General features: G+C 37.5%; 1 protein-coding gene across 3 annotated transcripts; it reads right to left on the bottom strand.

The window, feature by feature from the left end:
• Positions 1-31,704: 31,704 nt before the first annotated feature.
• Positions 31,705-139,704, bottom strand: CRPPA (CDP-L-ribitol pyrophosphorylase A). Of its 3 annotated transcripts, XR_007904302.1 has the most exons (11): positions 139,288-139,586; positions 132,763-133,042; positions 115,692-115,841; positions 99,498-99,602; positions 92,920-92,965; positions 84,226-84,323; positions 81,089-81,178; positions 80,228-80,320; positions 75,714-75,842; positions 71,507-71,615; positions 32,165-32,266 (listed from the first exon to the last, which is right to left on the bottom strand). XR_007904302.1 is itself a non-coding variant. In XM_051785993.1 (10 exons), exons 2-10 carry the CDS (start codon positions 132,985-132,987, stop codon positions 32,162-32,164), a joined length of 1,041 nt encoding a protein of 346 aa, XP_051641953.1. In that variant the 5' UTR covers positions 132,988-133,042; positions 139,596-139,704; the 3' UTR covers positions 31,705-32,161. The 3 variants fall into 3 exon arrangements, 2 of the variants coding, with proteins under 2 accessions (XP_051641953.1, XP_051641952.1); XM_051785993.1 differs by lacking the exons at positions 71,507-71,615; positions 139,288-139,586 and adding an exon at positions 139,596-139,704 and having other exon boundaries at positions 31,705-32,266; XM_051785992.1 differs by lacking the exon at positions 71,507-71,615 and having other exon boundaries at positions 31,705-32,266.
• Between the last annotated feature and the right edge of the window lie 4,475 nt (positions 139,705-144,179).

Raw genomic sequence — 144,179 nt, 5'->3', positions numbered from 1 at the left:
ATTTCTGTATTATTTGCATTGCACATGCCCTCAAAATAAGAATGTGTTAGTTACTGAGTTAATTTAAATTTAAGTCATATATTTGCATATAAATACTCAAAAGTATTTTTTTACTTACTCTTAAATGTTGAGAGTCTGTAGGCAGGGAGCAGAGAGGGATAGGAAGAAGGAAGGAGAACACATAGAACTTTTTATATGAAGTATTTGCAGTTGCTTTATATTGAAAACTCAATTATATTCTTCTTGGTCCACAGCCATAATCTGTGACCCCTTAGCAGCACAGTCCTACTCCTCCATGGTTCTATTGAACTTACTTAATTATTCAGTCCCTCAAAGTCCCGTGGTGCCTAAAGCAGGAGGGACACTGAAACATGTATCTTGAAGACCTGGCTCACTTCTCTGTAGTGGATTACATAACTATCATTTATATTATTATAATAATATTATTATAATATTATTTCATTATTATGTGTTGAAGTGAGAAACAAGTGGGACCCACAGATTATATACATATTAATACAACCTTTTTTCTTGCTGGTATTTTAGAGAGATAGCCAGATATGGGCATATACAGCAGTGTCCTCAGTCTCTTTGTACCTCATGAGCGTCATTCTATTTTAGTACAGCCTGGGATATCTGCATGTTGGATGTTTGTAAAACACTGAAAATGAATGTGCAGTAAGCGAGAGTTCTGGCCTCAGATTTCTCCCTTGAAAAACTAAATTGTTCTTTCTGGATGATGCTGATAAGCCTTGAGACAAAAATTAGAGGAACTTTGTATCTTTGCCCTAGTTGAAGAAAATAGTAACAAGACAACCTGAACCAAACATGGACATAAGCAGCCTCAGCCCCCAGTGGAGATTCACATCAGGGTCATCTGTCAAATAAGCAACAGTGAAGTACGTGTGCAGACTGTTTCTTGTGACATATGCCCTTTTCTGGCACTGAAAGTAAGTAGTCTTCATCAGACTGTGGGACAATTTGTTTTATTGCAGCTAAAATAGATACATTGACTTTAAAGTGATAGGTCAAAAACAGAAAGAAAAGGTCTTACAAACATGATTTGTAGGTTTAGTCCAGCAAAAGGCTAATATAAAGAGTCTTTCTCAACCAGCATGTGGAATCACTTACTTAAAATTCAGTCGTTTGCCTGAAATGGTGAAGACTATCCCTCAGTTTTCTGAATTATATTCAAGTAGTGAAATAGAGAGAACAATGGACAACAAATTTATAAAACCTACACCTCTTCTTTCATCAGCTTTTAGATGCACACTCCAGTGCAACTAAAGGATTGCACCATTACACATCTAAACCAGCGATAGAGCAAACCAGAGATAAACCAAAGATAACAAGCACAGTGTCAAGAAGCAAAGAGTTTTGCACAAAAGAACGGACCCATCTCACATATGAGAAGGGTAGACCAGTAACTTAGGGGTCATTTGCTTTTATATGACAATCTCAAGATTCTTCTATTGTGATTATACACTTCTGTTTCACACTGCTATCAGGCACATAACTTTCTCAGTCATGTAGGAGACACTGAGAAAAAAAATTCACGTTTTGAGATTTTTTTTTTCTTTTTGTCTGTAAAATTAGAATGATACAAGCATTAATAATGACATTTCGTAGCTACTCCTAAATCTACTAAATATATTATGAGAAACAGATCTTCAGGACTCTAACCAAAAACGACTGAGGGAATTTTTACTTCTCCTAGGAAAGGGTTTGACTAAGGAAATATTTTTTTATGTATATAGAGACATTCTTTTTTACTCTCTCTTAAGAATCTTCCTCACAAAGAATTCAGAATTTCAGATTATTAAACACCAGTAATCCTTGAATTTGTATCTCATTGGATTCAGACTGAACTGTATAAAATTTTTAGTAGCTCACCAAAACAACTACCATCTGTCAGTGAGAGCTATTCAATATAGAGGGGAAAAGTCTGATTACTAAAAATAGGTGACTACTATCAGCTTAACCATAAGATATCAAAGATGTCCACACTGCAACAACCTAGAAAGTTGAAATGGCAATAAGTATTTATAGGTATATATTAGATATAACTTTGTTTAGGTACCTGAATTGCTCACTATATAACAAAGATCTCATCCTTACTGAAGATCCACAAAGGAGATGATTATTCACAATCTATCTATAACTGATTATGTGTAGGAGACTGGGGACAGATGCCTTTCTGTGGAGGATTTGATCTGCCAAGCAAAGACACTCCCAGAATGCTTGAGGTTCGCCAGCGTGAAGCCACTACTTTGCTACAGCCACTACAGTGACGACACCGCAGGAGTAATAGTTCATGGCACCTCTCGACAGCAATGGCTACTGCAGATGGTTTGAACTAGCCCAAATGACCTTGCCCTAGCTAGCCTCAGAAACATAAGTAAAGCCATGCAGAGCTATATGGACAGGGGCCTTCAGTAATATGCTGGCTGCAAACAGCTGGGGATAGTAACATCTTAAACTAACACAGCTGTCTGCAAATTGAACATCTGTCCACAGGCTAAGTATTCAGCTGTATAATAAACGAAACAAACTAGATACACTTTGGACGACTTAAAAATGTGATTCCTACTAGTGGATAGCATCTTAAGTCTTACAAATCCCTAAGTATTTCTTGCATTACACGTATGACAATCCTCATTTCTCTACTTTGTGTCACTATTCTCTTGAATAGTGAACCTGAAGAGAAACAAAGGAGTTGCAGAAGTTATACAAAGGCACTTGTACAGGATGTTACTTGATAGGGATTAACACCACTTACTTTCAGAATGATAGTGGTAATGACACATATATATGAATATATATATATATATATCTTCAAATAAGTGCCCTTAAAACTGAACAGCCTGTGTTGGGTTAAAAATATGCAATAAAAAGAAAGTAAATTAAATGGAATGCTTGCTTCCTAAGACATATTACTGAGGCTGTCCTAAAGCCTATGGCAACCTTAAATCGTGCCAAGTGTTTGTAACATTACAGTAGTGGAACAATTCTCAAATTGTCATATGCCAAGAAAAATTATCTATATAATATTATCTATAAAAATTCATCTTTTGATGAATTCCTCTATGCATGACTGTATTTTTGATACATAAATATTCTGCTCCTACCACACTGTGTGACCCTACTGCTGTGTGACCTGTGCTTGAGATTAATACTAGGAATAGGAAATAGGTTGATTCCATGACACAGACCCCGAATAGTATTTACAAAGAAAGCATTTTGGCAGTTGTTCAGTGGAACTGGTGATGAAGAGACAAAATGGTTGAATATCCAAATATCAATCCCTAAATCAGCAAGTATTCTTATTCATTGCTACACATGCAAATTCCAGTGAAGTATGAAAATTGTGTAACAACAAATTTTCTACATACAATAAGCACATAGAAATGCAATAATATTTACATCTGTATAATAGTTATTGAGTCAAATAAAAGCAATAACATTCTTTGTGAATATTTTAAGGATGTGTTTGATCTGGCATATATATGCATGTATATATATATATACATACTCATATATATCTACTCAAGTTAAATTCCTCTTTGTGCTGCTTAATTGAAAGACATATTTGTGCCTTTGACCCATTCTGATTACTTATGAAATATTCTTAAGAAAGATTTTGTAATAAATAATGTGTAGTTTTTAAGCTATTACTCATTAGTAATAGCAGCAGTTGTCAATAACATTTCTGTCTTCATAGCAATCTGTGCACATCAGCCCTCACAACATCATTGTGAAATGGCTGTTTACAGCAGACTTGGGCAAAACTCCCTCCTTGAAGACAAAGATGCATGGGTTTGTGCTGCTGTGCAGAAACAATCACTTCTCACAATGAAGGTGTGTCCTTCTCTCACCACCATGACAACTCCTAAAATGAACCTCTTCATTTGTCTCCTGTGATGGCAACAGGACCACAGCTAGAGAGCTTCTCACCTCAGACACCAAACAGAGGGTGGCCAAAATATCCTCAGGCTTCCTCATGAAATTATGCCTCTACTAGAAGACTGTAAAAGGCATCAGACATGCTCACTTCAATAATATAATCTATTATCAATGTATTATAACACTTAAATCTTCCTGACACTTTGGTGAGATATGGAAAAGCTAAGTTTATATTAAAGCTTAAGAACTGAAGATCAAGACAGGCAGTGACCCAATTTCCAATCATTGAGAAAAACAGTGCTGAAGACATTCTGGTGATTACATCAGAATGTCCTTTGTGCTAATTCATTTTCATACGCATCAAGTTATCCCAGACCAGAAGTCAAAAGGGAGTTTAAGAAGCCCAAAAGTCCCAATTCACAGGACTGGCTGGTGTTCCTTGGAAGAAATGCATTGGTTGCATGGTTCAGACTCTGTTATTTTTCCTTTCCTAATGTGTACAAGGAGCACTTTTTTTACACATTTTTCACACAGGATAGTACAACAGTGAGCGCACTACACAACAGCAGTGAACAGACAGCCATTTTTTTGATGGTGACCTGTGAAGGGCGATGTGTTTGTCAACTGCAAAGCAGACTTTCTTAGGAGCCTCTGTCAAGCTCTGATGCAGAGCAAGTTCCATGCATTTGGTCAGGATGTCCCAGTTTTATGCCCCTCACTGTCTCTGTCCCACTGCCTTGAGCCAACAGCAGAACTTTCTGTTGTCTCATCTTCTACCACCAACCTGGCAGGGGTTTGTGCTCCTCTGGAAAAGACTGCCCTTCAGGATCTGTGGAAAATTAACTCTACTCAGTCAGAGAAAGTTGCTGTCAGGACTCTGCTGTCATCTTCTCCTTTCAATACTGCCCTTCAGAATAGAGCAGGGTGCTTTGGGGGCTTCGCTTGCTACAATTTGCTTCCAGAAATATTCCGTTTTCTCAAACAATATTCAGTCATACCCTTCAGCATTACAGCTGTTTGGTTTTGATTCAGATTACCCACTGAGTATGCAGAAGGCTGAAACCACCACACACTACGACAAGTTTGCTTGTGCAGTTCTGGGAGGAAACGCTTGTAGTGTGTAGTTTCTCTAGTTTGAGTTCCTGTCAACCTTGACAGGCAGGTCTGGGAATAGGCCTGAAATCTGAGACCTCTGGGGGAATTCTCCTTCCTAACACTCTGAAGCATTCGTCCGAGGTTCAGGCAGCTATTCCATACAAGTTTTGTTAAATCATGCAGCAGGTGTCTCCTGCAATAAAATTTTAAGCTTAGCAGTTGGAACCTGCCTCCTTAGCTGATCTTCAAGGTCAGCCTTGCAAGATGGTCAGAATTAGCCTGCACAGTAGACCACAATGGGCAGAGAAAGAGCTTGCACAGGACACTAAAACAGGACTAGGAGATCTATGTTTGCTAAAACAGTGTTTTGGGACCTTACTTTGTTCCTTGTTGTTGCATATCGCCATATGAAAAGTAAAAAGAATAACTGCTTTCTCCACAGAATCCTGTGAGGTGGAGAACAAAGTCCATTATATAATGTATGAGTTAATGGATTGACCCTGGCTGGATGCCAGGTGCCCACCAAAACTGCTCACCCTCCTCACCTGAGAGAAAATTAGCAAAAGGCTCATGGGTAGAGATAAGGACAGGGAGAGATCATTAACCAATTACTGTCACAGGCAAAACAGGCTCAACTCAGGAAAATTAGATTTAATTTATTACCAATCAATTCAGAGTAGGATAATGAGAAATAAAGCCAGATCTTAAAACGCCCTACCCCATCCCTCCTTTCTTCCCAGGCTTTAATTCTCTGCCAATTTCCTCTACCTTCTCCCTGCCAGCAGCACAGGAGGACAGGGAATGGGGGCTGTTATCAGTTCATCACACGTTGCCTCTGCCACTTCTTCCTCCTCAGGGGAAAAACTTGTCACACTCTTCCCCTGCTCCAGCATGGGGCCCCTCCCATGGGAGGCAGTCCTCCATGAACTTCTCCAACATGACTCCTTCCCACGGGCTGCATTCCTTCAGGAACAGAGCGCTCCAGCGTGGATCCCCCGTGGGGTCACAAGTCCTGCCAGCAGAGCTGCTCTGGTATGGGATCCTCTCCCCATGAATCCACAGGTCCTGTGAGGACTCTGCTGCAGCTTGGGCTTCCTATGGGATCACAACCTCATTTGGTCATCTACCTGCTCCAGTGTGGGGCTGCAGGTGGATATCTCCTCCGCCATGGACCCCCAAAGGCTGCAGAGAAACAGCCTGCCTCACCACAGACTTCAGGGAAATGTCTGCTCTGGCACCTGCAGCATCTCCTCCCCCTCCTTCTTCACTGACCTTGGGGTCTACAGAGTTGTTTCTCTCACGTGTTCTCACTCCTCTCTCTGGCTGCTGTTATCTAGATTTATTTTCCCTTTCTTAAATATTTAGGGGACTGGAACATCTCTCTTATGAAGAAAGGCTGAGGTAGCTTGATCTGTTTAGCCTGGAGAAGAATGAGAGGGGATCTCGTCAGTGTCTGTAAGCATCTGAAGGGAGGGTGTGATGATGCTGGAGCTAGGCTCTTCTAGGATGCTGGAGCTAGGCTCTTCTTGGTGGTGCTGAGTGATTGGACAACATGCAATGGGCAGAAACTGATGCACAGGAAGTTCCACCTGAACGTGAGGAAGAACTTCTTTACTGTGTGGGTGACTGAGCACTGGAACAGGTTGTCACAAGAGCTTGTGGGGTCTCCTTTCCTGGAGATATTCAAAAGCTGTCTGGACACAAACCTGAGTTACATGCTCTAGGGGATCCTGCTTGATCAGGGAGGCTGGACTAGATAACCTCCAGTGGTTTTTTCCAGCCTTACCATTTTGTGATTCTGTGAAATCTATTGTCCCAGAGATCCTGACACTGTCACTGACTGGCTCAGCCTTGGCCACTGGTGGATCCATTTCAGAGCCAGTTGGCATTGGCTCTATTGGACAGACAGGAAGCTTCTATCAGCTTCTCACATAAACCACTCCTGTAGCCTCCCTGCCTCCACTACCAAAACCATGCCATGCAAACCCAAACCAATGAGACACAGACCAATAGGCTTAAGCATAGGTGCATTTGATAATGGTCCTCATCTTGAAAAAGTCCTATGGGGTGGTCAGGGAGATCAATTCCTGGTAGGATCAAAGTGGGACCTTTTTCCAAAGAATCTCTACTTTCTCTAACGAGAGGCAGGAGCTACTGCTAGTTCTCCTGTCAATAAACATCTGCTACACACTTCCTACACCTTGAGGAGCCCCTTCAAGGAACTGCCCCAGAAAAGTTGAGAGTTAGAAATACAGAAAATGAGTTCTTATAATTAATCTCAGAAATGTTATCTCATCAGTGTTAGTCTTTTTGTTTGAACTCTGCAGTGCTAGTTTCTTACTTGTACCCATCATAGGAATACATCATCAAGAGCTAATCTTCTGAGGCACACCAGGGTAACAATTCACAACTTCCTATGGTAAACATCACATGATTTATTTTTATTAGCAATGGCATGAGTGTCTATTAAAAGGGTATGTATAAAAATGTATGCAAGGGCTATGGCTCTTGTATCATAAAATATATGCTTCCAGTCATGTTACAGAGAAATGATTAAACAGCTGTATCATTTTCCTTCCCATCCCATCCCTACCTTATTCATACAGCATAACTCTCTCCAATCCTGAGCATTCCTACTGCTCATTTTCCCCCCATTTTAAAAACAGAACAGATCATCTCTTTTAGCTTGTAAGCAGATACCAAACAAAAAAGAAAGGAGGGGCGAACCACAGACAAACACAAGAAAACCCCACAAGTCTTTCTGTAAATGTAGAGGAGAGCATAAAGAGGAAGATAGAAGTTAGCTGAGTCCAGAATTGAGTTACATGGTTGTCCAGAGCTTTAGAAATTGAGCTTGTAATACAATAGACTGGCTAGCTGGAATGTTTCTAGATAGAGATCAAAAAGTTCAGTAAATGAAGCCAAATGGTAATAGACACCCTTCAAATTTCTTTTAAGAAACACACAAATATGGTGGCTCAACATATCACATTTTTCCGTATTTTGAATTTAGCTATTGAGGAAAACAAGCAAGTTAGGCATTTTTACCATCAGAAAACAGCATTAGTTCCATGACAAATGTTAACCACTGCTTAAATTTGTTTTCTTTTTCTGCACTTGAATATTATTGATTAACCACAGGAACAGAAGAATCTTTGAGTACCAGCCCAAAACGTCTGAAAGCCTATCTTGGTTTCCCAAACATGAATTCCACAGTACTAAGTATAAAGAAAAATATTTACAAGCTGGGTGGTAGGAGACACCTGGGGAGGGTGAAATCGATAGTGGGAATAGAAGTCTGACTCAACTGTAGTTAGAGTGAAAAGTTTACCCAGAAAACACAAATGATAAGCCATCAATAGAAACTGTGCTCTTGAGATTCATTCCACAAACATGACAGTACAGCACGGAAATAGCATCAGCAATGCCAACTGGCAGCATAACAGAAAAGTAAAAATCAGTGAGGTATTAGAAACTGACCTGGGAGAAAAAAAATGTCATTTACAGGTAAGATGTATTAGGTGAGATTTGTCCTGTGACTGCAGCTCTTTTATGCAAGAAAAAGGTTCATGTAGTGAAAAGAGCCTCTGAAAATTCCAGATGAAATTGAAGGAGGATTTCCTTTGGCAACCATGAGGGAGGCTTTTGGCTGTCCCTCTAAAAGTCACTGGCGACCCCAGGCATCAAATAGGCCCCCACTGGAGATGGGGCTGCAGAGCCAAACCACATGCCTTTCAGGATTGTTGAGCAACACTGTCACCAGCAGAGCACACAAGGCCTCTGGGCTATGTAAACTCTACAAAAATCTGAAGACTGCCTCTGTGCTTGCAGCAGCCTGGGGTAGAGAGGGAACAGAAGTGGGGTAAAACTGTCTTTACTTCTCCCTCACATGGGGGTAGGAGTCCTGTGCTCTTTGGCAGACCCAGGCTGTCATCCCTCACTGACGCAGAGATCCACGTAGAGTTGCCTTTACATTTAAAAGACAGGTATATCTTGAGAAAAGGAGTGAAAATAATAAAGCCAGAAGTTGCACCAGGAGAAATACAAGTGGGTACATGCTCTGGTATCCCATGAGAATATCATAGCACCCACCATGCATATCCTTGCATGCCCATAAGAGCCAAGCCATAAGAAACTGCTCCTGTTGGGCCAGGCCTCAGCACACAGCTTCTTCCATGTGCAGGGTGCTTCCACCATCACTGGGATAGCATAGTCTCATGGGCTTCAGAAAGAAAATGAACAATTTATCCACTACCTTAAAATCTCTGTTTTAAGACTTAGGTCGTGTCAAGTCACTTCCCACGACCATAAAACAAAGCCTAAATGGAGCAAGGAGAAGAACTAGAGGGATGTTCTTATTCTAATAAAAAAATTAGTAGGCACATAAGCCTAAAGGGGCACAAGGGAAGATATCATAAGCATTTCTTTGCTCTGACAAACTGCTTCAGCAGTGAGAGCATCAGAGAAAAGGCTGTCAGTGGAAAAAAATCCCCAAAGTGGTCACATTCAAGGAAGTGTTCAGGCCTGAGTCAGCTGTTAATTAGGTAGCTTCAAATGGGAGAAACCATTTGTAGGAAGCCCTGATTCTGAAAAAAATTCCCCTGTACTCCATCCAGCATTACGACAGGTCAGTGAATGTCAGATAGAAAAGAGAGAAAGAAATGAGGCAAAAGCTTTAATGGTGGCCAGGAAAAGTCTTTAACTCCTTATAACCATCTCGTTGACATCTGTCCTCTCCACGGATTTGCAGCTCATCTAGATACGTTGGATTGGCTGGTGGGATGATTCAGTCACTGAGGTGAATAAACTCTTTCCACCAAAAAAGCAGAAAGTGACAAAATGTTTGCCGTAGTGACCTTAATAATCACTCCCCCAGGGTTCCAGGGACAGGGCAGAGACTAGATGCCATGATGCACAGTTTTGTGGTGTTAATATAATTTGAAAGTAAGTAGGGAAAAAAATTCTACAGCTCTCTGATTTCAAACTTAATGCTAGTGGTGCGATCTCGTCATTCCAAATTACTGGGTAAGGTAAATAAACTCCCCTAAAATACAACTGCTTTGGTGGGTTTTTGCATTCTGTTAGCTTGTATCTAATTTATTTTATTCCTATTAAATTTGTAGAACAGACTCTTTTAAGACTTCCCCAATAACTTTTAAATTTCTACAATTGCTGAGATAGTGTCTCAGACAAAGACCTATAGGGCTGAAATAAAAATAGTGAAGATGACATCATGTTTTATGAACACAAGACGTGACCACAAATAACCTACAATAACCTTTAAAATTAGTTTTTTCCTGACTTCATAAAACAATATTTTATTTGGCAGGCCCTTATTGGCAAGCACTTTGAACAGTTCTATTTGTTTTCTGTAACCAGGAAGACACAACCAGTGTTTTCACATAGGTTTCCTCAGTACTGTGGTTTTGCCATTTTCTGCCTCTTTATTACTGCCTGCTGCTGTTGAATATTTTTCTTTGGGATGTTTATTAAGAACAAGGATATGAATTAAAAAAAACCCCCAAACTTTCCTTATAACAGCACTGGTGAGTTTCTCCCACTGTAATATAACTGTATCAAAAACACAGAAATAGATCATGGTATCTAGAATGATCTGGTTGCTTTAAGTCTAAAGTTATGTAATATCATGCAGCTGGCTACACGAATATTATGAAAAACTGAAGGAAATCATCCCATATGTCCTTTGATGCACTAACCAAGACCAAGATTTAGAAATCCACCATAGTTTGTAACACCATATGAAATGGAGGAAGGGGCTTAGCCAGGGACAGAACTAAATAAAAAAAAAAAATCTAAACATTCCAGTTAATGTAAGTTAGAAATGAACAGCATAGAGTGAAAGAAATACTTCTGGTTTCTTGTGGGATTTTACCTGGGGTTGGTTGCAATTTCATTCCACTATTGCCAATTGTTCTGCTTATAAGAGTCACAGCTTGAGAGGTGTGTTTTCATAGTGCCATCTGTAACTGAATGGGATTGCTCTCTGTATTCAACGCTGCTGTTTTGGGTTGTGCAGTCATGGAAAAATGGACCATTTTCCCACCACATCTGTAGGAGTAGTTCTACTGCTTCCAATGTCTTAAATATGTTAATTTAGGCGTTTGTGCTTTTTTGTTGGCTTTTATTTTATATATTCATATATACATTATATAAATACATCTATATACATATATATAGATGTATGTATATTCTTAAATAAAAGTCTCTATAGGGTTTTTATTCAGTATATTTTGAACTAAGAAAGAAATTTAGCCTGCAGTCCAAATGGCCCTATTCAGCAAATCCCATTTCCCCTGCTCCCTCCATCTCAAAAAAAAAAAATGTTTTATATATTTGAGCAACAGCCATGCAATTAAGATGAGCTTTTCAGCTTCTGTATGCAGTTTGGAGTTCCCAGTAATTTGTCTTTCTTCTGTACAGTGTGAAGTTGAGTGAGTAAGGTAGGTTCCAATAATTAAACTTGCTCTGTTGACCTAACCAAAATTAACTGGCTATGCAACAATGTAGCTGTCCATGTAAAAACAGGAAGTCAGATTTCCCCAAGTAACCCTTATTCACCATGAGAAAAACAGCTGGTGCTCTCCCTTTACATGCAAGTGTGTGGGGCATGGATAAAAGATGTATACTTCTGATATCCTCCCTTTTAAAAGGGTGTGTTTTTTTTTCCAGTGGAAACTTTCCAGCACTCAGTTCCTGAGAGGTAGGGCCCCAAGATAGTCTGGTCAAAATAGTTAGAATCATATCTTTGTAAAAGAAGTCTGTGAAATCGAACAAAGAAGCCACATTTGTATAACATGAATAATCCTCCCTGACCTCCAAAGAGAAAAATAATAAAGGATTTATTACGCTTTTTTTTCCTCCCTAAGAAAGAGTAATAAGAAAAATCCTCCTTAAAACAACAATAACCACTGTTTCAGAATCAGAGCCTTTGTGTCACTGTTTTTCAGTAGTTACGCTACATTTCTCCCAGTACACTGCTGGGATTTTTTATTTTTTATTTTGCTGTGCACACTCACACATCTGCTCCACATGTGTGATCAGCAACTGGATTTTCTGAGCTGAACGTCCTCCTAAATGGACAGAGTGGGCAGATCATTCCTTAGAGAGCAGAGAATCTGCCTCTGGTGGATTGCCGCCAAATGCAATGGTGTAATAAAGAAAAGAAAGCTGCTCATTCGGATTGCTCTGAAATGAACTGTGTCCTCTCCTAAAATTCCATCTGGTTAGGATCCCTAGAGGCGCAGTTCAACATACCTAGGTCTGGCAGTCTGTATGCCTGATGGCTGTAAACGTTTCTGCATAGGTCGACTGGGGAAGGCAGGATCATTAAGAATTAGAAGAGGTGAAACAATTGTACTCTCATTCCCTTTCACCCACCCAGACAAAATTACAGACGAGGGTTGTGGAGGTGAATGTACTTCATGTTGCTGACACTGACAAATAATCTTTAAAATAGGTGTCATAGGCTTTGACTATGACACCTAAATGTATTTTCTGAAAGCCTTGTTTTCAGCTGGTGTAATCCAGCAGTAGTCTGGATTGATTGTCACTCTTCAGATTTGGCTCTTAGTGCATTAATCGAGGGCTTTATAGCAAACTGTATATAGGACATGGAAGTGAACCTTATGGTATGTGGAAAGGAAATCTAGCTTCCAAAAATCAAATCACACCAGGGACTGATAACAGATGTACAAAGTAAGAGAAGAAATTAACAGATGCTTCCCAGTTTGGGCCATTATCACCAATGAAACCCAACTCATATGGCCCATAGGTCACATTTAAAAGTCTGCTGCAGATTAATTTGGTTCTTTGCTGATGCTGGCAAAATTAAGATTGTAACTGCACAGTGCTGGAGTTGTCCTGAATACAAGTTGATTTTCTGAAGTGACATCAGTACTGCTAAAAGGATTCCTCTGTGACTTTAGTAGTTAGTTCTGCACCAGACAAACAAATAATACCACACTGGTTTAATCCATCTCTGTAATGGATGTCCTGTAGAGTAGAAAACGTGACAGTTCTATTCTCGACAAACCAAATACTTCATTTTAATTTTCTTCTCAGCCTACATCTATCCTGGTGAAATAAACAGGGCCTGGGAACAGTTCTGGGCACTGGGTTATGATCATTTATGGTGTAAAAGGCAAGTCCCTAGCATCCTCCAGACTGCGGCCAACTACCCTTCAAACCACTCCCAGGCACAAAGAAGCAGGGGATTTCCAGCACCATTCCCAACAGACAATTTGCAAGCAGCCACACGGACTTGAAGGATAAGAGTGTTTACTAGAGCAGAGCTGGCTGCTCTGTACTCATTGGCCTTGGCTCCTGGTAATGCTCTGGGAATGTTTGAGCTGCTCGTCCATAAGCTCGAACAACTCTCACCGGTGAGATGTTATTTTAAGCAGACATAGAGTCTATCACTTTTTGAGGCAGGGTTGTGGGGGGTTTTTGTGTCAGAGACAATTTTCTTTGTAAAACAACACAAATTATAAAACTCTGGATTTATTTTCAGGGCTTCCCTCTGCAGCTACCACTTGACAGGGTTTTGTTTTTGTGATTGCCCTGGAAGCTGTTGGGTAAGCAACCTCTTGCAGTAGTGTCACTGATGGGGTGGATCTCACAGCCTCTAGCTAATGCAATCATACTGCCCCATCAAAAACACCCTAAAGATGCTTGGGTTTGTTTTTCCTTTACCAGAGGTGTTTTAAAACAGCTGCTGGTTATATTGTGAGTTCCTATTGTTCTTGTTTATCCATCTGCTTGTAATTATGCTGGATTTGGGTCAGGATGATTTTTAATTAATTTGAAATCATTAATTTGATTATTGCTTACCACCCATCAAAGAAAAGGCCAAAACCCAGCACTCTACCTTTGCAAGACTTTTCAAGAACTTGGAGTCATCTCAAATACAAATGAATTATATTATTATTTTTCAGATTTATTTTGAGTCAGACATTATAAAAAAATTGCATTAGAAACAATGATAGAGGGTAAACCTTGAAGAAATTTCTCCTTTGGCTCAAGCTGTTATTTTAACAAATATAAAGCTGAGAAAAACTTCACTTTGACTAACAGCTGTGCTGGCTTATCAGGTCTCAGACCACATATTCCAGGGAAAGGCTTTTGTTTAACTGGTACTTTCTGGGCTTACTTGCAAGAAGCTGCAACCTGACAGGAATTCCTGAACCAACCACCTTCCAGTTCAATGGAGGGCTTTGTCTGAGCCCAACACTTCCAAGTTCTTTGCCCTCAGGCACCAAGATCAAAGAACACAACTAAGGGCCAGGACTCAAGGGACTTCCAGCCAGCTGGGAGTAAGCCCTGATGCACAAACCTGTGAAGCCAGTGGCTTTGCACCCTGGTTTTCTGCTGCTTGGGGTTTGAGAAATGCAAGGTCTTTGGCGTTCAGTGTTCTAGAGTCAATGAATCAGCTTTCTTCAATTAGCAGTTTCTGATAGACCATCCCACTAGATAATTTCTGATAAAAATTAGTGGAATAGACATAGGGTAGAAAGGAAAGCAGTGAAGGTAGCTGTTTATTAACTAATCACTATGATTAATTAGTGGTGTATAAAAAAGCTGAACTTCTAAACCCAGGTGAAGGTTGTTCAGTTTGGCAATTGGAGATGGCTGGGGATGAGATTAAATTTTTTCAGCCAGACCTCAGATTAGATTTAGAGTAAGGCAGGATGCATTTAAGGAAATTATACTTGCAAAATAACACTGTGTAAGTAATATAAAGAGCTTTCCCATTGTTTTGAGTGCAGATCCTATTTTGACCAATTATTATGTACAAAAAGATGATTTAGTAAATAGCTAGTTGAAACGGGACAAAAGCATTAAGACAAATGCTGCAAAATTTATTCATTCATTATCTAAATCATGGTGACAGTGTAATAACTACCAAGGAGGGGAAGTCATTTAGGTGATGAGCTAGATTACAGAGCCCACCATTCTAATGAACCATTCTGAAGTTGGTATAAGTTCATTTAGGGATTTTCAGTATTTTCTGGTTTTCTTCCTGCCTTTCTGTGTCCCCACTGATACTCAGCCTTCTCTGTTCCCCAAAAGCTGAAATCTCCCAGGAGTGCATTTTCCTTGCTAGTGACCATGGCATCATGTGGCAGCGATGTGGCTCCTGCTATGGGCAGGCTGGGCAGATCTGCTCACACCACCTGTGCAAGCAGGGTCTGCAGTACCTCCTGCAAACCAAAGTTGGCGGGGAGGACTGGGGCAAAGAATCATTTGGAAATGTCCACGAGAAATATAGAGTTGGTTTAAACAGAAAGGATTCCTTCTTTGAAACTTTCCTTATCAGCTGAGCAAGACATTTTGTCCTATGTGACTTTTTCTCATTTTAAGACAGTAGAACTGAAAAACAATGTTTGCCTGCACAAAAACATTGAATTTGAGACTAATCATCTCACCCACCTTGAGAACTGCTCTGCTGTCCTTTAAAGACCTGGAAAGTCTTCCCACTGGCTCAGGAGAGTTTTTTGATTGCGTCCCTCCATATAGGTACAGTAGAAAGCCCCTAACCAAGTAAATAAAGCTTCATGAAATCAGACTATTCTATATTTTGCAGTTCTACAATAATGTGTTTAATAATAATTGAAATCTTCACCATTTTACAGGGTTATACAAACAAATGGAAAGGAATATAGAGGAAGACATAGTGTCATATAGGATAAATAGGCAATTTTATCATACACGGTGGTACAGAGGCAGAGCTCCTCAGAGCCATGCAATAGGCCATGGCAGCTGTCTTCTATTGGAGCTGGCATATGGCTTTCTAGATCTCATAATGCTTAAAAAAATGACTGTAATACAGTACTGTGCCTTGCCACACCACACCGCACCACACTCTATGACAGCTTTAGCGACTGGAGAGAGAAAAGAAAAACTACTACTGGGGAAAAATGTTTGCCGACTTTGTCTGTTCAGTGTTGTCAGTACTGTTTTTAAATGCCTCAGCAAGCTGTTCTTAGGTGAAAGATAAGAGCCTGCCAAGTCTAGAGAGTAAACATTTTGTGTTAGTCCACCCACAAAGCATAAAATAAGAAACTAGAGCTTATTCAGTGCAACTCAGGTTTAACCATCTCATGTCAACATAGTTCACTCTTCATGGCCTTCCAGATCCTGGTCTCTTCATGTTTGTTCTCAGCCTCCTGAACCTTCCTGCCTGCTCTTTCATGTTTGACATCTGGCTTAATCAGACTTAGGTTATCATTATATTTGTGAACATGTCTGATGAAGGTGCCTCTTTTATTACTCACCGGCAGTCTGGTTTTAAACATTAACATCTTAAATGTTGACAGGTTCTATTTTCATTCCCCAAACTGCATATTGTTTACATGTGTTTCTCCTAGGCTTATAGGCATTAAAATGCAAACAAATATATATAAGCATATAATTGATTCTATACGCTTTTTATATATAGATTATAGATTGTAGATTTTATAAGTAGATAGATATAAGTGCATACTATATATATAATATATGCAGTCTTTGTGTATATATTTTTACTAGGATTTAGCTCTAAAATTGAGTATTTTTTAATTTCTGAGTACCTATTGATCTCTCTGTAAGCTTATTTAACATTCAGAATGGACTTGACAATAAAGCAACCCAGAAGCTCATAGCACCATGTACTTGAGGGACCTTTCCACATGCAGCTGTACCAGGTGGAAGAGAATTATATAAAAAAACAAGAAGAAAAGCCTTGTCTCTGATATTAAAGAGCAGGAGAGGGAAAAAAATCAAAGGTGTGGGAAGTATTGTTCTAGGAAATAGAAGAGAGAGTTTCCAGATAAGGTTTCTGGTCTCCTGTAGAAATGGGTCATTTCAAAGACCAGAAAATGGTAACAGGAAGAGGCTTTCAACTGGAAAAGCACACCTGAAGCTCATGAAAGTATGGGGCTGGAGATGATGGATTTGAGGCTTACAGCTCATATCTGCCCATAAGTATCTGCCCATAAAGGGAAGAGGAGCTTTGCAGGTGCCATAGCAAAAGGGCATTTGGCCAGCAGGAGATGTAGCTGAGGCTGATACAGCCTGGAAAGGAGAACAGCTGACCAGGAGCTGCCAGAAGGCCTTGACCTGGCAAGTACTGACAGCGGGCTCCCAGATCTCTCACTCCCTGAAGCTACTGTAAGCTTCTACACCTGAACTGCGCACAGATCTCTAAAGGATAGAAATCTCTACAGTGGGACATGTCAACCAAAGCAACTCATAAGACTTTATCTTAAGAATTTTGCTGTTCTTATAGTAATAGTAACTTGTTTGGAGATTACCATAGGTCATACACATGACTTCAATCCTGTTCCACTTCAGAAGGTAAGAGTATGGTGTTTTTACTGGTCACTACTGAGCTATATAATTTCTTGGTCTCTGTTCCTCAGGAGAAATCTGATAAAGTACCTTGAACAATCTGTCAAAACTTCTGCTCTTGTTATCTTTTTGGACCTGAGAAAATGGCCAACATTCAGGGATTTTGGACTCTTCCAAAGGAGAGAAACTGTTGCAGAAATCAATACTTCTTTCAAACAATGTTGTATGGACCCTCTTTTCCTGAGGAGAAAACCCATAGCTATTCACCACACCAATGTCCTTCTAAGTTATGTCCCCATGAGAGCTCTCCCCAGGCTTTTCAGGGTTGTGCAACAAGCTGTTTGTTGGTTTCTGCTCCTTTTCCTTCAATACCATGCAAAGGAATATATTGCTGAGGGATCACAAGTAACAGAAGCTAGGTTAATAGAAGAATCAAATTAACAGAATCATTTCAGACCTCTTTTGCATATCAGCTGTTAAGATTTGCAGAAGGTAGTGCTTTTTAGTGCAAGCCCAATACAATATGCAGGAAGCTGATTTGTTTCATGGTTATTGTTTACAATCTCCACAAGCAACACCTTGTATGGCATGGCTGGACTACTGGGTTACTGTGGGGGATATCTGGGCATATTTTCTTTCTGCTTCCATTTATTTCTCTCATTTATGCAACCATTACTTTAAATTATACCCTTTTCAGTCCTTCACTCAGGCAGCTGAGATTCCTCAGTTGCTTTCAATATGTCCTTTTATTAGTGTGGAGAACAGTGGCATTCTGTGAACAATTTATTTACTTGATTCCAGGTGGTCAAAACTGCCCACTTCAGGGGAGCTTCACTGGACAGTCAGTGACTGAAAGTACGAGGAAGAGTTTCAATTTCAGCAGCTGTTTTCTCTTTCTATTAACAGCATATACAAAGAGATAGGTATACCATATGCTGTTTTACCAGTTCTATCTGGAGTAAGCTTCTGATCTTTAATGTGGACACTATGGGTTTTAGTTGGAGTACCTGGGATCCAAGCATAGTCATGTTTGTTTTTAATGCAACACCTAGCTAAATCCTTTAAACAGCTGGATTGTCACAGTCTTCTGTAGAAATAGCCAATGAGCTATTATGCAGAGGGAGTCACAGGAACAAACTATTTTAAGGAAAGGTGAGGGCAGAGGTAGCAGCAATTCTTGAGCGTGTACTTCAGTCAAGCAGTGCAATTGCATTATCTCACTGTCAAGGCTGTGGGTATATCAAGACCAAGAAATTATGTCTCAGCAAAATGGGAACAGCTCTCCCTTGCTATTACACATTACTTGCTGTCACTTTTAATGAATGTTTATAAAGTACTTGGGGATCTTCCCAAGCAAAGTGTTACATATGAGCCACTGATAATTAACTTTTATTAGGTACTCGTTTAAGCTAATATTAACAGTAACTACTGGAAAACTTCAACCTCTGTGTCAAATAGGTCAAAAAAATTGAAAAGAGATGATTGGGTAAAATGTGTGAAATCTCAAAAAGGCCTGTCTGAAGAATGTGGTATATTCTCACAAATAAATGGAGAAAGGGAGTCTGTCATTTATCAGCACTTGTATTTAATCTAATAAGATCAAGAACACAGCAATCTGTATTCAGCCAGAATATTGCCATACATTTTATATGTAAGTAGTCATTAGACGACTTTAACGTTAAGCAAAGGAGTCCAATCAGCTTGGAGCTATGAATCTTCTCTGAAATGTGGTGAGGCACTTGTTACCTACACCTCTAGCACTACTGCTTAAAATAAGTGGATGCAACCAACAGTGCAAAAGAATGAAGAGATTGGTGACAACTGAGAATAACACTGACTAGCCCTGGCTTAAACACAGGACCTATAAATTAACATGTGTGCAGGTGCAATTCTGAACGTGCCTTTGTGCATGTGCGTGTACTTTCAGCGTCTGCCAGACACATCACAGGGAGCTATTGCAGCTCCCTCAGTCCCTGCTTGGCCCTGGCAACAGTTGAGGAGCTGGTAATTGTTTCCCTAAACTACACACCAGGTGCAGCTCTCTTGGCTGTAGATTGTCATTGGTAATACGGCACTGCACCCACTTGGGAAGAGCCCACTCCTGCATACACCATCCTAAAGAAAGAGGACAAGTGAGAACCAAAAAACAAGTACTTTGCTGTTGAACACACATACAGCTTCAGCCTTTGCTGGTTCTATCCCTAGCCATTAACATGTGATTGTATGACATTATTTTTAAGATAATAAATTATCACAGATGTAATTTTAAAAAATGTCTGTGTAGGATTGGCTGAACAATAGAGTCACTTGTTTTAAGTTTTAAGCTCAAATACGCTTTTTAAATAGCTTTAATACGATTTAAGCTTCATGGAGCTACCCATGAGCCCGGGACTGACTACATCAGCGAGCAGAGATTTTAGGCTGCCGTTCCTCAGCTGCAAGTTCACAACCTGAACCTTGGTACGTGCCAGGAGGCCGCCCTTTCCCCCGCACACGCACATCCACCTCATAATATCATGGACCACTTTACATTAGCTAAACCCATCAACTAACCTTTATCACATACAGCATATAAATCACAGCTAATAGGGCTAAGCTGCTAAAGAGTTCAATAGGTGAGGAGGTGTGCGTTACAAACGGCAGCGCGGGCTGGGAGCGCCCCGGGAGCCGCCGGGAGCCACCGCCGCTCCCGCACTCTCCCCATTCCTGGTGTTCGACTCCCCCTGCAGGGCGAGCCCGCCCGCCCGGCCCGGCCACTCCGCTCCCCGCCCTCTCCCGGGCGTGTTTGCTCCCTGTGCCCTGCATTTACCCGCTATTTACCGCCGCGTTGATCAGGAGTATCCTGCTGACAAGGCTTTTAAGGAGTAACACCGTCCGCTTATCGCAGGAACAACCTTAATCCCGTCATTACTTACTTTCTCTCCTTTTACTCAGTATGTTAGAGTTTCAGTCCCTTTCTTTGTGACTCTCAAGTACTTCCAGAGATCCTGTTTTCTCCTTCCCTCCCTTTCTGTGTGCCTTGGGGCACAGCCCCCTTCTCCCCCATCACTGTCCCCATCATCCCTCTCACCACCGCTCTGCAGCAGGAGCTGAGGGGCACAGATGATTTTTTTTTGTCCCTCCATGAAGTCTGACACTTGAATATCTTCAATCTAAATCAAAGCCAGAAAGCAGCACTTGCATTTTCTCTTGATATGAATAATGAGAGAAAAGGGAAACGTTGAAACATCTGAGTATTTTCAATCAAAGTAAAACATAGTTTAGCATCCAAATACAGCATCCAAATACAGCTTGTTTCAAATGCTTTGTCTTAAACTAGTATTAAACTGCATTCCCCTATAACAGCATATTGCCCTATGGGAGGAATATTAAGTTTAATGTTTAATGCCACATCTTGCCCACAGAGTAGTCTGCCCAGCCAAATATCTTTCACAAAGGCTCAAGAGTTGTCCAATCTCCCCCCCCACACCCGCAGCTTGCTTAGAGGAAGGTCTGTGCTGCACTGTGGAAGATGGTGTCCTTTGGGCACCCGGCAGAGGACAGCAGCAGGGATGGGGATGATGGCCTGAGCTGCTCTCCTGCAATGTCAGCACAGTGACACAGAAATGCAAGGCTGTGGCTTTGGTGAATTGATTGAAGCCCATGTGTTTTAAGCCATCTAAGAACCCTGAATTATTCTGATTTGGTTCTATAGATCATTTCAACTTTGTAAAGACTGTGTTTTCTTCCAAAAAATTCATTCAAGTGGAAGATTCCCAAGGGTTTTCTCCTCCTCATCCTACCAAATATCAGCCTTACCCCTGGGCAGAGAACAGGCAGCGGTGAAGAGAGATGCAGGGACTGTTCCCTGCTGAGGGTCCCTCAGGAGAGCATGATCCTGAGCTCAGCCACCATCCCAGTCAGGTCTGCTAGGATGGGGGTGAGCTGAGCAGGGATCTGGGTTGGGCTTTGGGTACAAGGTACCTGTAGCAAAGCCTGTGCAGGGATCAAGAAGGAGGCTCTGCCTGGAAATGGATGCCAGGCAAAGAGCAGGGGGAGCCTGTCCTCCAGCCCTCTCCTCAGGTGGGGGGCAAGCTGGCCCCCAGCCAGCCCCAGCCTCCATTTGTGGGGGGCACAGCCCAGGCCTGGCAGGGTTACACACACCCTGATCAGCCCTGCTCCCCTTGCACTGCTCACACAAGTTGGAAGCCCAGTTTCCTCCATTAAATGTTTTCAAAAAAACCACAGTTCAGTGTGAGGTGACAATCCCAGGTCTGTCTAAGAGGGATTTCAGCTCAATTCATGTTGCTGATGCATCTCATAAACAGAGATGAGCATTCATAAATCTACTGCACAACATTGAATGAGTCAAATGAGGAACACGGCTGGGTAATTTTAATACACTGATAAATGCTGTGGTCCAAGCTCCTTGCATATATTTCAGGTACATGAGTAATACCACCTAGAGCCACCAAAAATGAATGCAGGTAAAGTGATATTTCCATGGTTGAACTGGATAATCAAGGGTTCCCTGATACACAGAGTTGTTTTTGGCACTCAAGTATCATCTCAGCAGTAATAAATTTTACAAGACAGCAGTTTTAAGCTTTTATGATTTTCAGTTTACAAAAGACTTCATAAATATGAATATATTCACTGTAGCAAATGCTGCTGTGAAGTAGCTATTATTCATGTTGCACAGAGGGAGAGGCTGAAGCATATTGATGTTTACCAGCCTGCCAATGCTCATCTTTCCCTGAGTGGGGCTAGTGCCCAGCAAACCAGACTCTCTGGTCTGTACTTGAAACATGGGACCACGTGCAATACACACACTTTGCTCTTTTATGGGGAGAGAAGAGGTCAGTGAGATACAGTGGGGGCCTGAGGGGTCTCTGTGATCTGGCATTGGCCTCACCATCCTGGGACTTTGTGTTCCCTCAAGCAGTCACTGGGTTCTTGGCCTTCCCCAGTCTCCTCACAGCACCTGTGTCCAGCCTCACTCCCTGTTGGGTGGTTTATTTAGGCTATGAAGTTCCTTGAAGAAGAGTCACTGTTTTAAAAGTCTCAATCAAGATGAGAAACCCAAAGTAATGCATTCAATTTATAGCAATATATTAGTTTCTTCAGAAATACTTTCATTAGACCAGTGTCTGAGTCCAAGTGTTGTTTCTACTAGTGATCATGGCAATGATAGTGAGAGCCACAGCCCAGAGCCATATACATATACATATATATATATATACACACACACAGAGAACCTGAAGGCACAAGCAAGAAATTACCTGTTCTAGTCCATGGTGGAAGTCTATACCAGAGTCAGTAACCAGCAGTCACTCTTGAAAAATGTCATAAGTATGACAATACATCTTTGATGTTTTAAACAGCAGATCATCTCATCAGCACTGCTGATTTTTGCTTCAATTCTTTTTCTCATGATAATTATTATTACTGCTGCTGTTGTTAATTCTTTCACTTAATTATATCACACTTGTTCTTTCCTCCCCAAGAGTCCTTTTCTTGGTACTTCAGGAATGATCTTTTTCTTCAGTACCTCAGGACTGACCTTTGGCACTGTAGAAATAGGGAACATATTCCTCAGACTATCTTCTGATAAAACTTTTATTTTCATATACATGAGGCATTTCCATAGATAATGAGCATGGCATGCTTTTATACATATATGCTAAAATGCTTTGCCAGAGTAGGACCTACAAAAGCTATTTACAGTCCTTATTTTCATCAGAGTGACTATTTCTTCTTTCATCCAAGAGAATTACATTTCTCTTCAAATTTAAAGAGTATGTTTCACTATATTACAATTTTATATATCCAAAAGTTAGATATCTCTTTGAAATTAGTTGAGTGTAATTGAGGTACAATCAATTGAAATCAGACACTTTTCCTCACCTGTTTTTATAACTGTTTTGAGTAGGATGAATTACTTCGGATGATTCTATACATAAATATGATCAGCACTCTCAGAAAGTGATGCTAAAAAGTTACATGTAACGATGAGACTCACTGTTGCTTTAAAGCAGTTTATATGGTCATCTGTACATAACTTCTACCTGATAGCAAACATGCATGAAAATCAGTTTAGTCAGTTTAATCAGTTTAATCTCAGTGGAGATGGATGCATGCATGTAGTGCAACCTAGCGTGCACCAGCAAAGACCTCATACAGGAGGGCACCTCTGTTTACTTCTGTGCTCTCAGCTCTTGCTATATAAGAGGTACTGCTGTGAAAGTACAGGATCATCTGCCTTAGCCCAATGCTAAGGCCTAATGTGAGTGTATAATAAAAGTCACGACCTACCCTACAGGGAGCCCCCAAAAATTTCCATAGTATTTACTGTTCTACAGTTTTCAATAACCCTACATTCCGTGACCAGGAAAAACACACTTTGACTGCACAGACACAAAACAGAGTTTTAACTGCAGAGGGCATGAAAGAGCTACTGAAGGGCACAGTGTTTTACTTACAAGGCAATATTGCCTGCAGCATAATTTTCTACAACTTCGATTTCTTCCACACTGAATGTTTACAGTATCACATTTTAGTCATGAAATATCCTCTGAGGACCATCTGATTGCTTTTTTGGGGAAAAATACAAGCCTAATAAAGAACATAAATTATCAGATTCATTCTAAAGGATATGATAATCATGGATTGGAAATCATTCTCTTATCTTTGCTAAATCTAATGGATGTCACTTTTTACTGAGATTTTCTTTCCCACTTCACACTTAAAAACATTGGTTTTGTTTTTTTTAGTTTGCATACAAGATTGTTAATGTAGGATGAGCTGACATTTTATGTGTTTCCTACTTAATGCCACTTTTGAAAACCCCCAGACATTCATTAATGCTCTCTCAAGTCACTGACCACATCCTTCACAGTGCAGTGCAGTTATTTTCTAAATTTTTTCTGATGCTTCTAAGACTTTAATCAAATTTGGCTTAAAACTCAAAAAAAAAAAGTGCAGAGATTTTCACTAAAGTACAAAACAGCATTCAAAAAAGCACTTGAAGATTCATAATTTGAACACAGAATTGTCCAGAACTTGCCCATTTCATCTGTAATTTAGGGTTTCCAGAAATCTGAAACAAATCTCAGTCAAGTGCGTGTTTTGAGAGCAATGAAAAAGGTCTGAAAAAACCACTACCAAGAATCCAGCCTGAGGCAGGCACATGTTGGCAGGAGCTGTCCCAGACGATAACAAATGTTTTTCCGTCTTCCACCCACACAACCTGATAGCATGAATCCCCATTTTTCCATTAACTCACAAGTTAAGGGTGTTTTTCAGCCTCCTGTTGAAGGTAGTTGCATCTTTGTTATTCACATTGTAGACCTTGGGGCTTATGGGGGCCAATGGCTGCAGAACCCACACCATGCTGAGTGTTTTTTCAGCCCATCTCAACACCTCACATTATCACTGCTGGGAATCAGCAAAGATGGAAAGGAAAATATTGGCCCTTCCTCTGCCATCAGCAGGGTTTGTCGATAGTTAACTTGGGGAAGATTTTGGATAAAATAGTGATGAACACCAGCAGAGGGTGCATTGCTGCCACTGTAATGCCCGTCCTTACACTGTAAGTAACCATAACTAACCATGCTGTGGTGCAGCAAAGCTTTGGACAAATCCTGCACATTCCACAGCTCTGTGGAGCTGCCTACACAAGGGTGCACAATCAAAAGCAGGATTAAAGACCAAAGTCGGTGAAGCCAGTTGCTTTAAAAGAAGCAGCAGAAAAAAAACCCAACAAAACAACTAAGGAGATGTAATGTGCCTTTTGTGCTGTGCACTCAAGGCATTTTGCAGCTTTTCTTGAAATATCCATCATAAAAGTACTTCTTTGATCTGCTGTAAGCAGCCACTCCCAGAAGGAGCGAGAGACACCTCGTTTCCTTCCTTCCTTTTCTTATCCTGACCTACCAGTCTGGAATGCAGTTCACCTCTGAGCATTTTCAGATGTATCATTTTCGGAGAGGTTTGCATGTCACAACACACAACCAGGGCTTACTTCACTGCTCACAAAGTCTGTACGTGACAGCCAAAGAGAGGAGCCACGTACAGTGTCTGGCCATCCTGCGCTTCACCTACCTATGCACCCTTGTCCGCAGAAGGGGAATAACAGAGTTAGAATAACAAATATTCATCTTGCCCTCAACATATGCAGGACCTGAGACTGCAAATTTACAAAACTAGTGCCCTATGGTACAACTGAGTGTCAGTTTACGCTAATCTATGATTCTGTTGCTGCAGCCCTACATGCCTCCAGCACATCCCTTTGCAGCAGGAATCACGAAGTACCTCCTCCCCCAAAGACATCCCACCTGGTGCCTGGTGAAAGCTAATCACTTTTTGTAGGGTTAGTTTCCAGCCAGATAACAGGTTTTCAGCTTCCTCAACTGAATTGCTACACAGCAGCACAGCCCTCAATGTACAAGAGAGAGGGACAAAACACAGTGTCATGAGATCAAGGCTTCTTCTAATGGTGCACAAAATCATCCTTTTAGGCTTACTGTGCTGTCACTGGATTCACAGTGAGTATTGAAAGGATTTGAAATTCCAAACTGCCCTTCAGAAGTGCCCCTATAACCCCAAGTACCATAGGCCTGTGGGTGCTTAAGCTGGAGTCACAACTAAATTCCAAGACGTAGTTGGTATTAATCAAGACCATAACGTTGCCCCACCAAATGGCAAGGGAGTTGAGCACAGCATAAATACACACTTAAAACTGCAGCACAATAAAAATAATGATGATAATAATAATAATAAAACCCCAGCATAACCAGTATGGTTATGTGTGGGTTAGCTGAAGATGGCCAGAGGGAGGAGATGCCATGCATTCCTGAATGCACTGCAAGGAACTTTCAGTCCCACTGACTTTAGTAGGGCTTCAATGAGGCTGTGTCTCTGCTGTGGAAAGGAACTGCTTAACACAGCATCGTGGGGTTCCTTGTTTTTTGTCTCTGAGCAACTCCTGGCAAAGCCACTGGTTAGTAATTGAAAACATACTTTTCCCACTTGCCAGGACTACAAGCCGTACCTGGATTGGCTTCTCTTCTTTCACTTTTTGTTGTTGCTGCCACTGATAGATTTGCAAATCTGGCTCCTTGACTAGGTGCTGACTTTACAAACCCAAGTTTGGCTACTGAAGTGGGGGAAGGGGGAGCCTGACCTTGGAGCAGATTATTTCCCCTTCAGTGGGATGGCTCTGCCTGCAGCTTGACGCCAGATAATAAGTGGCATTCAGTGTCAGCCCAGCAGCTGCCATGCAGGAGGTCTGTCCCTTCAGGCAGCTGCTGCTCATCTCCCGGCAGCTGGCAGCGGAAGTGACATCTGTTTTTGGTCCCAGCTGTGAGCAGCGCGGAGGTGCCAGAGCCCAAACGCCTCAGTTCTCGATCCAGGAGCGAGGAAGGGTTTCTGATGCCAGACCACGGCCTGGCTTGTGGACTGAAGGGAGCGGAGAATCGTCTCCTTCAACGATGGTGGGCTGGGAGGAATGGAAAAAGAGTGACAAATACAGAGAGAAAGAATAAGCAACAGAAGGGGGGGAAAGGATGAGAGAAGGGCGCAGGAGAAGACAGGAATGGCTGAAATGAAAAGAAAATGTGAAATCTGAAGTGTGTAGTCTGAGGACCAGAAACAAAAGGAAGGAGGCAGAGTAATGCAAAAGAAGGAGATGAAGAAGTAGCAACAAACAACTAACCAAGGGATATGATCATCAAAAATGGCTGCTGAACAGGAAAATGCCTTATTGAGCTGACACCTCAAGTGCTACTGAATCTGGAAGGCATTCCTGCCCGCAGCCCTTAGCCTATTGTGCCATTCAAGGGGTCCCCTCTGCAAGTTTTGCCATCTGGAGGAGCTCTGGTATATTCTCTCTTGACTCCTTGCTTCTCCATGTTATTTAAATTCATATCACTTTTTCCTTGTCCAAGTCCATTACTCATTTATCTTTGTAACTGTGTTATAATACAGTGTTGTGGCATTTTAACTGAATTATAATTTTAGTTTCTGAGACAGGAATAGGTGCAGGAGGAAGGACAAGATCCATTTCAATCTAAAGACTGAAAAGTATACTTAAATTAACCTTGGAATAAATAAAATAAGAAATGTCACTTTGCTCCCCAGGTTTGTGTATGCAAGGCAAAGAACTATATTCTGTCATAAATGTATTTTCACAGTTGGGCCTGTTTCCTCAGCACAGGTGCTGCAATTGTTTTTTTTAGATCTCACAACTAATTGAGTATTCCTGTAAGAAATAATGAAGGAAAATGTATATTTAAAAGGAGCTTTACAGCCCTGTCAATCAAAATCAACTTACACTGGGAAAAAATGCAGTGTCAGTGACCGCTTCTTTCCCTTGCTGCTTGCCAGAAGCACAAGACAAACTGAATTGTGGTAAACAACCAGGCTGGGGAATGGGCCGAGGGAGATGGATGTCATAAAAAATTACCAGTCTGAAGTTGAAAGTGCAGGCATTTGGGCCACAAAGATTTGAACCCATTTTCATACTTTACCTTGATATCTCATTGTAGGCACCCAGAGCAGGGCATCAGTCACGGAACTGGGTGCCATTACAAATTATTCAAAATCAGGTGCGGTGCTAAAGACTGGATTGATTGAGTTGGGCAGGAATAATGAAAGCAGTTTTTTAAGTCTCTTGGAATTCAGCTCTTCAAGACTGGCCTTAAATATAACTGTAGTTATAGCTGAACTTCTTTTCATGTTATAATTACATATTTCTAGAACATAAAAATAATATATATATTTATACCTTAAAATTTCATAAGAGATTTTACCAATGCGAGCCCTTGAATATATTGTTCTTTTTAGAAGTCTCAGCAGCTCTCCCTGTTTCAGTGAGAATTAGTTGGGATTTTAATAAGTGATTTTTAAAACAAACAGGAGGAAAGTCCTCTGAATACCATTCTATCATTACCTATACAAGGAGAAGAATTGACCATCTACTAAACTATGCATCTGAATTAATCAATCTAAATACTGGATTTTTTCCAGTCAGATAGGAATAAGATTAGTGCGTCTGGCATCTAGACCAGAGAGAATAATCAGCAATCTTAAAAACCATGAGGTTGAGGCAGTATTAATACTCTGAAGGGCTCAATTTGTCCCATAACACACAGTTGTTACAATTACCAGTCATCAGAGCAGTCACACTGATCCAGGACAAAGGTAACTCTGGCCCCAGCCTCTGGCACCTAAAGGAACACTGTTAATATGAGCCTATTCCTGAGCCCCAAAACCTTCCTCAACAGGAATGAAGGGAAGAATCCATTGTCTGCACATCTTGGTGGACGCTTTATAACATGAACCAGAATTTTTCACATCAAAGTTATGGACAAAGAGAAAGGAGATAGAAAATAAAAAGCTTTTGCATGTCTGAAGTGAATGTGCTCTTCTTCATACATAAAACCCAAGCAAAAAGCAGTGAGCAGAGGCAAGTGTCCTAGACATGGAGAATAGAGCAAAGTATGTCTCTTCTCTGGTGGAGTGACCTACAGACAGGAAAACTTGCTGTATCTTCAGAAAGTCCCAAGTAGTAATTGGAAACCTTACATGTCTTTGGAAACTTCTCTTTGGGTGACATCTACAACAGCACTGTGGCAATGATGAGACTTTGATGTCACATAGAAATACAAATTTGAATGCACCAAAAGCTTCACGGCATCCAGAAACACTTTTTGTTCTGCAGCCTACATTAATTATCAAGATGAGCTAAAAGCTTCATTGTGGTATTTTAAAGTCAACTAAAGTTGACTCTACTATGCCACTGATTGCAATAGGGTAACATTTCACTTTGTTTCTCTTTGCTTTTTGGTTTGGTTTTGGGGTGTTGGGTGTTTTTTGTTTTTAATTTCACCATGTTCTATCCTTTTCATTCTTTCAGCCATTTTTAGAGGACCATCAAACCATTTTTTTTTCAAGCTAGGCCGCCTGAAAAGCTAAAGAAAGAAAGACTGTAAGTAGGAATTCTTCTGCTTGACTTCTAAGACAAAAAAAAGTAATTTACATTTCAGATTTTCCATGAAGTAGGTTAGTTTCAGTATACAAATCTAATTTACTCGACTTGGCAGTTACAAAAAGCATTTCTAGGGCCATATTCTGCATTCTCTTTTCTAATGAACACTACCCAAGGAATACTAATTAGAGTGCTTAAGGAGTAAGGTAAGCAAGGCTGGCAGAGTCTGAGCTTTTATTTATACTCTGTTATCTCTGTCCAAATGTTCAAAGCAATATGGGTGGTGACTGATTCACTAGTTAAATTCAAAACAGCATGTTTGTACAAAAGGCTGCCAAGTTTCTCATGTATACTGCTATTTGTGAGAAGCTATGCACAGACAAAAAACAATCAAACAGTTTCTTAATTTCATTTTATATTTTTATTCCCATTGTAAGTACTAACAATCACCCAAAAGACCATTTCAATTTGGTTTGGATACACAATAGCATTAATCACAGTCCAGTTTCTCTTTGTTTTTGTTTTTTTTACTGCAGTTCTAGTATTTCATGATCTGTTTTAGTAGTTCTGTTGTTGGTGTATTTGCTTCCAGCAAAATAGATTTTTCAGTGGTTGTAGATTATTTGAAAAGATTGTTAAAGATTAAAAAATCCATAATGCAATGATTAACAGTACATTAGCAATTAATCTTATCTTCCTTTTAAGATTAGTACTAAGTATATTTGATGACCCAACATTTACTTTTTGTTGTGCGTTGCCTGTTTTCTTTTCAAAATAAGTCCATAAACAACTATATTTTTTCATTACAGCAATTCATTGCAGTATCATTTTTAATTGGATGGAAATCCTTTTAGGAGAATGTAAGTAAAACCACCTTAAAAAATAAAAGGTTCTGTTTAAGCAAATGATGTTACACACAAACCAGCATTAAGGCAATATCATGATGTAAATTAGAGTGGCTAGAAAACATTATGGATGTTCTAAATTCACTTGCTTATTAATTGGGGAAAACACATCACATTGTATTTTAGTCTTCAAGAAAAAAAGAATCACAAAATACGCTCAAAGAGACATCTTTCATCATGTCTTTTAAAAGCCTGTGAAACAAATTCTTTCATCAAATTTATTAATATAAAAGCAAATTCAGAAAACTTATTTGTGAAAGCTGTCCTGTTAAATTATGGATACCAGTAATAAATTCTTTAGTTCTTCATTTATTTGCATACTCTGCATATGAACAGACATGAATGAACAAAATATGCCTATTGTATAGCCATACAAAAAGCTAATATGAATGTTTATGCTATACAATGACAGAAAGGACAAATTATTAATCAAAGTAGAGAGGAGAAAGAAGCAAAGAAAAAAGCAGATGATGTACAAGAACTTTGTTAGTTGTCTTTGCATGACTTCTGTGTGGAAGAAAATGTCTGCTTTGGATACAGAATCCTCAGCTAAAAACTCTTTATTTTATTATGCAGTGAAGGAAGTTTTGGGATCAAGATCAGCTTCTAAAAGGGATTTAAACTAGCATTATAGATAGTCGTGTCAAGGGAAAGAGGAAGGGAACCAAGTGCAGAGCATGAGAGGGTGTGGAACACGGTGGGAGTAAGGGGAGGAATGCTGTTTTTAGAGGGAAACTTGCTGAACTGACAGTGCTCTCACTCAGGACAGATTGAATCAGGGACTCACTGAACACTTCTTGTGGGAATACTGCTCCAAGACTGTATTCTAGTCACAGCAGGTACGCAAGACACTAACCTAGCCCCTTCACAAATTGCAAGAGAGATGGAATTTCTGAGTCTGCTGCATAGGGAGGGACAGATGTTTTCAGGGACTCTTCTTGTATTGCTCTTAATGGTTGTGGCACTTGGAAATACTCCACATAATAATCATTCACCATTTCATCTTCCTGTCCCACTTGTGACTATCCATGGAGCAGATATTTGAATTCATAAGGCCTAGTCTCTTGACTACTATTTAATACAAACATATGTTAATCAGCAAGAGACAAAAATCGTACTTTCACAGCTGAGCTAACAGAATCTTCTTATTTCTCCATGACCTATAGATTGGGTAGTGAAACATTTTTTTTGGTCCTAACCCTTTTCTCACCCTTTAAGCATTCATACACACATACATGCCTATACATACACAGATGTGCAAAAACAGAGTATTTGCACTACAGTAACTCAGTGGTGCTACAGGAACTGGTTCCGAATGATGGCACGTGGGCACTGGAAGAAGTGTAGCACCAAAAGGCTACAGCCAGAGCATACTGCATATGGAAAACTGGGGTTTAGCACCTTGTTGTCCCCATGCATGTCTTTTCTTTGATTTGAGGTTACCTTCATTTCACAGAGGATGGGGACCTGACCCTTCCCACACTCTATAATGAACTCTGCATTCACTGATAGGTATTAAAGCAACAATTTTTAAATAATTTCATATAAAGTAGATAAGCTGTGCTTTAGGATTAATTTATCTTAAATAAAATTTAAGTCATGCAGTCCTAGAATACAGCCACACACATGTTTAAAGACAATTCTGCATGAATGCTTTGGTGTCCTGCATGCACCTTTTTAAATGATCAGTACCTTAAAAAACATTTCAGTATCATTCCTCACAGTATGTACTCAGTGTATCTCAGAATTATTTTTATTTCCTATTACACTTTATACATAATATCAGACTTGCATTTTAAGTATCAAAAATATGCTGTTAAAGGACCTTAATAGTAAATGGCATAAATCCATAGTTTTAATCAAAGAGTAAAATGACTTAAGACCTTTGGTGAATAGATGATGAAAAACAAAGGTTTCCAAAAGCTACACATGATTTATGGTCTTATGCTACCAACAGCTGGCCAATCAGCTCCGGGTTTCTGTCCTTTATTAATGCCATGATAAGAGCAGCAGCAGAATTTACTGTCTCCTGAAGAAGTGAAGGGTCCTGGAAAAAAAAAGGGGGAGAGCAGGGAAAACAATATGTTTACAAAAGCAGGAAAAATAAATATTTAAAATCAATTTTTACATATGTCAAATTACCATATGATTGTTGAAACAAATAAAACCATTTATTTGTACTTATTAGAAGAACTTCTAAAACTTGTATTTTAAGGAAGCACAATTTCATAGTAATAACAATTTTCTCCAATCTCCATGATGCAAAACTACTAGAATTAATGCCATCTATCCAGAGACCACTTGCTTCCTAACTGATTTTTAAAATCTAAATGGCAGTAAAAATGTTGGGTTTGAAAACATGGAAAAAACCCGGCAGATTTAATTGAGTATCTTAGTTAAAGACCTGCAACTGTAAGCACTTACTGAATCCCATCTGTAATCTACAAACTTATTAACGCAAAGGCAATTAAGCACTGGGACTTCACTGGTTTAAGCTGATCTCTGTATGAGGTAACTTCAAAAAGTAGTCTGGTTTTGATAGGCAAGTATAGAAACCAATACAGGAAACAGTAATAAACTGAGACATTGATTCTGTGCTTCTAACTGAACACTCCAGCTCACATTTGAAAGAGTCTTTTGTCTAATCACCAAGTAGTTTCAGTTGTATTGGATATAAAAGGTCGGCCTCTTCCTACCACTAACATTTCCATTTGCCCACTGGGAAAACAGCAATAGGTGTAGCCAGGCACAGGGACATCCCTGGAGAGAGAAATAGGAGGGAACAATTTCTGTGAAGCAACAGAGAAAAAGAAAGGTCTATAAAACTCTAGGGTAGGGAGAAGCTAGAATTTATAAATACAGAAGGGGAGCTACAAAGAGAAATCAAGAGCAGTGCTCCATAGCCATGATGGAGAAAACTGGATGCAATAGGCTTTGCCAGTAAGGACTGGTATACAGTGGAACAGACAGATCAAGGAAACTCATCATTAGGGTCCTGAGTATGAGAATGTAAAATGGGGTGCAGATACAGCTTCCTGTCCATGGTAGAAGGATGGGGCAGTTTGAATCTGTATCTTTTCCCCTCTTTTTTTATTCAGACACTGCATGAAGGAAGAATTTTCCAGAGAACATTTAAGAAACTCAGATTAATGGAGAAAGAAGAAACTGTTTCCACAATTTGTACAGAAACATAACATCCAAACCTGCTTTTTAAGGAATAGGAAAACTGCTGAAGGGACCTACCTATTCAGCTAGCAGAGGGGAGCTGGAGATTAAGAAATTGAAGTGGAAGGAAAAACCAAAAGGGGAAGGATGTCCCTGGAACACTCTCTATGTGGAAGCAGGTCCAAAGAAGGGCCACAAAAATCATAAGAGGGCTGGAGCACCTCTTCTATGAAGACAGGCTGAGAGAGTTGAGGTTGTTGCAGCTGGAGAAGAGAAGGCTCTGGAGGTGACCTCATTGCAGCTTTTCATTACTTAAAGGGGACCTATGAGAAAGATGGAATCAGATCTTTTAGTAGAGCCTGTAGCAACAGGACAAGGGGTAACGGTTTTAAATAAAAGAGGGTCAATTGAGACTAGATATAGAGAAGAAAGTTTTTATGATGGGGTGGTGAAACACTGGAGCAGGTTTCCCAGAGAGGTGGTGGATGCCTTGAACATTCAAGGTTGGGTTGGACTGGGCTCTGAGCAATCTGATCTAGTTGAAGATGTCCTTGCTCACTGCAGCAGGACTGGAGTAGATAACTAACCTTTAAAGGACACTTCCAAACCAAACTATGATTCTATGTTAATACTTGTATTAACTTTGTGATTTATGTAAATTATAGGAAACATGCCAGAGAGGTAACCTGATAGAATCAAAAATAGCTAGTTTTTAACTGATTCTTTTACAATTCCTGAAAAAAATTATGTTTGTATTCAACTAGCATTTTGTCCTAAAAATCATCAAATAAGTAAGCTGTTACAATTTGTAACTCTGCAAAAGATTACTCTCCACAAACTCATGTTATATATTCTAATAGGAGGTAAAATTATTTATTAGAGTTCTAAAAAATTGTGGTAGGATAAAAGTGTTCACCACATCTATATATTGCAGTTCACTGAGTAGCACCTCCAATCAGTCAAGCAAGGAATGCAGAATTGTACTTAGGTCCTGCTCCTTCAGGATCTTTTGTCATGGGCCGAGGATTCGGTAGGACTTTTATTCCCTCATTTCCCATGGGTATAAACTGCTGTATAATGCACGAGGAGAGTGGAAGTCATGTGTTCGCACCCACTCAGACAGCAAACGCTGCAGTCACTTTCAAGATCGAACAACACATTTCTTGCTATTCAGCAATGCCAAATCTCTGTGTGCCCCTCATGATATTTTGCTCAGTTTGTCTTGAGAAGCACTTCACAATTACAGACACTGTTTTCCAAATGGGCTTCCAGCCATATCTGAAGTTGGCTGGAGGTCTATATTTTTTTTTCCATTTCACAAGAAAGAAATAAAATACACCTGGCCAGGAATGTTCTTAATGTTTCTCCCAATAAATCTTTCCACATCCTCTGTTGGTTACTGGATTCAGTACACATTCCATTGTAGCAATAAATTATTTAAGTTTTTGAACATAAAAGGAAGGAAGAGAAAGAAATTTAACTTTCACAGGAGAGATTGAATGTGACACCGTAAGATTCCTTTAGACTGAAAAAAGCCTTTTCTAAAGCCAAACCTAAGGCCTTAGTGCTAATTTTCATGTTCAGAAGGAAAGACGTGCAAAAAATTATGAGTAATATTTGTAACACAGGCAATGTGGCAGAGTAATGCATACAGAAACCTGCATGCAGAAGAGGTCTACAAAGCACCCTGAAATTGACTGCTGAATTGAAATTAGTTCAAAAACAGAAACACAAAAAGTAAGTAGCACAACTTAAAACTTTAAATTTTACAGTTACTTCACTTCCAATAATCTGATTATTAATGCTCATATTATAACTCCTCAGGAAACCTACCGGCCCCTGTACAGGATCGACCCCGTTAAGTGTGAGTTTTGGAAATAACCAGAAGCATTTTTCTTTAGGGGAATATACATTCTCATATTTAAGATAACAAATGTAATGGAAAATATATTCTTAGTTCTTAGTATAGTTACAGTTGATGGTTTAATGACCTTGTGAAGCATGTACTGAGAATTTCAATGGGGAGATCCTTTAAAGTATTTAGCATAGGGGTTACTAATCTTAGATTTATGCTGTTGCTCCTTCCTGGTAACCCATTCTGATCTCAGGGTCACCCATTCATTGAAAAGTATCCAGCACTCAGGCCTACGAGCCAGCCTCTGAGTGTAGGAGAAATCAGTCCCACAGAGGTCAAGTACGTGCTTACTCTAACTTGCTTTACTCTCACAGCCACAGTTTTACTGGAAAGAGGTAGTAAATAACACAAGGCACTGGACTCCTCCAGGAATTTCAAAATCATGGTATATCCTGTACCTTTCTGAGAATAAAAACTCGCTTTCATGCTATGAATCATTATTGTAGTATCCAACAGTCATTGCCTGGGCATCATTTAAAACTTTTGTTGATCATTTCTAGTCATTACCACCTGTTAGGACTTTATTTAATTTTAGGCCATTACTGTGCCCATAAGTGGATATTTTCAATGTGCTGCCATGATACTTAGCTTTTTCTTAAGTACTTATATGTAATTTGGACACCAGCAGACTTTATAAAGAACATTGAAAAGAATTAAAATTACAAAATTCAACAATAACCTAGGAAAGGAAAAGAATCTTGTGGGTCTTTATTAATTTAAACAAACAAGCGAACACTTCAAATCCCCCAGCTACACCCTTAAAACACCCACGTTTTTGATACTGCCATGTTATTTCTGGCAACAGTGCCAATTACAGCTGATAATACCTACAGAGAGGCTTCTATACAGATGCCAGGACAAAGTTAATCTACCACACCTAACTCCATTGCACAGGCCACCGATCTTTTATACTCAATAGCATAGCACTAAATCTTTCAAAAATCTCATTATTAGTTGCAGGAAGTCAAATAATGAAGCAGAACCAGGTCTTCACATGTCTAATTGCCTGACGTGTTTGCATATATTGTAAGCACAGTAAAAACCAGGATGTCAGAACAGGACAATCAATGCAAAGTCCATGAGAGCTTTCGCACGTCACTGCCCACCCACTGCTCAGCGCCGCAAACCCTCGCAAAGAAGGTCCCTCAGCCAGTCCATGAGTGCACATCCATGCATACACTGGATGGATCAAACACAAATAGTTCTCTTCCTCATTAATGAAATCCTTAAAAAAGACCCTGACTTTTAAATAAAACTCGGAGGCAGTAATGACTTTAATGGATTAATAACTGAAGTTCCACATGATCCCCCCAAACCATTGTGATATTCATTGCCTATTCATTTCATCCAGTTGATTTAAATGATCCTCCTGTAAGAAGAAAAACCAAGCCCCCCTAACATTTCTTGGCCATTAATAACTAGAATTTTTTATTGTTTGAACAGATTATTAACTACATTTATAAGCTAAACCCAAAATTTTTACCACTTTATATTTATGTACTTTGGAAAAGAAAGTACTCAGAAACACCGCCAACCTTATAAACCATAAATCCACATAACAGCACTTTGATTCCAAAATAAAATATCCACTTTGTCTATTATTAAACAGTAAAAATATTCCAACTTAACCATATTGTGTGATGGCTGTACCTCAGAATTTATTTGATGTAGCGTTCTGTCTGTAGGGGTTCTCTGGTCTGCAGACTAAGACTGGGAATGGATGCAGGGACAGAGTTAAAGCTGTCTTTGGAATATGCAATCTGATATTTTACAAATGTGCATTTATTTAAGAAACTGTGAGGATATCTGAATATTTACTGACATTCCCCTAACTATTCATTTTCTCTCTGCAATCTGTTTAGGATTTATTTTTTTTTCCCAGCTGGAACTTCACATACATGCATTTCAATTTACATATGTACTAGTTCAGTTTAAGAAGAGCTTGAAAAACACACCTACCCTTTTTAGGTCAAAAAAAAAAAAAAAAGAAAGCCTCTGCAGCTATTACCTCTGTCTTGTCCTGCATCCTGCCAAAGGAATAAAACTGCTATGTTCCATCATTTGCGCTCTGTTTTGCTGCAATATTATTTGACTTTCCATTTAATATTGTTTTTAAAAATTAATAGAATTGTAATGCTAGTCCTGATTAAATGGCTGACAGAAAACCCGAAAACAGAATTTAAAGATGCTGCTAAACTTAGGGAATATCAATATGAGTATGGTTACATTTGTACCAGGAATGGAAAGACGGCCAGGGCATGCCCCAGCATGCCAGCATGCTCCTGCCCTTGCTGTTCCATTGTAAGCTTGCTCCTTGGCACAGTTTTGGCTCCTGACAGCTAACATGTTTCCAGACAATGGCTGGGCATGGTTCAGGGGACAGCACAGGCCAGGGATTGCTCCCAAGGAACAGGCTGAATGAGGCCACCCTCTTTTGGGAAATGAGAACTTCGCCGTATGGAGACAAGGCATGCTGTGCCTTTTAGCCCCAGGACAAGAGAACCATCCCTGGCCTGTTTTACTTACCAGTATGGATGTAGCCTAAGTATCACTGGGAAATGACAGCTGAGCCATTCACTCCCAACCCAAATGCATCAAGAATACATAGAACAACAATCAAATAGTGCCCCCCAGAATGAGGCACAAATCCCATGTAGCTAACACATAAGCACAGTCATTAAAAAAAAAAATTAACTACTCTGTGGAGACCTTTCCCACCAAAGCAGAGGAGAGAGAGATGAATCATACTGGAAGACAGCACTTGTGCTGTACTGCACATTCCTGCCACTTTATGGAAAAAGGCTGGAGCCAGCAGAAGGAACTCATGCCCACTGCTCCTTTTCACAGTGTGGGCATGGGTGTAACACCAGGTACACCATCAGGGCATGATGAGTAGAAGAAAAAAGTGCTGAAATAGTCTTTGTTCTGGCAAGCATTTTGCAAAAGGCTATGTTGGCAGTACCAGAGGAGCTGCTGTTAATTTAAAACTCCACCGAATGCTGCAGTTTATACTAAGGTTATACCAGGTCCCTCAAAAAGTTGCCTGATGTCACATACTGAGTGTTTTATTTGCACTTAAGAGAATCTGAGTAGATAATCTAGCCTCAGAAACTTCAATACTTGAAATTTTCTTCTTCAATTAATACTTTTCAATCAAACAGTTGATCTGAAGAGAGTCTGAGGTTCTTCCACCACCAGCAATCAGTTATCTAACATGGACTGTTGCTTAATCTCACCATGAGTAATTCACTGGTAGATTCATGAAGAAGCATTTTTTCCCACTCAAGATAAGTAGTGGCATGCATCTACATATTAAAGCAACCTCCATTTCTGTAATAGTACAAATTAATCTGAAGTCTCCTTTCTTCTTAAAATGCTTCCACATCACATTTTTTAATCCATGTGCCAAACCATCTATTGATAAGTGACATCTCATACATAATATCAATGCAGCAATTTATCTCAATAAGAAAATAGCTATGCAGATCATTCTAAAAGATAAGAAAACTATTTCTCTGAATATTTTTAGGTTTCCTTTCAAGTAATAGATAAGTAATTAAGGTAGCATTTGAGTTCAGATAGGTAGCTGGGTTCAAAATTACTTGAGCAGGTTCATAAGTGAACCTCTGTACGCACAGCCATGCTTCCTTGCTGAACTAAGAAAATGCAATTCTTTATTAGAAAATAGAAATAATTTTGAAATCTAGATACTGAGGATGCAACAAGGACTGAGAAAGATGAGTGGCACAAGAACCAACCTGTCACTGTGCTAATGTAGCCTAGCAGACCTCTTAATTAATGAACTCTGATAGATCTAATTCCCTGCAGTTAAACAGTCATACGTCCATGCTAATCAACCCAAACCTGGATAAACTGTGCCTAAAATCATGATACTGTAGTGTCTCTCTCTCTCCTATACTATTGATTGACCATACGTATAGTTTCTCCTAAGAATGGAGAGCCATCAACATTTAAAATGACTGTGTGGATACACTGAGATCAGACAAATATTTCAAATCTTCTCGAGTCTGTGAGGATTCTGTCTCTAGTGCTTTTGCTTTTATCTTTTCACCTATGATTCACAGATTTAAAACTGAAGGTAAACATTGCTCTTTTGTTAAAAAAACTCCAACAAAACAGCATGAACTAGCATACAAAAACTCAAATTTAAGATTTTTTTCCCTAGTATGAATAGAATAGACAGATTTACACTCAATCACCAGGTTTAAAACAGCTCCATTATCTACATGTTCTGCAGCATGTAGGTGACCAGGGTTCAGTTCCCTTCTCAGTATGAGGGGTTTAATCCATCCCCAGCTCATACTGTTTCTGGCCTGGGGTTAAAAAGCCTGTGGAAGAGTACTTATTCTACACACATTGCACTAAAACAGAAGGATGACGAGACTCCAGTCTAGATACTAGTGCAGACACCTCGCAGACATGAGCTTGGGGCCAATGTCTGCATCTTCTGCAGACCTAGACTTTATCTTTCCTTGGTTTTGTCTTCTCCAAGTATTTTCTTTTTTTTTTTTTTTATCTTATAACAAACACTGTTAGCATGATCACACTGAAGGATCAATAAAAATTCCTGGACCAAAACATTTCCCTGAAGAGTTTGTTATAAAGGACACTTTCAGCACATTCAATCATTGCAGCTTAAGCAAGAGTTTTCATTCAGCACCTACCACTATCTGATGGAAGCTCTTGGCAAGAGTGAGTGTGCCAGCAGTGATAGCACAATGGCTGTCAACCATCTTTCTAAGTTGCTCAAAAAGCTACCTAATGCTTGAGCTAGCAGCAAGTTCTGCCACCTGTATGGGTCTGATACAAAAATCCTGGCAGAAATCAGCCATTTAACAGATGTGCAAAAGTATATTATGAGGTTTCTTAGAAGTGGTCTCTTAGTACAGTATATTACCAAATAAGTCTATAATATGAAGTGTACCCATGTTAATATATGTTAGTGTGTTACCTACAGGCTCTATCAGGTATCACTCTGCTAACCTTGTAAAAAAGCACCAAAAGGGTTTTTAGGGATAAGGAAAAAATGTTTCTTACTATCAATATAGGAAAACTCAAACGCTGCTGAGGCACAGGAGGCTTGCTTTCTCCTCTGATAACTTGCATTACGTGTTGAAAATCTGAGATTAGTCTGTAGTTGGCACTAATAAATTGAAGTGGGAGTGGGATTTAAGCCTTCCATGCAGCAGCAGCATATAGAATCATGCAATTATAGAATAGCCTGAGTGGAAGGGACCCACTAGGATCATCAAAGTCCAACTCCTGGCCCTGTACAGAACAGCCCTAAGAATCACACCCTCTGCTTGAGAGCATTGTCCAAACACTTCTTGAACTCTGTCAGGCTTGGTGCTGTGACCACTTCCCTGGGGAGCCTGTTCCAATGCTCAACCACCCTCTGGGTGAAGAGCCTTTTCCTAATATCCAACCTAAACCTCCCCTGACACAGCTTCATACCATTCCCTTGGGTCCTGTCATTGGTCATCAGAGAGAAGAGATCAGTGCCTGCCCCACCACTTCCCTTCACGAGGAAGATGTAATAGCATTTCCCTCAGTGTGTATGTGTGGTGGATTCTCTGCTGCCTGTTCCACTGTGAGAGTCTATACTTTGATGGGCTGCAGCGTTAAGTTTTGCAGCTGGTCAGGAATACACAGCAGGCCTACCATACACACACATGCATAAAAAATGGGTTAAGCTGTGCTGGCCTCCCAAAAAACATTAACACCCCAATCATGCAAATCATTTACAGACTGTTGCAGTACACCAGGCACCGAGCAAAGATGGAGCAGCTACGGATCTGTATGAATGCGTTTGACACATGGGGCTAGCAGCAGAACAAAAGCAGTTCAGCACAGTTCACCTGGTTTTCTCCTATCACAAACTGAGAAATGGAGCACTTTCAAGCTCCGTTTCAATCCATGACTGGTGTTTTAGTCCTAGTTGGCAGTAAAGTAAGGAACGTAAAAATCCTTATGAAGGGAAGACAGAGAGAAATGATGGGGGAGCAAATTACAAGAAACCACAGAGTTAAAAGTTTAAGTACGTAACTATCTCAATCCTCAAAATACAAAAAGATATGCCATTGCTAAAGATCATGTGAGATTATATAAATGTGCTGTCTGATAAGCAAACTGTGTCATATGCTGCAGGTAAAATAAATAATTTAAAATATCTTCAAAGAACCATGTAAGACATTTCTACCCACTGAGATCTGAGGTCATCACTGTAATCACAAAATTATTTTAAAAAATTATAAAAAAATTACAAAACCTACCTAATGGGCACAGAGAAAATAATATAGCACTTCTTCATATAAATTTCTAGCATGAGCACAAAGGTACGTATTTTATGGTACATTTAATACAGTATATTTTGATAATAGAGGTTTTTCCTTTTCATATCATATTATATTGACAACAAAGGTTGGTTGTGGCACTTTTCAAGAAAAAAATGAACACAGCACTTCTCAAACATCTAAGCTGCTAACACGCAGTACAAGACATGAAATGCTTTAGCTATCACAAGTTACAGAACTTTGCATACAAATGTGCTGCACATGTTTCATATAGCTTGTGACAGTTTGTGACTGTGACTATCAGTGTTATATAGAAAGACTGGGCAACTTTTAATTAGTGACTAACAAAATGGTAAGGTCTTTGGAAAGAATGAGTGATGCATTTGAATCTCCTGGGGAATGCTAAAAACCAGTGTAGAGGAAATGTGAGCATTTTTTCCTTTCTTCCAGTCTGAAACACAGTTTTCTTCCCTCCTATATGTGCTAACATCTTATGGAATATTATGCATAAGGTATCCAGTTCTCCAAAATAAGAAGAGGCATGTGTCCATTTTAATGACACTGTTCAGTGTCATTGTTTTAATGACAATGTTCAGTCATAAAAATCTGCATTATACAACTCCTACAGATATGAATAATCTGAAATACAAGCACACGGCTGCTGTAACTAATTGATTGGAAAGATTCCTCTTTATTACAAATAATTGAATTGAGATGGTTCAGAGGAAAAACTGTATAGCCTACTAAAAAACAAAATTAAAACTTCTCCTTTGGGGAAAGAAGTAAAAAAAATCCAAGAGATTCTGAGGGACAGAGTCTGCGTACACATGTGCTAGTCTATTGTTCACATCCAGCCTTGTGGCTTCCAAACTTTTAAGATGATAATATCAGTTCACTGGGGTAAAGGCCACATTCCAATCTTGGTTACAGAAATACAAACCGAAGTAATGACAGTATTATAAGCCTGGTTATTTTGCAGTTGCAAAGACTGAGTTTCAGTTTTAAACTCTGTATTTTGATACAGAAGATCTAATATGTAACTGGTTTTATACTGCTCTCAAAATTTCAAAAGCAGCTTTAAAGTAACTCAAATGTGTTTCAGGCAGTGAGACACAGTGAGAGGAGTGGCTGTCCAGAAGCTCATTGTTAGGCATTTGATATCACAGACTTCCATACTCCTAATTGAATCTAGATAGGTGCATGCAAAGTGGACTCAAGTTGTATCATCTCATCATTCTGTGAGGAGGTACTGATTGCAGAATAAAACAAAAACTTAAACATGATGTTACACACTGAAACATGAAAACATCCTTGAAGTACACCCTAAAATTTAAAATTGAATGTCCATCCTACAGTTTTCATCTCATTACTCAAATTCTACTTCTTTGACTGCATGCATCTGTGTGATGTTTAGGCATAGTTTATGTCCCGTCTCTGACTTCTTTTCCTGTGTACAGCTGAGGGTCTACAGCCTACTGGAAGGTAAAAAATATAAATTCCTTAAAATTCAAGACTTTTCTGTAAAGCCAAGACAGTCTATTTCAACAAAAAAATAAAAAAGCTCCAGACTGATGAAGAAGTGTCCAGAAAAAAGTTGCAATTACATGAGGTGACATCTCTCCTTGGAGAGTAAGAGAAGAGTCAGGAGGGGTAAAACAAGTTACAACAGAAGTTACTAATAAGGTTCATTCCCTTTGTCTCTCACACCAATATAACATTTTAATACATTAATTTTGCAGTAATTCAGATTGATCTTAACTTTCTTTTTCACAAATCATGGACTTTTTCCCTGCTCCAAAGCAGTCTTCACACAGTTAATGTAATAAGCAGGAAAGGAACTAAGCACAGGTACACTCAAATATACTCAAATACATTCAAAACTGCTGGGAATGGAGGACCTGCATTTGTCTCCCTCTATTGTTTTCTTTCAGGCATGTTGCCTACACAGTGTTTACCTACTCACTTAAGAGCTGACAGTGTATCTTAGCAACACTCTAGGACATGAAATGAATGCCTATCCAGCATGCAGGAGGAAATAATAATAATTTCTAAAAATCTTGATCCAAACTCTCAATTTCTCTATTCTTTATTTCTTTGTCCTCCTTCATCCATAGCCTAAAGCCAGCGCAAACAGAGCATCTATCCTTGTTAAAGTTTTCAGCTAAGCAATGGTGGGAGCATACGAATTTTGAAAAATTAATCCTAGAGGAAAGATGAGTCTTAAAATCTAGTGTGAGCAGAGGCAGTGGGTTCAGAAAGCAGCCCCAGACAGTCTGCATCTAATCCAACAGATGGGTCAGAGAATTATCACAAAAACACACTAGGAAACCACTGTGGCAAAGAGCTCATTTTTCACTGAGTGGCCAAGAGGAATGGCAGGCACCAGACACACCATACTTTCCCATGGAAGTGTGGATTCAGCCTCTCTGGAAGCGTTCAAAAACTGAGTAGACGTGTCGCTTTGTGACATGGTTTAGTGGGCATGGTGGTATTCTCTCAAAGGTTGGACTTAATGACCTTGAAAATCTTTTCCAACCTTCATGCTCATGCTGTGATGGCTGTTCTGAGTCTGACCCCCCACCTGATCATCCCTACACTGTTAAATCCAATGGAGGAATCTCTCCCTCCACTAACTACTGATCAAACCGTGGCATAGCTGGAGGGCAAATAGCCAGTTTCAAAAGAATCCTTTGAGTATAAGCCCAGTGATAGGAAGGCAGAAGAGAGAATGTAACTTGCCTTGTAGCAAAATGAGAGTAAACAGATAAAGCAGTTAGTACCATTCCTCAGGGTTCACCAATAAATCCTTATCCTTAAACTCAAAACGTATAATCTTTATAATTGTAAGGGGACAGATGTGCTTGCTTTTAGAATATAGTTTTCTCTTAGGCTATGAGGGTCCAGCTAAACCACAAAGATAGAGTTCACAGATGTTCTCTTAAATAAAATTAGGGTTTGCCAAGACAGGCTTCTCTTTCTTTCTGCCAACAAGTATTAGACCAAATCACATAACACAATAGCCTGTCTATATACAAACAAAGGCACTCAAAATAAAAATATATCCAAGTGATAAAGCTCTCGTAAAATAACATAAAAAGTGTTCTTAGAAGAAAGGCTATTTTAAAGCTTTAAAGAAATAGAAAGAGATAGAATAAAAAAAAATAAAGGAATGAGTCTTGCATTAGCAGATGGATTAATTGTACTCTATAATTAAGACATTTTATTAAAAATAAAGCAGGTGAAAGATTTTTTAACTATGAACACACCTATTTTTATGAGATTAGCATTCAGTGTTAAGCCTTTTCTTCAGGTATGTTGTATCTGGAGTTGCATAACAGAAGAGTCTATGTTTTACAGCCTTTAACACTTTCAATTAAGTTGTTACCAAAGTTTCCTTTCAAAACATCCTAAAACCATCTTGTGCATACTTGCAACTTTAAATATGTCTATAGCTGGTTGCAAAGATAAGTTTGATTCTCCCTAGTACCTTCTTGTAATAGGCATTTGATTAAGAAACAACTTATGGCAGTTTCCAAGGGCATGACTAAACATGATGCATAAGAGTTTAACACATCACTCACTCCTCAGTTTTAAATTTGGGTCATCCAAAGCTAATTGAAATCCGTGGGCTGAGAACAAGTGACCAGTGCTATTTCCATGGTCAAGGATGGCACTAGTACTTTTCATAAGAAAGGGGACAGCCAGTCTTCCAAAACAGTAAGGTAAGGAGGTGATATTAGTGTCTTATAGACTGTCTGCATATGAAATTGTTTTGGTTTTCAGCTTTCCCTATAAAAGCTGAATATTCATCTAAATTGCTGATGAAAATATTTATGTGATACAAGAACCATGATATTGGATATTAATACTTGTATAATTCACTTGCAGAATCTCTAAAGTATTTTAAAATATGCTAATTGTGAACTATATTTAAAACAAACTCAAGAATAATTTAGACAGTTTAACAAAAATGTTGACATCTTCTGAATACAACAGTCAAAAATGAAAGCAAACAGAACACTAAACCTTCAATCTTATACCAAAAATTTGACAGCAGCTAACCATTAGAGATCCTGGACATAAGACTGGAGAAGAATTTTAAATTGGTTTTAAAAAGTCAATATTTTTTTTCTAGAAACTGTATTATAATAAGAACATTTATGTTTAAAGGAAATGAACTAGCTTAATTTTGTGGGGTTCAGGTCTTGAGATTCAGAGCTACCAAGGAAATAACTCCCATGAAATGGTCAGTTACTCCAGTGAGAACACTGGATGGCACAGATATGAATACCAGCACCCACCATGTGAGCCCAGCTATCAGAGCCTGCAGAGTTGTTAAGTCATTGATTTGCTTGGCTAAAAAGAAAAGGAAGTTAGCTCTGTTTAAGATTTATCCACAATTAAAAATTAGTTCAGCTGCTCAAATAAGTTAGGTGTTAGTTAAGAACTCATCTGGTGCTTCAACTAGAAAGCACAACTTTTGCTCTTTCTCTGACTTTGACTCACTTTTTTTTTCCTTCCAGCTTCAGTATTTGCTTCCAAGTTCACAGCTGCATTTAGAACTGCATGTATCTTTTTACATGGGCCCTGATTTCACATTGTTCATCTCCTCAGCCTGTATTGATTAGATGAATATGTGGTTTGGCTTTTCATGGGCATGTTTTAAAAGTTTCCTCTGGACAAAAGAAGTAATCTCAAACTCCATTTCCACTAATTCCTCTCTTGACTCAATATCGCTTTTGTCTTCAACAAACTGTATTCCCTTGTGCCTGCTCTTGGCCTCAGCTTTTACCCTGCATGCTCAAATTCCATAAATCTGCTGCTATTCAGTCAGCAGAACTATGTCTGCAGCAGTACAGACGTGCCACAGCCTCGTCTCTTGACACTCCCAGTTGTCCTCAGTCACAATGTCCCCTTCACAATAACTACTGAGATTAACTTTCCATTATTTACTTGAACCTTACCTATTAAGAACTTTTGCATTAACTTTTACTGCTTAATACCCTTTTATATGCTCAAAGTGAGATTCCATTCTCCCAGTCAAACAAATCCAAAAGCTACATGTTCCCTTCAAGGTCCATTAACAAAACACAGGCTTTCTTGTGCTGAGACTGTCTGTGGACTTGGTCCAGTCCAAAGATGGGACTTAAAAATCCTTTCACAGTTACTGCTTTTTGATTATTTCCCACTGGTTTCTACATATCCTTTTGTTTAACCAGATCAGACACTAGCAGAAAGGATTTCCTGAATTGTTTAGCCTAACCTTCATCTGAAAAAATATTCTTGTATTCATGCCTCAGTGAACTTACACTTCTTATAACATTGATGATGCAGCACATATTTTCATACTGTATATAAACTAGACAGTGTTATAAAAACATATGGTAGGAAAAATCTTCCTGTCTTCCACTCCCTTGAAATTTTTGAGATTTTTTTCAAATCTTTGCTCTCTTTACCAATATCCTGGACAATACAAGCAAAGAGTTTCAAAATATACACTTTCAAGACACAGATCTTGCTCTTATATAGAGAGTCATTAGGTCCAAACTCACTACTGAAATCTTTCATAGTGGTAATGCATATATATGCCAAGTGTATTATTCCAACTGATAGTAAATTACGTGACTTATTTTTCCTTTTATTTTTTTTTCAAACAATTCCAATACATTTTATAGGGTTCTAAAAGTAGGATGGAAATTTGAAGTGTCAATTAGAATTTTTGTGTATTTCTTTATGACAAATCTCAAAGTCTTATGAATATACACTAGAATTAATTTGTTCAAACAAACTCAAAAATAAAAATGCCATTGTATAAGATAGTAACAAATATCAGTTTGGGGAATTATAATTTTGCAATGACATTTACAATTATTAACTAGGAAATTTTTTTCTCTCTAAACATCAACCTAAATATCAGAAATAATATATTTTAAAATTCAGAGCTATTTATAAAATAAATTATAATTATGCCAAAAATCGTATTTCCCAAAACATTTCTAGATTCACTCCACATCACTGAGATGCATTTAGGGAAGTAATGGATTTAAAGAGCATTGCATACAAATCCTTGGTTCTGCAACTATCATCATGTTGAGTAAATAAATCACAGAATCATCAAGGTTGGAAGAGACCTTCAAGACCATCAAGTTCAACTGTCAACCGAGCACCACCATAACCATCCCTAAACCAGATTCCCAAGGGTCACATCCACACACATCTTGAACACTTCCAGAGACAGTGACTCCAGCACCTCCCTGGGCAACTTATCCCAATGCCAAACCATTCACTATGTGAAACTTTTTTTTCCCTAATATATAAATATCTGGCAACCAGATTCATATTCTGCTGTCAGTAAATAGCAGGAGCTGTAAAGCCAAATCAGTTAATAGAAGAAATCCCTTAATGTGCTTAACTGATAACGTTCTGAGAAAGCTGCCAAGGACACTACAATTCTGTACTGTTGGCCACTGTGATGTTACTTTCTGCTTCAACGTTAGTATGTGTTTAAGGGGACCAATACTTTATTTACACAATAGATAATACATAAACTGTAATAAGTTATGACAAGCATTGTATTTCAAGACAATTATAATTTGCCTCTAGTAGCTTTATAAGCCATGAGACTAAATACCTATTGAGTTTTACCACCCAAGAAGTACTGTTTTGGAGTAAAATGCCTGGGTTATATTACTGATATAAAATGGAAAATAAACTTCAAAATACGAAAAACAGGTAATATACTGATTTGTGAATGATCTCATTGCACACCAGCTCCAGAACGTTAATTTTATCAAGAAGCCTGAAGCTATTTATAATTGCTATCAGTTCATTTTCAATTTCTTAACTTCTTAGGCAAAGAAAAATACAGTTCAGATGAAAAGAACTAGAAAAGAGCCTCATAAAAAGCATTACAAAGAAAAAGTATTGCACAATTATGAGATTCTGCCAGCGCCCACTGTTAACAGTTCATGCACTAACAGGATCTGATTTGATAACTTAGAATCTGAAAATAACATTCTAAAATGTTCAGATTTACAGAATAGTGCTCATTTATGACCAAAGAGTCAAAATTCAAGAAGCTTAATATCATGCATTCATTAAAAAAACAGTCTATGAATTCTTGTATCTAAGTAAGGTAACACAAACTGCTATGTAATTTGCAATTGCAGTTAAGGTTTGCTACTTGTGAAATCTTGTAAAGTTTATTTTGGAATCAGTTCCTTGTCTTGCAAGAACTGCAAAAACATAAAAAGCATCACAAACCACCAGAACAGATTCTTTAACTACTGCCCAAATTGCCAGTCCCACCCTATGTAGAAACACGCATCCAAGATTCAACATGAGACTTGGTTTCATTCATTTTATTGGATGAAACCAAGTACCAACAGAGGCTGTTGGCAGTAACAAACTCAGCCTAACAGTAGGTAGACATGTACTTTCTAACATCACACAGAATGAAGGCTGCAGTCATGGATTCTAGCAAGTGCATTGCAAGGTTCTGGTGGCATCTCAGGAACATCAGCTTTCTTGGAAAGGTATAAATATCTCTGATATGAATTGCTCATTTGTCACAAACATGTCCACAGTGTACTTAAGCTAGGATTCTAAACCTCTTATTTAAGACAAAGCATTATTGATAAGTACCTATATCTCAAAAATATTTGAAATTAGTATTGATAAAATATGTAAAATGCATACCTTTGTTTGTACTATAAAAAATTTCAACTGTGTCTTCAAATGCCAGCCATCATAAGCAGAAATCAGCATGAACAATGTGTTCATCCAAAGTACATTTTGTTCACCCCTTCTGCTAGCTGTCTACTGTCCTCTTTGGCAAATTTTGCTTTGCAACTGTGGCTTTAGACATCACACGAAAAGTAAAGAATGAAAAACAGAAGGTAGAACACTACCGTGCCACTTAAATGTGCAAACTATATAATCCTGCTACGTAAATAAAAGTAGGAATGAGATTCCAAAGGCCAAAATAAAAAAGTGAGAAATCTGGCTTGTATATCAGTCAGAAGTTTACTCTTTCATACTTTATATAATGTGAAAGAAGTTGAAAGTAATGGTGAACTACAGCCTCCTGGGATACATGTATTAACAGCAATTGAATGACAGCAGAATTTACCAGTAAGAATATATCATGTGTATGTGCTTATTCATAAAACAAGTTAATAGATGAATTAATTTATAGTAAGACTAAAGTCAGTTTTGTAATACAAGACCACTATTATTTCATAAGGATTCTTCTGTTAATTTTTTTTCCAGGTCCAAGATTAGAATAGTTTGTGATAATATTACAGAGAGAAGGAAAACAACTGGACAGCTAAAGACAGCTAAAGGATTAGAACTGAGTTGATACAACCCACAGATAATCCCTAACAAACCCTATGTAATAATTTGATATAACACATATGGAAAAATATTTTAAAATACATGTTTTTAAAATATCCTTTTTTATAATATAAGAAGCTCTCAGTGGCTATAGGGATGAAAGACAGATGTAGCTACAAAAGCGTTCTTTAAAATCAGACAACCAGATTGACACAATCCACACGAAAGTCAGAATTACAAAACCAGGCAAGGGGAGAACAGCTCTTAACAATTATCGAAATCCACTCCCACATCAGATGACAGGATCCAAAAATATATCAGATTTAGACATAGATTCACAGAAAAGCTTTATGACTCTCAATAGATATTAGATAGAAAATGGATGCTTAACTTTCAAAATCCAAGGACACCTGCAAGTCAATTAGTTCACATGTGTCTAACACAAAAGTCCTGATACACTCTGCATTTAGAAGAAACAAACTGCTATAAACCAGAATCTTAAACCTAAAATCTGCTAAAACTCTCTATACTTTCTATAAGTTGTCTGACTTACTCTACTCCAACATTACCTGAAAAAAAGTGGATAACTAAATCACGAAGCTTGTTTCCCCTAGATCCCCTTTGAAGATATAAATTACCCTCTCCTTCCCTATAAAGTGATTCAGATCAGGAGCCTAACACCTACAACTTGTTCAGATATAGTAGCTGGATGTACTAATCAAGTTATTGTGACATGAAAAGGAATGATTTTCTTTTTTTCAGATTCCAGAGAGAACTTTGCAATTGTTGCAAAATCTCATTTAGCAGAGAAAAATTCTTGTGTTGGAGAGGGGCATCTAAAAAAGAAATCTACTCTAAAAGAAAACATAATCTGAGATAGATAGATAGATAGATAGATTAGATAGACAGGTGCAGCAAAACACTAAATCGAGTCCCACAGATTCTTATTTTTCACAAACACCATAAACACTGCACTTAATCTGTCTGTTGTAATAAAACATAACTTATGAAATTATTATTTGAATAGTCACTGAAAATAAAAGCTATATATATGCAATTCTGTGCCTGCATTAGTTGTCACTCATGCACAGAAAATTACAATACAACTTGATAGATTTAAATTGCTATAAATTATACCCAAAGAGAGGTCAGGGTTTTTAAAATTGTACTTCTGTGAGCAGCTGCAATAGCTCCTCACTAAAACAGGTTTGTAGTTTCTGCCTGCCTTTCTCTTGCAGGTTTATTTTCAATTTCCCATTTACTGAGCATCTGAGTAAAAGTGCTACAGGTTAAGTAAGAGATATTTTCTTAAAAGCCTGTTATTATGTATTTGTCTTCAATTTTATTTATTTGTTTGGAAACCTTGTATATTATGCAAACATAAGGAAATTCAAATGCCAGGCTACTTGGTTCCAAAGATAGTTTAGTGTAGCAAAGGAAGTTCTGCAATACAATGCATTAAATTCTAATATACAGTGGTTTGGTTTATAAAAAATGAGAATTTTTAGAGGAAATGTTATATTTTTTAGTTATATTCTGTTGTGTTATTTTTACAACTTCCATAGACTATTTTGTAACTGAAAAGAACTAAGTATTTACATCTAGTGAAAATTCAGCAGAATTTCAAATAGCCCAATAATAGGATGGAGATAAAACAAATTAAGAATCTTGAAACTGGAAAAAGTTTCCTTTCCACCCTTCCTTGTGGTCAGTAACAGAGGTGGCTCTGCACATTAGAAGTCTCCATTTGCAGTATTTACTACACCAATCCCCCAACATAAAGTAAACCAATTAAACATGAACATTAGGAGTCCTAACAACTAATTGAGGACAATAGAGATGAGAAGTTCTATAATTTTCAGCAATAGTCAACATAGTATTAACCTCATTTGCATTTGTTAAATGCCTGGATTAAATGCATGGAAGACAGAACATATCAGAAAAAGGAAATGTGCCTGTCAGATACTGTTGCTTAATTCATTGGAAGGTATACAGCGAAGCAACAGATGAATGACACATATTGTATGTAGTTCACAGATACTGCCAGTTCACTTAAAAGTTCATCTTAACAAATGAACAAAAGAGCTCCAAAAATGTCAACTACATTATGTTTAACTGCATGAGTTTACTTAGTCTATTCCCAAGCCATACCTATCAGGCCCACTGACTTAGGCAAAGACAATTGGTAATGAAGAAATATTTTCTAGTTTAATCTACTCAACCCCTGCTATCAACCTGTATTCAATAGAGCACTTCCAAGTTGCCTGAAGTCAAATTTCAAATTGCAGGCATACACGCTGGAGGAAGGAAAGTCCACCCTTCCTGTTACATTCCTTAGTTCAAAGTTTGAATCATTTCTCAGTGAAGTATTTTTCACATCCCTTGTCAAGTCCATATCAAACATAGTCCTGCTTTTTTAAGTTGGAGTGTGTGTGTTCCAAAAACATAGTATTTGCTGTGCAAATAAGAGCATGGGTGGAGATACTGTATGTTGCTGAGCAGTCTTCAGTAATTTCATTCTGTATTACCACAAAAAGATGTTAAAGTTCTAGCTTTCCTGAAAGAGTGAGATAGTGGGCTTATCCAGGGCAAAGTAATATTTTGTAAAGTATATGTGCATGGCAGCAGTAAGTTAACATTCCAAAAATAAATCTCGGTGTGGCTAGCTGTAAAATCAGTATTACATCACTGTAACACAGCTTTCAATTCATCATATACTGCTGCAAGAATGGAATCAAATCCAAAGCCTCAAGTTTAGTGCCACAACTTGATGTCTTAAAATTCTGAGCAGTGCTTTCAAAATCACAGCATACATGTGTTCAGGTTTGATGGTAAAGTTAATGTAGATAGAGACACACTTCTGCTACAGCCTCACTCATGAAGTCCAGTCCCCACCATCATGAGGTTTCAGCAAAACTTTAACAGAAACAAAGTTTAAACAACATTTATGTAGAAGTTGTTTAACGTGATAGAACACATCTGATTGATAGTGGCTTATTATTGATACTGGCTGGTGAAGGGTCTGGAGTACATGTCCTGTGAGGAGTGGCTGAGGGAGCTGGGCTTGTTCAGCCTGGAGAAAAGGACGTTCAGGGGAGACCTCATCACTCTCTACAACCACCTGAAAGGAGGATGTACCGAGGTGGGGGTCAGTCTCTTCTCCCAGGCAACAAGTGATAGGACAAGAGGACATATTCTCAAGTTACACCAGGGGAGGTTCAGGTTGGACATCATGAAGAATTTCTTCACAGTAAGGGTTGTCAGGCATTGGAACAGGCTGCCCAGGGAAGTGGTGGAGTCACCATCCCTGGAGATCTTCAAGCAATGACTGGACATGGCACTTAGTGCCATGGTCTAGTTGACAAGGTGGTGTTTGGTCAAAGGTTGGATTTGATGATCTTGAAGGTCTTTCCCAACCTGAATTATTCTGTGATTATTAACAGACAAGCCTTAAAACTGTTCATCAAATCAGCAAGTCACCAAGCATTTGTCTTGTATGCGTTGTGAGATTGGTGTTTAAATCTAAAAGAAAAGCACATTCTGAAGCCTGATCATTAAAATCAGCAGATTGTGCAAAGCTGTACAAAATTGCTATGTTAATACTAACTAGCTTGAAATGTCCCTGCACATTGTGATAAAATGCTTTTTTAGAAACTGCATTCCCATCACTTCCAGTTTTAAAACATTCTCTAGTTAATGACCAAAATACTACTTAGCAATAACAATGCTTATTGTTTTCACATTCTTTTCATCTGCAGTCTATCAAAATAAATTGCCATGGAAAAAAAACAGATGATGAAGTCTGTTCCTACCAAGAGAAGATCCTTATCTATGTAATTTTTTTTTTTTAAATTATGAATTGAATTTCATGAAGCATTTCCCATCACAGTTTGCTTTTTAAGCAATTTTAGCACACAGTCCCTTCACTGCCTGCATGTTGTCTTCCTTACAACTACACTAGCAAGCACCATCCTGGATATCTGTAGGTAACTCGCGTCTATGTAGGCTGCTTGTCTCACTTTAAAAGCATTTGAACAGCATTGAAATGGAGCCACCAACTCCCCTTAGGACCACATGGCTCTTGAGTATGCTGCAGAATGATTCAGATTACCACACATTCCCACTGGAGAGGGCTTACTGAACTTTAGGATATGTCAGAAGGAATTTCTAATTGTCGATATTTGAGCAATACTACCTGTTTGGGCCAGCCCGCTCAGGATATTTACTTTTAATGAGGGACATGAACAAAATAACATCTGGAGGTCTTTTACAGCCCAACCTCCTGTTAAAAAAAAATTAAAAGAAACGATTGTCTGACTTGATTGTTGTAATTTTTCTAGTAACTGTCAACCTTCTGTTGCCAATTATTTAAATATCAAAATAATATATTCGCCTGAGGCAATAAAAAGCAATAAAAATAAGAGCTGGCAGTTATTACTTCCATTATAAAAATCTTGATCCCAAGAGTTCATCCAATTAGCAAAAGAATAAATTGCATAGTGTACCTTTTAGCTAAAGTGTATAATGCTGTTTTCATTTAGATTGCATTTAAGTCCAATGACAGTGAGCGAGAGTGACAAGGATCTATTTTGTGGGTCCTGCCATCTGGCACAGGATCCCTTGGAAGAGTCAGAGAACAACTGTTTAAACACCAGATGCTGTCAAGGGAGACAGTACTTGTGTGAGAGGCAAGAGGGTAAAGATCAGACAGATGGGAGTCTTACTGGGCTAGAAGATATCTTCTCCAAAGCAAAGCCTCTAGACTAGCAGCATCCAGGCTTTTTAGGTTTGACTTGACCAAAGCACCCATTCCAGACCACCTCTGCTCCATACCAGTAGCCAGAGGCATAGGACATGAGTGGAAACTTCTAGGCAGGGGTGAGAAAGTAAGTAAAACAAAGATAATTTTGAGTAAATAATAAAGGTCACAGGTAATTCCAGTGCTGAAAGGAGTAAGGAAAAGGGACTATTTGACTATAAAAAGGATGCTACTGCTGAAGGTGAAAGTAAGGAAAAGAGAATTTCTTGTTAAGAAAAGATGAAAAGAGAGGGGAGATTGTCTGGCAAGGAAGAAATGTGAGCAGCTGTTGCAGGAAGAGAAGAGAATTGCCTGTTGCTTTCCAGTGCAGAAGGAACAGGCAGGTGAAGTCCAGGCATAGGATGGCTTGGATTAATATTTTAACCCAAGGAACTCAGGAAAAGAGTAGTTCCCGGGGTTTGCTAAATTCAGACTTCTTCACCAAGTTGGGCAGCACAGTAAGAGCAGATCAATAAAAAGTTGCAGTTGCTGCTGAGCACCTTGCAATTACATAATACACATTTTGGGGATTTTACTTCAGACTAGTTCAAATCTAATGCTTAGATCAAGTGTTCTCATCTCAGCAATTCCAAGGATAGCTATATCCCATGAATCTTTGGTTTACAAGAAGCAGATATATGAACTAGATACTCTGGGAAGCACTTCATCATCCTTTTGTCTGTAACACATGATAATGCCAGGTGGCAGAAGCAGTGACAAGCAGCTCCCTTATAAGCCCCATATGGAGTCAACTCTTATTTCTGTTTCTGCTTGTTTCTACTTTCTTACTGTCTTTGCTTACACAGCAGTGCCTCCATAAAGCCATCACAAATTTCCTGTCCATCCTGATCCTCCCTTCTCCTACTTCTCCATCCATGGAACTCACTCCATGAGAATACCCCAGATGAACTGACTTCTGACTTCTTTCAACGGTGTATACATAACTCTATACAGATAATATCTTTTTCTTACAGGAAGCAATCTGATATGATCAAGTCTTGAAATTAAGAGATGTTTGCATTATTCATGAAAACTCCAGTGGAATCAGTCCTGGAGGGACAGTGACCACTGGCATTGAGGTCAATGGCAAAGACTACGAGGTCTTATTAGTCTGTGAGGGTATGAGCAGAACACTTTGGTAGTATATTCCATATGCAGCAATACAATATAGTATGATTCCACAGAGGTTCCCTTTCTCATACTAGAGTTAAAAATTGACCAAAAAAAAAAAGGCAACATACTGTTAATATACTTAACACTTGTCAACTATGCTAATGTACTACAAAACTAATAGCAGTGGATTATTTTGGAAAGACTCACCTAGGGTTCTACTTTCTATTTTGCTCAAGTATTAGTGGCCTGAAAACATTCCTATTTTGATAGCCTAAAGCAGCAATAAATAACTAAAAATCTTCTCCAAACCTTGTTCTGGTGTATCACAGTATAAAACTAAAATTTTGCAGCTAAAATGTCCACAAAATATAATTTACAACTCTTATGGGAAAAGCCTGTTATTCTTGCAAGTTTTAGCAAATCTGCATATTTATTTTGATAGACTTGGGTTTTAAATTTTACTTTGCAATTTCAAAGCAATAAATAGCCCTGCCATTGCTTTCTGTCACCTTTATAATCTTGCTTTAAAATGTTACCATCATAAATAAATTTCCATTGTCTTCCAAATTAAAAATTTTACTTTCCTAATCCCGTTTTTTACAGTATTATCAAGCAGTCAGCAAGCACAGCAAGATTTTCTTTCAATAGGATATACCAGCATCACTGCAGAATTCATTAAATTGAGACACCAAAATTCTTTTTCCCTCAATATCTGAGATAATAATTGGGTCTCCACTGAACATCTTTAAAACATCTTTTTCAATCACTGAAAAAAGCTTTATAACATGCATATGCAGTGAAATATGAGTAGTCTGGCACAATCATTTTCATAACTAAGTAGCTGTTACAAATTCCATTTTCTTAAACAGGAGCATAAAACTGGAGAAAATCTCCACAGTTCTCCTGTTCAAACTTTTGCTCCTGAGCTATCCACAAACAAGACTGCTGAAAAATTGAAATACCATTACTATGCCAACACGGGCATTGTGACACTAACTAAACTGTGCTTCTCACAACCAGACATACAGACAAACCTTTCATTCTCCTAGGACTCTGAGGTTCCAGCCTTCTACCCAACCTACTTTAAATTCATCTTTCTTGAATATAATTAATCAAACCCCACATTGCTTATATACATATATATAATCTAGAATGAGGTACCAAAATAAGTTCTGAAATACTACATAATTAATTTGCATGCCACAAAGAGAATATTTTCTTAAAATAACAGTGTTTTCCTTAAACACTATGATTGTGGAATATCAATAGGAGGGAATAAATTTAAAAAAATACAGGGAGAGGGAAGCAAAAGAGGACAAAAAAAGAAACCAAACCCCCACTATTTAGCCTAAAAGCTCAGAGTGAGGTAGAACCTTTCCTCTGTTCCAAGCTTATGGTGAAGAATTCCTCACCACTTTTTTTTTCTTTCAAATCTGATCCTGTGTGTTCATTCCTCCCAGATCTTGTTACAAAAGATGACAGAGAGACTAAGATCTGTATCGTCAGATCTGGCCAGACACAGCATTCCCCAGAATGTGTTCCCCCACACAGAGCATAGCATCAATGGTCCTATCATCAATCACAGATGCTGAGAAATGAATATAAATATGCTTATTTCTAAACCTGATAGCTTGTTGATACTTGAAAAGAAATAAATCACTCTACAAGTATCTCATAAATAATGTTCACTCACAATGAAAGCATTAATAATTCCAATAGTATATATAAAGATCTATGCAGAATGCTATTCACCTATCACAGGGTGTGGAAAGGAAAAACTAATAGCATGAACAGTTCAAAAACTCTGAGACACAATAGACTTAAAAGATATAAAATGCTGTTGGAGAAAAATGAGGAATCACTAAGATCTTGTGAACTAAAGCTGTGAATCCATACGCATTCCACTCCTCCGCAGATACCTGCCCAGGGCTACTATATGTCTAAAAGAGGGTGTCTATGTAGAGATTTATGAATTAACTGCACTTGATTTTCCAAAACTGCTATTCATCATTGCATCGTGTTTTCAACAAGGGCAGTCAAGCTAAAATGTTTCAGCTAAAGCCGCTAAGTATTTGCTAACTTGATATTGATGTCAATTCCAGGGTGGAGAAAAGCACAGAAATTAAGGATTGTGGTAGGCCAATTTCACAAGAATTTTGCAGAGAACACTATTTTCTGACTTTTACAGCTCCTTTCTGCTACTTAAATTTTTATTAGACCTCTCTCCTCCTCTTTGCTTATACTGAAACTCATGTATCCTAGTTTAATCTCTACTGAAAGACGCTGATGATCTCTAGTGAGTGGGAAAGACGGAATAACAAGAACATCGCTGGTACTTTTATTTATATTTGACAGATTGAGCAAAAAAGAACAGTTTCGTAGTTGCTCCCACTTTACCCTTGATGCCTTGATCCCTTCATCATCCTTCATGCCATGATGAACAGATACTGTTATCAATAACAAAATAACAACCGTGTTTCTTCAATATAGCGTGCACCGGTAATACCTGGTAGGCCCGAGTGTTCCTGCACGGATGAGTATGGGTAGGAATGTCTCATTTCAAAATAAACATTAGAAACTTGGGTAATAAATATATAATTATCATCTGGATAAAGTCAGATGCCTAAAATCTGATTGCCTCTGAGTATAATTACAGTAATAAAAGTATTGCTGACTGATGAAGAAATGTACTATGTGTGCAGCAGAGACTGCAAATCAACACTTTTTTTTTTACTCAGCCAGTTAAAAATCCAGTCTGCATTATAAAATTCATTGGTATATAAAATAATTATTCATTGGTATATAAAACAATTTACCTCTAGACTGTAGTAATTAATCCTTCTGACTTTCTCCTCCTGTATTATCTTTTTACTCTGATGTATATTATTGTCATAATAAACTCATCAATTCAAGACAATACTTGGTCTTTACTGGATAAAACATATTTATGTAAAATGCGTGCTCATTGTCCTAAATCAGATCTTCAAGATATCTTTCATATATAGTAAAACATTGTCTCAGTGGATTAGTGCAAATATTTCCAAACATGCCTACAAAGCACAACCCTCAGAAACCTCCTATCTTATTTTAAAATCATATCTTTAATCTTATTTTGCTCTCTATATCCCTGGAGTGAATATTAAAAAGAAGGCCTATTTTACAGTTGCCAAGTGGGGATACATCATCTGAACTGCAAATTTAAATTTAAATGCTTTAGATCTTTTAGAAAGATTAAAAATGTGAGTAGTGTTGTCATCTATATTTATGAAGTACTTATTGATAGAGTTTCCAAATTCTGTAAGTAGGGGTAGAAGAGCCTTCTCTCATTCAGAGATTAAGTGGTTATTACAATGTCTTTCCTGTTCTCAGTGGAAGAGCTGTGGGCAGTGGTCTAGATTCAATTAAGCCATAATTGAGCCAAATTAAGCCAAATATCATTTTACATTATATCCATTTTTGAGAAATGGGAAATATACTGTTCACTGTATCAATTTTCAATTTTAAAATACAAAGATTCACTCGAATGTCACAACTCCAGTAATTAAGGCGTTTCTGTGCAGATTATTTCAGGATATTTTTACATAAAGCATTTTAATATCATGTGATTTCACCCCACAAGACCCATTGAGAACAGCACTGACAAGTGGGGCAGACTACTAGAACTGGTAAAATGACAGACTCTCTTATATACTCCACCTATGCCATTAAATGGAAAGTTCATTGCTGCTGCCCTGCTCCCAGCCTTTTTTCTTTCTCTCTCTCCTGCAATTTTCACTCCTATCTTGCCTTTTTTCTCTCCCTCCCTCTTTTTACCCCTTATCCTCTCTTCTTGCTACCAGGTGCCCGAGTTGAGATGGATTGTGAGCACATGAAAATCATTCTACCCCAACTCAACCAAAACACATTGTACAACGGTACCAAGTGGGCACAATGCGCTGCAGTGTGTTCCCTGGGGAAAAAATGGGGGTGAGTGGTGGAAAACAAAGTGTGTGTGGGGTTTATTCAAAGGCCTTGCAGAAGGGACAGCCACAGAGAAAGATGAAACCCGGGAAGAATAATTCATAATGAGTACAGAGGAATGCCTACAAATTTCAGGGTTGTAGCTTTCACTACCATCAACTATAGAGTGCATCACTTGGTTAAATATGGATTTATCATCAAATCAATATAATATCCTGAGATGGAAGGGACCACAAGGATCATCAAGTCCAACTCCTTGTCCTGCATAGGAAACCCCCCAAAATTATGTCATGTGCCTGAAAGCACTGTCTTATAGGAAAAAAGGAAAATATATTCTTCATACTGTGTTGACTGTCCCTACCAGCATGTAGTTTATCTTCCTCATAAAGAAAAGTGGAAAGAAGAATTTAAAGTTTTTAAGTCATTTACTGTAGCTTTAATCCCAGCTTAGCTCCTTGCTCAGACTGGAAGGAGTCTCCATCAGCACCATCTCTGTCAGGGATCCCTATGAATGGACAGAAGCTAGGACACTCTATAGTGACTGCATAGAAGGAGGTGATAATCTCGTAAATAAGAAAGCATGCCTAAAGCACATAAAACTAGGATTTTGCCCACTTTTTGCAAAACACAATATTAGGACAGTCTACAAGTATTTGGTAAGCAAACAAAACACAGAGTTAAAACCACACTGCATAGAGTAAATCTGCTTTCATCTTCTATACAATTAAGAACATTCCTTTCTTACATGGAGAACCATCTCTATGGATAGTCAAGAGGTTTTTTCCTAATCTTACCCATAGAAGCATCTTATGTTTAAGTGGAAAGCTTTTGGTCAGTTTTACATTCATCTTGTATTCACCTTTGTTACAAAATAAAGTCAAATCCTAGAGATAACATAAATTAAGATCAAACAAAATATGTAAGGATATCAACAGGCTTACAGTGTTCACTAAAGCTTGCAGAAATAATAATCATGCTGCTACCAACAATAAAATCATAGGAACAAAAAGAGCCCACTGGACCACTACCATAGGAGTGTACTAGCCTAACACCAAAGTACTGAGTCATAGAAACATAGCACAGTTTGGGTTGGAAGGGGACTTTAAAGCTCAGCTAGTCCAAACCCCTGCAAAGAGTCAGAACATCTTCAACTAGACCAGGTTTCTCAGAGCCCCATCCAACCTGAACATGAATGTTTCCAGGGAAAGGACATCCACCACCTCTCTGGGCAACCTGTGCCAGTGTTTCACCACCCTCAGTGTAATAAACTTCTTTATCTAATCTAAATCAACTCTCCTTCAGTTAAAAACCATTAAAGTTTCTAGTGCTTCTCTGCAATAACATAACTTTTGTTTGCACACTCAAATGCTTGTGTTCTTTGGCTGACGAACAGTAGCAAGAAGGAGACATGGTTGCTACATTATGAGGATACAGAGGGTTTTTTCTGTCAAACTCTTGCCCTAGGATTTAAATGAAATTTGTTGCTGTACTTCAGTATGGAAACAACGTCAGGAGCCATGTGCAACTATCCCATTTCATATTAAAGTGATGCTGTCTCAAATGATTTAGTGATGTTTTAGGGTGGACACCGACTATGAGTCCCATTTTGGCATAATTTAGTGTAATATGCTATAAATTAGCACTCTGAGCTACTCTGCCCAATGTTCCCATCCCAAGTGAATCTGATCTTTCACATCCTTAACTATCCTGACAAGTACCCTCTTAAATACAGTTGTAGTGCTGTAGAATATTGATACCGAATCACCGAGGGAAAAAAAAAACCCTTGATGGTTTCACCAGTGCTACTACATTTTTAGGAAAAGCTCTTACTTTAAAATAAATTTCCTGTTATTTTTTTTTCTGTGAAGAAAAAGCTACCCGCCCTGTTGTAGCACTTTAGTCCGTGATGGCCTTTGATTTGAGGCAAGAGTGAACATCATTTTCAAAAGGCAACATGAAGAAAGATCTTGGCTTACAAAAAAAGATGTATGTTACTGTGATTTGGGCAGTTGACTTTCAACAATAACCCTGAACACTTCTGTATGTCTGTGCGTTTGAAAAGATGTTGCTCATGTCCCACTTAACCATGAACATGTAGGTGGTAATCAGGCACAGAGCCGGTAAGTCTCCATGCAGTTTCTCATAATGCTGTAATATCAATTAGTACAAAATATGTCCCTGACAAATAGAAGGGGAGAACAGCCTAATTCATACCACAAAGAATTAGGAGAGGAAAAATATCAAGAGTCAATTACATAACACCTTTTGCCAAGTAGTGAAAAGCTGAAATGGATGGGTATACAAAACAAATATGTTTTAGATGAGCTTTATCAAGTCACATAGGCAAGATGGATAAAGGTCCTAAAACCATACAGAAGGAAGGCAAAGAAAACAATGTTCACTTAAAGGAATAATCTTGCGAGTAGAGGATCTGGATGATTATTTTTTTCTGTCTCTTAATTTCTTTTTTTCTATGTATGAAGAAGAAGAAACAATATTAGCCACCGGTTTTGTTCAGCACTGAACATTCAAATCCATCTCTTAGAAACAGGTCAGTTTCAAACTCTTACAGACAGGGCTACAAGGAGCTGCTGGCACATGAAATCATGCCTGCTCTTCCACTAGACATGCAAACCCTGAAACAACAAAAGCAGCACTACAGATGACACGACTAGCAACTTACCAATGCTATTGCTCTGTCTGACACACAACCTGTCTATGAAAAACCTTCAGCAGCTATTTTCTTATACCACTGAATTTTATCCCCACTCTCCTTCTTGGGATGAACTACTTCAGCAGAGAGATTATATTGTTTAGGAAAATTAATTCATCTAAGTGATAGAAAGACAGGTTTTTCCAATTCATGCCTGAAAAAGCAGGATGGTAAGGTATCTTGTAGCAAAACTTTGATCAGTCAGAGACAGAATTAAGGAAAATGAGGAAATCATCTGAATTCACTAGGCCAATTGTTCAGTAAGTGCTAGAAAGAACATAAATAACATTTGTTGGATGATTCTAGGCAGTAAAACTGTAAAACACTTCTCTCAATCATCAGGAGAAACAAACTGCAAACAAATAGATATAAGCTTTCAGTAGAATGTTAAAAAGCTAAAAAGCTGCATCTACAGATAACTATAATTGTTATCTTTTCCAAATTTTCAATCTATTGCAAAGTTTATGCAAAATTTTAAAAAGTACTGTGCACTTGCCTTCTCTTCCTGTGACACACTAATAAGAGTTATTAATAAGTTCATCAACAAAATCTTACATCAACTGGATGTAATAAATGCATGGCTAGCTGTTATTTGATCAGAGCAATGGAGCACCTCTCCTATGAGGAAAGGATGAGAGACCTGGTACTGAAGCCAGAAAAACAGAGGGCTTCAGGGTGACCTAGCAGCCTTCCAGTATCTGAAGGGACTTACTGGAAAGATGGAGCAAGACTATTTACAAGAGCATGTAGTGACAGGACAAGGGGGAATGGTGTCAGAGTATGTTTAGATTAGATATTCAGAAGAAATTCTTTACTGTGAGGGTGGTGAGGCACTGGAATAGGTTGCCCAGGCAAGTTGTGGATGTCCCATGCTTGGCAGCATTCAAGGACAGGCTGGATGGGGCTTTGAGCAATCTGGTCTGGTTGAAAGTGTCCCTGCCCATGGCAGGGAGGTTGGAATTAGATGGTCTTCAAGGTTTCCTCCAATCCAAGACATTCTATGATTGTATGATATTTAGTAACACAGCGAACTACCTAAAATTAGTTTTGGAGTAAACTTCAGTAAATGGAATTTTGACATACAAACAAACATGCTTAATGGAATTTTACGAGCTCCCAAAAAGTGCAATAAATCACCCAAAACATTTTGAAGCTTTATAAACAAAGCATACTGATCTCCTCTCCAAAAGATTTAGAAACAGGAAATGCAGAAAACATATTACGCCATAAAAAAATTAATTCTCCAAGCTATTTCTTCTAGAGAAATTCTAGTTAAAAGTATTTTCATAGAAACAGTGTACAGTACATAGAAGCAATACTGCCACTTTCAATATAACTTTTAAACAAGGATTTGGTATGGTTTTATGAGAATGGGTTGAAATATACTCTTGAGCCACATTGTATTGCAAGACATATCAGGGCAAACTACCTTTAAAACACCTGAGTGAGATATCTAAGGCATTGACAAAATTCCCCTTTAAATCTGGCACATCACTAGTGCCTAGTAGAGGTTGCTGTTCAAAAGAAGGTTTTTCATCACTAAACTTTTAGTAGCAATTTAGCAGTTAAAATTTGTTGCAGAAATGTCAGTTTTAAAGCTGTTGAAGGTCTATTAAAAAAACTAAGTACAAAACTAAGCAGGTATCTTACAGAGTGGAACTCTTGTAGCATATCCTTCAGTTAAAGCATGATTACTCTGACTGAAACTTCAACTTTGCTCACTAAAAGTAAGAACTCCTGTACACCTGTCACAGTATCAGAGTAATTATAACTGATCATCTACTCATGCACACAGAGGACACCATGGTTTCTATCAGACCAAACCTGCCCTGCCAGAGATGGAGGATGAAGTCTGAGAAGTGACCCACAGCCTTATGTGGGTCTCCCATGCTGACTGACCTAAAACCATATTCTGTTTAGAAATTCATTTACCTCACCCTCTCCTGTGGGATCAAACACCCATTTACAAATTTACCAGATCATATATCTAGCATTTATAATCTGCCTTACCTCCCTTTGTGTTCCTGAAAATGTGCTTATGATAAAGTATTGGTTGGAACAATATGCTTCTCCTGAAGATGCGTTTGCAGTACAGCATAACAAAATGGACAAGCAGTTTGAGAGAAAATGTCAGAAAATCCTTTCCTATCCTAAAATATCTCCCCTCTTAGACTTTATTCCCTAATGGGATTCTAATAATATTATCTTTTTCTTTTTCCTTCTTGGTGGATAACATAATGCTTAAAGAATGTTTTCAAGATAAAACATTTTATCTATAACAAACACAGCATACTCTGCTCCCATAATTTGAAGATACTCTCAATACAAACTTTCTGCTGGAAACCTTTTCCGTACAAATTTTCAGGTAACTAGACCTTTCATACCAACCACTGTTGAACAGGTTCTGAAAAATTGAAATCAGTAAGGTTAAAGTGTAGAACCTAAATATTTCAGTCTCTTTGCAGAAATGTAATTATTTTTAGGACATAATCATTTCAGTGTGTTAATTATTCATCAGGATGCAAAATAAAAGTTATATTGCTGACTAATACAAGCATCTGTACCATTTTATGGATGGTTTTAAAAATTCAAGAAATAAACACAAATTCTAAAACATTAATACCTTTGCCTCAGTTTTTCTTTTGCCCAAACACAAAGTGCCAAGCGCAGACTCCTCCTCAGGCACTGCCACTAACTGTTAAGAAACAGAATTCAAAATGTTTTATCCCTACTCTAGGTGACTGCATCATGTTTTGCCCATTCATCCCATACTTTACATAACAAGGACTTAAACCTCCAAAAGTTATGTAACATACACATCTAGTAGAGAAAGAGGGAAAATGTTTTAATAAAAATTTCTTATCTACAGAATGAGGAAAAGTTGCACATGACCAGGGGTCAGCACAAGAAATGGAGCTTCACTGTGACCCAGAGAGGGTGGTCATTGAAAGAAGAAATTTAACTTTTACAGAAGTAACTAACACCCCCTCTGCCTTCAAAGACAGAATCAAAAGAGAAAGTTTACTCTCTGCTTCAGAGGCAAAGGCACATGCTGTCCCTCTCGACAACACCAAGTATTTTTGGTTCATGAACTCTGTGAGCACATAATGATAGTTATGCCATAATTCCATGGAGAAATCTTTGTGCCTTGAACATTGCAAGCATAGAGCACACTTTGAGGACAAAAATGAAAAGCTGAAGTGTGGAACTGGTATCTGATCTAGTTGAAGGAAAGCTCTGAAGTCATTTTACCTCATTTTGATTAATGAAAGATCTCAAAGGACAGGGAGAAGCATCTAAAATTGCACAGCTCAGGGAGCAAGTCTATGTGTAGTCAGTCTTACAAAGTAGACTTCATTTTATTGCCATTGTTTAAGTAGAAATCACACATTATCTCTGTCTCAGATCTTTTGCTAAAATTTTGCCTACAAAATTCAACACCTGGTCTGCTAAATTTAAGCACAGAACACCAGAATTAAATACATGAGTTAGAGACACTTGAGCATGTAGCTGCATAAGAATGGAAAGACTGAGTCAGGGAAAAAGTTGAAGGCACAGGCTCTGCCAAAAGTGCACACTTGTGCTGTTGCCAGTACCACACAGGTTGAATAAAACTCAAATGTAAACAATCCCATTTTTTTAAAGATTCAGCTTGGTGGAAACTTCAGAGATCAAATGAAACAGATTTATTTAAGTACATTGTAAAGTAATGGGACACGACACTCAGCAGAAAGTAAGAATTTTGAGCTGGTGAGAAAGTACACTGTAAGGTTTGGAAAACAGTTAAAATACTATTTAGGAAGATGAATAAAATTTCCCTTAGGAAAGCAAGTGCTCAAAGAATGTTCTAAAATCAAATATAATGAGTTCAGACTGAAAGTGCTAGAAAATCTATAATGGTGCAATTTTCCACTTTTATTCAATCAAAGAATCTGATAGGAAAATAACTTCCAGAAAATACTTCACAACAAAATCCAGACTAAAATCACTATCCAATGGAGGTTTCCTATGATCTGACCTCTCTTAATCCTAAACCCATGCATTTCCATATCTTAAGAGAACAGTTTAATCTAACTTTAAGTTCTCTACATCTCACAATCTTAAGATATGAACCTATTTTCATATTCAATGTTCCAAAATATTTTTAGATGAAAGTCAGCAGAAATGTTTAGAAACTTAACATCAGTGAGGCAAAGCTGCCACAAGACTTGCTCCTGTTATCCTTAAAGGCTAAAAAATAAATAGCCCTCAGCAACCATAAGCAAGCAGTAGAATGCACTCAGAGATTGTTCTGGCTTTATGATTGGTGAAGAGAAACAACAAGTATTTATTGGCTGTAAGTGAATTTGCTTCTCTCTCTGCTTGGACTAGATACTGCTTTCAGCAAGCTCTGTGAGCTGTTTGGTGTGAATATGGGTAAGCAATGCTGAAGGAGAAAGGGTGTGTTCACACTCTGAATGCAGACACTGACCAGATAACAATGAGAGACCATGGCTGACAAGGGCACAAACATGTGTTCATAGATGTCAGGCCCCTTGCATGAGAATGTTCTCTCACCATTTCTCCATAAATACAGAGATATACAGAACATGACTGGAGAGACAGAGCATCTCTCCTATGACTATAGTCTAAGAGAGCTGAGGTTGTTCCACCTGGAGAAGAGAAGGCTTCAGGGAGACCTTATAGCAGCCTTCCAGTACCTAAAGGGGACTTATAACAAAGATAGTAAGGCCTGTAGCAATAGGACAAGGGTTTTACACTAAACTAAAACTAAACTAAAACAATGATTTTAAACTAAAAAGTGGTAAGTTTAGATTAGATATAAGGAAGAAGTTTTTTACAATGAGGGTGGTGATACACTGGAGCAGGTTGCCCAGAGAGGGGGTAACATTCAAGGTCAGGCTAGACAAGGCTCTGAACAATCTGATCTATTGGAAGAGGTCCAGGCTCATTGCAGAGGGGGTAAACTAGATCATCTTTACAGGTCCCTTCCAACACAAAAGATTATCATTCTATGATATAGGAGAGGAAAACTCTTCTCATACAGCACAAAACCCCACACACTGGAGCTGAAAGATAGTATGCATCAAACATGTTGTGCTAGAAATCTCAGCAGGGAAAATACAGCTATGACATGTGGTTGTAGCTGAAAAAAAAGAGAAAAATGTCTGTCCAGATATGACAAAATTTGCAAACATCTGCTGAATAACAAATCCATGGAGATGGGCCACAACAGGATCAGGAAGATCCTCAAAGCATAGAACAATAATAACAAAGTAAGAAAAGAAAAATGGTTAGAAGAGAAATGGAACTGAAGGATTTGTTTCCTGTTACAGTAAACAGAAAAGAAACAGGTCAAATGATAAGAAGTCTTGCAAAAAGAATCAGGTAGTACAGCAAGACCTACAAGAAGAGTCAAGATTCTAGGTTCTGAAAGAGCCAGAATCAAAAGGCAAGAAAGAGGAGGGCAACATTGCAGACTGAGGGAAAAAGACAGAACAAACTGCAGGTGAGTGGCTGGGGAAGAGAGAGTTAAGAAATCAAACCAATATAAGAAGAAACAATGTTTTGTATTATATTTTGCATTAAGGATACAGATGTGTCACAGAATGGAACAAAGCTAAGGAAAAGAGCCTGGATTACGTACGTTGAATATAAAACGACAAAGGGATAGAAATGAAATAATGAAAAATTAAGGAAACTTGTTAAAAAGAAGGTAAATGAGTAGTTAAGAGTATTAAATCCTCACAGGAAATATGGAACACAAGGTAACCATACTGAAAGCACAAAGTCAAAGGATGCTGCCTCGCAGGACTGGGGGGAATGGCTCAAGAAAGGGCAGAAGGAGGGCAGTATGGGAGGTTATAAGAGCAAGAAGGTATCCTTCAAAAATATGTAGACATGCCCAGATAGAAAAAATAGAGAGAATAATATGTTTTGGCATAGTAAATATAAAAAAACCAGTACAGCAAACAAAAAAGCCCCAACCAACCAAAAAAAGATTTTGAGGAACAACTAGCAAAAACCAATAATTAATCCTTCCTCATACACAGCAGAAGCAGGAAGTCTGCCAGAGAGTCTGTAGGGCCAACTGATGATCAACAGGTACAGCAGGCACACAGGAAAGACACAGTGATTGCAGGGAAACTACATTAATTCTTTGAATTGGTGTGGGGAAATTCATATGCCGGATCCCCTCTTTGTTAATGGCCAACCAACCTGTAAAACTGCAGTTACTGTAGAAGAGGTATGGAAGAAATTAAAGAGAGGAATGTGACAAATCCTCAGGACTATGGGGTATTCACCCAACAGCTCAGTTCCTAGTGGTGTGCATCATCTCTAGTTTAAAAATTGCCTTAGTAGGCACAACTGTGTGGGAATACTTTCAAACTTAAAACAAGAATAGAAAGCCATACATCTGTACCAGACAATTTAACAAAAATGTTAAGTACTCGACAGTAACAGCAGAGGGCAAGTTAAAGATGATGATAAAGTCAACATCTCTTTCTTTTAAGGTTTGACTTTGCAATCTTACTCCATTTCTTCAAAGGACAGTTGATTGAATTTACTGGGGTTTCCAAGACTCTCAACAAATTTCCTTGCCAAAGGTTTTTAAGAAAATTAAGGTGCTAGAAGATAAGACAGAAGTCCTCACAGGGATAAGTCCTTGCTCCAGAGTATAGAGGGTAGGAGTAAATGGTCAGTCCTCAGAACAGAACCCACGTAGTTCAGGTGGGATTTGTTATAGGATCTATGTTGTTCAACACATTCATAAATGAACTGAAAAAATGAGTAAACAATAACATGAATTTACTTATGATACAAAGTTCATTAGGGTAGGGGCTGACTAAAATGAAATGCAGAAAGATCGTTATGAACTGAGTAAATAGGCAATAAAATGATAAATGAAACTGAATGTAAGTGAATGTAAAACAACACCTGTAGATTTCACATTTTAAATGATGGGATCTAAGCAGAACAGAAGAAAGAACTTGTGTTTAGGACACTATTTTGTGAAGAAACATCTCCCTTTCTTTGTTTTCCAGTCTATCTAGTTGTTCATTAGGGGACACACTGGAGGCTAAAAGTTTACATGGACCTCAGGGGACACGACAAGAGCATGAAACAGAAATCCTTCAGGACTAGTTATCTGCTAAATCACATCTCTGGGGGACAGCATGGAAGCCAGGTGAGAAGACTAATTTTTAATGCCCAGCTTAGCATTGCTTTAAGTTGAGAATTGCAGCACTAACAACTCAAAAGTGGAACTGTCCCTAAACAGATACAATGAATTTCAGAGGTTTCTGTTAGGCAAGCTAGCAATGGAAAAGTTTTGTGTCAAAATCCTTTCATCTTAAATGTTTATATATTTCCACTAAGAGATAGCAGGTCAACATCAAAGCTTTCATAAGGCAAAAAAAATATAAATATCAGAATCATTCGTACTAAGAGATTTGAAGATGAAACTCTGATTTGATGCTCATGGTATTTTGTTTTGCAAATGGTTCCAATTCAATGTTTATTTCCTATTACATTAAAGTATCTAGAATAATGAATAACTACATACTTTTCTAAGTTGCTATATTGTATATTTCATATTTTCTTTTCCTCTAGAGAGCTCAGCATTTCAGCTTTAATCCACTTGTTCCCCAAATTCCAGTCCATACTATGAAGCTACTTTAGAGTAATATATTTTATACAACTAAAATATTCACAAAAGAAACAACTGGCAACCTTTATTGCCTGACGTTGCCAGAATGGCTGAACTGGAGTGTAAGAGCAAGGATGCTTAAAGACTGTTTTATGAAGACAGGACTTTAAGATAAGTCTACATGCCTTAATCATTTTGGCTGACAAGGTGACAGAAGAACTCTGATTTCTCCAATTATAAGTTCAATAGCTGAAACAAGACTAAAAAGGTCATGTGTAAAAGGCATAAAACATTAACCTCATCATTTAACAACCTCAGCTTGTTAAACTGCTAGAAGTTGTAATAGCAGAGACAAATTGAGCAACTTTCTGACCTTTCTCTGATAAAAACCTATACAGTTACTTAATGAAAACCCAAAGGTTACCAATTATTTTTCTTAAAAGCCCATCATCCTCAGACTGGGAATTTGGTACTGCATTGCAAAGTTAGTTTGTGGAAATGCTTCATTTGATTGCCCTTAGTAGAGCTGCACGGGTATAATAAGTCTACTAATTTATTACCTGTTTTGGCTAGAAGAGCATGAAGACTTCAGGGGAAAAAAGGAAAGGCAAGAGAGAGAACAACAGAGAAAGATTTACTGATGAATGAACGGCTAGGACTTTGTATTAATAAGCTTACAGATGTTGATTTTTATTAGGTTACTCACACAGAAAGTTTCAAAGTGATTTGGTTTCCCTCTCTGTCCCAAACTCTGTGGAATCAAGATCACTCAGGCTCATCACACATTTACACAATTTTCCTTGATGAAAGGATGAATAGGCCATAGGATCCCAATACTTCAAAGCTCAATTTCTGACTCTTGAAAATACTAAACAGTAATTAACAGCCTTAAGGACTTCTATGAATAAATGTAGGTTTCCAGATTGATTACAATCTATTATGTCATTGCACATGAAAGAAAAAAATGGCATTTTGAAAAACAACAAAAAAAAGAGGTCCTCAAGCAGCATTCCAATCATTTTAATCAGATTGCAACCATTTGACCAATTCAGTTATAATTCTTAAATGAATTAAGAAGCATGCAGGGGTCATGTAGGGCAGGACTCATTTGTTTTCAATGAGTTTTCAAAGCTTTAGTTTGTGATCTTACTTCATTTGCCCTTCAATCTCATAATCTCACTACTAGTTGCCAAACCACCTTCTGCTTTGTGGATTATTCCATCTGGGGTTGTGTTCCCTGTTTTGAGAACTACTGCCTTAATGTTTGCACATAATACTATATCAAGGGATCTTTGATGAAAAAGAAAGCATAAATGTTTACCTTTGGGGTTTACCAAGTCAGACAGAAAACACTTTTAGCACTCTTAAGTATTTCTTGAGCCATGAAGCACACTGTAGATGATCCTCTTGTCTTCAGAAAGTCTTTAAGGCTACAATAAGTGTCCAGTATGTTTGCATAAGAAATCACCCACAGTTCAGTTTTCTTTTAGTTTCAACAACTTCATAACAATTATTCTATTGTGCCATTTGTCTCTTTTTAGAGTATGGACTGTGATTTTCCTGGCTGTCAGGGAATAGTTTCTTTATCTTAATCAAACAGAAGTTTCAGAGGCAAAAGTATTTGGAGTCCCCTTACCACAGGCAAGCCTTAGCACATATTTGCTGTTCTGACCCTACATTTTGTCATTTACCTCTCTGAAATAGGATTATTTTAAATTAATACAGTTCTATAACCAAGATATATTAGTTATTAGTATTGCTTTCATATTTTAAAGCTTTCTGTGGCTTCCTATGTCCATCCAAACATGCTTTATTTTGGATGATCACTGTTCCTTTTTATTCTTTGTGAAAAGTAATAAAGTTATTACTGAAACCTACAGACCAAGATTTTATTACTGTAACCTTTATAAGCTACTGAATTTGAACTCCTATGACAGGAAATGCTGCTTATATTTTCTGTGTGCTGACTAATTTTTGTAATTCAGTCATAAGAAAATTATTATTTCGAAAGGAAGAAGAGCAGTAAACAAATAGCACATTTTAAAAACACTACTATCATATTTAAGCATAAACCCATTAGCTACCTAGGATATGTTTAAAGATAATTATCCACATGTGTGAGATCAAGGCCCAAGTTCATTAATACTCCATTGCTCAGAGCATGGAAAACAAATTACTACCAAATGCAGCTGAGGTTTCCTCCCAAATCTTGTAGTTTGAATGATATAAACCAATGCTTTTAAGATTAATATATTTCCAGCCTGGCATGGATGCAATGATTTGATATTACCTTTGATATTCTTTGGTTTCTTAGCAGTTCTTAAGACTACTTTTATGTAAAATTTTGTTTATTTAAGAATAACTTGGCTTCTTTTTATAGGCTTTCCTCCTAATATTCAGAATTTGCTATTCTGCATTACACCCTACTAGACTATCATTAATACAAAGATTCTTATTCTAATACAGAATAATTCCATACCAGTTATTGCTATTTTCAAGGTGAACTACTCAATAAATCAAAGCAGTTGGAATTTTACTAACATTTTCATCAACATATGCTGGTAACATCTTCCATGAAAAATGGATTTTTCTCCCTTTTTTAAATTCACCTTGTTTGTCAGCTATTTCCTTCAACTCATCTGAAAAATATTCAAAAACTAACTCTATAAGTTCAGACTCTGGAATTTACTGATTTTTTTTTTTTTTTTTTACTCTTTTCCCCTTTGCATTTTGAATGAGTAAACTATTTCTAATATTCTGGAACTGTTTTAGAAAAGAAAAAAATTAAAATTATTTTCACAACTGAACTTTAAATTAACAGCGTTTTCAGGATGCAAAGTAGAGCTGTTATGAAGAGGATCCAATCTTAGTATCAATATCAGTTGATGTTCCATGCATGATGTTTACAAGAGAAATAACTATTTGTGTACCAGCTTATGCATTCAATTTTGAGCAAATGGAAGGTACAAAGTAGTTTATTTATAAGGCACATTAAAGCCTTTTCCTTTAATTCTCCTGATTATCTTCTTGGTGTATCAAATATTCACAAAAATACCTGATATTTCTTTCTGAATACCAAATAAACATGGCATTTAAGAAGTGAAAATAAAGACTCATAATTTTTCTTAGGGCTTCTCCAGCTCTTTTAATGCCACCAAAAACATACTCCTCTGTTCCAAAAGCATTTCATTTCCTGTTCCAAAAGATTAAAAGATTTATAATTTTTTTTACATTTTTTACATCATATAAAATATTTATTTCAAAATATTTGCTTTGCTAATGTAGAATCTGAAAGACTGCCCTCATATTCTTTTAGACCTAGATATCATCACACCCACCTAATCATATAACCCACCTCAGTATTACCATGGTCATGTGTCTCAATAAACTTCTCATCCCTTACATTTTATCCCTGTTTTAGAATTAGTAAATCTGTATCTATTAACTGTGTATGTCTGGTAGTGAGGATATAAAACTGTCAGCTAGAGGTAAGCGCTATGAAGTAATTATCTGCCATCACTCTTTTCCTGAAATAAACTATAGCTTTCCAGGACTTCTGGAAAGCAGACAGTGACAGAAGATATTGCAAAAATAGGCTGAGTATCCTGCATTACAGCATCAGGTGTTTTTTGTGTTTCCACTTCTTCTGGACTGCCCATCATGCCTGAATGAAATTTACCTTTCCATTCTCGAGCATGGAATTCACCTATTAACGAGTTGTACTAAAAGTAAAATACCTTGGTGACTCTCAAATCATGCTCTGGACTTCAGAAAAAAAACCCCAAAACCTGTTTTAAAGATATTTTTTCATGTAACAAACTGCTTTTGTTTACAGTCTCTCTCAGTCTCACCCAAACCAGTAATAAAGTCTGGGTTATGTCATTTCTAGATTCGTTATGTCAAATCTTTCCATAGGTCTTCACTAGAAACAAATATGTTCTTTGTAGATCTGTAGCCAAAAGAAAACTTGATACATATATCACACATATACATATATAATTTCAAAACACTTACAAGCAGGAACTCAAGACTATATCCCTGTATAGGGGATGGGTATTAAAGCCATTTTAAAATAAGATAGATAACTAGAAGTAGTTTACTTACTTTGCAAAGTGTTTTACTCTATTTAATATTTTTTCCATGCTAATAAATGATGGCTCTGCCTGCAGTGATCTTAGATAAAGATTCTAGCATTTTATTTTTAAAAAAATGGAGGCACTAGTCTGCTGCAATTCTCTTACCACCAAGGATCAGGAACTTCCATTCAGATCTCTTACTGCTCTTATACATGCTAGTTAATGTAAAATGTTTTGGTGCCATGGTCATAAAAATCCACCAAAGATTATAAAAGTTTTCCTTTTTCCCAGCTTTACTTTTCAGCTTTACTAACCAGTGCTATCCACATATGTCTATTTGATCCACTTGAATACTCAACGAATTTTAAAAGGAAAAAAATATAGTTACACTAAAGCAATATTTGCAACGTTACTTTTTACCATGCTAAGGTGCCTCAGAACTGTTTCCAACAGTTATTCAAATTGTTTTTACTAAAGGAAGCCAGTTCACCCTGGAAAAAATGGGGTTTGATAGTACCAGAAAGAAGACTGAAAATAGTTGTATGCCTCTGTATGTTTTACAAACAAGAGACAAACTAAAATCATATAATAGCAATATTCATATTCTGTTGGCATCAGAAGTCTGTAAAAGCATAAACTGATAGGTATTGATACTCATAGCTCTTAATAAAGCCAGAGAATTTGAAGGGATAATCAAGTGTTTGGTATACCAGAAAAAGACACAAAACTTTAGCCATATTTAACAATTATATATAAACACCTAGTTCAACCAAAAAAAAAAATCAGTTAAGATTACATTTATTCTTCTTTATTAAAATTCCTATTGAATATCTAACTTACTACTTCCTTCACTGCTGACTGAATTAAGAATCTGCAAAACTATATCTGCACTGGAGGCAAGGCAGCCACTCTTCTGGTTGAAAGAACATGTATTCCAGGCAAAACAGTTTATTTTAAATAGTTTTTGTGAGTACAAAGGATGCTGAAGTGGTAACCCTTTTTGCCTCCACTTGAGGCAATTTAGTACTATTACAGACAGACACTGTCTCAACACCTATGTGCTGTGCCTTTCCTGTCCCCTGAATACCAAACACTGTTTTGATGAGGGACGTAAAATACCGCAGAATCACTGACTGAATGTATTTTTACTATTTTTTACCTTTTTCATGCTGCACAAACAAGTTTCAAAGCAGAAAAGCAAAATGGGCCCTGATGTTTTCATGTGCTTCTAAAAAATGTTTACCATTTATTCCTCCCAAATCAAAAAGCTTACATTTTTGCCTATAACTACAGGCTTGTCTGAATTTTGAACAAGAACAGGCAAGAATCTTCAAAAAAATCCTTTTCAAGTAATATTTATTTCCCTTTGATTTTGTTTTAAATGAAGATTCTATCATTAATCATATAAATGGCAAAAGAAGATAATTTGCACATAGAAAAATAATTACATACCTTATATTGGATAAGGAGACCATAAACCAAAATGTTTTTCTTTTTAGTTTCCCTTGCAAATTTCTTGATGCTAGCTAGTTCTTCCATCCCAATGCTGAAAGAATTATTTCCTGATATATCCAAGTACACCTGGAAAGGAACAAATAAGGAAAAAAAAAAATCCATTTTTTCCATAGTATGCCATTCTAGACTGCCAAATTTTAGTTATGTTTTAGTGTTATGTTAAGCACACATAAAAATACAGACTAACAAATGTTTTTCTTAGCTAGCTTCTATTACTGTTGAACTCCATTGCTTATACATTTAGTGACATGAAAATTATTTCTTTTCAAAACACAATGAAACCAGAACACATCAAAACACAATGTAATAACTGCATCTTAAAAATATTCAATTAAATCAGAAAACAAGCAGCATTCTTTTCTAAGTTCTATTCTAACTTTCACAGTTGGTTGTGGTTTGGTTTTTTTTTTTACTATCAGGGTACTACAGAAATACAGGTGTTTTTCTTAAGCCTCTTCAAGGTTTTCAAGAGTTACATTGTTTAAAGTTTTATTTTGAATTTACTATCCTTTCAGTATAGCATATTAGTTGCCTAAATTGGATTAATTTCAAGATAATGCTTCAAGTTTAAAAAGCAGAAACTACTTCAAAAGAAGACAGGGATACGACTTTCCTGAGCTTCTGGTCAGGGAAAGGTAGGTCTCATATCCATCAGGGATACTGCACAAACATGGTGGGTCTTATGGGATCTGAACTAGTATTTCCTGGGAAGTTATCAACTAGTTCAACCCTTTCCCAAGGCTTATGTATTCCATAGTTTAATCAATTTACTTTACAAAGCTTCTATTAACTGTAGAAATCAAATTAAGGATGATGATTTGTACATATAAAGTTTTGGCATCTATTAATAGCAGAAACACCTCTTCCCTAAAACAAGAACATTTTTCTGGCTGAATGATTCCATTGATGTAAAATTTATCTGTGACCACTACACAGAAGTAGAAGTATAGAGGTTGTCCCAGACACCAGTGCTTGGGAAAATTATTTCAAGTTCTCTTTGTACCTTATGTTCAATTTATCCTGACAACAAATAAGTCTTCACCCATCTTTCCTAGCAATACTTTTTAAAAAAAATGTTTATTGTCCAAGTGTGTACTCATCAGAAGCAAAGCTATAGTCTTCTACTACACAGGCAGAAATTAATTTTCACATACTTGCTGTTTTGTTATTTTTTTACCCAAAACAAAGCTAAGTACTGCTCATTTACAGCCATTTACAAGAAATTATAAAACTTATTATTTTAAGAGAACTCAACCTATTTCCTCTACCATTAACCTGTTCCACAGTTTTAAAAAGAGATTTTTCTCAAACTCACTTTTGTACTGAAATGCAAAGTATTCCAACTACAGAGCTGAAGTACCAGCATTCCTTTCTTTCTAACGGTAAGTTATAGCAACAAAATAAAAATCATAGCCATTCTACAAACACGAATATGTATTGCTCAAAAAAGTAATGTCAGTTTAAGAGTATAATTAATTTGGTTATAACAGAGGTGGAGAGGACACTGGCTTGATACAAACAAATAATTGCATGAAATTTACTTCTGGGCTTCCTATTTCTCCTGTAATATTAATCTTTCCTTTTGTCCAAATACAGCAGTACAATTGCTGCTTCAGCTTACAGATGCCTCAAAATAATCCAGTCTGACACCAAGATAAAGGACAGACTTTGAAATCTGTGGCAATTGACAGGTGGGAATATGGACAGAAGCCATCATGTCCAGCACAAGCCCATCCTTTTACTGGGACAAGGTTCTCCAGGCCAGTTAAACAGACAATCTGGCACAATAATAACACCTGTCATTTTTACAACTAAAAAAGCTGACTATTGGAAGGAAAAATAAAACTTTTTCTCTTAATTATCAGATTGTTATGAAAAAGTGACTTGTGTTGCGAAATCAAAGGACAGACAAGAACTTTCCAATTACACACAAGTCTACATTAGACTGTTCCTAATTATGAGTTTAGAATTGAAGCAGTTAGCTGCTCTCGTCATTTATGCTTTCAATTCTTCACTACCAGAAAGAGTTTTACTTTTGAGACTAGAAATGCATAATGTTTCCCTTCCAGCTGGTACCTAAGACCTATGCATTTAATTGTCACTGTATTGCTTAAAATTCTGATTCGCATTTGTCTGAGAACTATTAATATGCCCTTTTATGTCAAAAGAAAGTATCTTATAGGAGTTTTCACGAACAATTCTTTCAGGCTACATGTTAAGCAAAGTATATAGGAAAGAATAAAACAGAGGAAAATCCCACTCATGAGCCTTAGTGAAGAGGACACACAACATTGACTTTAATTAAAAACCACTGAGAGAAATTTTTGTCCCCCATACCATCTGTAATGAGTTTTAGGGATCAGAAGTTTAAAGGACTTCAATGCTTCCTAGTGATTAATATGAGATAATGATTCGCTTAACTAATTCTTTAGTAATTTAAAACATAACTTCCAGATTTGCTATTTATTCCTTCTTGTATTTCTAAAAGATAGTGTGGTACTTCCATCAAATGAAAGTGTAGCACCACTTTGCAATTAGGGTATATCATTTTTAAAAAATACCTTTAACAAATATATGTGTCTCTATGTTTTAAATGTCAGCAACTGTTTCCACCTCATTATGAGACTTTCATCCGCTGTCTAGTTCTGGGAAATTTCAAGTAGTTGCTGGATCTGGGGTATAGGAAGCAGTTTAAATGTATAATTTTCTCCTAAGGCTATTTTAGAAGGAGTTCACCTGAACAATTTGTGCATGCAGAAGGCTGCTCAAGCAAGTACACTTTCATTAAAAATAGTGCTGGGTTCTACAATGATTTGAAGGTGTAGTATCTCAGGGGCAAACCCCAAGTTTCACAGTGAAGCATTATTTGCATTCATACTTGCTTCTTAGTAGATTTTAAGACCAGAATATTTATAGTTACAATATTAAGTTCTCACATTCTGTGCGTCACACTAAAAAACATATTTAATTCAAAGTCCTGGCCAGAAAACAGCTAAGAATCGGGTACAAAATAAGCATGCTTTTAACACCATAGCTGGTTGATGAACAGTTTCAACTATATCTGCACACCCCCAAAATTTAACATAGACAGAAATGGTTTTTTACATTCTTGATATAAAAGACTAATGAAAACATTCTCAGTCCAGAAAAAAGCATTTTTCACATCCAGTAGCCTTGTAAATGGGTAACTGAACGGGAGGCTGCCCAGGAAAATGGTTGAGTCGCCAGCCCTGGAGGTATTTAAAAGATGCATAGATGTGGCACTCGGGGACGTGGTTTAGTGCTGGACTTGGCAGTGCTGGGTTAATAGTTGGACTTGATCTTAGAAGTCTTTTCCAAACTAATTTTGTGATTCAATGCAACTTTTTTCCTTTGTAAAAGTAATTAATCTTCATGATATCTCGTTCAGTTGTAAGTTCAGTAATGAAATTTCATCATTTAAATTTCAGTTTAAGCTAAAATTCCAAAGTAAATGCTCAGTTTTACTCCCAGGTCACTACACTGTGGACTTAAGTAACTATTCAGGACCCATGAAAAATATTTCTTTTGCAAAAGCTTCATGTATGGAACTATACTTTAAAATCACAACATATTATCTTGTGTTATTGCTGGAGAGTGTAATAAATGAAGTCCAGAGGCACACTCTTTGTGACAGATAGCATTAATGACTTTCATTCCACCCAATACTTCTCATCCCTACCTATTAAGCCAGAAAAAAAAATGACAGAATTAATTGGAGTTGGTTACACTGCATGGAGACTTTCAAATCTACTCATATTTTCTGCTTTTTAACAGTCTGAATAAAAGTCATGTACACTTCAGCTGTCATTTGCATAAGCTGGTAAATTATTCTGGCATTCATTTCAAATATTAAGATTCATTATTATTCTGGCATTCATTTTGAACAATGAAAAATTCAGCAAAAAGTACACTTTAAAACTTTTGCCATATACCGGAATAGACTTTTCAGTCTTACAACACCTCAGTAAGTAAAGTATGTACTAGTTACATTGCAAAGTACTTCAAAGTCAATTCTTAAGACTTGGATCAGAAAAGCAACAATAATTTTAAAACTTTGAATAAACTACATAGCATAGAAAAAAACAAAGCCACTTAATTCTGTTTCATCTCAGGATTTAAGCACAACACATGATTTGCAGCATCCCCAGCAGAGATGGAGCCCAACAGTAAGGCAGGAGTTAATAGTTCAGTACAACCAGCCAGCCACAATGAGTCTTTCATAGAAATATATAACTAATAAATTGTCATTTGCGAGTGTCAGTTTATGTCTTCACAGCATGCACTTGTTGAAGTGCAAATGAGGCTCTTTAGAGTCCAATTTACAGCTAGAATTTACAATTTTATTCTGAGCTAGCAGAAGTTTAAGCCTAGTCTAACATTTAAAAAATTTCATGAGATGCTTTCTACAGTAACTTACAGGAGTTACCTACCGAAATAAGGACAACTGGATGTAAGAGAGGAATATCTGATTTTTCCAACATATGCACTAGTTGCTGAGTTTCTTGAATGGCACACTTTTTATCCTAAATGAAAATAAATGTCTAGAATTATGGAAGACATCAAAACTATATAAAAACTATCATTAAAAGCTATAAAAATAGAATTCAAAGATCTGTCATTTACGAAAAAAAAAATCACCACCACCAACATAAAAACAAAACAAAAGAAAACAAAACAACAAAAAAAGCCCCCAACACATCACTTTTTTTGTTTTGGGGGTTTTGAGTTGGTTAGCTGCTTGGTTTTAATATACAAATGTAATGGTATTGTTTGGTAAAGTTATAGCTGTTTGAAAAAAATGGAGACTAATAATATTACCCTTAAGAAATATCTATACATAAAACAAGATTAAGGGTCTTGATTGGTCTTAGATATGGTTCATCTATGGTTCATGGGAACCTTCCTGTTCCCATACTGTGACCCAAATACAGATTGCATGGCATGCATATGTCCAGAATGGGAAACACAAATTTAGACCATGGTGGCAATACACAGTTAGGCGACTACGCATATGACAGATTTTCCTTGAGAAAATTCACTTCAATACAACATCTACAAAAGGGAATCTTCAACCACTTTCAGTTTCATCCCTCTTGTTCAAGAATTCATGGCTGGTTTAACAACATAATTATGCTCAGAAGTCCAGTTTGGTGCGCATCAGAAACATCAACTTTAGAATGGATACAGCATGAGGACAGAAATAATAAACAACTTACTATTCAGATACTTTATATTTACCATTACTAACAAGTTTAAGTGCAAAAGTAAAAGCATGTATCCTTACTACTTACATTTACACAAACAAAATTGTAGCACTGTCCTGAAAAGATGCTTTGTAGATGGCTATCATTTCTGCTTTGAGATATTGATACAGTTTCAACCTGATGAGACAAAAAAAGTCACAGATTTTACTTCAGCCTTAACTCTCTGTTAAAGCTTCCACTATTATGGCAGTTTGTTCATTCAACTTATTTTAAAATGGCAATTATTATTTCCACTACAAGAATTGAAATTTGCTCAGATTTTTAGACGACTCAACAGTGAAGCATGGAGCCCAACCTGTGCTGAAGCATTCTGCTAGGGAAACAGCAGAAACAGCCCTAGAAGCATCAGACACAAGTGCTGCTGCCCAGTTTAGGATGTTCAACTGTCACAGGATCAAGATGATCTAATGATTTTAGATCTCTAATTCTGAGAAAAATCTCTACAATATTCAAATATCTAGGTATTTTGTCTTCATGAAGATAAAAATAAAAAACATTAAGTATGCATGAAAGACCAGGTGTACTGGTATTGGTATTCTAGGATACAACAAGACTCATCTAGAGTTTCTTCTGAAAATATTTCCTCAATGAATACTCTAAAATACTGTATTAATCTTATTTTGCAACCTATGACACAAGCTAAGAAACTATCTTATTCTAGTTAAAATAAAATGTAGATTCTACTACATTATCAGCTTCAGGATTGCCTTAAGAGAAAAAGCAAACCAGGTAGTAGAGGGGGAATTTGTTCCCCAATAGGAAATAACACTTTGAAGTAAATAAAAAATCTTTAAAATAAGGCAAAAAAACCCCAACTTCATATTGCTTCTATCAAAGCAGCAAACTCCTCATTCCACTGCTCAACTGAGCTTTATTTCTGGCCAAAAGACAGATTACACATCACAGAAAATGACAGAAACAATACACTGCTGTATTCCCTCGAAATGTCACTTAATCCACAATCCAACAGAAGTACCAAATACAACATTTAAAATGGCTTTGCAATATTATCCAAAGCTGTATTTGTTTATTTTTTTAATACTCAGGGAGTTAACTTTTTGCAAAGGAAGGTGGTTTAAAACCCAGAAGTTGATATTTATGTTCTAAGGATTTCAGAAACATTTTGGGTTGAAATTTTGATAACATAGCCCCATATAGCTGACATTTAATATTTTAAAAAATTCACAGAAAGTATGAATTACTTAAAAATAATTGAAAAATGCAATACTCCAGGGCTCTCCTGGCTTGAACCTCTGCAGATGTAAAATCAGAAATTCCTGGTACCTTTACAACCTTGCATATACTTTGAGGAACAGGAGCACACTGCCTGCCAGAGTCTTTTCAGAAGGTATTTGGAACATGACCCAAGGCAGAAGGCCTACTTTTATTTTTTCCCTTGAGATATTATAATACAGGACGCTTAAGTATTTCTGAACATTTAAAAATTCATATAGTGTATCAGAATTTTGATTTAACTTCACAATTTGATAAAGTAGCAAACGAAGCATTTTTTTACAGCCATATTTTTCAGAAAAAAATAAATCAAATTCCTCTGTTGGAAAAGAAAGCACAGCTGCCTAATTAGAAGCTTCAATAAATAATAAATTAACTAAAACTAATTCTTATTCTATCTGGCATGTTAGTATCCTATGCAAAAGTACTTTTTAAAATTAAAATTAATATTTTTATCAACTACTTGAGAGAGCAAAAATTACCTAAAAATACCACTTTGGTAAAAAGTGATTGTCACATAGCGTTTCAGTGTTTAAACAGAAAAGAGCATATGGATTTGCTTAATTACTTCTGGTCCTTGTACGAATTGATATTCAGCTAGTTCAAGAAGCAACGATGTCAAGAACATGAAAACAGGAATTATAAATATGTTTTCTTTAATGTTTCTTTTACTTATCAGATGCCCTGTGCTGAAGTTTCAACTTTATTCATCATCCACTTTTATAAAATCTAAAATTTATCCCAAGACATTGGGAAGCTGTAAAAGTTATTTAAATTATATCAGAATTTAAAATTACAATTAATACCAATCCAGCAGATAGACAATGCAATCGTTAAGAAATTAGTGAATTTCTACTGGTGAAATGCTAGTTCATTTCCTACTTGAAAACAACCAGATAGTTTTATATGCTGCTTGTGGATATTTATCCATTCACAAAAATAACACACAACTTTACCCAGTTGATTGCATTTCATGTGACAGCAGCACCTTGTCACTGAAAAAGCAGGAGTAATTTCCAGTCACAGAAGAAAACACCTTCAGCCCCAATTTAGGTTTGTCTGCTTCAAAAGAAAGGGTTAAATAACCTTAAGGAAAGATTCAACTTATGTCTTTCAAAGTAACATATCTTGATCAAAACATTCATTCCTTAGAAATACTGCTTAGAGTAACAGTGATTAAAATACTCTTAAACTACTTTGCAAGCAATAACTGTTGCCTAAAAAAATTTTTTTAGAAAAGTTTTTATTTTCATTTTCTTTATCAGTTCTATTTTTAGGTCTTTTTTCCCCCTGCTGTTGGCATTATCATGTTATTAGAGTCTCTCTCAGAAATCCCTCAAACAAAATTTCTTTTAAATTCTTCTTTAATGATACATATAGGAGTCAAGAAATATCAAAAAAGGAAAAAGGTAGTTAAATGACAGTAGAAAATTCCATCAGTATCCTAAAGCAAAGGCTTCAATGTGCATTCACTGTGAGTGAAATGTACCCCTAGGACTCAAAAAAACTGATTAACTAGATTTTGCACTTGCAGCTCCGCAGGAAAACAACTTACTCTTTAATTGGTTCAGACTTTAACTTCAAAGTATCAAAAGCATTTCCTCTTTAACATATTTGTAACAATTTGGGCTTACTGAATTTATAAAATCTAAAGAAAATGGCCTCTCTGTCCTCTGGATTCAATTTCTCCTCTAATCTAATATATACATTTTAAGTGCATCTGTAAGATCCCCTTCTACTGCCTAACTGGGCAGAAGATGCTTCTTTCTTGGTAACTTCCACACCTGGTGTCAATCCTGTGTAATAAATACTATGGTGACACAGGAAGTCTCAGTTTCTGTATTCACATTATTTAGACCATTTCTTATGAGTAGTGGCAACCAGAAACACTAAATTAGTCATACAGTTGAAAGCCATAGAGATGCACTTACTTTTATTTGTCTTTTCAGAGATTCAGGAAGGAGAAAACCAACTTGTGCAACAGTTTCATTTGCATCGGTAATAACACAAACTTCTTGTGAAAGGTTGTCTGTGATTGAGAAAAAAACCTTAGTATTTCATGCAAAAATAAATCAATCAAAGTTACCAATCTGCAAAACATTACCTTCAATCCATACTGCTGTCTCTCGACAGAACCTGTTCAACAGCTGTAAATTTAAAGACTACTTATTTCAAGGCACAGTTAATCTAACTACATCATTTGTATAACATAAATTTCAAATATAAAATTCAGTTTATATTTTTTATGATTTTCTGCAATGTGAAATCATCTCATGAGGCCTGTCCCCAAAGCCCATTTAAATAAGGGATTCCTTTTACAAGATATTTTTCAGGTCCACATTAATGACACTAGATGACAATCAAGAAAATGTTTTTAAAAGTTCATATGACATATCACTTCAACAGATCACTGAATGCAGTATCAGCAATACTGAGAAAAGAAAAGAAAAAAAAAAAGAAAAAAACAGGGTATAGCATAAATCTGCTTCCCAACAATATGCACTACAAAATCGCCCCCAAAAAGGATATTGAAAATACTGTTCAGGGAGACAGCAAATATAAATATTCACTGCAACATCAAAAAAGTTGAAGAGTCACTGACAAAGATCATGGAATGGGCAATTTCCTAGATCTTTTACTGGTGCGGGAAAATATAGTATTTTGTTGCTACCAAGTTTCAAGTTACTGCCTGATCTGTTCCATAAAGCCCACAGTTCAGAAAATTAGTATTTTCTCTAGTTATTTATTAGAGGTATTAGATTTGGTGAGCATTTTCCTTTCTTTAAGCAAATAAATCAAAATAATTCAAGTCTGAAATTCTCAGCTGCAGAAATTTATCCTTTAGATGTTGAATTACTATGCAGAGCAAAATATAGGATTTCTAATATTTTTGGAGCAGCCATTGCATAAGTAAAGAGAAATTTCACAAATGTAAAATCTAATTACATTTAAAGCAGACTTCAATGAAAATTCAGGGACAGAAATATACCAAACACCACCACAAAATAAATTAGTAGTGAAAGACATAAGAGAAATTATAAAAATATGGTCTAACTGCTCTTCAAACAAGTCTGAATATAAGGATACATATTTTTTGCATGTGGAAAGTTTTTTTATAATTACATACCACACAGTAAGTTCATTCAGATGCATTCCTTAAGTAAACAACTCACTTTCTACTGTAAACTCAAAGACTTCTTTACAAAAATAGACATAAAGACCTGAAAATTAATTTTAAAGCTGTTGTAGAGTTAACATTATTGGAAAGTGTCTTGTAACTTTCAAGCAATTTTCTGTGAGTAGGAAGAGTAAATTAACTGCTGAGAATCACAAAGAATAATTAGAATGATTTTTTGAATCATGTGTATTTATTATGTCCAATATTTATAATGTGACAACAAAAACAGTGGTAGCAACTGACTCCCTATTCAGTTAGCAAGAATGGGGAGGGAGGAAGAAAGAGAGAGAACAATGAACATCTGCTTATAAACCATCACAACCAGATGAAAGTGAGAATTAAAAAAAATGCATGGCCAGTTCTCACAGGACTGGAAATCACAGGATACCACAACTGCAGGAGAAATTATCTTCCCATAGATTCACTAGGCAAAAAAATATATTGAACATGCATCACAGTTGTCTTCTACTTAATACAGAATAATTTTACCATCTGAAAAATGGTTCAATAGGAAACCATATTGAATTAATTTCTTATCACCAGAAAGAAACCAGTGGGTAGATTTAAATCAGAGCAAGAGTCACTTGAATTTAGTACTGTACATGGAATGCAGATACAAGATAGATATACATAATAAACCAGATTGGCATATCAGATTTCAAGAACTCAGATTCTATTGAACTAAGTAATTTAATGAAGAAGGTCAGATTGGAACTATTACAAAAATGCACATGTGGAAGAAGGCTGTGGAACCCCAAAAGGCACCATAACTTAGGTTCAGACAGTTCTTTTAAAAAGAAGCCTGTAATCAACAGTAAGTGTCAAAAGTAATCTCACAAGAGGTTGCTCAAAGACTGCAGCTATAAAGACCCATCTCACTCCTCTCTCCAGCCCTCTTAGACCTCTAACTTCCTGCAACAAATAAGAGAGGCAATTACCAAAAAAGTGGCTAAGATATGCAGGTTGGATTTAATAAAGAGGAGAGAAAATTCAATGAAGTGTGGAAAAATGTATTTTTAGTCTGGAGAAGGAATGTAATGTTCTAAGGGGAAAGTCTATTAATAAAGTAGGAGAACATTAAAATAATGATAATACACAAATTGAAAAGATACTGCATGCTTTTAAATGATCAAGGAAGTGTATAAAGGAAGGCTAGGAAATCATCATGTATAAAGTCAGCATAGCAAAGCAATAGTTATGTTCTAGTTGAGGTTTGAAACTCATTTTCCATTTAAGTCCAAACTGTTTCAAGTGGTCAAAGACCTCTGTGTTAATTTAGACAGTTTGCACCTTTGCTGCATTGTGGAAAGGAAGACCGAGTGGAGCCTTCCTCCCCAAGACTGCCTGTGTCCCACCTCTGGTAAGTTGATGGAGCTCCGTGGCTCAATGTAATCATGCTGAACACAGCAAGTACATCTGGAGTGCTGGCTGGTAACTCCATGAATTCCATGAATTCTGCTGCCAGCCAGTAAATCTAACTGCATGCAGCATTTCATTCCTGGTTTTCAGAATTCTGTTTGAGTGAATGAAACAGCCATCCTGGAAAGCCACATCATGGCCATGTCACAAAGAATTTTAATACGCAGCTAAAACCATTTTGTTTTCCATCAGACCATGGATAATTGAGGCTGGAAGGGACCTCAGAAGGTCTCTAGTCCAAACTCCTTCTCAAAGCAGGATCTACCCATGAGGTTAGGCCTGGTCACTCAGCCCCCTGCCCCTCTCACACTTGAAAACCTTCAGAGACTGCACAATGTCTCCAGGCAACCTGTTCATTGCTTAATTGTCCTCATGGTGGAAGAGTTTTTCCTTTTTCTTGAGTTAGAACTTCACTTAGTTCAGTTTTTGTCTATTACCTCTTGTCCCCCTACAATGCACCACTGTTCTACTTCACTTCCCTTCTTTCTGCCATAACTTCCTTTTCATCCACCAAACAATTTTTTTTGCTCTTTTCTCACTATTGCATTACATAGCAAACTCTCTATCTTGCTTTGGCTTCCTTGTCCTCAACTTAGTTTAAACCTATTATTTCCCTGGAAACCTCCTCTTCCAATACTCCCCTCCCATTAACTCTCACCTTCTTTCCAGATGTACCCTATTATGGAGTAATGCTCCCCATTCACATGTATCACATTTGATCTCATCCATCACTTTTAACATCCACTCAGAGTAAATTTTTTGCATAATATAAAAAATAGTTAAAACCCTGCACTGCCAAATTTAAACACTTAATTTCCCTATCAGGAATTTTTTTTTCATTAAAGCTAAATTTGATAGAGAATTTCAGAACGTGTTCCACTACACCTCCCTTTCTTTTTTTCCTCCATCAGAAAAATTCATTTTCAAGTTTTCCATGCCCCTCTTCGATATCTTGAAAGCTTTAGATCACATTATTATTTGGCAACACCTGCCACAGTCTTTATCCTAGGATCCTACCCAATTATAAATTAACTTGTGTGCATGTTTATGGAACTAACTACCTTAGTTAGGTAGTGTATTAAGTGTACTGTAATGAAAGACTTAAAGGTTTACCCTGAAAAGCATGCCACAAACAAGCAGCAATTAAAATAATACTTTGTTTCAATAAAGATCATAAGTATCATATCCTAGGGAATTAAAGCCATAAGAAAAAAAAATGCATCTGAATAGTAAATAGGTTTTAGCCTACAAACATAATTTTTTTCTCTTAATTGCACATAGGTGTGTATACATACACTTGTTTTTCCATACATATGCTCATTCCACATCATTCTTGGTCTACCATTACAATTCGTATTATTTTGGAAGCACATCCTATTTATCAAAATTTTGAAGTTTGCAATGAATTCAAAGAAATAAATTAATTTACCAGAATTCTATTTTCACTTTCTACATAGCAATGGCTTGACTGGTCTGGAAATCCAATATGGTTCCCCCTGGCATCCTTAGAAACATCTTTGTTATGAGATGCTACCACTGTAAACCCAAGAAAAATGAAATAAGTACTGCTGAGCATTTAGTTCATTCATGCTCAACAGAATGAGTTTAAACTGTTATCCAAACAACATAGGTAACCAAAAATATCTAACAATTTTTTTTTTACCCATTCCACATGTTTCTGTAGCCTCGAAAACTAAATGTCAAACTTGACACTGCCTCTACCAATATTTGTATACAAGAAAGAAAGGAAGATTTTGTGGTAGAAGACAAGAAAGGGGGGTATTTCCTCCTGACAGTAACTATTCCAAGGAACATTTCCCCACCTGACAGTCTATTTCTTTGCCTCACAGCAGAGAACAGCCACCAGTTCATGAGCATGCCCACGAAAACGCAGTTTACCTCATGTAAGAACTCTGTCCTTTGATAAACAATGCTTATCTCAATTTTTATTTTTATAAAAAGTCACATAGTTTCTTCACAGAACCCAAATCATAATATGTAGTTCTCAAGAACTATAAACAGTTTGAAGGCATTAAGATATTTTTCTTGGCACTTGCAAAAACATAATTGTACCTACATCAACAGACACTTCTTTAGCCACATGTGAGGGCAAAATATCCAATCTGTAAGTGAAGTCTCTTGTGAAAAAGTCATTGAAAAAGAAAGGCCCTTAAGAAAAGGAGAAGGAGAGTGAGTCAAACTGTAAGTTATAAACTTCTACTGAGAAGCATCATTTAAAGTTTACATGTTGGAACTAGAGTTCAAAGATACCTACCCTGAGGGCAGTAGTCCTAATGGAATTTTTTTAGGATGTTTTGTATTAACCTGATCTTAACTACCTTTCTAGATGAGTCATGCTTATTGTAAGACAATGTTTTCTTACTTCAAGACTATTAAAAATAGGCGTGTGCCACCTTGTCTGCATACTCTACAAGTTTATACCTGCTTAACTAAATAAAAGTATTACATTTGCTGTTTATAAAACAAAGGATGTTAGGATTCAGACTTTCATAATGCAGTTATAAAAAAGACTTGAGGAAGTTAACAAATTATTAAGAAACGTTTTAAGAAAACAGTTTCAAAAGAAAAATAACTCATTAGTCTATTTACATTAGTGAAATGTTTCTTTGTATTGCCTTAAATAAGAATGATATATATAAATATCTAAAGTACAAAAATGTATTTAGGTATGTATGTTTTTCTTATTTCCATCTGAGTCAAGTTTAGCAAGCTCAAAGTTGTTGAACTGTTGAAGGAAACCAAAAGTTTCAATGACTAATAAATATGAACTATAGATTACATGAAATTTGGAATTGTAGTCAAAAAATTAAATGTGTACACTGTAAATGTGTTCTTCATCGCTACTGAATTCATCCAGTGATAAAATGTGCATCCAGCACAGTAAATTGGGTAACTTAGTAAGAAAGAAATCAGTTGTGAAGACTGCAACAGTAGTGTGGATCTGGTGTGAGGTCAGAGCCCTTTGCACCCTACACCCTCCTAGCCCACACATTTAGCTTCTGGGACATCTCTCGAGAACCTTGGCAGCAGGCAAGGTGGTCTTCCAAGACCTGGTACTTTGAACTCAGCTTCACAGAGTCATGCAGGACTTCTCCTTCAGGCTCTCTACATGGCACAAAAGGGGAATGACAAGTAGGAGTGCATCATTTACAAGAGCATGTAGTGATAGAAAAAGTGGGAATGGCTTCAAACCTGAGAGTAGGTTTACATTATATACTAAGAAGAAATTCTTTACTGTGAGGGTGTTGAGGCACTGAAACAGGTTGCCTGGAGAAGTTGTGGATGATGCCACAGCCACATGGGGGTACATCAGAATGATGCTCAAAAGGACCAAAAATACGTTGTCCCCCTAAAAATGCTTTAAGTGGGGCATGAACTGTGAATAAAGCACCTGTCTAATATTATTTGCATGGTTCAATTGCCCACTACCAAAATAAGTCATGTTATAACCACGTGAAGATCTGGTATTTGAAGTCTTTTAAAGGGCACAAAATAGATAAGGCACAATTCTCAAACTGCAGTCTTGGAGTACTAACAGTGCCATTTCAAAACCCCATTAAAGATAACTAATTATGTAACATAACTCTGTTATGCAGTGTCCTAATTTGCTACAGAGGACTCATTATACTGCTTGCATAAGGAGAAAACATGTGCAGCTTCTCCTGCAATGCAATGCAGCAAGAAGCAAGTCTAAACTTCAGTGATCTTAAAGTACAGTTTTTCACAGACACCAGGCATAATAGAACTACTGTGGTAAGCAGTATATACTGCATGCTGCTACAACAACAGAACACTGGATAAGTAGAGATCAAGTAAGGGATTAGCCTGATTGGCCACCATGAAGGTCTTCATTTTTACTTTAAACTACACAAACTTTTTATTATAACCATCAGTTGGAAAAGACTGTACTGGCTTCAGGGAAAACAAAAAATGTGATAACATGATGAAATACACATATAAAATATGTATCTATGAAGAGAATGTCTGGTCATTTACAGCATTTTTTCTCCAGAAACAGTTAGTGAATGTTCCTTTCATTCAAATAAGCTGCATTCTCATTTTCTACACAAGCAGTTTTAGAAAACCTGCTTGGAATATATCTTAATTTTAAAATAAATTATAACTAATCTCCTTTAATGACCTATGAGATTATTGAAGCCTTTGTGTATACAGAAACATGGAAATTCACTTGTTGTTTCAAATTTATAATTTTTTTAACACCACTGAGAAAGGGTCTGGCTTCATCTTCTTCACTCTGCCCCATCTCATATTTGTACATGTTGGTTACGATCCCCCCGAGCCTTCTCTTCTCCAGAGAGAGCAGTCCATGCTCTCACAGCATCTCCTCATATGACAGACATTCCACTACCTTAATCATCATGATGGCCCTTTGCATGACTGTCTCCAGAATGACCATGTCTTTCCTGATGGGGGAACCCGACACTCCAGATGTGACCTCACCAGTGCTGAGCAGTGGGGAAGGATCAGCTTCCTCAACCTGCTGGTCATGCTCTGCTCTATTGTAGCCCAGGGAGCTGTTGGCCTTCTTTGCCCCAGGAGCACACTGCCAGCCAGTTTCAATTCATGTCCACTTTTCTGGTCTGTACTTCATCAGTTTGTTAGTGAGAATGTCATGGGAGATAGTGTCAAAAGCCTTGCTGAAATCAAGACAAACCATATCCACTGCTCTCCAATTATTTCTACATTTCATTGCAGAAGGTTTGTCAGGCATAATTTCTGCTTTGTAAATTCATGTAAACTAATCCTAGTCACCTTCTTGTCTTCAATATGTTCGGAAATCCTGAGCTTGAAAGCTAAGAGTGTGGAGCCTCTAACAATCCTACACAAAACAACAATTTCAAAAATTCCAGGCTTCCAGCTATGAAGATAGAAGCTCTTCCTTTCCTGTCAGAACCAGAACTTCCAAGGCTTCCCAGCCCTGTCTTCTTTTGTGCCTAAAAAATTCAGTCAGGTAGTTCTAACAATGCATATAATATGTAGTCTTTGACCACTGTAATAACCAGAAGCTTTAAACTTGTTGCATACCTGGAGGTCTAGATAAGCACCTTAAGAGAATACCACAGCAATGTCTGAGCTCAGTTTAGGTTTTCTAGTTTGTCTATAGTGACAGAGCTGATCTCAGCATGGTATAATTTACCCAAATCAGAAGCTAAGCTTGTAACAACAGATGAGACACCGAAGCAAATGTCCTAACAGTACACAGGTTTTCCTCTAGTTTTCTTAAATATGAACTACATTCTTTTCTCTGGAAAGGTATTTTTAATCCCAAGGTAAGTCCCTTTCTCTTCATCAGTTTCTGCAGTTTTATCCCTCAGTTCTCAACAAGGAGTCAGGCAAGAGTCCCTTGACTCACTGCCTATCAGTTGACAATAACCATCGGTGTGCTCGTTATACATGCAGTACTCGACAATTCTTCCTTTCTATACTGACTCACTCTAAAAACAATCTAGATAAAGGCTAAATCCAGTCTTTATGTTAAACTGCTATGAAACCACTGTTACCAGTACAAAAAAAGGTTAAAAACCAGTTCAACAAAATACTTATAAATTAATGAAATACCTTAATATCATGTAGTTGCTGTATTAATTTAGGTAATAACTGGCTGTGTGTAAGACAGTGAAGAGCCCTAAAGAGTTAATGTTTAATTTTCAGTCTACTACTTAGCTTAGAAAGATGGAACATATTCAGAATTGATTTGCAAAGCAAAGAAAAAAATAAATTGTTTATTCCTTATAAAGCCATTCAAAATTTATCTCTGTTTGACTGTAATATACACAGCTTTTTATAAGGTTCTCTATTCTAAGAGAAGTAAATAAAGGTAAATATGCATAATACAAGTATTCCAGTGAACAAGCTAAAACAACTTGCCTCAGCACATTTCATCCATCATAAAACCTTTCTTAATGACATTTCAAATTACAGCACACAAGATTCTTAATTAGACTCAGAAATATGCAAACTGACAGTCACAAGGACAAACACATACCCTTAATAATCGATTCAGCTGCATACAGATCCCGCTTGTAGGTCACCTAAAGGACAGAGAAGCCTCATTAGTTTTAACACAGCAGGAAGGAATGCAAAACCAATAAAATAATGCCCTGAAGGCAATTCTTTACATTTTAAATACCATAAACAAATGATATTGTCAATTTCTTAATTTTGGTAAAATATTACTGGCAAGTTATGAGAACAGAGGTTGCCAAAATTACTGGAAACTTGAGGAATCCTTTTTTAAATACTTAGATCTGCTTAGAACTCCTTTGAAACCTACAACTATTTTCAGTTCTCTGAAGAATCATGAACACATGATACTGCATCTATTTTCACACATTCATTCTACTCTAGTTTTATTGCAAAAAAATTTCATTTTTAATAGGACTCAAGATCATACAAATGACAACCAAGGAGCAATCTAGTTATTATTTTTACTAATATAGGCACAATTTTTCAGTAGTGCAAGACAGTTGCTGTTAATGAGAGTCCAATTAATCAGTGGGAGTCAGTGAGACTCACAAGGAGACTTTGTGTGAGCTTTCAGAGAATTAAAAACCAGCAAGATCTTCTTGAAGGTATTCATCAGATCAAGTTAGATGGACAATAAGACACTGAGTATTTACTCAGTACTTGCAAAAAACACCTTTCATACTTGCCTTTGTACCCTCATGGTGGTTGACAGTCCCAGTAATAGGCTTTGCAAATAAAATAATGTAAAATTAAATACAGCATCTACCCAAGACATTACCAGTCTTTGGTAGCAATGTCTTCACAATGACATGCTGTGACTTGAACTGACATAACTCTTTAATATTTGTATTTGGTTTGACTGTAACTTCCATTTATGTTAAATAAAATTTTATTGGATTTTCTGCATTTGTTTCTCTAGTCTGAACAACTTTTTTCCTCAAAATGTCCTGCAGAGGATTCCAAGAGCTCTAGTGCTGCAAATTAAATCTTACAGCAGAAGGACACTGTTGCAGGTATCAGCATCTTAGTCTCCAAATAAGTGATTATTTGATTTTACCATAAAGATTCTTGTAACCACTTTCCTTTTGATCTCATAAATAAAGCTCTGTATTGTAGTTAGAAACAGACAAATAATATTACCTTCCTCATCACTTCCTCAAGGCATCATATTCTTTTAAAATTAAAAACTAACCTACTTCCATACAGTTTGTCCTGCAGAGGAAGCAGCCAGAGAATGAATCTAGCCTGAGAAATCTTATGTGTCTCAGTTTACATGCAAACATTTACATGTCTACTTACTGCTGGGAAGAATCAATGTCTTGAAATTAATTTTAAGGATAAGGAGTGACCAATTTTGTTGCAAAGTTTCTTTCTATTAAGTTTCTAGAGTGCTTTTACACTGAACTTTCAGTAAAGCGTAACAGATTATCAACTAAAAACCTTTCAAGAAACAAAGCTAAGGTCTATCAGAAGTGGTCTCACATACTCTAAGGTTCACAATCTCTTTGAGGTGCAAAAGTACTTTTAAACAGTCTGATCTAAAAAAAAATTAGGTACAGGCTTCAAGAAAACAGCAGAAAAGAATAAAATGCAAGAAGTAACCTTTAAAAAAATCTCCTCTGAAATTCTGAGCCAGACATCAGCAAATACTTTTTAGAGTAGCTTCCTAAAAAAATAAATCATCCATATATATTTCTTTTATTATCTTTGATTCTATAAGCTAATTTCAGGTAAAGCTTCGTGAAAACAGTAAAGTTAAGAGAAAAATCCTGCCAGACAGCACAGGTGACCACCATTTACCAGTCAGAGAAGGATAGATTCTCTACACCCCTTTCAATAATGACTAAGATGCTAAATCAAACCAAAGTTTCTCTTAACTTATGGATATTCACAATGCCTCTGGATTTTCCTGTGTTGATTAAGACATGTTCTTGCAATTTAGCTGATACTTATTAAAAAAGGCAGACAACCATGGCATATAAACCCTTTGGTTTAACTCAAACCACTGATTATTTTAGTATGAATGTGCTTCAAACAATTTAGATTAGTCAACACAACAGTTAATTGTCCTGGGCAGCTGTACTGCTTTACCTCTAGTTTCACTAAAACGGATTTGCATTCTAGGTTCACCCCAGCTGGAAGCAATTTAGATTTAGTCAAATCAATGAGGAAGAATACTTTAATTGACACTCTATACCACAAAGTAAGTAAGGCAGCATTATCCAGTCTTCACAGGTGAGGTGCAAAACATCATGGTGGGGGGGAACAAGAAAAATGATGCATAGGATTTCTCTTTGTAGAAGACAGATTTCTACCTCATCCATTTTTGCTTTTCTTCTATCACATTATGAATCTGAATCTCTACATACTTATAAAATTTAATCTTTTTTTCATGCTCATGTCTGAAGGTTCCTTATTTATCAACAGTTGCTCAGAGCTTGAGTCTGGATTTTATTACAGTATTCTAGATGCACTTGTAATATTAGAACATCTCTAATTTCATATTCTTGTTTCTATATCAATGGCTGATATAAGGTATTTTGCCCACACACAGTGGAAACTTGCTATCTTCTGTGATTCCTACACTACTTTCAAAGTCACTGCCCTCCAAGAAATATTCTCTAAATATGATCTATACTTGGTTTGTTTCTAAAAACACTCCTATATATTTGGCTGCAATGAAAAGCATACCTTTTGTTAAAACTGTTTGCTAAACAATCCTTATCAATAGGTTATTTCTGATCAATTATATTTTTATTTACAAATCTCTAAATCTTTGTCCGAAAAGTTTATCAGACGGATGTTAAATACCTTAGACACAATAACAGTTTCTGCAGAACTGTACATGGTGAGAATTACCTTTGAAACGTATCAGTTATCTAATGTGTCATCTATTTAATGAGAACTAGTAAAATTACAGTCATCCTATTATTAATTAAGATGCAATGCAGTTAGAAGTCAAACTTCTGCAAGCTGCGTGTTGTATCAGCATTACCATGTTATCAGTAAAATTATAATCTTGTAATAAAGTCTTGAAGTCAATTTCACAAAATAAGTAAATTCCATGTTGGTTGACATTAATTACATTAGTCTCTTAACTCTTTATTAATCAAGTTTTGCCCATAGAAGAACACCCTTTTTGTTTTGTTGGTCAATATCAACCTCACAGGCTTCTAACTCGGATTCTCACTCCTCATGTGACAATACTATTTTTCGGTTTTTTCCTCTTGAACATCCAATGTTCCAAGATTTTCAGAAAGTTGTTGCTGCAATTCAAAATATCACTAGACCAAATACTAGAACTCAACACAAATACCTCACTGTCACAGAACATGAAAACATGACCTGCTTATTTAGCAAAGGTAGAATAGTCTTACTTATTAAACATACCTCTACTTTTCTGTATAAGAAACAATCTATTTTATCTATTTAATAAAGCCACAAAATCATGAGACAGGGTTTTTTGTTTTGTTTTGTTTTCCCATGTACCCTTCTCTCTCAATGGTCAGACTGCAAGTTTTCGCTACCTAGGAAGATGTTCTTTTAAAAGTTCCCCAAAGTTATTCCTATTCAATATTTAAGAGTCTTCTTCATACTAATTTAGCTTGATGAACACTTCAGATTTACAAAACTGCACAGTAAATGCAAAAATATAACTCTTTACTGAACAAATACAATAAAGTTATGATCACGCATACACAGAATGTATTGCCTTTTACCTTAGTGAAGTTTCTCCCCTCTCTTATACTAAGATATCATACAGATCTCCTTCGTATGGAATATTTTTGTAGGATTATAAAATAATCATGTTTTTTAGAAATGGTGAGGATTTTTTGCTCTGTCAGCACTGTCTATAAATCCATATCAATGTTTTAAAAATCTTCTTACATTGATTTTTTCATCTGTGTTATACACACCTATATATTAGAGTCCAACAAATACATTCTGTTGATTTCATACTTAAAGAGCATATTGCCCCAGAATATTTAAGGTAATTTTGCTTCAAAGATGGCAAGCACAGAGAAACTGAAAATGTGGTGTTGATATTCTCATTCTGTTTCCTTTTTTTGCCATCCTGATCCCAATATCTTATAAATAGCTATATAATAACTACGTTTAAAATAGAACATATAAGTATTTATAACGCTGAAGCAATTTGAATGTTCCTGCTTGGTTGTTGTCACTACAAAGAATTATTTTAATTTTGCAATTTGTTCCCAGAAAGTAAACACACTATGTCTTGCTTTAGCTCCAACAATGACTTTGAAATGTTGCTTTTCCTAATGTACAAGTAGACACTCCCCAGGTACAATACTCAGTATTAATTCAAGAAGACAATATATAAGCATACACAGGTTTTTCCCACAGGTTTGAGTCATTTAATGTTATGTAGGTTGTATACCTAATAAATAAACTGAATTCTTACAAATATCTGATCTTAAAGATTCCAGATCCTCATAGGATGAAACTGGTTTGTAATACTTGAACTTTAGAAACTCTCCTCCATCTGTTAATTGACAACAGATTTTCAGTTACACATCCTCTGAAACCTCAACTGAACAATTCTTAGGTATTTCAGTTCTTATTTATTCGGATGGAATATCCTTTTGCCTCATGTTTTAAAAATAAGACTGAGGCCATTGGGAGCACATCAGTTCTTGGCATATGAAATATCATTTATCTTAGCACTGAAAAACCTAACAGAAAAAAACAAACATATATTACAAATTACGTTATTACACAGCTAAGGGAAGACAGTTGTGTTTCTGAAACGTGATTAGTAACAAAGAGCAACAGTTCCTAACCATTTTGTAGGCAAGGACCATTTGAGAAAAGTGGTAGTCTTGTGCACTTTGTCAAACTGCACAGACTGAGCACAACTGTTCTCTTCCTTAATGATACTGCTTCAAGTCACCTGCCAAACACCTCGGTACAGAGTGACCAACACCTGGGTGCTATTCAAAAAGAAGAAGCTATCTTCCTCCATAGTCTCTAATCTGATAGAAGTATTTTCTGCAGAAACAATCTAATATTTCACAGATCTCATTTTTGTGCCTTTGACTTTTAATGTCTCCACAAGCAGCAGAAGACACCAGTGACTTTTAGCTACAAAATGAGAGATGGAATAGGTTATTAAAAGGTACAGATAACTTTAATGACACAGCACCAGCATCTTTGTGCATATCGTATATGGCATATTCACTGCTCTGCACCACCTGCAGCACAGGATCTGCACAGAAATGGGTGCCCTTGCTACTGTCGCGCTCTGAACGATACTATCAGCACTGAGACTCTTTGGTGGGTGACCTTGGTTGGATGCCAGGTGTCCATCAAAGCCACTCGGTCACTCCCCTCTTCAACTGGATAGGGGAGAGAAAAATCAAACACAAAGAAGAACGAGAGGAAGCCCAGCAGAGGGGTGCTAAGATGGTGTGAGAGAACTTGGGTTGTTCGGCCCAAAGAACAGAAGAGGAAGGGTGGGGAAGGACCACAGAGAACTAAATGAACATTATAAAGAACTAAGTGAACATTATTGGTGTATCTTGTTATCCTTCATGTAAGTACCATGCCTTACAATGAGAACAATGAAATCACCCCAAAAAATTATGTCATGTAAATATGCACGACATAATCTGTCCCTTAGAAGAATAAATAGGAAAAGAGACCATATACTCTTTCAGAAAGACTATGTCCCAGCAAGAGATGGAAAGAAGTTTATGTATGCAACCAATGCACAAGTAAATTTTGCTGTTAAATTGCACAGGAAATTTGCATTGCAGACTCAGGAAATTACCTTTCTTTGTAAGATTTATGGTCATACTATTAGAAATCATGTCCCTTTGGAGGAAATTTACCGTCAAAGATAGATGGAGTGATTTGAGCTGCTTCCAGATCCTTCAACGTGCTAATGAATAAAATAAAATAAACTCTTAAAAATTGCATGACACAACAGCTACTGAGAAAGAATAATGTCCCACCATTCAAAACAATGAAATGCAATACTTTCAAGCAGCAGGGATGTATACTTTGGCACCTTTACAGACACCTCCTTTGTTAGTCATCAAGAACCTACAGATTACCAGACAAGGTGAATGATGTTTAAAAATTTTTAGAAGATTTTTTCAAGAGATCTTAAATATTACACTGTTACTGAATGTAATGAACTGCTCTAAAAATCAAATCGGTGACAGCCAGGTATTTGGCATCAGAGAAAGAGTGATATCCTCACACGAAAAGTTGAGAAAAATAGACAAAAGTTATAGAAATAGCAGGAGAAAGCTCATACCATAAAAGAATGTCCTTAGTTTTAGAGATTATGGATTTATAGTTTTACAGATTTTCAGGTTATTCAAGTACCTAGTTGGTTTTCCTACTTAGAGAAAAATACTGTCTTCATTGATTATCTCTAGTAACATCTGCCCAAGTCTGTCTACAAAAACAAGTTCTAAAAAGGGGTCATGATGATACAAAACCAGTTATAAAATTTGAAAGAGAAAAGCCTAACTTACAATTGAAAACACATCTGAATTTTTATGATAATGTGCAAATTTTATTAATTTTAAATGATATATAAAAACTAGATATTATTGCCTTTACCTTCCAGAGGTCAGCTGTTCCTTCAACAAGTTTGGCATTTGTTTTACAGTATTTCAGAGCCAGATGCAAACATTCAGTTCCGTAATCCAGGTCATAGTCTGTACACTGTAGTAATTAAAAAAGAAAATACATCCTTAATTAGCCTTAAAGAAATCATACTTTTAAGCAGCAACAGATTTGCTTTCATTAATTAAAGCTTACATCTCAATAGTCCTATCCAGAATAATACAACTGTATTAGTTAGGTAGATTCAGAATGGACGAGAAATCAAAAACTGTTCCAAGAAGCTTATGCCAAATTGTAGGTATCCAGCAGTGTTACATAAGTAAATAAACATTTTATAAGCACAGATGAATTCAATTAGGTGCTGCAAGTATCTTGCTAAACCTTTACATTGTTAACTAAATGAATGAGAAGTTACATGTATAAAAAAAATTTTTGATGGAGTTGAGAGAGGCTTCATCAAAAGACATCATTGACCTTCCAGTGACAAACCTTTAGAGTATGGAAACAAGTTAATAAACTCATGACTCTTCAAATTCCGTGTCTGTGTTGGTTGCTGCATCATCCAAAAAGGATGGTAGTAACTATGAACCTCTGTATTCTTTATGTGATTCCCTCTATCTTTTTCTCCAGTTACCTGCACAAAAATAGCAAAGTCTCATGGTGCCTCACAAGCCTTGCAGGAAAAAAAAACCAAAAACAAAGAACAAAAAAAACACCAGACAAAAAAAAGTTTGTCCACTTTTCATTCACCTAGAAAAGACATTATTCTCTCAACACACCCTTCCCAAGCAGTTCAGCTTCCTATAAGTAGTGATTATAAGAATCCTATTAATGAAAAAACTGAGTAGGGAGCAGAATTTCCTGAGCCAAAACATAGGTAGAAAAGCAGGAACAGTATCCAGTCTATATTAAAGAGTGAATAGCCAACAGTAAGAACAAGGCAATCATATCTTCTTACTTTCCCAGAATACTCCCTTGGCCTCATATAAAGCTATTATTCTGGCTTCGGAAATCCCTAAAATAAAAACTCCCTGAGGGACACACTGAACCAGAAGTGACTGCCTTAACAGTATTCAGTGAATTACAGGAACCCTGAATTCACCCAATTATTTTTTGAATAGTAGTATTTTTTAGCAGCTGCATCAGGGCACATCTGATTCATCACTCTTTTCATCACATGCTTTGTTGTTCTCACTGAAAAGGGAGTGCAAAACCACCTTCTCAGCCCTTCAAAGTGCTCCACCACATCTCTTCTCACATCTTCCCACAAATAAGTCATGTCGCGTTTGGAAGTTTTACAAAACTTCGTAAAGGAGGGCAAAACAGTTGATCATTTATCTGCACTTACCTATGAATTTTACCATAACATTCTTCTAAAAACCTTCTTAGTCAGCCCTCATCTCTACTACACAGAAAAAAAAATGTGTAACTCCACTTCCTGTTCCAAATTATTTATGAACAAAATAACAGTGCAAGTCTCAACACAGGCCATCATGAAACTCCACTAGTGGTTTACTGCTAAGAGAACTGGTCATGCACTTTACCTTGTTTCTTATCTTCTAACAATACTCTGGTAAATACTTACTCTTATCCCAAATCTTTTAAGTTTCCTTAAAGAGTCTTTAGTAAAAGCTTCCGTGGAACATCTTGTTATGCAAGTAGGTTGTTATCAGCTTCAGCAACCTCAAACAAGATGTCAGTTAACTCCTTAGAGAATGACAACTAGCTCTGCAATACATAAGCTTTCCTTTACAAAAGCTGAAATAACCCTTCCACTGAGTCAAATTTAACCATGTGTCTGCAAATTCATGTTTCGAAGATACCAGTAATTTTCAGTCTCCTCCAGGATTCAAGAAATCAAAATTGTCAAGAATGTAAAAATCTGAGTTAAAGAAGAACCAAACGAGAGTGCTTCAATACAACTTGACTTCTTTATTAATTTCCTCAAGAAGTTTAATAAAACAGATGAAGGATACATTTTTAGTTTCTATTCTTGTTTTATAGTGCATCAGTGATATTCAAGGAATTCATTGGCATGACACGTCTGTATTGTATTACTAACACACATAGATATCTTACAAAAATCATAGCTATCACTTTTACATTATTTAAATTAGTAATTTTTGTCATTTTAGTTTGTCAGCCCACTTAGAAAAGCAATTTAAATGTTACAGTTCTCTACAGTAGTCTTTAAGCACTTTGAGTTACAAAACAAGAGACACAAGACGACAGAATAACTTAGAAAGGGGTTTCATAAAGACACTTTGGAATATTTTTAAATTATGCAGAAATTACCTATAGTCTTTAAATAAACAAGATACAAAAAAGTTCAACAGAAAATATAAAGGAATAGGGAACTCTAGCTCCAAAATATATAAATTGCAGTAATCCCTCAAGTAAAGAGGTCCAGAGATAAAGTGCCACCAAACCCAGAAATGACCTAGTAATTCTCAATTCCAAATATTTATTACCAAAATTGCTCCTTTTTTTTGGTTTTATTTTTAAGGAAAATTTTCTGGTACAACAGAAACTGTTTTCTACTAATGTGAATAACATACAGATTAAAAAAAACCCTATATATTTTTACTTTGCTTCAGAATGGAAGAAAAAAAACTCGGAAAAAATTAGCTTGAAGGAATTTACTTTTCAATAAAATTAAGTTACATCTTTTTAATATATCAGTAATGAATGCAACTAGGACAAAACTAAGCAATTCCAACTTTTTGGCAAGGTATTAATTACAGTTAATTAGTTGGGAGTGGAGAAATTCCATAAATGGGCTAAAGCATCTTGAGGGTATTGCTGGCTTCAAGGGATGAAATACGACACAAAGCAAAGTAATAATTAAAACCATATTTCACTAACACTTGTATATCATGACATTTACCACTCTTATTATCTGTAATTGTTTCAACCTAAACACATTGTCACAGTGTACTGTTCTGCAAGTCTGATACGCTGATGTCAGAAGAGAACAATGAAATGAAGTATCAGCACAAGACTAGCTTAATTTATATACTATGCATATGCTAAACAGCTTCATAAGTGAAATTTTAAATCCATATTTAAAGTGCACAATTCAAAATCTATGTTGCTCTAAGAAATTCAGTTAACAAATTATGCATTATTAGGGAGGACCTATAAAAATAAGTTGTGCATTCAGGCACAGCATCATCAGCCAGTCAAGGGAGGTGACTGTCCCTCTCTGCTCAGCATTGGTGTGGCCTCACCTTGAGTGCTGTGTGCAGTTTTGAGCACCACAATGTAAGAAAGACACAAAGTGCTGAAAGGAGGGATACAAAGATAGTGAAGGGCCCAGGGGGAGGCCATATGAGGACCTGAGGTCACTTGTCTTGTTTAAACTGGAGAAAAGAAGCCTGAGGGGAAACCTCATTGCAGTCTACAACTTCCTCATGAGGGGAAGCAGAGGCGCAGGCACTGATCTCTTCTCTTTGTGACCGCTGACAAGACTCAAGGAAATGGTATGAAGCTGTGTCGGGGAGGTTTAAGTGGGATATTAGGAAAAGGTTTTTCACCCAGAGGGAAGGAACAGGCTCCTCAGGGAAGTGGTCACAACACTAAGCCTGACAGAGTTCCAGAAGCATTTGGACACACTCTTGGGCATATGGTGTGATTCTTGGGGTTGTCCTGTGCAGGGCCAGGAGAAGGACTCAGTGACCCTTGTGGTTCACTTTCGACTCAGGATATTCTATGATTCTACAAAAATCTGTGAGGAAAATTCTTACTGACCCAGGTGTGCCACCATTCTCATCCTAAGTCTTCTGTATGTATTTTAGCGTACATCTAGAGTCAATTTACAATACAAAAATCTGTTTAAAACTCCTACTATTTCTAAAGTCTCTTTATGACTGAAAGCCTTTTTAACATAAAGTTTGACAGTGTACAGTTAACTGAGCTTGACATGCACACACAGCTTTGTGAAACAATAGAAATAGTTTAAGTTTCAGACCACAGATTTGAAATTGTGGAAACAGCTGGAAATACTGGCACAAAACATATTCACAAAAGAAAGAAAACATATTAGTTTAGCTCTTTAAATGACACAGAAGAAAATATGTTACTTAAAAATGCTTTTGTACTGTAGAATATTCAAAGACATTCTAATAGGTGTTTTTGGGAGACTTTTTTGTGGGTGTCTTTTTTGTTTATTTGTTTTCCAAGAGTGGTTGTTTGAATAAAATACTATGGGTGGAGAGAGATCCAGAATTTTAGCATTACACCAATTCTTCTTCCTCTTCCCCCCAAATTAGTTTGAGAATATTTTGAAAAATACAACTTCTTCCTAAAATGCAAGGTATACTGTTGTCGCCTAGAGATGTGAACATGGAACAAGGGGTTAGAGAAAAGAGCAGCTACACAACCTGTGTGTCCCTGGTACTAATACTCCATATGCTCATTTGTTTCCAATACTCTGAACTCTACTTTATTGTATCTTTATACTGATAAAAATTTTGAATGGATATATGGAAACCAGTGACAGAACCCGAGGGAATGGCCTGTAGTTGTGTCAGGGGAGGTTCAGGTTGGATATTAGAAAGATTCTTCACCCAGAGGGTGGTTGAGTGCTGGAAGGTGGTTGGCTCCCCAGGGAAGTGGTCACAGCACCAAGTCTCAGAGAGTTCAAGAAGTGTTTGGCAGTACTCTCAGGCACATGGTGTGACTCCTGGGGATGGTCCTGTGTAGGGATAAGGGTTGGAGTTGATGATCCTTGTGGTTCCCTTCCAACTCAGCAGATTCTGTGATTCTGTAGTAACCATACAACAGAACAAGCATGGATGAAAAAAAAGTCATTACAGCACTATCAGTCTCTTATCTTTTCATCATTCCTTAGTTTATAAAAAAAGGATGCAAAATCAGTATTCTTTATGCATTAACTGAAAGAAAATCTTCGGATTTGCTCCTTTACACAGGTATCATTAAAGCCTGTGTAGAGTCGGTATTTATACTTCGGTAACGATTGACTGACTCATCTTTAGCACTTTTTCCACTGTCAGCAGAGTCTCCATTTTACTCTCCCATGGAAATCTATTCAATAACAATATCAGAACACTTGCACTTCAAGTGCATAACTAATTAACAAAAGCAGAGCTTTATGATTTTTCCAGATCTTTGCAAATCAAGTTTCCACTGCTGAAGGGCCAGAATACATCACGAACATTCATCATCAGGAACATTTTACTGAGTTAAAAAAGAAGCAGACACAAGCTCTTGCTGAACCTGAATTTGCCTATTTTTATTGTATTTCATAAAGATTTTTTTTTGCCATGCTCATTACCATGGAAACCAAAAAATGCTGAATCCAACAATGGATTTGGAGCAAGCACTCAGCCTACAGCAATATGCCACAGCTAAATGAGAAATAGCAGAAGAAGCAAAAAGGAGCAAACGTGAATGAGGAAACACTGAGATGAATGCGAGTTCAGATCAGCTCATCTCTGAAACTATTTTTACTGTAGTTAATTATTAAAACTGCTGTGACATACATCCAGATGCAGTAGTACTTCACAGTGAAGAGAACAGATACAGCAATTTACTCTGTAACACAGTTAAGCAAGCCTTAGAGACAACATATAAGCGCACACAACTTTTTCCTAATGTTACTCTGACCAAGTCCACACAAACTAACACAATAAAAATCAGAATACAAGCTAGATGAGGATAAACAATGGCACTGGTATGAAGAAGAAATACTTGATGCAACTAAGACATAGGTATTAGTCAGACTGACTTAATAAAACGGGTACCGAGTAACTGTGAGACAGTGTTGATTTTTCTGATATCAGAAAAGGACTGTGTAAGGGGAGGCTCAGCTTGGACATTAGGAGCAATTTCTTCACAAAAAGGATGATTAGACATTGGAATGGACTGCCCAGGGAGGTGGTGGAAGGCATTTAAGCTGTCCTTAAAGGCATTTAAGGAAAGACTGGACATGGCACTCAGTGCCATGGTCTAATTGACATGGTGGTGGTTCAGTCAAAGGTTGGACTCCATGATCTCAGAAGTCTTTTCCAACAAAATTGGTTCAGGATGAATCTGTGTGACAAAGAAGTCATTTTGAGTATGCAGCTGAACATGGAATTTCAGAGCTCATATAAAATTTCAGTTTTTTAAAAAGTTGTATTTTATTTACAGTGTGAAGAAATAAGAAAATGATAATATTCTATGTGACAACAGCAGCAGTCAAAGTACTGTGTCAGGACTCATTGTTTACAGTTTCAAAATTATCTTGTAAATTGGAAAAATACTTGGAAAGGAACTATACAGACAAGACAAAGACAAGAAACATCTTGTCCTAGTATAGAAAAATACAGATTATTTAGGTTATTCTAAAAACATGTAAAGAAGTAACTGTTCACATTTTTCCAGTAAAAAGATTTCTAAATATATCAAGTTCTAAAATTAAGAGAGAATTTAAGCAAGCTTGGAAACAGAGGTGAGCCAAATTCAGGCCAAGTTAAACTGCTGTGGGTTTTTTTTAACAGATAAGATTATTTACTTCAGAAAAATCACCTCTTGAAATTATGCAAGATTGGTCCTTTTCCTTACCTTTCAATACAATGAACTGTCAATAACAAAGAGAGGAAAACTAGCATCACTACCTTGTCTTCTTCTTTGCTATCTCAGAACAAGCAGAAGATGACAATTTAGGTCAGTGGTCTCCCATACGCTGGATACCAGGACTCTCACTCAGTATTCTACATTTTCTGAGCCTGTGCCAAACAGGTGATTCTTGTGGATACAGGACACTTACCAGGGCAAATCCTCTGACACTTACAACAACATTCTCATAATCCAGTCTAACTTTCAACTCGAATAACTGCAGTTTCCTTAACGTACATCTTCCAAATTACATCTAAAGACAAAGTGCCTTTTCACTGCCACAGAGATGCCAGATTTCACCCAGGGAGTGGAAGCTTTGCACCACTGCACCAAACAGTTCCAAGAGCTAATATGTGAATTTGCAAAATGCTGTTAGATCCTACAGGATGAGGAGTGACATCAAATGGAAGCAATTATCCCATTAGCAAAAAACCTTTTTTTTTCCTTATGCAAGGCATCAGAATCTCTCCAAACATTCTTGTGGTAGAAATTAATTAAGGCAAGGTGGGGATTCAGACAATATCTTGGCTCTACCATTGCACCAAAGAACTAATCAAGTACAGAGCAATCTAAACTAGCATAGTTTTCTCAATAGACCACCAATCTAGTTTCAGTTTTTGAATAAAAGAAAGCATTACTGACAAAACTAATTTAGCATATTTACCCTGAAAAGCATTCCGTAGAATTGGGCAGGTTTTAAGGATGCGGAAAAACTATTTATTCCTCTAAATTTTAGGACAAAGTTGCCAGGGTAAAAAGATGCCAGACAGGCATGGAGGAGGGCTCTGCAGAGGGACCTGGACAAACTGGAGAGTTGGGCTGATTCCAACAGGATGAGGTTCAACAAGGCCAAGTGCCGGGTCCTCCACTTTGGCCACAACAACCCCCTGCAGCACTACAGGCTGGGCACAGAGTGGCTGGAGAGCAGCCAGGCAGAAAGGGACCTGGGAGTTTGGATTGACAGGAAGCTGAACATAAGCCAGCAGTGTGCCCAGGTGGCCAAGAAGGCCAATGGCATCCTGGCTTGGGTCAGGAACAGTGTGGCCAGCAGGACTAGGGAAGTGATTCTTCCCCTGTACTCAGCACTGGTGAGGCCACACCTGGAGTACTGTGTCCAGTTCTGGGCCCCTCAGTTCAGGAAGGATATTGAGGTGCTGGAGCAGGTCCAGAGAAAAGCAACAAGGCTGGTGAAGGGACTCGAGCACAAGTCCTATGAGGAGAGGCTGAGGGAGCTGGGGTTGTTTAGCCTGGAGAAGAGGAGGCTCAGGGGAGACCTCATCACTCTCTACAACTCCCTGAAAGGAGGTTGTAGCCAGGTGGGGGTTGGTCTCTTCTCCCAGGCAGCTATCAGTAAGACAAGAGGGCATGGTCTTAAGCTCTGCCAGGGGAGGTTTAGGTTGGATATTAGGAAGAAATTCTTTACAGAGAGGGTAATCAGGCATTGGAATGGGCTGCCCTGGGAAGTGGTGGATTCTCCGTCCCTGAGGTTTTTAAGATGAGCCTGGATGTGGCCCTTAGTGCCTTGGTCTGGTAACCACGGCGGTGTTGGATCAAGGGTTGGACTTGATGATCTCAGAGGTCCCTTCCAACCCAGCTGATTCTATGATTCTATGAAGTAACTGTGAGATTTCTTTGGAAAATATCTCAGAACTACAACCTGAAGACTGTATAAAATTTGCATATATTCATTTAGATGAGGTTGACAACCCTGCGTTTAAGCAACAGTCTGTGTGCATCTGTCTGAAGATGAACAGAGAAAGGAAGAACAAAATCTCTGCAAAAATGCACTATTAAAAAAGTAGCTGCATTGCAATTTTGCATCAAAACAAAAACAAGATTATCAGTTTTTAGCATGAATTAAATGAACAGAACTCAGGTTCTACTGAAATTCCAGATAAATAAATTTTTATAATGTGACTACAACAAGACATAAAATCCCAGCTGAAATGGACCACAACAGTGAAAAAGTGCTGTTAATAAAGCAGAAACTTCTCATGTAAAAAGAAATAGATTTTCTTTTAAGAGCTACACAGATTTCCTTGTCAAACAATCATAATCCCAATGCCACATGGACAAATCAGCAGAAAGGCCCCCTTTTGATAGGTGATTTCACACGCTTAGACTGCACATTGAAAAACATAGATATTTGCCATCTTGATACCAGTAGTACACAGCTACTTAAAAACAGGGGTATGAATTTCAACTAACTATTCAGCCAAGTAGGTTGACTTGGATCAACCGAGTAGATAGTTATAGTAAAACTGTAACTACCTGTTACGTTTCACAGGTAGACAGAAGAACACTGCCCTTAGGACTTCATACAAAGAAGAACATTGGTTCTGTCTTCATACAAATCATACAATAAGATTACTATCATTCTAGCTAGCTCTTGTCTAATTCACAAATCACTTCTTTATTCAGTATTTCAGAATACCTTTAAAGAGAAGGAAGAAAACCTATAGAAACAAACTGGAATGCAGAATTAGGACAAATACAACAATGAAGTACATGGCATGTATTTATAAGACCTGAACATATAACTACAAAATACAAAAGCAAAGTGAGTGACCAAAGCTGGGGATGGTGGAGAGCATACAGAAACTGCAAAATGCATTTGAATAAGAATGATGTAAAATGATCATCCTTACAATACAATACACTTAATAAAAGATGCCTGGAGCTTTTTTTAAAAAGGCAACAGTCAAGAAACAACCCGCTACAGCTTGTGATAAAAACTAAATATCTCACATACTTTTTGTCATATGTTAAAAATAATGGTGATCTCTTTGTCAGTGTTTTTACAGTACAAAATAAACAGCTCTGAGCCATATCACCAATTCATGATGGAATAGCATCCTCCAAGTGAAAAAAAAATTTTCTCCAAGTGAATGTTTACAGGAGATAAACATTAAGCTGTTCAGCTTTGCCACAACTTACATGCCTTGACATACACAAAGTTTCGTGTTTGGTGAATGTTAAAAATAAAGACTGAGGTGTCTTGAAGATTCAGGTATCTTTAGTCTTGGCAGGGGCGTGAGAAGTGGTTTTTTCCAGGATTCCAGCATAGAATTAAATGCCCAAATTCTGTCTCACTTATATTTTCGACCCTACAGTCCTTTTTCTGAATCTGATCCTTGCTCCCAAAGTTGCCAAGGTCTTAGTTAACAATTTGTCTGCTACTGTGCATCTAATCGCCTGTTGCTTCTGGCAATAATAATGTAACAGACATAGATTTCTTTAGCAAAAATTGAAGCAACAGGAAAATCCCCAAATCAGTCGAGACATTTTGCCTCGAAGGTCTTGCCTGACCTATGCCAAAATATTGCTAAACTGCTACAGCTGCTACAGAGGATACTAAAATGCTCCACACATTTGAAAAAAGAATCCCAGTAAAGTTATGCCCTTTCAAAAAGCACTTCAGAAGTTTACAAAATCCACATGGAATACAATCCCTATTATTTACATACAGAAAAGACAATACTTTTAGCAAATATTTCTACAATGACCCTAACAATAGCCAACTTCCCTTCTTACTCTAGCAAAATCTTCCCTGAACATTCGCAGGGGTTTGTTAGAGAACAATTTGGGGATTTCCTTTTCTTCTACTAATGAACAGGTTGGACAGTTTGCAGAATATCTCAGCCTCATCTGCAAACATCTTGTAATGATTATTTTGGGGAGTGGAAGAACATCTGCCTTCCAGAATCCAGCATCAAAGTATTTGCATGATTCTTCCTGACACACTATTGTTTTGTATCTTGTCATTACTATGTTTATATATAGCAGCTCTCTCCTATGCAGGCAGATGTTGTAATGCCCTATAAGTAAATGTGATTGCTTATTATTTAAAAAGTGGTTAATGTTAGCTATGAACAGATATACTAATCCAGTGTATTTTTTGGGACCAAAAAGTACTAATCTCTACATAGTTTCTGCGTAGATTGGATAGAATCCCTAAAATCAGTCTGATCTGTGTGGATATCTGTAAGGAGGTTATAGCCATGTATTATCAGTGAAACATCTCTAAAACGCATTGAAGCTCATTCTCCTTCAATGACTATTCCTGTTTCCTGTGCCTATTTTTTTTTTACTTCAGCTTCATTCTGATTAGCTAAATATAAACTTCTATAATCTGCAAAAGTCTGCTATCAACACATGATTAAACTAACTACATATGCAATACAAACACTCCCCCAAAAAAGGTGTATCTCTTGTGGTAAATTTTCCCAGGTTCAGCAGATCTTGAGGATAATCATAAAATAATATAGAAATGATTAGCAGAAAAACAAAAAAGGTGTATACCAAAATAATTTTTCTTAAAATTAAAGTTTTTATGAAATCATCCCTCTACTTTTAAATAGTGATCACACTTTGCCATGCCATCCCCATGTGAAGGATTCCTGCAGAACACCCTTCTAACATGTCCCTCTCTTTTTTCAGCTTTTGTGTGGAGCTATTCTTTCTCATAAGGTCCTCAGCTTCACTGGACTGGTCATACTGGTGACCCCCAGCTTTCATGCTGACAACTCTCTAACCATCACATCAATCTTCCCTAGGCTGTTTATTTACATCTCTGACATAGAAGGTGTTCAGAATCTTCTACATATCACTCCTCTCCTGCTTCCATTTTCAGTTGTTTCTCTGCCAAATCGTGAAAGGTAAAGCTTTTTAGATGTTTCTACTACACTCCTTGCTTTAGCAGATACCATTCAAATGCTCAGTGCTTTGTTAAGTCTGGTTATTTCAGCCTTTATATATTGTGGTTGTGTTACTTTGTATGGTAATGTGACATGACACAACAAGATGCTCTGTGTTAAAGAAAAAAGATCTCTGAGATCTCTGTGCATTTCACAATATGTCAGAAACAAGTATTACAGAATCAGTCTCAGCCTACTTTGATTAAAGGAAAAAAGTAGTCTACCTGACTTCCTGATACTCTAATTCCTTAAAAACATACTGCTCCGGGGAACACTTGACTTCTGGTAAGTGAAGTCTTCCCCACTCGTGTAGGATCATACTTCACATTTGTTCCTATTTAAATTAAAAAGCTAAACAGAAACATGAAACTATTTTAAGCAAAAATGAACAAGTCTGGTCTAAGGAGTCTATCCCTTATTTACTATCTTTGGAAGAGGTGGATTTTCAATTAACACTTTTAACTTTTCTGATTTCCCTTAGGGCTGATAAGAATACAAAAGAAACATGTATTTTAAAAAATCAGGAACTTAATTATTAACATAATAAAATAAAAATAATAAGAAAACATCCAACTGGCTGATTTTGTTCCAGGTATATAAGAATTGAAGTAAATCATGGGTTCTGCCATTTTTTATAACTTTTCCACAGGTTTTACTAGTTACTAGAGATTTGGATTTTTTATTTTAAAAAATTTAACTTGTCCACTACTAATATCCACTACTGCGGATCATTACATTGTGCAGGAAATGAGAACTCACAAATTAGGACATACCAGAACTAAGAGTACTGATGCAACAGTACATTTATCTGCTTAACAAATTTCTATATCCTTCTACTCAAAATCCCAAGGAAAACCCCTGGCTAAGGTAAAGCCTCCTGCTTGCGAGACATCACACACAGTATAAATACAGTTCTTTCTCCCCTTGCACCTGTTTGCATCTGTCACTTTTCCACCTTGGGTCACATATGCACCATACAAATAAAAGCTGTAACTTTCATAAATTTTATAACTTTTACAAATTGAAGGGCATGAAAGCACTGCTATATTTCCTAAGCTGAACACAGAGATTTGCAATAAAAATTGTTAAATAGTGTTACATACAATCAGGTGCCTGTATCTGCCAAAATCAGACTATGCCTGATAATTTATTACAGCCAAGTACTCTATCTAATGACACGTAAGTCGGAGTAGTGAGGCCTTTTAAGATCAAGATATTATTTTAGCCCCACTGGCTGTTGTGGGCCCTGAACAGCTGCTTAATTTCAATATGGACTTTAAACATTTTTAGTCTGTCTTATGTGACGTCCAGTACAGCAGACAAAACATATCCTGAGTTAAAAGTGGCAGAAACCTTATAAAATGTTAAAATCAATATCATTGCTCTGGAGCAGAAGGAGTAGATATTTCCTAAACTGGTCTTCTGATCCTGTTGCATTGGAGTAATTTTCAACAGAGGCAAAAGAACACAAAAGAGTTTTCCCTTCCCTGTTACACCTCCATTTACCTGCCTCATCAAAAAAGGCCTTTCACCATGAAACAATAATGCTTCTCAAGTTGCTTGCATTCCCCAAATAAAAAAGTGAAAATATAGGACATCTGAATATCTTTTTTTTCCTCGCTAGCATATATGCAGACATTATAAAAAAAACCCAGGCTTTTACCACTGATGTTAAAACTCATACTAACTGAAAAAGCCTGAGACTATTTTAAGGAAATATTTTCATAAAACTATACTATGGTTTCAGTATGGTTAAAAAAATATTCAAAATTAACCATCAGAAAACCTAACAGTATCCAGAACCTCACCAAAAAGCGATGAAGAATGTTTTTTTTAATGATCTCTCAAAGCCATTACAAAGACAACAGAATGCATGCGATATTTGAGCAACAAAATTTAAAAGGTTTCAACAACACTACTATAAAGCTAAGAAGTTAATAGTTATGATGCCAGAAATCTTGACATCATTGCAGTTAAATCAAAAAGTAACATATATCTGAAAAAGATCTGTTTAGAATATGTATGTTGTAGCCAATAAAGACGTGAGAGTGAAAAGTAAATTGAGATCCAGCACACAAAAATGAAATGCATCACAACTAAATGCATGTGAACAACCTGGCTGAATGTCTTCAAAATCCGTGCTGGATTTTTGGTGCCAAATGTAAAGGGGATTTACTGTAACAAACATATATTTCAAGATAATATTGTAAACCAGTCTTCAGTATTTGTACATAAAATTATTTGAAGTAGATTCAAAAGGGTCTGTATTCTTCCCCAAATCATTACTATCTTTTTTTTTTCATTTGAGCAAGAAATGGAAAATGTTTTCTAAGGAAATGACTTAATTTGGTAAAGATCATACAAAAGCATTTTTTCATATTTTAATAGAGCTAAATTTCTAGTTCTAAATAAATTTAAAACAGGAACAAAAGGAGAAGCGGCTCTAGTCTGGTCTGCCCAGATTGGTACCAGACAAGAAGAGACAAAATAGATGGCAAACCTGTAAGGATCAGAGAACTGACCTTTAACTGAATTTTGCAACTTTGTGGTCAATATACTCAGTGATCTTATGTTCATGAAAGAGAACACTTCTGGAAGCAAACACTCTAAACCTACCTACTCACATCAGATGATGTATTTCAATAGAGATGGAGTTTAAAAGCAGTATTGTGCATTACCCGCATTGTAACTGAAAAGCCTGTGTTACCTGAAGCAATAATTCAAATGGACAGTTTCTCTCTAAGGAATACGTGTTTGACTGTTGTTTTTCCCTATACTGTTGTTGCAAAAAGGTCACAACTGTATAAAATACACAGGAGTGGAGTCATGATCTCATGCCAAGTCAGTCAAAATGAATGCCATTCCCAGCTTTGTGAATGACTTGCAACATTAGTAACAAAATTATTTTCTCCTTTCTGTTCATCTGTACAATAACACTTGCCTTCACCAGGTTGTTGTGGGAATTAATTATGGATATGTTAATATTTAGGAAGCATCATAAGCTGCATCCATTCCTACAAAAATTCGTCCTACAGTAGCTTGACTGTTTTTCAGAACAACAATTATCTATCTTTTTTTATTTGTTTGTACAGTTCTCAGAACAATAGGGTCTTAATCCTTGACTTGGACAGCTAGAGACCATTGAAACATAAATAATTAGAAAACAATATGAGTTGAGAGGTTTTAGTGAAGTGTTATACTTCCCAGGGCTCCAAGGCACAGAGCATTTAAATGACCAGAATTTAGCCAAAGCAAAGGGAATTGGGGACAAGGAACCATAGCTCTGGTTGCTTCTAACAACTTTGGTGGCTTGTTCTTGAAAGAGCAGGGATACAAAAAAGAAGGCTGCTGGAATGCATCTGTGAGAAAAGAACACTACTTAGAGGAGCATGGGGACTGCAAATATAGTTGTCTTTTCAGTGAGGCATTTAGGGCAAGAGCTTTTTATGTATCTGCCAGCTCTACTGTATCTGTAAATTATGAACAAACACAGTAGAAAAAATGGGGGGTTGTTTGGGTGGGGTGTTTTGAGAAACAGCATATAAACACACAATTTGCCAAAAGAGATACACATCAACAAGAAAGAAACAGCTACCAATGGTAGCTGTTTTCTCTTGAGATGTGTTCTGTGCATATCTAGGCTGCCTTTATCATGAGTATACCCACTACATTCAAGGTGGAGTCTCCAGAAGTATTAGCTGTGTGTCATGATATACATCAAGAACATCCCCCTGCTTCCCATCAGAAGTAAAAAGGTTGGAGCCAGTCCAAGTGCTCGAGTAGCTCCTAATTTGGTCCTTCATCTACAGCATCTAATAGCTTCAAGTACCAAGCATAAAGGGTATGACATGGAGTTTGTGCCAACATTTCCAAGTAAAACAATTACTGAACAATTAAGTAACAATTTCTTCATTGCCTGTCCTCACATTTGTTCTGTTGTTGGTGACTTCTAAGCTTTGTACTCTCTGAAAGTGAGTATAAGAAATCTGGACTTGTTTAGAAATGAAAGACTGATGGGAAGCATGACTGCCAGCACTAATGTGAAAAATAATTCCTTCCAAGTGACAAATGAAGAAATGCTCTGCTTCCAGTCAGGCTGGAAGATACCTGGAGGACAAGCAATTTCCACAAGGTGATGAATGAAAAGGAAGTAGAATGCTGAGACGAAAGGCTGGAGTGCTTCCAGCAAAACATGAATTTAGGGTGCGGCAAATGAAAGCAGTCTTCAGGGCAGAAAAAGGGAAAAGAGTCAGGTTTAATACACCACCTACAATTTTTATTTTCCTAAATAAAGGAATTAAAGCAATTAAAGTAATATATTAGGAAAAAAATGGAGAATTGCAACAGAGACTACGTAAACATTATTTTCAACCACTGATCAGACTATGTAGAATACACATGCAACAAGAAACAAATTAAACATTTACCTAGATATAGCAAATTAATATTATCCCGATATTTTAGAACAGCCTGAATCCCATTAAATTATTATATAATGTCATTATTACATTGTGCATCCAAAACTCTTTTATGCTCTCAGTAAACAATACGTAGTTAATATATACATAATTTTAAACACATTAACCCACTCCTTTAAGTAATCTACTTAATGCACAATAAAAATTATGGCAAATATGTCTTTCCAACTGTTTAGATCCATCAACCCCTCTTGTATTTGCAGTTTGATATGAAAAAACTTCAATAGATTAGAATGATAAGGCTTTTTCAAAAGACTGAGAAGCAATATGCATAGTTTGACGTGATCTGAAATAGATGCTGAATCTCTGTTTTTGAAAAAAGAGAAATAAAGTTATCTTTCTTTTTAACTGAATTAAATTGAAAAAAGTCTTAGAAAGTCCTAATATCTTACCTGTTGATATGCTTCATAGATTACATCAAACAAGAAAGCTTGAGGCATTTCACTCGCTCTGTACCTGGCACGTTCCAATGAGTGGTCTAAACAGCCATCTGCAGCAGAGGCAACAACAGTAGAAACTAGAGGACGAATTGCTCCTGCTGCCTGTGGAACAAAACACAAAGAGAAACCTAAATGTTATTAATATTAATGTATATGAGATAGCTGTAGTCAAAAAAAGCTTTAAAATACATTTTTCCCCTCTTTATCTTTCTACATCTCATGACGCATGTCATACTACCTAGTCTGTGTGACACTTTCAACACTAACATAGCAATGGAGGACTGTATAAGTACACATGGAGGGACAATTTACAAAAAAAATCTTAAGTCCTTCATATCTACTGCAAATACACTTACAGATCTGAAATGTTCATTTTTCAGACTTTCTTCTGCACACATAGTAGGTGGTTTCTGTGAGGACAGTTCTAGGCCTATTCAGATATCAAACAGCAGCAGACACACCTGAGAGGTCTTGACAATCTACAATACCTATTGCTTTCACAGACTTCAATTTGGATAAACTGCTCAAAAACAATTTACAAGAAAACTTTCAGACAATTGAGCTTGTTCCTCTGTTTGAATTCACCCTGTGAAATACTGAGCAACCACACTTACCAGTGAAATCACAGGGAATGCAGCATTTACATCTGAAAGTATTCCATATCAAGCAGCACTATGCTCTAGAACAGATACTTAAATGCTTATATTTCAGTTTCAGTTTTGCTTAGGTTTGAAACCAATTAAACATATATCTTTGATCTTTTCATCAACATATAGTATTAAAGATCTATGGCATCTCTGAAGCAGAACTCTCCTAGCTGTCTTTAGGCATTCTGATACACCCACACTGCATCAGTCACTTATCAAATGTTCACATGAACTTTAGGAGAAGCTTAAAACAACTTGGACAAGAGTTGTCCATACAATAATGAAGAAAAAGTGCAGTGGCAGAACACTGCTTATCAAGTCACAGAGCAAACTGCATGCTCCCCAATGATGCTAACCATTGAGAACGGCATGTTCACACTATACTGTTTATTAATAATTTTTAAGAATAATAAAAAAGAATAATTGATGCTGTTTCAAAACACTTGGAACTATACAACATCTTAAATCAGGATACCTAGAAAATCATCCCAATGCCTAATTCTGCCACTTTTCACAGCAGCCTCGGAAGATTTTCTGAGGCTTCATGAATTTTGACACAGAAAAAGAAGAGGTCCCTTATCCCATAACAGCACTGATATTAATGATTTTATTTATCTTTGTTGGCAAATCCTGCCCTCATACATGAGTCTTGTCCATTCTTAGAAGACTTCTGACCTCAAATAAGCATACAGTGGTAGAACGAGACAAAAAAGTGAGTCCAAAATTTTTGTACTCTCAGAAGAAAAGAACTAGTTGTCTTCCCTCCCCCTTTCACACTACTTAACAATAAAACAAAGGGGAATGCAGTCAGAGTGTTGAGCCCTTTATGAGCTCTAAATCACAGCTCCTTAGTTCATTCTTTTACAGAATAAGAACAGACATATGAACCAATTTCTCACGCCCAAAGAGTTCTAATATGCATGAGCTACCGGGAAGGGTGAAGGGAGAGAAAAGATTCAAAAGATTCGTGTGACAGGAGAAATATCTGAACTACTTTCTCAAAATCTGAAAAGCACTTTTACTTTCTAATACATGGAAAGAGATATCTATATAAAACACCAAACAGAGCAAAACACTATCATCCAATGGCAAAAATGTGGTACAGAAAGATCAGTAAAACTGTGAAATCATAGAACTGTCTGTCTCTTAAGAGGTAATCTAGTTCTTCTTTCTGACCCAGGCAGGATCAATTTTACTTCTGTAACAGAAAAGACAAACTGAGAAAACTAAACACCACTATAATTTTAGTAATACATCAATGTATTAAATGAGGTGTAAATTTAACAGATGTACTTAGAGTAAAAGCTCTGCATAGCAGAAGTAGAGAGACTAAATTATCTGCAACTTGTCCCCTATTTCCTATGATTCAAGGACATGGATTATTACATCTATATCCCAGCTGCTGGGCATTTGGACTATGTTATTTTGCTCTGCCGTCATATTTTAATTGGTCAGGCACACACACAAAAATTGTAAAATTAGAAGGTCATGGGAAAAGAGAGAGAGCAGCATGCTAGCCACAGCTTTTTTGTAATTAGCTGTATATTTGATTTTTTTTTTCTGGAACAGTTACCATTCCAGAAAACCAGTTAGCAAAAGAGAATTCCTTAGGCTGTTCCAATATTTTATTACAGTTTTTAACAATCATGTCATGTTACATTTTAAGCATAAAACAGACTGGAAGAATACAATGTGCCTTGCGTAACCAAATCTCACAAGTGAAACATCCACTCTGAGGAACAAAAAGCCAAACTGCAATTCTAAATAAAATTGAATACTCAAAATTGTTTTCTTAAAAGAACTCTGAAACACATTGTTTTCTTGCCATCTGGTTTATTGCACAATAAAAATTTATGAATGTCTATATCGGTATCTTTGTGTCAATACTGAACCACAATTCCTGCTCTGCTGAGGCCTAGCTCTTCCAAAGATTCAGAAAACTAAATCCAAATGCAACATTTTTTTAAAGCCCCCAATTAACTTCTCAAGTAATTGAAAGCTTCGCAGCACATAAAATTTAAAAAATGCATTTTTCAAACAACTTATAGTTTGGCTTCACATTACACCAGAACTGAGTCCAGTGTGACAGGCTCAGTTTCTCACCTGTCTTCCTGCCATTTCAATAAGAAATCACAAGTTGGGCACAATAAGATTTCTTCTGCAGCAGGTCCACCCAAACTATACCTGACACTGACTGAAAACATGAAATTAAATACAAAGAATAAGATTCGTGTCTGACTTCTGATCATGCAAGGGACAGAAATTCTATGTATGCAATAACAGAATAATTAGCAGTCATTTGATTTTAAAAAAAATAAACAGGTTTTATTCCAAAAAAGGACAATTCAGTCCACGACTGAAAGCAGAATGGAGAGCTCTAGTGCTTAGCAAAGCCAAGAAGTTTCTAATGCATAGAAAACCTTCATATGATGAGCAGCTGGTATCCAAAAGCCCACAATCCATAAGCTAGAGCATACCTGCTAAGGTGCAGCACTGAGTCAAAACCTTAAAATCCTGAGGCAAGATACAGAAATTGGTTGTACTGGCTCAAGTTTCTGCAGGACCTTTCTCTGTCTCAGCGCACACCCATATGGGCTCCCTCAACCAGACGATGCGACCCAACACAAGGCTGTGTCTACCACCTACCTCAGCGACACGTGAAATACATTAGTTCCTAAGGCCACTTTCAGACTGGGTGAAACTGGGATCAAGCAAGGGAAAATACTGGCCTTGTATGCCCTGCACCATTTTCATATGGCACAAGAGAGCTGAGTTCCTAACACAGGAAACCTTGCATCTGCAGTATGCTGGTATATGCCAGCACAGCTGCCAAACCCACACTGGTTTACACAGACCTCACCACACATGCTTCTACTTCTGAAACTGGCTCGTGGGTATCTTCATTCATGGTGTAAGCATAATATTTGGCATGTAAAAACAGAAGAATTGAGTTTTGTGAGTTTTGTTCTTGTATAAAGGCCAAAGAGGAGCACAGTTTAACGTGTATGGCTCATTCTGCGGTATTTCCTTCTGGTTAGTGCAAGCCGCCTCCCCACTCTGAGAAGCACAAAGCCTTTTCTGAATTCCACTCCCAGCAGCCCTGCAATGAACTAAACAGGGAATTTTTTTTTAGGAGCTTAAGACAGGGCTACAGACTAATTTTTTTTAGTTCAGAAACTTAAACATTAGGGCACAGTAGGGACAATAATACATTAAGGTACTACTGGGTCTTACACTGACATTTCCCTACTCAGAGGTCTCCTCTTCCAATTTCTAATCATTATGACCCAGATCTCAAGCAGGTTTGCTTTCAAAATCATATACAAAATGCATCATACACCCTTCCTGAATGTGAAGTGGATAGTTATCCTGAATTTCTTTAAATGTCCACTTTACAGCCTTCAAGCCACTCCACTCCTAAGACAGTTAAGCATTAGTTTTGGTGAACTTAGCATGTCCAGGAAATGCATATACACTTCTTTCCCCCAGTTTTCCATATTCTGGGAAATAAATCAGTTAAAGTATCAAAATATTCCTTCATAGCACAGCAAACATTGAAGAGAATATTGCTAACCAGTTAGTTTTCCTTTGCAAACAGAATACTGTAAGAAAAAACATCCTTTTAATCTATCACTTCCTTAAAACAATCCTAAAATGTTGTAAGAACACAGAATTCCATCAACCTCAGATGAAGTGACAGACTCATATCACTCAGAAGCAAGCTCACCCATCCATCTGCTGAAACTGAACCCGCCTCTAGATGCTTTCAGAAACAGTAAGTGTCTTTTATGACCCGTTTTTAAACAGCACAAATCAAAAACATTTACAAACAAGTTCTCAGTTTTGTATTCAGTTTTTTTACTGAGACCACAGTATGCATTAAAGATTCAATGGTGACTGGAAAAAGGTAGAGAATGAAGTGCATCATGCACTTCAGTATAACAGGATATCACAAATATTTTCAAGAGATCCAAGGCGTACTGACTCACCTTTTTACTAAACAGTAACATTGTATTGTTCTCAGTTTATCACACTTCTACTCTGACAGGAAACTCTTTAGATGTGTGTATTCAGTGAATCCATAACCAGGGTGTGCTTTAAGATCAGATAACACAGTCAGTTCAAGGAAAGTTAAATCCAATATTAATGACATCTTTTATTACAAAATGAAGTATGAATGTTTAGACCACAGAAGCGTACACACAACACAGCAACTTGGCTAACACAACGCAGTATAGCTTAATTTTACTGAAAATTCATAAAAAATAAAAATCCTAATTTTGTTTAAAATAAGGTAATATAAGGTAATAAAAAAAAGAACCCAAACAGAATCAATTAAAATTTCCATAAGTATTACAGGGTGGGGTGGGGAGGGGGGGATGGAGTTTATCTCACAAGCAAAAAATCATCCAGCATACAACAACACAGTGCAATATTCATCCTAGACCAACACTCCCCACCTACAACAAAATACAACAAGAATAAATTATCAAAGACCCAGAAGCTCCAAAAAAGCATGAAAACCAACAGAGCCACATGGCTGATCTGGTCATTTTGGGTAGCCAGAGTTGAAACAGAACAATGCTTAACAGCTGTAAAACTCAACAAGTTGAATGATACAGACTAGGAAGAAAAAAAAGCTGCAGTGGCCCAAAATCCTTACAAAAAAATACCACAACTACAATTCCTTTTGTTTTAGAACAGTGTGGTAACAAGCTCAGACAACCACAGATCCTGCAAGCTGGCATACTAAAAAAAAAGTATGCTATGTCTTTGGCACGCCCTTGTCCCCAGTAGGCCCCAAGTACTGATGCAGACCCACAAAGTCTTACATGACCAATCTGCAACCCTGAACTTCAAGTGAGTGGGAATCACAGCCTAAAACTTTACAGAATGCCGTCATAAATGGGCAAAGTTTTCCACTCCTCTGACTCCCTTCAACTTTTTAATTACACCAACAATACTCTTCTTTTTCATTCATAGCCTCTATCACCCCTGAAATTCATTTTCCCTATGCTTTCTATCTTCTCAGCTGTCTGATAGCACTAAGTGCACATTTTATGTTTTATTTATTTTATATTTTAATTATCCTAACTAATAATTCAATGTTTTAAAATTACTTAGGAATAGGCCTGATATCAAACACATAAAGCAAGCCTGTGAGTATTAACTTAAAAAGAATGTTCCTATTCTTAATGCTTTTACATGTTTTCTCAATATTCATATTTATAAATTTTAATTCTTTCATCAGAGTTGTTTTCAACTCCGACAAGCAAAATAGCACTGAAGCAAGACTCACAAATAATTTAGCCACCCTGCCTTAGAAAAAATAAACTTGCATTGCATATATTCACTGAAAATAGAAGCACATTAGAAATACATTTTCATAATTTCAAAGCAGCTGACTTCTTTGAAACTGTATGCTGAAGATTGTGGGGCTTGTCACACTTCATAGGACAACTATATTCATCTTGAAATTCCATTAAAGTCAGTTTTATAAAGGTAAATTTGATAAACACACAAAAAATTTTATCCTGCTTTTCCATTAAGACAAGGATTGCATTAGGACAGTGTTGAACTACATAACAATAACAATCAATGTTAGCTTAGACAAGCTAGGTATCTAACAGTTTACAAATATGTCCTGGAATGTTTTTTATTGGGTGAAAGATTATTTATATGTTTCCAAACACAACCATCTCATAAGGATTTCGGTCTAAATTAGGTCTGGCCAGGAACCAGCAAAAGAAGTTCAGCATAACTATGATTAATTTCTTCTCATTTTATTCTATCAAACTGTTTCCACATGTTACTACACGGAAAGTATTCTTTTACACAGATCAAACTACTTTCCAGGAAGGGCATTCACAGCCATCTACAGTATGAAAAAAATACAGAAATAAACATTGTATTTGTGATGCATGAAACAGGTAGAAACTTGCATTTCTGTTCAGACATCTGCACTCAAACTAATTGTATCTATAGTAATCAACATACTTCAGCCACATTCAGTAATTACCATTTAAGTTAGAAGAATTCTCTACTGAAAGATTTCTTATTTCATATTTATCAAACAGAATCTTGAAAGCAAAATTCAGAAACTTAATTATAAGATTAAAATATTTCACATATTTAAGAGGATGTTATTTTCAAATTTCTTCTATTGTAAATCTGAAGGGGAGAATATCTATTAAAACAAAGACATATAACTATTGTCATAAAATAAAGCAATTAGAGAATGACTTCTAATGCACATTCAAGGTATAGCACTAAAATACCATCTTATTTTCTTAAGTTTCTTTTTTTCTTTTCCTTTTCTGCATTTTGTATCCAGCTCTTGTCTAGGGCTATAGGTTTTTTTCTCTATAACCAAAAGCTTTAGTCTGTGAGAAGTTTTATGATTCCACTGCAGAGATGGAAGATGTAGAGAAATCCTAGCAAAACAATTCTATTTCAATGGAAAAGCTGGGGGCACAAACAAAATAATGACACAAACTATAAGCCACCATCTGATACAGAAGTGCAGTTGGTAACAATTCGACCATATGAGCAACTTAGGTGTGAACACTCGTTCAAGTCCAAACTAGCCAAACTTCCAAACTGAACTGCTACAAGCTTGCACACAGCCCACAAAGTTCATAACTCATTCTGTACCCAGAACCCACCTGCTTTCTGTATAGCAAGGCAAGGCAGTGGTCTGGTTGCATGGGTTCAACTCAAACCTGTCACCATCTGCCCCATGAGTCCTTCTGTTAATGTCATGTCCAAAAGAGCCCCCCAAACCAGTACCTCAGCTGCACACATCTCTTGAAGGAACATATGGAGCATGCAATCAGTCAGGACTATAGGACAACCAAGATGACTCAGTAAAGAACAGCAGACCACAATAAAGGTAGAGGTACTCTCATTATCACACAGAAACATTAGTTTGAGTCTGAGGCATAACATACTTTCACCCACACTCACACCCAAACTCTACCATGTAGCACAGACATAATTTGTGTGACTGTGCTGTGGTGGGGTCAGTATTCCTTCTACCTATTCATTCTGCCGACAAACAAGTACAATCTGCAACCTGGACAACATCTGATGTATCCATCAGAAATTAAGGCTGAAGAAATAAAGGTTACCTTCTTTTCACCAGGTATCTTCTGCCTATATATTCTGTAAGAAAAAGAATAGTTCTTGCATACCTTATTTTTAATTTTGTTGGGGAAAAAAACCAACAAAACTCGCAGTCCTTATGGGCACAGCATGTTTGATTCTCATTACTGAGCACTAAAATTCTCTTATGTAGGCAGTATCACCAGCCAGTCCAATTCCAGCTGTCTTGACACATTTGCTCTGGCAGCTTTTAATTGCCCAAGGACAGAACTGGTTGAAATGTTAAACAAGCCTGGTCTAACACAGATATTAAACCTAATCATCAGCCAGACAAAAAGAAGGTTAATTAGAACACATGTAAGGAGTTTTGAATACTATGAAAAAAGGCTTATATGCTAAACTTCACCTAATTTCCTTAAAGTCTGTTTACCCAGCTGGCTAGAAGCAACAGTCAAACTCACTAAAATTGGGCACATGTTAATCTTAAACCAACACGAGGAAGGAAGAAGTTATAATTGTGTTTATTCCTAGCTGCAAAAGAGGGGATGTTTAATCAGAAATTTAATATACACTTTGATCCAATGTTAATGAGCTGACACAATGTTGTACATTGAACTGACTTCAAAGATATGGGATGCCTTAAACAAATGTAATGTATATTTATGACACTGTTTAAGAAAAAGAAAACATTTCTTCTAATGAGGTCACCTTTATCAGAACACACTATCTGAGTAACTGGGGATAGTACATGTACATCAAGACATGTCAGAGCCCCAATTAGCTATGGCAAACTACAGAAGATAACAGAAACTGTTGCTCAAAAATTAAGAGCGCACATGTTCTTCACAAAATTTCTGTTCTTTTGTATTTAAAGCATTTACTCTAAGCATCAGTAAATATTGTTTTGCTCTAATCAATCACATGCTAAATTCTAAATGTTATTCTGTGGAAAAAATAAGATTTCACTCAGAAAATAAAAAATATTTCCTTCAAAAAGACAGAATAATAGGAATATGCAACTGAAAATATATATGTATATGTATACAAAGTAGAGGAAGAAAGCAAAACTAGGCATATCACAGGCTGCAATTTTTCAACACACAGCACTGAAAACAAGGTCAAAAACATACTGTAAGTGGAAAAGAAGCAAAATCAAGAACATACATAAGCACTAAGGAAAAGCGAAGGGCAGTACTGCAAACAACGATACAACAATTATGTGAAGTTTTGATTTCACATTAAAATCAGATTTTTTTTAAAAAGTAGACTGAAAATAAATTCTAAGAATGTCATTTATGTTGCTCAAGTATCGTGAATTACTGCCACAAATTTTTGATACAATAAAGCTTAAAATTACAAAAGTTAGCAGGATTAAATCAATACAGACATTTTTAATGTGCCATACAAATTATACAGCATTTCTTCTAGTGCATTCCTTGTGACAAATTCAAGAATGGTTAAGGAAGTTAGTGTTTTTCATAGATACAATAGTACTGTATATTCCAAAAATATATTTTGTCATATTATTAGCCAAAAAAGGTCTTATTACCTTAGTCAACATATTTAGCTATTTTTTCATCATGGTGCAATAACTGATAATGTTTAACAACACAGTCTTATTCATTAAGGTTTTGTTTTCTTCTTCATAGATTTTTTTAAAGTATTTTAAAGTTTGTATAAAGTCTGTATAATGCTACCAAAGATCCATACTAAGTATAGGACCCAGACCACACATAGCATCCTCCACCTAAAGAGCAGCACATGCTGGTATAGAGCTTCAAGGCTTTCTTACAGCACATTTATTCTTTTCAGTTGTCAGCAATAGTTGTACATTATACACGATTACGATGGATTCTCTCAGATGCATAATTCAGCCTAAGCAATTCAAACATTTCAAAGCAAATCACATGGCCCGTATGCTACCATCAGTTTTCATTATATTTAGAGGTATTTTAAAGCATACTTAGAGCTTTACATTTGGCATTCATTCAACGTAACTGACAACATGAGCTACCAGCACTTTCTTGTTCTAACCTGTGCTGTATTGCAAATCTAGGCGGCAAAAATTAAACAGAACATTTGCTATAAAAGTTAATGAACTATGAAAACAATAAATTTTGCCTCTAAATTAATGACTGTTTATTTTACTTTGGCAGTATAATATTACTTTGCATTAACAACTAATGAAACACAATTTACAGTCAGCAAGCCATCTTTCATATCCCAAATACTGATTTACATGCAAAAAGCTATCAGTGAGCATGCACTGCACTACAAAGGATTTTGCATATTAGATTAGATCAATATAAAGATGAGTTAACATTTGTATTCAGCAGAATTGAAATCTTGACACTACTGCTACAGGTCTTACAAATGAGTTTAAGAACTTCTTTGAGAAGAATATTTTACCTCCAGACAGTGTATGCCATTACAAAATCAACAATATCATGACGTGAATGCTACTGATCCACTGCTTATATCATTAAACACATGATTTGCATCATATTATGAAGAAAGAAGAAAAAAATCTTGAGGTGTTGTAGGAGGACTCTTGCACAATTTAATCAACCAAATGCCGTCTTTAATTAATAACTTTCCCACACACAGACTACTGAGCAATCAAACCCACGGCACTATAGATTGTGGTCATGCAGTGCTCTAAAGCAACCCTGCACTTGCTTATCAAATGTCTTTGCCTTCTGAACTTGCTCAGCTGCTTCCCTTGGAACTGCTTGTGCCCTCTCCTTGCAGGAAACCTTGCACCTGAGCTTCTTTCTCGTACATCTCTTTATACAAGCTTCATCCAACACTTCCTCTGTTATCAAAGGCCTTGTAAAACACATCATCACACGTTATAATGTCACTTTGGCTCTGATAGTGACGTTAATACACATATGTGTGAATTTGATACCTTATGAATTTTCTCCTACATGCTCCAAGGCTCCTCAAGGCTGTATTACAGCCCACTTACTTCTTGGAAACAGAAGGGTAAGAACACAACCAGTCCAGCAGACTATTACAGCATATGAAACAGGTCGAGTTGGCCTTCAGAAGCTTCACCTAACCTGCAGGCTGATAGTGTCCCTGCCACAACCACGGAGATCACAAACTCTACCAAAATGCAGCTGGTGACATTTCTGGATGAAAACTCAGATAATCTTTCTTTTTTTTCAGTTCCCTTTTTTTTTTCATTTTTCACCTTTTGGTGAAAAAGGGAAAAATTTACATGCCTAATCCTTATCCAGAGAGATATGGTTAAGAACCTCTTCCAGATCTCACCATGTAGGAGTTTCTAGAATAATCCAAGGCCTTTATTCAGCTTCTCCCACATGCTGGATAAGATGATTTCCCTTATCTTAAGGAACTATTCTCTAATCCTTTTATCTGTTGCAGGAAGGAGAAACCTGAGTGACTAAATAGACATATCTTCACTAAAAGCTGCTTTGTTTCCCAAAAGTCATGTAACAATACATTCATTTTCCATTCAACACAGAAGACAACTTGACTGAGAAGGTTATAACTTTCTATGGGACCAACAATGCCATAAGCTATGGAAACATCAGTATGCTTTCAATAGTTATCCATTAAAAAGGAACAATGCATTGTATAACTATTTTCTGTACAACAGTAGAACTACACTTCATTTCTTCACACATTCAGAAAAGTTTTAGGGCTACTGAAGAGCTTCTGATCTTCACAATAATGCAGAATCATAGAATAGTTTGGGGTGGAAGGGACCTTGAAAGGTCAGGTAGTCCAATCCCACTGCAATGAGCAGGGACATCAACAACATAAGGTTGCTCAGAGCCCTGTCCAACCTGACCTTGAATGTTTTAGCAATGGGGCATTTCCCATCTCTTTGGGAAACCTGTTCCATTGTTTCACCACTGCCATTGTAAAAAATTTCCGTATCTAGTCTGAATTTACCCTTTTTTAGTTTAAAATCATTACTACTTCTCCTATTTCAATAGACCCCATTTAAAAGTTTGTCACCATCTTGTAAATGAGCCCCCTGTAGGTACCAAAAGGCCATAATAAGGTCTCCCCAGAGCTTTCTCTTGTCCAGGTTAAATGACCCCAGCTCTCTCAGCCTTTCTTCATATGAGAGGTGTTCATCTGATCATTTTTGTGGCCCTCTGCTGGACCCACTTCAACAAGTCCATGTCTTTCTTGTGCTGAGGGCCCCAGTGCTGGATGTAGTACTCCAGGTGGGGTCTCATGAGAGTGAAGTAGAGGGGCATAATCACCTCCCTTGACCTGTTGGCCACACCTCTCCTGGCTCCAAGTGCATACTGTCAGCTCAGGGCCAGCTGACAACACCGACGAGTATCCCCAAGTCCTTTTCCAAAGGGTTCTCTCAATCCCTTTTTCGCAGAGCCTGTATGGATACCAGGGACTGTCACAGTTGAGGGCAGGACCTTGCACTTGGCCATGTTGAACATCAGTGTTCACAAAGGTCCACTTCTCGAACTTGTCCAGGTCCCTCTGCGTGGCATCCCATCCCTCAGGCATGTCAACTGCACCACTCACCTTGCTGTCATCTATAAATTTGCTGAGAGTGCACTTGATCTCACTGTCTGTGTCAACGATGAAGGTATTAAAGAATATTGGTCCAAAAACAGACCCCTGAGGACACCACTTGTCACCACTCTCCACCTGGATGTTGAGCTGTTAATCACAACCCTCTGGATGCAACCAACCAAGCAATTCCTCATCCACTGAACAGTCCCTCCATCAAATCCTTCTCTCTCCAATTCAGAGAGAAGGATATTGTGGAGGACTGTCTCAAAGGCCTTAGAGAAGTCCAGACAGGCAACATCCATAGCTCTTCTCTTGTCCACTGATATAGTCACTCCACCATAGAAGGCCCCTAGGTTGGTTAGGCAGGACCTGCCCTTGGTGAAGCCATGACAGCTTTCTCAAATTACCTCCCTGTCCTCCATGAGCTCTACCATAGCTAAGAGCATGTAGGTCTTAAAATGTTTTATTCTAAAATTGCTTCATAATCCCTCCTATTCACTAGTAAGTATTTTTACATTGACATTAGTCAGTCTCCTAAACTACAGAACTCATTCCATCAGTGAAATAAAAATCATGTCAAGATGGTAATTGTAACGTCTTCAGTTCTTGATTCTGTTTTTGCACATGGGTCTGACAGGACAGCAGGAGCCTCCCAAAGCAGCAAGCATACAATGGAAGTATAACTTCTGAGAACACAGGCAGTGGATGACTTCAGATGACCCAGGGTATAAATACGATGCAGTCTTTGCAGCTGGATAAAATCAATTTTTGAGTATAACAAAGAAAACAAAGACAATGTTTAAAATATTTTATATACGACAAACCCAGAGGAAATAAGAAAACATAAAAAGACAATCACTTTCAACAGAAAAAGTACAAAGAAAGGTCCAAAGGGGCAGAACTGCTCCAGCATTCCATCCCCATTCAAGTGCACCAACCAGATCATCTTATTTATCCATCCAAGTCCTCCTTCAACTTCAGTGGAGAAAAACAGGTGGTTTTCAGTTTGCCACCCACCGAGTTTTGCTATTGTAACTCAACAATCATAGACAGTTGTGGTAGTTTAGTCTAGGCCTTCCTTGGTTACCAGTTTGTAACCAAGGAAGGGTCCAGATTTACCCAGTATTCCCTACGATTTTTACATAAGCTGGGCTATAAGAAGAAAGGAGGAGAGAACTTCGCTCTCTCTCCTTCCGGCGGCTTGGAGGTGCAGGTTCCCTGCTGTTGAGTCTGCCGTGTTGGGGAGCGAGGCCTGGGAAGGCCTTGCCGACCTTGGGAGGCGGAGGTTGCCAGCGATCGATCCAGCGTGACTCTCCGTTGTCCCAAGGAGAGCAGTAAGATAGTTTTTTGCCAATTCTTTTAGTTGCTAGATATTGGGCTACTAATCGGGATACATATATATATTTTATTTTGATTTTGTTCCTTTTCCCTTCCCCCTTCCTGTTCCCTTGTGAAATTGTATATATATTTCAATTGTATACACCTGTAACATAAGGGTAAAAATATTTATATATATTGCTTTAGCTGTCTCTCTCTTGTTTTGGTTTTCCTGGTTGTTTTTTTCCTTCTTCTCCCTGAGGTTTGGGGGGGTGGTAAGGTTTGGAGACTTGGCAGGGAGCCAGCTTCAAACCACATCAACAGCAAAATAAAATGTCTTCTGTAAATGGCTGAAAAGAACAGCATCCACAGGAGTGCATGTTTCCTGCTCCAGCCTCCTGCTGCAGTGAGACTGATAATGGCAGCACTGACAGGAACAGGCTGAGCATAATGCGCAGTGTTTTCTGTCTGGGGGTATTATTTTGACTGACTGCATGAGACTGAGTACCACTGTACAGCTGTATTGGCACGTAAGCTTTGTGCATATCCTCGCTAAAGTTTAGAATAAAGTAATGATGTTAGACAGCTTCCAGAAACCAGCTTCTAAGAGTGCCATTTTGACTTAGTCCTTTTGAAAAAATAAACTATACTTTCAAATCTAGTTTACGTTAACTAGAGAAAGAAAGTCTTTGACTGTATGTGCCTTCTTTTTTTAAATTCTTCATAGCAGGACTGACAAGTTCGCCCCCGCCTTCCCGATTTTTTTCTTGTATGCATTTTTCTTTTTAGTTATGTTGTTTAAAATGCAATGTTGGCAATGAGATATTGCTAGAGGCTTTGGACTCATGCCTTCTGAAGCTTCCACTTTTCCCAACTTTTACTACCAATAAAGAATTTGTGTCTAGAAACATGTAATTTTAATTGCAAAATTACCCCAAAAACATAAATGGAACTTAATTGGTTACAAAATAATATTTTCACATAATCAAGGAATTGTTTGAGGTATTTAAGGCATAATTTATTAGTTCTGGTTAAGGTTCACATTTTGATTCCTACAGGCAAATAACAAACAGATTAGTAAGTGTAATTAAGCAGTTTATTTGTCTGACAATTGGCAGCTAGCAGTGCAATAACTTACTTGATCAATTGCCATTTTAAAGAACATTAAAGCTTCTCATAATTATGCTATCTATATGGTATGCAGATGAATAACAATACAGCATTACCCTTAACACAAGTGATTTAATATGATGTTTTGCCAGGTTTTCTACCTTTCTATATCATGCAAAAGGAAGTAATTACTTTTTGTACTGAAAGATTGAAGAACTGACTCCCCTTCAGATACACAAAGAATCTGACCATAGGAAGAACTACAGATGACAGCTTCTCTCAGTCCATTTTTTTCTGATACTCAAAGCCATGCATATTAGTTTTGAGAAAGAGTCACAGCTTTCCATTTAGCTCTTCAGAATTCTGCAGCTGTCAAGTGAAGACAGCCACCTGCCTCTGGGAGAAAGCCTTTCCAATTCATTACATAAAATAAAGTTCTTCTTATGTTCCTTAACTCAAATACTTTGTCAGGTAACATCAACAGTGCACAGCTCTTGGAGTCCATTTCTGTAAATAAATACCATACACATTTCAGACAGACATTACACCACAAAATATACAATGGCACATGTACAAGATCACCTTTTCAAGATCAAATGATACTTCAGTGATCCAGGTAAGGAAATATTTATCAGTCAGAAGTTCAGATAAACTACAGTACACTGACTTGAGAAGGTCAATGGAGATTGTTTTGGTTCCCTACTGTTTTACTGAAAATGCCTTGCATCCAATTAAAAAGAAAACCAGAAGAAAATATTACATTTAAATCACAAAAGTTTCAAGAAAAAAGTGAACAAGCTAAAAAACTTAAACATAAATTCAAATGAGATATGATATACCTTAACATGCAAAGACACCTAAACACAAACACATTCAGGAAAGTTACTGTCATTTCAACTCAACATCAGTACAATTAACTCCGTTCTTCTACCACTCTCAAATAATCACATTTAAAACTAATTTACAAAGAGGATTGATTTTAAAGTCTCTAGCAGAGAATCAATTCTGGAATGCTATTTTGTGCTACATGAGAAAGGTCAAAAACCTTGTTAAAATTCTAACAGAATTTAAGTTTTAATGACTGGAAACTTATGTTCTGGATCACTGACAATTAGAGAGCGTTTTCTATTTTATTACCATTTCTTAATAAGCCTACCTACAAAAGTACAGGCCTACTTGTAAGAGGCTGAATATATTTAGATTTCTAACAATGTTCTGAAAGTCCTTACATAATTTGATTTTCATAACAAATATTTTAACAAGCCATACATTCCCCTTCCACACTAGGAGGTTTCAAAAAAACGTGTAGGAGCACTAAGGAAATACTACAGTTCATTCTTTGGACTCATTATTCAACTGTCAAAGCTGTGAATCACCTGTCAATTAGCTTATCTTCTACCACATTTTCTGGAAAACATAAGCAGTGGTACATTTTTCTAGATTTCTAGTACCCAAACAATCTGCTGTCACTAATAGCTTCTACTTCAAACCATCTCCTTGAAGCAGGGAAGCATTATGCTATTTTATTAATGGAGAATTCAAGGACAAAGTGAGGATAACAAATCATACAAACAAGTCTGTGGCTAAGTCATGATTTCTCACATCTCTGACTTTGCCAGTTTATCCAACAGTTCTTGCTGCTAGCAAATGCCTTTCCCACCCTTCTACTTGCATAATACAGCTTCTACCAACTCTTCCCTTTCACATATCACTTACTTTCTCAGAAATCCTCTTGGTTCCTGTGAATAATCCCAGTCCCCAGATGTAGTGATGAACAGGAGAATATCCAACCTATGGCTGGAGACTTCCCACTTCTGTTTCCCAGCAGTTTGTAATACTTACAAGTTCTAGAATAATTCAGCATTACTACAGAGATAGCTCTCTTGCTGCTTATTTAGGGTTTGCATATAAGTTTGAGATGAAAACACAAAGTTTGAGAGTCAACCAATGCAGCACATACACTCTTTGGCTATTATTAGAAATCACTAACAGAACTGCTCTAGCATTAGGTGATAATTCTGTATGGAAAAAAAAGTAAACTATCATTATGCAATCTACCTTTCAACTAACAAATTGCTGATTAATTCAATCTCTCACTGACAGTCTCTATGGCAATAATTATTCCCTGTAGCAAATAACGCCTGCGGCATTTAAAAATGTCAACCTCCTCCACCTGACCTCTCTGCTTAATAGGGATTCTGGATCTGTTCTCCTTAAAAAAAAAAATCACAATTGCTAGAAAATTCCTCATTTATCAGTCATGATTTTACAGTTTTCACATGTAAAAAGCACATTGCAGAGTTGCATTGCTGTATAGTACATACCCCATGTTCTTTAGCAGCCATAACCACTTTTGAAAGAATATCTTCTTCTACAAATGGCCTCACAGCATCATGGATAATCACTACTTCTGGTTTCTGGAGCAGACGGCTGGAAAATTCCTTCTCTGCAAATACTTTCAGTCCATTGAAAATTGACCGGTGACGAGTTATTCCACCTTCTACTACTGTAACTCTTTTGTGGCCATATTTTTCAATGATAGTCTTCATTGTTTCAATATTTTCAGGAGAGACCACCACAATAATGTCAGATATCCAACTTATCCTAGAAAAAAATAGTACAAAACCACAGAAAGTAGATATGAATGACTAAATAAAAGTAGAGATATGTGAAACAAAGAAACTCATAACAAAAATTCAAGATGGCCAAATAAAGCATCTCTCAGCATACTCAAGCCCATGTTTTCATAATCCAGTCCTAAAAGGAAAGATATTACAGAGGATTTCTACCAATACATGGATACCAACCAACAAAATTGGAATTCTGGGAATGGACTCGCTTCCAACAGCCACTTTGCAGAAGGGCACCTTCTGATAACCCTTCCAAAAGCCTTCAAAGCATTTCTTACTCCAGCCTCATTCCTATTTTCACATGGAATTTCTAAATCAATCAGTTACAGTTTATTAATCAGTTTCCAACAAATTGGTAAATCCTGGGTCCTGGAATACTCCATGTTCCAAAGAAGTACACTATGTACAAAAAAATAAGAGGATCAAGAAAAATTCTGAAACTAAGTTCACTATAAAGACAATCATGAGTAGTAATTGACAGATTCCTAATGAATTCATGATACTGTAACACTTGAATATTGACAGGAAATATTATACTGGTAGTTTGAAAAAAAATATATATATACACACAAATGTTTCTGCTCTAGTATTCTAGGAAGCCAGAAAAATGTAAAAACATAGCTGTGCTAGGTAAGATTACAATAACATCAAAAGCATATTCTTAGAGAACTTCAAGCTGTTACTATTGCTATCTGCCTAGGTCTACAATAGAGGGGGTGTTGGGGGGGGTACAATGACCCACAAACCACAAGACAAAAAACAGTCATAACTGAAGCAAGGCTAAAGTCATACTTGTGTCAAAGGACCTAGGAATACAAATTCAAGTCACACATGCATACTGTTCTTCAAAGAAAATGGAAACACCACAATTCAAATCCATTTTAGTGTCCTATTTTCTAAATGTTATGTAGAGAACATTAAAAAAAAAAGTGTCTCCACAGATGGCAGAAGAGTTTCTTAGCATGTCAGACAAGAAACTCATCAGATGAGCAACGATTAAAAAAAAAAAACACTATGTTAAAATTACCTACATATCCAACTAAGGAGAGAGACAAGTATTATATGCTCTCTCAAGTAAAACTAGTAAAGCTATTGAAATCAATTTTGTAGACAAAACAAGAATAAAGGTACTAAGTATTTCCAGTTAGAAAAATAAGTGTAAGAAATTTACAGTTCAGAACTACACAGGCTGAAGATACTGGTTTCTACAATAACACATGAGAAAGCATTACCTAGAAACTACCCTTACTCCAAAAGAAAAGTCATCTGTGATACAAACGAGTCCCCCAGAGCTATGAGAAACAATAGAACATCTTCCACCTTTACGTATGGGTTGGGTTTTTTTTTTTGCAATTGATAAAACTGCATGGAAAACCATTTTAATTAATTTTAAAATAACTGTTAAAAATAAAATAAATGGAAGTGCTATTAGCATTCTTCAAAAGAAAAATATTTGTCCTCGAGTTCATTTTATTATTAACAAAGGCAGAAAATACAGCCAAACTAACATATTCTCAGCACTTTTAAAGTATTAAGTTGTTCAAATGTAAAATCTTAACCATATGGTTTCAAGTTTCATCTCAACTTGTCACTCACCACAGGTTCACAGGTTTTAAAAACCTCTGAAATTAGTTCTGGCATAATCTTACATTTAGCCACAAAACTTAGCATCTCTGCATGACTTAAACTTAGAACTAGGGCAAAGTAACTGGATTCATCTCAGTTCTTTTGACTATCGAGAGTCAATTTAAATAAAGCAAAATTCAAGAAGAGCTATTTCACACTGAATGAAAACAAGAGTTCTGCACTTCTATTTGCAGAACAACTATAGCCTTACACAGTACCCAGAAACAGTGGACATTCTGCACATTCACTAGCTCTGCGTAAGAAAAGCACTGACATTTCCCTTTCTGCAGTTAAATGAAACAGATTATGAGGCAACTGGGTAGCACACAGCATCTTCCAAAAAGACAGGAAGAGAGCACAAGTACTGGCCAGCCTATGATAAATCTCTGCACAGGGTGGGTGGAATGGCTCAAGGTCTCCAGTGGGGTACAATATACCAAAAAGTGACAGGATGCGGTCACAGCTCCACCCTGTGTCTGCATAAACACATTTGTAAACTTGAGTATGTCCTCCCTAAATTCATTCCAGACTCATATTCTACAATTAGAGCTGGGATTTAGCAATGTAACCTATTCATATGAGAGTATAAAGTCATCCACTAGACTGATTACACACCAGAACAGCCTGGGTTTTGTCCCACCAAAACTCATGGAAAGTACTAATCCAGTAAAGTATGCTACAAATTTTAATGAATAATAACAGTGCATCACATGGGTGCTTGCTCCTTTAAAGATCTGCTTATGGAAATGTTGCAAATGTTTTAATGAAGTAGAAAGTTATCAGTATACACTCAATCTGTCAGTAAATGAATCTTTTTTTCCTCCCTCAATTTGTCACATCATCTTCTTCAGAAAGATTTCACACTAAAATAACAAGCAGCTCAGGACCTGCTCAAATCCAATATAAAAACACCATTTCAATTTTATAACTGTAATATTAAATCAAGATAACACAAGTTTCAGCAAGAATCAGCACAGTGTATGAAAAAGATCATAATACTGTACCCCAATCTGCTTAAACAATACAGAACTCTAGTGCTTCCATACAACATAGGCTGTAGTTCCGAAGTGGAAAATCAGGTCTGACCAGATGAAACGCAACTACTCCAGTTATAATCACTTTAAAACTGCCTTAGGAAGACCTAAATACTAGCAGAAGGAAAACAATGAAGCAGAAAAGTACTATATGTTTGTTTTCTGCAACTATACTTCTCGTCATCACCTACAAACAGACTTACTGCCTGCTGGAAAATAGTATTATTTCATTAAGTTTCAAAAAAAAGTACAAACATTTATATTAGTCCACCTAGAATTCAAAGTAAAGGAGCTCATTAACTCAGCAGCAGATGACTTCTCAACACAAGGTGCAGAAGAAATTAAACAAAACCACTTTGAAACTGTATCACCTAAATGGCATGTTGAGGTATCAATGTGAATGAGGTTCAACCCTCCGTCAGTTCACTTGCATACAACCAGTGCTGAGCCTGAAATTTGACATCAGGCTTAAACGCTCACACTCAATCTCTTGCAACTCTCATTCTGCCAGTAACAAACTATTCAATACAACATATCAAAATCAGCAAAACAAGGCCAGAACCAGGCAGTCACTGCTGAGACGGCTTTAGCAGTGTTATACGGGATCTTTCACTGCCATAGAAACTCTTCAGAGGTGCGAGATAAATCATTATATCACTTTTGCTGGTCTTATTATTCAAACACCAAATTGGAAAAAGAACTATCAAGAACAACATGCACTTGCAGAATGCAAGCATAACTTCCTTTTGCTCCATAGCAGCTTTGTTATGACTTTATTGGTATATGAAAAACTGTATCTTTTACAGTACAAAAATGGAAGCAGGAAGCTTTTAAGTCTGGTATATTAAGGAAGTTTGGAGGATCTTATATACAGAAGCCATTCATTTTTTCTGGAAATAAAATGCTCCGTATGAGTCAGACAAAATAACAAAGATACGTTCATAAAGTTTGCTATCATTATTTTTAGCTCATAAGCTATTTCAAGAATAAGCTAATGATAACCGGACAAAAAGAACTAGTTTTGCTCACCTCCTCTCCTAAGGGCATCATCTATGATTATTATTGGCAGGTCAGTGTTCTACATGCTATCATTCTAATGCAACAGGATGCACTGCTTATTCATTCAGGTCTGCTCTTGTCTCATCTGCCCATTTTTCCATATTGATATTTAAGATTCTCACTACTTTCAGCTGAACAGCATAAAGATCTTTTTCCACCAACCTTTAAAAAGCACATGCAAAGCAGCTGCACATCCTTGAACTGCTCATGTATTTGTCTATATATTCCTACCTTTATTCCAGATAAAAAAAAAGCTTAAAAATAGCCACGTTAGCTGAGGTAATCAGAAATTATTACAGGCTAATGGGTCAATGATTCATTCAATTACATCAGGTCAACAACAGACATCAGAAGATAGTATCAAGCTAAACAGAAAACCTGCCACTTCTGGGTGACAGATTATGAGACAAACTGCAGTTCCTCAGTATCACATTTTTGCTCTTACAGTCTCACAAAGTGAGAACAAGGTACATCCTTTGTAGTTTCAAAGCCGGAAGTGAAAGTGCTGAGATGAAAGTGAAAGCCATTCCAAGCCTTGGAGTACACAGGTTCCCAGCTCCTCATACACATCTATACCAGTCAACAGTCTACTGAACACTCCAGCTCAGTAGAGATGGCAGGAAGCTCTGCCTGTCAGAGCCCTGGCAGTGGTTATTCCACTACTAAGCAAAAGCACCAAGTTGTTACTCTCACAATCAGCTTGGCTGGACCGTACAATTAGAATCCAACTTTCTAATTTTTTGCAGCTTTAGGACATAAATATAATTCTGTTGCTCGAAGTGCAGCTATTTTCTCAGAGCTTACTGGCAGTAAATATAAATGGGTTCTTTAGATGAATACTACTTATTTTCCTATGAATATCATTTCCTTCCCAAACCTCACTCTGTTCTTGCTTCCAGGTTTCCAATACAGTGAGGGAGGATATTATTCTTCTCTGTAGATTCTCATGACATTTTGGCAGAAATTACAGCTGTGGCAAGCTTTGGATCGGAAGTTTTGCTTACTGATGTGCTTACCTTTGTGACTGGTTGCTGTTGAAAATTAAATAAACAAGAAATATTTCTTTTGTAAAGTAACAAGTGACCTGAGGGAAGCCCCTCTGGGTGGGAGTGGAAAAAGAGTCACAATTTTGATGTTCTACACGTTTCCGTGAGTTAAGAACTCTGAGAGATGCTGGCAATTTCATTTCTTGCACCAATCTCCACTCTTCCCCATTTATCCTCTCTAAAAATCTAAAGGTTTGTTTTCCTAAAGTTACTGCAACACATTGCTTGCAACTAATGTGGATAGAGCCTTCCTAAATCTTCGTTTGCGAAGCCTAGCCATGATGATACTGCAACACATCCAGAATACACTCCTACCCACTGTGTTTCACGTGACACTACATAAAAGACTTACATTATATTAACATTTGACAGTAATATATTAACTGTCAGTCACATGCTTAGAACTCAACAGACTTATGAAAAGGAAAAAACCCTGGCTGCTAATAGATCCCATTACTTGAATCCTTTGTTCTAACACAGAATCACATAATGTTAAAGATTGGATGGAACCTTAAAGATCATTTAGTCCCAACCCCCCTGCCATGGTCTCCCACTAGACTAGGTGGCTCAAGGCCACATCCAAGCTGGCCTTGAGCACTGCCAGGGCTGGAGCATCCACAACCTCCCTGGGCAACCTGCTTACCACCTTAAGAATGACAAATTTATTCCCAATATCTAACCTAAAATTCCCCTTTCAGTTTGTACATCTTATTTCTCGTCCTACCACTACAACACAGTCATAGAAAAGTTACATGTGCAGCTTCATGCTACATATGCTTCCAGTCCAGCAACTACGACTTAAACAAACCTTTCTGCCTTAAGCCTCCTGCTGATGTGAGGTGTTTTACCATGACCAGCGGCGAAGCACAATGCAGTGCTATACACCACTGAGTGCATTCACCTCACCATGAGGAGTGGATCTTTTTTAGAGGCCTCTGGACACTACCATAAGGACCATCTCCAACGGCTATGGCAGCACAGATCTTTTCTCAAGGCTGATGAGTAGCATTATGACTGTCTCCAGCAACTGCGGTCGGCTCGCAGCTCACCAAACCAGCCACTGCAGCTACAGCAACCCTCGAGCTTCGAGGCTGAAGGGGCCTCGAACCCATGATCTCCGACATCCATGGAATGTACCACAGCTTGGAGGCACGGGCAGGGCTCTGGGAGGTCCGGGGGCCAGGCTAGGCTGGGGGAAGCGCCCAGGTCCCGCCTGGTACCTGTGCCCAGATGAGCGGGCCAGTCACACCTCGTTCCCTGCCCCGCTGTTGCTCCCTGCACGGTCTAACCGGGTGGGGAGGGACGGGGAGACACCGCAGCGCAAACCAGACCCGCCCAAGGCCTGCGGCGAGGGCAGCGCGACTGCCGGCGGCTCTCCAGGGACCGGGGCAGGGCGAGGGCCGGCCGGGGCCGGCGGGGCGCGGTCGGGGAGCCGGGCGGCGCCGCCTCGTTACCTCTCCATGGCCCGCACCGCGTAGCTGACGAGCGGCCTCCCCTGCACGGCGCAAAACTGCTTGGGAGTGGCGCCTCCCAGGCGCTCTCCGCTCCCGCCCGCCGGCAGCACGGCCGACACCGACACACCGCCGGGCTCCATCTGCGCGGGGTCCCGCGGCGCCTCCGCTCGGCGCCCCCCGCGGCAGGAACGGCGCAACCAACCAACCGCCCGCCTGTTTTATTCGCCCGCGACGTCCGCGACCCAAAGAATCCAGCGCCCGCCCGTTCGCCTGCCCCCAGCGCACACCGGGCCCTACTCCTCGCCCACCCCGCGCTACGCGAGGCCCCACAGCGGCTCCGCCGGGCGCGGGCAGTCCTGCGGGATGAGCCCGGGCCGCGGCACAAGGACAGCGGGCACACAGCGGGACAACCAGGGGACAGTGCCTATGGGCCCTTTAAATGGCCGGCGCGCGGGTGACTCCGGGTGGGAGGGGCCGGCGCGCGGGGCGAGGCCGCGCTGAGGGGCGGTGCGAGCCGAGGATCCGGGGGGTCCGTGGAACCGGGAGGGATGTTGTGCTTCAGTGAGGAAATAAACAGAGCGTGTTTGGCGCCCAGGGGAAGGCGGGCTCACCGCGGTCCCAGCCGTGGGCTTGCGTCCTCCTGAGAGCCCCACAGGCTGGCCGGGGACAGTTGTATTGTGGGAATTGTTGCCCTTCATCCTAGGAGGGGGAGATTGGAATAAGATCATAGAATTGGTAAGGTTAAAAAAGTCATCGAGTCCAGCCGTTAATCCAGCACAGCCGTGTTCACTGTTAAACCATGTTCCCAAATGTCACATTCACACACCTTTTGAACGCTTCCAAGGACAGTGATTCCACTGCTTCCCTGGGCAGCCTGTTCCAATGCCTGACAGACCTTTCAGTGAAGAAATTTTTCTTGATATCCAACCTTAATCTCCCCTCTTAACTTGAGGCCGTGTCCTGTCATTCTGTCACTGATCGCCTGGGAGAAAAGTCCAACACCCATCTGGCTACAACCTCCTTTCACGTAGTTATAGGGAGTGACAGGGTCATCTTGGAGCCTCCTTTTTTCTCCAGGCTAAACAACCCTAGCTCCCTCAGTCACTCTTCATAGGATTTGTGCACTGCTCCCTTCAGCAGCTTCATTTGCCCTTCTATGGACACGATCCAGCAGCTCCATGTCTTTCTTTCAGAGGGTGGCCCAGAACTGAACACAGTACTCAAGGTGTGGCCTCACCAGTGCCAAGTACAGAGGGACAATCATTGCCCTAGTCCTGCTGGCCACACTATTCCTGATACAAGCCAGGACGCCTCTGACCTTTTTGGCTACCTGGACACCATGTCGGCTCATGTTCAACTGGCTGTCAACCAACACCTCCAGGTAAGACACTGGGAGAGGCTGTGGTGTTCCAGCTCATCTTATAGTCTCACTGTAGGCAGTAGCTGAGACAGTTTGACTGAAAAATTCCTAAAGTTGATACTGATTAAGTGGCAGAGGAGACAGTCCAAGAAGGAGGGGGTTTGCTAAGCATGACATTAGATCACATATTTGTAAACAGGAAAATAGGTCTCTCGTTGATGTGTCTGCCTTCACTGTACATCTTAGGCTGTAACTTGAGTGTATTTACATACCATAGCTACAGTCTATCCTCATCTGAAAGTTTTATGTATTTCACTGAAATTATGCCATTGCATGTCTGGTGGGAGCTTGTTGCTGCTTCTCAAGGAACAGCAAGGGCCAGCTACTCCAAAAGGGAAGGGGAGCCTGGAGCAGAGCATGGTATCAAGGCAGGTAAGAAAAGTAGCCTCACCAACAAGAAGCCAGGATGCTAAGGATGAGCCAGAGTAAGGATCAGGACCTCAGTGTCAGGCATAGTCCAGAGATCACCTGGCCTCAGTGAGGTGGCAGGTCCTAGGGCAAGCCAGGATGCCAAGCCAATTCGTGTGGCTCAAACCAGGTGCAGACATAGGGAACCAACAGTAAAGACTGCTTAGAATGAGGAGGAGGAGGAAAGGAGGGTCAGGACCTTTTTGTAGCTATCTTCATAACAGCTCTTATTAGTGGAAGAGCTAACTTTGGACTTGACAAACAAGACTCCTTAATTCAGCCATCTAAACTTGTTGAAGGTGGGTGCACTCAGGGCCCTAACGCTGTCCTCTTTGACATTATTTCTGGGAAAAAAATAAGTGTCTTATATGCAGGCTGTCCTGAAATTATCAGAGGCTTTAGAGTCTGCAGGATTTTTTTAGCTATTCTGTATATCTTTGAGAAGCTGACATTTACAGCTTTTCATGTTTCCGTACACTGTGTTTAAAGGAACATAAGTAGAACACAGACAGAGACCTTTCTGAGGAGTAGATCTGATCGAAAAAGCAGCATGGATGGAAGTTTGTTATGTCCCAGCTGGGCTGCTTTGCCAGTGCCAGCTGTGGACTGGAGTAAAATGACCATAAGGGCTTGCAGAGGCAGCATAAGTAGGAGTCATACATTAGGAGTGAAGTGATGCCTTTTAGCAAAGGCAGGAGTTCACAGATATCCTTCTTACCTGCAATAGGAGAAAAGTGTTGGAAAACTGGGAAATGCTGTAGAGAACACAGGCACTTTACATGCACATGTGTCTTGGCAGTTCTGGCAATGAGCAGAAATCACATCAGCTTGTACCGTGTAGTGAAACATGAGAGGGACTAATGCCAAACCTTTTGAATGGAAACATATGCCTTTTGGGTAATGATGTTTCAAAAGCTTCTGTAAGGAACAAATATGTTATCATGGGCATTGAAGAAAATGGGCATGTAAAATAAAAAAAAAAGAGGAAAATGTATGAATTTTACAGATTACTGAAAAACTTACAGAATGGAGACTCTTTACATTAGTGAGTGGGATTAACTAGAAGTTGAACTGCCTTCCTCCTGACAAGTGTGAATCTCATTGTTTTCAGGGCTTTTTGCTATGTGGTTTTTGTTTTTTTAATAATTCCTTGGCTTAGCAACTGTTTAACTGTTCATATTCTTTTTCAGTGGATCTTATATTTTCTTTTCCTGTAAAGTATTTCACTACACCTAATTCCTGAGTGATGACATATATTTGTCTGTTGTCTCTTTGAAGACTTCCAAGTTTGACCTGTGATTCTCCCCTGTGCAGACTACCATCGGTACAGCATCACTTCTTTATTATCAGATGCCCCAAATGGATTTTTCCTCTTGAGGTAGGCACCTCCAGTGTCCAAAATCATCTTGGATTCTAATTTTTTCTTGCAGCATTTCTAAAAAAACAAATTCATGGCAGCTTGTTCAGCAACGCTCCCACTTTTTTTCCTTTTTTTTCAGTGTAACAGACATTCTGAATTCCTATCTCAGGTCTTGATGCTTCCATTCACAAAAAGCACAAACATTAGTCAACTCTAGCTGATTTTCCAGACCTTTTTATTGTTTATCTTACTATAAGGAGCAAAATAAGGTCTTTTTAGTGCCCATGGCTCCTCCCACTGTACATCAGTTCTTGGTGTAGGTAAGTAGGATATTCCCAAACACCAACAAAACCTTCAGAACTATTTCCCCCTTCCTTCTTGGTGCTGTGGTTTTACATGTCATCACCTACACCCACAGTCTATTGTACCTAGTGCCTTCTCTCCTGTCCAATCAGCATTTCCCCACTTCATTTATTTGAGTAATATTTATTTCTCCTGTGAAGGACAAAAAGGCAAGAGAGATTGAGGAAAGAAGACCATGTGCTAGATTTGGTTCTGTTCTTGTTCTGAAGCCCATTTTCCTTGCTATGCTAAGGGGATGAGACTTGATCAGTCCAGAAGAAATGATATTTGATGGATGGACTTTGATGGATGCAGACTTCAGTGTCATCAAATCTGTTGTATATTTATGGTGAGATTTGATGACCCAGCCAAAAAGCACTTTGAAGCTGCTTTTGGCTGCACTTGAATGTCAAATGTTTCAGAAGTTTTCATGTTTTTTACAGTTTCTATGGAGTCAAAAGATTTTTATCTTGTGTTGGTAGCACCTGTTAGTTTTTCCAGAAGCCCTTCAGTATAGACTCTTAGGGTCTTATTTGTACTAAAGTTTTTACTGCCATTTCTCCTTTTATTTTTTGTTTTCTTAGATGATGTGGAAGGAAGACCATATTTAACATCCCTATCCATTTATACAGTGTTTTACCATGAGTTAAGAAAACTGGGATTTTGGGATTTGCATCTTTTTAATATTCATTTGTTAGTAACATGCAGTGAAGCACAGTGACATTTTGTGAATACATAATTCGCCTTCAGTTCCATTTCATTATGCATTTTGTATTGAATCAATCTACTATTTTGGTTGCTGTGCATATATATTTGTGCTCATATATAAACACTTGAAGTGGGGTAAAATGTAAATTCACACATATTGGAAGAACAATTTTGCAGTTTTTAATCGAATAAAAAGGAGCAGAGGCAACATTTACCTCAAAGCAAGTAAAGAGCAGGCTAATCCATCATTTCTGTGCAGGGGTATAACATCTGAAACCATCGTAGTAGTTTGCAATTATGCAGTAAATATGCCAATCATATATTTGAAAGGAAAAGGAGGGGGGGTTCTTTTTTATTGAAGAAGATATGTACAAATTGGAATCAAATTACAGTAGTGACATTCACCTGAAAATTTGACTGCTGGGGGAAAATATAATCTATTACTGACTCATAGTAGGGTTTTTTGAGAACGTTAAGTTATCAGAGTGATAGAAATCATTCTGAAAGGTATTTGTGAAAAATTAGTAAAAGAGCAAAACTTCTTTATTTAAAATTTCAGTTGAGTCTTCTGTAGATGTGGTATAAAGTAACTGAGAAATTGTCTTTTATCAAAGAAAATTCTAAGCTCTTGAAGCATTTTATTTTTAATTTTTA

This window comes from Manacus candei, unplaced genomic scaffold, assembly GCF_025592945.1.
Source record: "Manacus candei isolate 608988 ecotype Guabito, Panama unplaced genomic scaffold, ASM2559294v1 h1tg000021l, whole genome shotgun sequence".
NCBI lineage: Eukaryota > Metazoa > Chordata > Aves > Passeriformes > Pipridae > Manacus > Manacus candei.
The sequence above is the reverse complement of the archived record's forward strand: the minus strand, read 5'-3'. Positions and strand labels throughout refer to the sequence as shown.

Excerpts from the sequence above, each read along its gene's own strand:
- CRPPA (XM_051785992.1), bottom strand. The coding sequence starts at position 139,427 with ATGGAGCCCGGCGGTGTGTCGGTGTCGGCCGTGCTGCCGGCGGGCGGG. Across the intron at positions 115,842-132,762 it reads TGGCTGCTAAAGAACATGGG|GCAGCAGGAGCAATTCGTCC; the intron begins GTATGTACTATA and ends TTTGTTCCACAG. Across the intron at positions 75,843-80,227 it reads ATCCAGTTGTCCTTATTTCG|GTGTACTTGGATATATCAGG; the intron begins GTAGGTAACTCC and ends GTTCCTTTCCAG.